The following is a 144,179-nucleotide window of genomic DNA, read 5'->3' as shown; positions in this document are numbered from 1 at the left end:
AGGTCACTAGTTATTACTGCAGCACAAGCTAGGGGTTTCTATGATGATGTTTCTTTCATGGTTTGATTTTCACAATTTCACAATTAAAATATTCATGTTGCTAAGTGTATGAAGGGGAATTTTTAATTAATACTCTTAAGTAAGTGAACTAACAAAAGAGAAATAAAAGGAGTAAGTACAGTCTTCTGGTCACCAGAGGAAAGCAAAACATGATAGAGCAGGGCAATATGAAAAAAGGGACAGACTTCCTTAGCTGGTAGGGTTCCTCTGGAAAAGCAGCAGATCAAATCCGAATTTAAAAGATCCCTGTTAGAGCTGATTGAAGGATGCCAACTGGCTGGTGTAGTAACAGACAATTTGAGCATTAGGAATATGGCAGACTGCTGATACGCCTTTCTCAAAGGGGAAGCTTCCAAAGCTCATGATACTCATGATTCATGGTATTTGTAGAGTGCTTTACAAAAATAGCCCCCCATCCTGTGGCGCATATCAAGGTCATAGAAGTTAGTGGAGGAGATGCGGGATACATCACAGAAGTTAGATCTGAGGAAAGGGTCCAGAGACAAATTTTTATGAAAGGGCTCTGACATACATCCAGTTCCACAAGCAAAGCTTTCTAGGTAAGGACAATCAGTGCCAGAAGAAATGAATGAAATCAAAAGAAAAGGTTTAACTGATGCATGAATAATGCATGGAGAAGTTTTAAGCTGGGCTGAGACTAACTCTCCTTACAAAAGGGAACCAGACTGCAGGCACAAGAAAGTGCCTGTCAGGAACAGAAAAGAGCATTTGAAAGCTCATTCACAAGCTTTTGCAAAGGAATTATTCAATTAACTGTCTTCCTTTCTTTTGCCCTGCTCCTATGGCTGGATGAATAACTTGTGAATACACCTCAACAGATGTGCATTCCTTGATCTTTTTAAATAAAAGATGTGTGACAATAAGCTCATTCCCCTCCTTTCTACCCCCTCCACTCATTCCGATTCCATTGTAGAAAACATCACTTGCTTTTTACCAGTGCTCCTGATTCCAAAAATTAAAACTGTTTACTCAGAACAGAGACAAGACAATGCATATTTTCTCTTGCAGCCTAAGTTTTGAAGGGTTTTGAAGACAGCCAGAGGGAAGATCGGGCATATAAACTCGATGATCTTTGGCTTATTTCAGAAGCCAGTGACTCAATCTATCATAGAGCAAATCTCCAGATTATTTACTGGAACACTTGTCTCCTAACAAGAACATCAGCATGCTTCTAATTGCTCTAGGTTCAGTTAAAAGGAAATTCCAGATTGGCTCAAGCAAGAAGACAGCTGGCATCTGCTCTGCATTTAGCACGCTGCTCCTTTTAGGCACTAACACAGACCTGCACATTTTCCCCGCTCAACTTCAAGCTCCCCAAAAGCTGGGCTGGCCTCTCCCCCTTTCACCACATGTTGCACCAGTCTGGGAAAGTCAGGGCATGGGACAGCACCACACTGCTGGGCTTCAACACTGAGGGGTGGAAGCTGAACTTGAGGGAGTCCTGCTAGAAGCTACCACCAACTCCTGCAGCCCAGCACCACTGCTACCACCCATCCCGTGGGCCCTCACAGCCCCATCCCCAACACACTACCCACAGGGCAGAGACCAGTGAAGCACAGAGCTACGCATTAGACACATTCTTTTAAGCAACTAAGGACAACTGAAAGATCTACATCATCTCTAGAACAGGGAAAACCTCCTTTTATTGACAGTTGTTTAAACTCTACCCCCTTTCTGCAAATAAGCCAGGTAAAGGTTTAGATTTTTTCTTGTAGATTCCTGTAGGCTTTCTTACTGGAAAAAAAAAAAGACAAACATGAATATTGCCTGCAAATCCCTGACACACTGACAGGAGCTCTTGGGACTGAGAGCAACTCATATTGTGCTGCCCAAACAAACTGAGTCATCTTCTCTCTAGAGACAGGTACCTAATTCAGCCTACATGATTTGACCTTGGAATTCACAAAAATAATTGGAAAAGGAAAGACCTTAGGGAGTCCATAAGCCTAACGGAACATTTCTGAGAGATGTCAAGAGAAATTTCCTTTTTTCCTCGGGAGAGGAAAGAGATCATACATCACACTTCGTTTGTGGGAGTCTTGTGTTTGCACATGGTTGGCATTATGAAGCATCACACTAACTTCTCACCTTACTTATGAAGGTGCATTTGCAGGTATACAGCATATGCTTTACCAGCTAACAGCACTGTGTCCTAAATATGCTGATCCTGCCTACAGCACTAAACTCTGTGACACAGTCGATACAGTACTGTTCAACACTGAAAGGGGAGCAAACAGCTAGAGGGTTGACAGGGCTAAGCACATGTTGTAGAACAACAAAAATAAGATTCAAAGCATTCATTTGCAAGCCAAAAATGCTTCCTTCAGCACAAAGGATTTACCCCTTAATTCAATTTAAAAAAGGGTTAATTCTTTGCATGACCTCTGGAGGCTTGTTTCTAAACATCTCTACTTACAGCTGAGATGCAAAGCCCCTGACTAGGTGAATCCCCATTCATTCTCACTCATCACAACCCCCAATACATCACCCATCCTTTTCTTTCCCTACTTCTCCCACCTTCAGTCAAAATGCCAACAGGATTCAGCTGAAAAGGGGCTATAACATCTTTAGGACATTAAGCCTCTTTCATACTTTACAGAAATTATTTTCCCTTCATCTGTAGATAAGTTTGACTACCTAGCCCCAGAACTTCACATGTTATTGGACTCAGTTTCAAACATAACTAAAACAAAGAAAACTATACAGAGAGCTTGTTTCCCATAATGGGATGAAAGCACAATGTTATATATGATATAGTATAAGTATAGCATTTCATTTTAACTCTGCACAGGCCAGATTTTTGCCTTTTCAGGAAGACATACACAGAATTAAACCTCAGAGCTATCATGAATCTCTACTAACTTGCTAACAGTTCCCAGTTAGTTTAAGTGAAAGCACATCTCATATGGCTTGGATTGGTTATTTGGTAAACAAACTTTCAATGCACAGAGATAACTTTTGCTTAAGTTGTTCATAGTATTCCAGATATTTTATATAAAAATGTTATTAAGCAATTCCTCAGCTAATGTGCTTCATAAAAGGTTCCCAATTTTGAGGTTGTCACGTATGTTTTAATACAGGCATCCAACAAGATATTTGTACCTGTATATTTGGCTTACACAACAGCACATTTCCCTCTGTTCCTCTTTTGGAGGTTATACCTCATTCTCAGTAGCATGGCCATAATATACAGCATGTTTCACTTAGATTAAGCAGACTCAGAAGACTTGAACTCATGTATAAAGACAGAATTACCCTTTCCCTACCAGTCCAGAGAAGTCAGGTCATAACATACAAGGAACAAAAATAATTGGGAGAAGAATTATTACATCCTTTAGAAGGACAAAATCCCAATATAAATAAATCTACCATTACCAGACTCTGACTTCTGTAGCCTCTAATCCCACAACGTGTCCTGTTATCTCTAGTGGTGTCAAACATGCCCTCAATCACTTGGCTTACCTACCTCCGTACAGAGTGCTAAAACACATAGCAGTAAACCAAGCCTTATCCAGACAGGTAGCTACTGCACTAGGCAAAGCCAGAGTAGCACTCACTTTCATCCACATAACACACCTATTAATACTGAACCCACAGGGCTGATAGGGTGCGGGAGAACAACACCAGTATTTACAACCTTCTCCCAGGCATCTGCATTGGATTATCACTCTGGGGTGGTCAGGTGTGATCTATCAAGTAGATGGTCCCCAGTAAAACCTCATTAAGCAGCTGCAGGAACAATATCAGGCATGTTCATCATCTGCTGAGCACTATTTTTGAGTGTTCCCAGAGCTTCTTTTTTAGCTGAATTACACTGGTCTCTGCATGCCTATAGAGAGTATATTCCAACTTTGCTCAGCCTCACAAAGCCAAATATTAAAGTTTATGCTAAACAGAGCTTGGGATTTACATTAAGACAAAAACTCAAGACAAGTTACGTATGAGGGTTATTGATGACGAGAACAGCAGAAGGCCTTTTGGAAGAACTGAGGTTATCCTATTACAGGGCAGGTATTATTTAGTCCTCCGTAACTGACATTATATAGATTGGGGTTTCTTATCTGACCTTGGGTTTCTGCAATGATAGCAATTATGCCGTCTCTCTTGATGGTTTGTTCATTGTCTGATTTTGCTTTGTAGCGGAAAGTTTTCCCTAATATCAAATTAGACTTTCCTTCTCCACCTGAAGCCTTTGGCTTCTTATCTAGATTAATCAGCCATGACTGTAACATGCTCAATGTACAAATTATATCTCCCCCAATCATTTTTTTCTTGACCAGACATGCCCAGCTCTGACTCGTTCTTCACATGTTTTTATTTTCCACACCATTTACTAATGCTTTGCTATCTCTAAATTTTCTATTTGCCTGTCTTTCAAAAAATGTGCTACCCCTAATCAAATGAGGAACTCTGTGTGAGGGCAATGAGTTATTGTAAAAGTGACAGTGTGGCATAATATCACTCCTGCTTTTCACACAATGCTGACCATTATTCACATGTTTCTGATCCATCACCATCCTCACTCTTCAAGCATCTTTTCACTGCACATCTTAGGGAAGATCAAAACTCAGAATGTACCAGATGTGCACTGTAGGTAGAACTGTCAGAGCAACTGGTTGTCAGGTTTCAATTCTAGAGAGCACAGAATTACTCTCTTATAAATGGACTGGAAGGAGGACAGAAAAAATGATAGTTCAGCAAGAACCAGGAAGGTGTGGGAGCTCTGTCAGTGTGAGGTTATTTAGGAAAGAAATAGGAAAGAAAACTGAAGAAAGAAGGGAAGAGCCAGACAAAAAGGGCATAGTTTAAATAAACCTGATAAAAATCCAAATTTAATTTGGGAGATAGGAAACAATTTGTATGGGCTTATGAGGTTGACTTGATTAATTATGTCTTCCCCAGAACTTCCATCCAAATATGGCAACATGCCCATGCACCCATGTTATATTTATATATGTAAATGTGTATGATAATTCCTCTGGAGTTCACAGTACAGGTGCTTCCAAAATAAAACTCAAAAATAGCATGACAGACCTTCATGCTTATTTTCTCTCAATTTCTTTATTTTAGGTTCTCATAATACTGGTATTAAGTTCCAGTACTGAAAACTTAGCCAGATTCTGAGAGGTCTAACCAACAAAATTAAGGTTGTGCAGAACAAATTGAGAAGTCTATTATATCCACAGAGCCTTCATTGTCTTCAGATTATGTTCTCAGTCACACGGAGCAAAATTTACAACTGCAGCTAAGTAAATAAGTATTTCAATGATGTGCAGTGGAGCAGAATTTAGTCCTACCAGAACATTAGGACAACAAAGCAAATTTTTTTTTTCTGTTAGAGAAGTTAGCAGACAGAGACTTTAATGCAAAGATATGTTCTCAGCTCAAGGGAAGAAAAGTGACCATTTTAGGCTCCCATTTTTCAAAATAAGAACGTGCTTTAACAATTTACTTAAGCTTACAATTTTTAGCTCATATCTCAAATTACTTAACAAAATTGCTATGATTAAGTCTTTCTCCCCAACTATGTTAAACTCCACCTTGATCTACATTCCTTCTGAATTCTGCCCTCATTTTGTTCTCCAGCTTTATATTTCAGCAAGTTGCTGCTGATATTCAGACGTGGATTTTTTTTCTAAATATTTTCCACTTCAATTCTGTTTAGACAGACAGGTGTGCATGGCTACTGCTGTTTCAGGTAATCAGTGTCTTATTTTTGACCAGGTCTTGGGATAGCTCAAAATCTTGTGCACTTTGAACACTCAAAACCCTTTATGTTTGTTTAATGTTTATGTTTAATGTTTAACTTTGCTGCAGGAAATTCTTGCATCTTCTCTCAAAAGGTCATAACAGTTATACTTACGTGGATGTGCTTTTAAGCAACTATAGTTCATATTCTGCTCTAATATAGAATCAAATGTGCCAAATTTGCAGAGCATACTGCTTATCTTATGTCAAAACCCACCATATAATACATCTGGAAGCAAAGTCTTTCCCCTGATGAATGGCAGAAACTTTTAGCTCCCAGGCCCCCCTGTCTTCCCAAGCATCATTTCTTCCCTTGGAGGCAAAACACCACCCATCTGGGGATCGCCAGTAGCTGCCTTCCATAAAAGACAGTCATGTAGATATCTTTAGATGAGTAAAGTCACAGGAACAGACTGTCTGTGTGGCTGTGCGATGCTCCACCACCTTGTACAGCATGGAGTTATTTGGGTCAGCAAGAAAAGAATTAGTAAAAGCAGCTCTTTTTCAAGAGTTCTATGTTTATTGGAAACATTCTTCTATGAAATTCATGACAGCCTCCACACACAAGGGATAGATTTAAACCTATGTTTTTATTTCAATTTCTTGTTATGAATCATTTGTCATGACCAGCTAATGTGCTGAAGGGAACTATTGTCTCATATAGTGCTTTACTGTGGCTAAAGGCTTCAGTTTATCTGTCTAACATATCCCTGCTGGGCTTCTCTGCCAGCTTTTGGACATAACATCAGTGTTTTACTGATATCTACTAGAATTACTCAGCAAACGGACAGATTTTTAAGACTCCACTCAGCATCCCATTTCACCTTGTCAGTAATCATTCAAACTTCACAGCTTGTGCAGTTGTTACAGAGACAATTATTTTTGTTTGATTTTCTTTTCTTTAAGGACTGCCCTTCCCCAGGTACCTTTGTCTACACAGCACGTCACCGAGGCATTAATTCCCAGTTTTGGCTCCACTGTCTCTCTGCAGATAGCGTGAGGGGTGCTGTGGACTGCTTTCAGAAATGACTGAGCCCGTAAAAGATCTGGAACTCACAGGATTTTGCGAGAAAGTTTCCATCCTTCACCCAGACAGAATCAGGCCTTTGACTGCTACAAGTCCAGATCGGATTACTCCAAAAATTATCAGTGGCTTTTTGGAAGGAGGATGGATTTCCACGATTTTTTTTAAAATGGAAACAGGTTGCCAGCATGCTATTGGCCTGTACCTATGGTTTTCATGCTCTTGAGACAAGAATTTGGGAGGTATAAAAGAGGAAAGTAATTTTTGTCCCCCATTGGAAGTCTTTTGGGGGAAACAGCTGAGACTGGGCTTGGAAGATTAGGGGCTGATTGTGCCTGTGCTATTCTCAGTGAAAATCTTTTCAGCTGCCTTCAGAAGGCTAAGGATTGGGCCATAAATCAAAATAATATTGAAGCATGGGACTGTAAGTGATGTGGACACTACTGATTGATAAACTGTTCAGTGGGGCTTTGGTGGAAACTTACTACCAATATTTAACTCTATCACTGTCCTTTGCATCCTCCTGCCATTCTGTTGTCATGCGCAAAGGACATATTCTCTGTAGACTACTGAAACAGTCACGGTAATTTAGATGAAAATACGGTGTTAGGTCTACAAGCAGTTGGTAGGGAGGGTGAGTCATTTACTACGCATTTCCCTCCCCACCATGAATATAAAATAAATGCTTTATATTGAAGTACTTGGCATCTACAGTCTAGCTATTTACTCAAGTCTGCTCTGCCTTGCAGTTGCAACTGTTACGCATTGTTCGCTTGATGGTTTCCTCATTACATTTGCCTTTCTCTAAAAACTGTTTGTTTTCAGACTTGCAGTTGTGGGTGCTCCTTTCCTCCTTCAAGTATTACGGGACTTTCAGGAGATCTTTAGGGAACAGGCCCCCAATATAATGAATAAGCAGAATTCCTTTTCTCACTCCTTAAGCACCCTTGAAATTCCCGCTCTGCACTCGTACAAGGTCAGGACTAAAAGGTTAAAATAGATACACTCTCAGGCCATAATCTTGCAGGTATTTATGTACACAAGTTAAATTAAGCATGTGCAGAAGCATTTGCAGGATGCGGATTTAAATGGAGATTTTATTTAAAAAAGACCTTTAAGTATGCTGCGAAATGCCATTTTGAAGGAACATTTTAATACGCTGGCATGTCTGGGTTTCCTAGATATTCAGCAATTGAAAAAGCCAAACTTTTTAGCTCTGGTATAGCTTTGGATTAGCAGGCAGGTCCTGAACATACAATGTATTTTATACACTGTGAACGGTTTCCTCTTTATTAATCCAGCATGTAAGGCTTTCATTTCCTACTGAGGCCCATCTTTTTATTTCCTGCAGATTTTAAAATCTGTTGTGTTGGCACTTTACTTCTTGGAGACCACTGGTGTCATTTTCTCCAAATTGTTAGCGTAAACAGTCTGTAACTTGAGTAAGGCAAATGTGGGTTTATTAATCTTCCTAGTGCCAGCTAAGCAAGCCTGGCAAGGCACATTTCAATTCTGATATCAGGAAAGTAGTAAATAATCTTTTTTTTTTTTTAATGCTGAAAATCCCATAGCATTGTAAGTTTACTTGGCTTTTGCAAGTTAAAAGATGGATGGGGGAATGAAGGAAATTTTTTTTATATTCATACACAGGAGCAAGGATGAGCAAATTAGAGGAGGAAAAGAACAGCATGGAATATTTTAAATAGTGGTCAGAAAGGAGACTGGCATATTCAGACATCTGGCATCATCAGCATGGGTTGAAAGGTGGTCCATTACATCATATAAAGCAACACATGACTTAACGAGTTTCACAAGAATGAGTTAGCAAGCTAAAAACTGACTAACATTAGAGATCATTAAAGATACCTGCCACTCTCCTTAGGGAGAAGTCTGCCCAATTTCTACCTCCCAAGCCTCTATGTCAGCTTCAGCATGTGGTTGTGTAGCAAGATGTCCTTGGTAGTGTGACCATAAAGTGGTCCAGGTCAGCTTCCTGTGGGAAGTCAAACCTGACTTTCATGACTGAGGATACAATTCAAGTCTCAAAGCATGCTTTGTATTAGCAGAAGGGGCAGTGGCAGGTTTCCCACTCCTCAAGCTGAATGTCAGGAGCTGTTATTTCCACAGCAATTTCCCCCCTTTCCCTGCAGCCCACAGATAGAGCTCACTGGGTTTCTGGATGAGGATAGATAGCACAGGGATGTAGGAGGGCAAGAGGCAAGATGATGCCAAGGGAAGAATCCGAACTGTCCTGGCAGCAGTGTCTTCAAATGAGAAAATAAAAAGAGCCTTGGACAGTCAGTAATGCCTTATTTGCAGGAACATTACTGGAGGTTCAGGAACACTCATTACTTCCCTACAAGGCATTCAAAACATCCCGGGGGATTATCAGTACTCTGAAGCTGATTTTATGCTTTCTTCTAGGAGGGTCAACATCTCTCCTTGCGTTCATAACTAGGGAGCAGAGAGAAGATCCCATCAGAGGCCTGTTCCAGCAAAACCCACGTGTAATCTGAATCCCCATTGGATTATTAAAGCAAGCCCTGTGTTTATAGGCTTTATGCTCATACTTAAATGCTTCGCTGGGAGGGGGCCACAACTCCCTACTGCCTGAGCATAAGTTGCCAGAGAAAGGATGGCTTAACAGAGCACCAGCCTGAGACTCAGAAAAACATCATTTATCAGTTCATCTACAGGCTTCAGTATGATCCCAACTAAATCAGTTAGGATACAAGCCTTTGAGAAGCCCAAGCGCTCTTAGTTCCTCTTGATGTGAACAGGGCAAAAAAGTTGCTCGGGATCCTACTATCCCCAAAATTTCAATATCTACGGCTACTGAAAGGGTTTAGAGACACACCGAGTCCTGAATTTTTGTGATATGTTCTCCTTGACAGGAGGTGATAAAATTTCTCAGGAAAATACATTGACTAATCTGTCCCAGAGGCTTTACACATAGTAATAATTTACTACATGCTTTCAGGCTTCTTAGACACACACATGCGCTCTTCCATCCCAAGGAAGAGTACTGCTGCACTCTGTCACAGCTCTAGGGTTGCAATACAAGGTCAATGGCACATTTCAGAAATGCTCTGAAATGCTTGTTCTGCTTTGTTTTTGTGAGAGGATCCTCACTGTGCTGTGGCAGCAGTTCTCTTCTTCACAGAACAAAATCCAACGCCTCCTTCCTTTCGGACTTGGACAACCAGCTTAAACATGCTGCTCTGTGTTTCACACTAACAGCAGAGCATGCCATAGCTGCAGCTTTTCCCTGGGCAGCAAAAAAGCAGACAGAAGAGTGGGAAGGACACAGCTAAATCCCAGCAAAATCATTCCTGGCTTCAAGCAGATAGGTAAGCACATGTTTTCAAATCTTTAAAGTAAAATTCACTGTAGCTGCAAAAATGTTTGCTGTTAAAAGAAGGGATTGCCTTCTCCTTTTGCTTGAAATCAATAATTAACGCTGCATTTTCACATTTATGAAATGAACACAAATAATCATATATACACAAATAACAATGAGCTGTCAATCAGAACCCATCACTACCTGTTCTAGAGCTGGACAAGGTCAAAATATGGGACAGGAGCCAGGAAGAAAAATAATACAGCAGGAAGCTTTAATGCTTACTGTAACCACAGCCTGAAGCGTCAGCATTTCAGATATCAATAATTTACAGGAATAGATAATGACAAGAGCTTGGTTCAGCTTCTCATATGCCCTACACAGGAAATAAATCCACTTAAGTAACTGGAGATACACTGCAGTGAGTTCTGAAATGCCAAATTCTGTAAATTTTGGTCTAGAACTATTTCTGATGCTACTAATGGATTGGAGGTTTGTGCTCAAGGCTGTTGATGTAAGGGAGAGAGTTGCCATTTATTTCAAGAGCCTTTTCCATGAGGCCCTTCAGGGCATTTCTCAAGAGGCTTAAAGTACTATTCCAAATCATCAGCTGGGTTTTCAAACAGGAAATATTTCAACTTATCCATTCCCCCAAATTCAGACACTTTTGTTATGTCAGGCAGAAAATGTTAAACCCAAGGGAGATATTGTCCCACTGAAATAAATGGGCATTTCATCATTGGGTCTAATGAGACTGATTTCCTATGGCAGCGACATCCAAAAACAGAAACAAAAGGGGGAGGGTCTGCAGGTGATTTAAGGAAAGTCTACACCCACTCTTCTTAAGTGAAGAAATAAAACTTACCTTCAAACTGAGCAATTTAAACATTGAGACAGAATTACAGCAGCAGAAAGCTAAGGTAATTGCCTTTTTCTACAATGGCAATGTATTTTTAAATATTTTCAGTTCTTTTTCTTTTAAATAAAATACAATGAAATAATAAAACAAGAACAAAATGGTATCAAATTATAACAAAACCAGCTACTTTAATCCACAGGTTCTTCATACTTTATTGAAATGTGATATAGATGGGCTCAGTTTCCCTATAACCTCTGCTTCAGATCAGTACACTATTTAAGACTGAGAAGCAAGAGCACGCTACAGATTGCATTAGTCCTGGCATGTGAACCATTTTTACTAATCTGCTAATTTCTATGTTCTCATTACATTGGATCTAATTTAAGTCTAACTCCCAGGTCTCTATTCTATTGGTTTCTGTGGCACTTCGTTCAGACTTCCAGTAGTGCCAACCAAATGCCAAGAGTATATCTCAAATCAGTTATGAGATTATTTTCTAGATCATGAGAATCTAAATCAAATCAGCCTCTATTTTTTATATATTTCCCTTTAGTTTTTGTGAGTTCTGAATGTTAGTTTTCAAAATCTCTCTGCAATTGCGACAGCTAAAAAGTCTTTTGGAATTGAAACTGACATTTGCATGTACTGGTATGACTACTGATGCTTTATGAAACATAATCAACATCATGAGACCCATAACAACCCATTCTAAGTTAATAACACAAGGCCTGTTGTGAGATAATTCCTAGCAAGACAAAGCAACTGTCAGTTTGGGGGTTTTGAGCTAGATCTTAAGATTTTTTTGTCCCAAATTAGCATTTCTTCTGATTTATATTTAAGACTCAGTTTATTAACAAACATATATTTACCAGTAAAAGATCAGAAAAAACTTTAAGGAGGCAGGACAGACTTCTTGATATTGCATAAATTTCTCCAAATTTTATTTCTGGACATTTTTCTTTGAAAATATTGCCACTGTGGAACTGCTGCAAGTGTATACATGATGGAAGTAGAGGAAGGGACAAGGCAGCCACTGGAAAGCCTGAATAAGGCCTTTCTGAACCACAGCCCCTGTGACATGAAGGAGACTGATCCCTTCATGTGCATGTGAGATGCTGTGGAACTAAACAGGGCTGGATGAGGAAGCTGAAGCCATGGACCCATCCACACATATTTCTTCAGAGCTGACCACATATACACCACTTCCTGAAGGCTGTTGTTATCTGATCAGATTTCTAGGACTTTAGACAACTGCTTTATGAACTAGCAACACACCTGACCCATCCATCTCTTAGTAGGTGGTGAATGCATTTGAAAATCTGGGAAAAAGGGGGCAGGTTACGGAGCTTGACAGAGGCAAGATGGACATGCAAGGGGCTGGTGAACAGTCTCTCAGCTCCCTGCTTGTTCCCATCTCCACTAGTAGTCTGCCACCACAGTTGAAAGCAATGAGATCTAAACACCTGCAAAGTTCAACTCTCTTTTAGGTGTTCAAATAGGACGTGAAAAACTTTGAAAATCTGGCTTTAATGGAGAGTGCAAGTCCTTCGAAAATCTAGAGTAAAAGAAATAGAGAATGATCTATGTCTCCAAGCCTCTTCATGTAAGAAGTCAAGAAAAATTGGGAGGAACTGAAGTTTCACCCCGCCATTTATTCCCAAAGGCATCTTCTAATAAATCATCAGCTTCATTCGGGCACACTGAATGTATCTTTCACTTAATTTCCTTTTCAAGTTGTTATAGGTAGTACAACAATCAGGTCATTGTTTTAACTCCACAGGGATGTTGTCAAAGCAGTATATAACAATATATAAAGTTAGAAAAAGCTATGTTGCCAAATTTATATTATTATGTGAGTTAGCTCCCAGTGCCATAAATTTCAGATGGCAACTTTAGCATTTCAAGCAGTTCATCTAGAAAATATTTATTTCTACCTTATTTCTCCTCTGAATTCACATAATAGAAATAATTGGAAATCCATAAAAGACCTGTAACACAAGAAATACACCACCGCATAAGATATTGGAGGCTCGTGACAAGGCAAAAAAATATAGTCCTCAATATATCTCAGGTTTGGTATAGCATCTGTTGACCAATGCCATTTCCTTTGCTTGAATATTGTGCAAATGAGTTCTGGGGCAGATTTACTAGGGAAGAGAGGATAATGAGAAAGGGGTTTTAGCCCCAACCATTAGACTTAGTGGCACAGTGCCCTCTGTTTTTTTCATATGACTCAGGGAAAGTGCCACAGCTACTACACCAGTTACACTGGCACGTAGTGCAACATGTCTCTGGCACGTAATGTGCATCATAGACGTAGTTTTCATATGCACATTATTCAGTGGCAGCTTTGTTTGTGGTAGGTGCAGATGTTTCATATATATATATTCAGTACTTCTTGCAGATCAGTATAAAGTGACCCTCAGTAATTTGTTATTAGGAAGCTACAGCTTCACAGAATTGACATTATGATACCCATAATATTTTCATAATCTGCAAAGGCTAATAAGAGTTATGTAGTAGGCACTCCTGCCTTTTCATGAAGTGCTTGATAGAATTGGACCTTCTCTAGGGGTAGGATATGATTAATATAACCTTATCGCCAGAACTAAGAATACTTTGATTATTTGCCCAGATAATTAAAGCTGTTTACTTGTGCCATGAAAGGCCAATTTAAACAAATTGTGAACCTTAGCATAGGGAGCATTCAAGATTTCTGCAGCTTGTTATGGGCAAAGGATGCATTTTAATGCTAACATAATTATTTCATCATTAAGAACATACTGAGGTAGGTACAGATGCCTTCTAAAAACAGGATTATGATCTAAGTATGCTGCAGAAACACAGAAAGCTGTCAGCTATTTCATGAGTTTGCCTCAGGGCTAGAAATAAATTATTCTTTAAAAAAATGTGCAACATAGACTATATCCTTTAAACAGCTAAGGGAATTACATTAACAAAAATAAATATCCATATGTACATAGCTTAGCTGAATGACCAAGTCACTATCATCAGGGGCATCCAAACACATTTTAAGTTGTATGATTTCTTTCCATGCAGGTTCTGATATCACAGTTTTGTTTTTAATACTAAGTTCACCAGCATTCTCTTAGCCTCATGGGAGAATGAATTATTAGAGACAGGGATGCCAGTCAAGAGGCACCGGCTGCGAAATCTTTGCACAGGGCTGACAGGGAAGGAAGAGAATGGGTTATAGGCACATGCCTACATGGGGAAGTTACTCCTTTATCAGGTACAGTGGAAATTCAGATTGTATTATTTCTATTCCTTTAAGTCTCTCTGTGGCACCCATAGGCAGGAGTAAGAGAGAATTTTTTGGTTGCAGGATTAACCAGACACGCTGGTGGGGACTGAGTAGGAGTGGTCTGAGAAGCCACTGCTTCTGAGAAGAGTGTTACAACTCACACAGATGAATTGTATTAACAGACTGAGTGGGTGCTTTTAATCCTCTTGAGTGCAATCGTCAAGGTCAGGCAAAGTAATCAGTAAGCAAATTCTCTTGTCTTCAGTTGGGTCATTGGTCAAGGTTTTCTGTATGTGTGCAGAACTAGAGATTGTCTTAAAAGGAAAAACAAACAAACAAAACTGCTGTGAGACTTTGGAGGGGTCTGAAATGTCTCTCTGCATATTCAAACCTCTGCAAACTTCTTGTGCCCTTTCAGGAGTCCTAGTTTTCACTGGTAGTGAAGATAAACAGATTTTATATGGAAAGGCTTTTTTCTCTAGTTTAAGTTTGGTTATGAAACAAGCCGATACAGATAAATATCATAGTAATTTTGCTTTAAAGACAAGAAAAAGAGTTGAGAAAATCTAGACTAGCAGTCCATTCACAGTTCACCGTTCGTTTTCCCCCTCTAATTGTTGAAATAACCTTCAAAATGTGCTGTCACTACTGCCCAGTTGCAAGGCAAGGTCCTCTGTAAAATAATACAGTCTCATAGAGGGTAATTATGTAGATAAAGAAAAAGGAAGACGGCAACAGTGCTCGATTAATGAGACACAAAATAGTGGAAAGGTGGCAAAAATACATTTGAAGGGGAATGTGTGAATTCATTTAAGGTCCAATGGATTTGGTTTATACATCCACGCTATTATAACAGGATCTTCTACTGATCCATTCTGATAATACCAAATTCCACCTAAGTATCACATAGATTTATCATTTTTCACACACAAAAAAACTTTTCCAGGTAATAGTTTTTAAAAGTTCCTGAATTCAGGAGATGGAATTTGGTCTTGGAGAATGTTATGAATGAACTTTATAAGGTAGTATTTTGCCCCTCTTACCATGCCTGCCTCTATTTTATTCAGCTTGATACAGGTTTGATGAAGCATAATGGGCTACATATTCTGTGTTCTTGACTGCAGGAAACAAAATAGCAGGAAAAGAAACAAAACAAAAACCTAAGGCATTAAAAAAATCAGGAAATCGCTACTAAATGAGTCAGCAAGGTCTAGATCTTTGCTCTTTCCACAGTCATATGCAAAGGTGACTCTGTCACAAGAAATCCTTTTAAAGAATTATATTTTTAGGTAAAGCATGAAAATCAAAAATAGGCTTTTAACACCATTTGGTCTCTTCTCTAACATTCTCTAATGTTTTATTAGGAAACACTGACATACCAGGATGCAAGCCTCTTTGATTTTAAAATAAATAGGAAATGAGAAAAACAACAAAAAGCATCCCTAAACTTTAACTGTAAAAACAACCTCTCCTTTTGTTCAGTTTAGTTAACATAAAATTAAAAATCAGAGTGAACTTCTGATACATGAAATGTATTAATTAGAGCAAGCTAAGGAGGTATCTGTCCTCAGAAGACCATATGGCTTAGAAGTAAGTAATTCCACATCACTGGTTTGCTGGCAATAATGGAGTGAGGCAGAAGAATGAATTAATTTTAAATCACATCCAACAGGGAATAGATTGTTCAATGTTCTTTGTGCCACACAATGACTGTAATTTTAAACTGTTAATACCTTACTATGAGACACATAAATGGGTTATTTCTTTCCTTTCATAGGGCCAAATTCTGTTCTTTTAATGTTCTCATGTAGGTCTTATTAAGATCAGTGGAAGTCGAGGCAACTGTGGGAAGTGTGGAATTTCTTCAAAGTGTATTTGCACATAGTAAGACAAAGTTGGGCTGCCCAGCTCAGCTGCTCCTCCCCATGTGCCACAAATCGCATGCAGGGTAATGCAAGTAGATCCATCCATAGATCCTCTTCTGGGTCAGGATTTCATCTCCTCTTTCTTTTCTGCACCCCTGGTTAGCTCAGTGGATCTCTGTCTCACAGTTTGCCTGTGCTGGGGCCAACATGCCTGATGAGCAACTTCCCTGAGATATGTAAAATGTGGGAATGTGTCCTTGAAGGATAGGACACATCTGACAAGGTTCAAAATACAGTTATTAATTTAAATAGTTCAAAGTATTGCACATCATTACCAACAGCAGATAGTCGTTGTTGCTGTTGCATGTTATGCATGGTGCAGTCAACCTGGAGGCCTTGATCTATGACATCAATAGAAGATTAAAATACCACTGTGCTAGGAGTTATGTTATTCACTAGCAGCACCTACCACGTTAGCTGATTTATATATGGGAGCAAGGATATGGGCACTTAATTAAATACAATCTAATTACAATGACTGTAACTCTGACAGACCAAAACTTAAGTGATAGCACTTCATGACTTCAGTACTTGCTTCCTAGTTTCAAGCCTCCCTGAAAATAAAGGCATTGTATCACTGCACAAATGGCAGCTGGATCAAGGGTATGAACCCATGCCCAAAGGGCTGAACCTGCCCTGACTTGATGGCTGTGCATAATCCCATCTCTTTGCAAGGCACAGTTCACCTTTGGGGCTAAGGCACATATGTGCAAATGTACTTACATAACCTAAATCTCACTGGTGTCAGTCATGGATAGGCTTATCAATGGCTAGATGCTGTTTAATCTACAAAAGGATCCTCCAAACTACCTAAAGAGCACCTATAACCATAACAAACACATCCTGTTTAAGTTGCCAGCTCACCCTGAAGACACCTGAAGTCCAAAGGTGCTGAAATTCTCATTGGTGAAGTTTCCACAAATCTCCTGGTAATCTACTGAGCAGCGGTAGCCTACAAACCAGGTACTGCCTTGCCTAGCTGGCCTGATCAGCTGGGCTCCAGACAAAATGAGAGGGGGAATGAAGCAGCCCTCAAATTTAAGAGAACGGCTCTACAATTAGAAAATTTGGATATAGGAGAGCTGGGTTAAATTCAGTCCTCTTCCTAAAGGGATCTGAGTCCAATTCCAGGCAACTGTTAGCCATATCCAACCACAGTGTTATTCATCTTCCCTGAAGGGACAATTCCCTTTTGTGTGACATATTTAAAATACCTAGACCACAAGGAATGATATTTTAATTCTTGCAGCTACACTGTTTCACTCAGTATTAAACTATATAAAGTATTTATAGGTGCAGGGAATGGGACTCAGGGGTTTCCCTGAACCAAATTACTAAACTACAGAGCCATATCCAAGCTCCTTAGTAAGATGAATATTTAATTATTCCATGCCAAGCAGAGGATGTCCAAGGAAAAGAACTGAGAGCATATCACCTGCTGACAGAAGATAGAGTATTTTCTTTTGTACCACTGCAGGAAAAGCTTTCAAAGGGAGATACTCTATTTAAAGTCCACTAATGAATCAGTTGCACTTCCATGCAGGTGTGGCCTTGAAATCTGTACTCTATTCTATAAAATATAAATGCAAGATCAGGATTATTAACTGTATTAATGTACAGAGGCGAACAGAAAAAAAAGACACTATGATCTAAAGGGGGGTCCGTAGGAAACTGGAAAGACTTATACCAATGCTTTTCCACAACATTCATTTTCACGTTCAGGTGTATTCTCCTCTACACACATTCATCAGCAATCACATACCATGCAAATGTGCTTCCTTTTTCCCATATGGAATCAGAAAACATGCACCTGCACTTTTCCCTTTCCTGCATTGTTTTCCATTATGTGCGTATGTAGAAGATTAGTGTTGACTAGAAGAGCTCTGTGATGCTGTTAGTTCAGAGATACTGTCCTACTCAATTCTTGCCTGTACCTAGCATGGCAAAATGATGGAAAGAGGCAAAAGAACACAGTGAAAGAAATGGAAGTTTGATGGGGGGAGAAAAGAACAGAAAAATTTTAAGGAAGAGGCTAAAAACTTCTTCAGTGATGTTTGCATATATATAGGCAGTTTAGAAAACATTGTCCTTTTTGGAATATATCCAGTGAAGTCTAATTGGCCCCTGAAATTCCCTTAACAACAGCCCAGAACAAGTATTTCCTCCAACTCTTCGGCCAGGTCATAAGAAAAGAGATAGGCTCAGTTTCCTGGGCTTCCACTGGGACTGAAATATCTGCTCACATCCCTCAAGCCCAGGAACCTAACCCGCATCCCAGGGCTGCTTGGAAATGAACAGCATGTGCCCACTCGCAAGCAGGGAGCTTCACCAAGGATTTTGAACAAGCAGTTAGCTCTTCAGAAAACAACCAACAGCAGACTGGATGGAGGGGAAACTGGTGTAGAGGTGGCACCAAAATATACCAAAATATGTGCGCAAAACAAGAACAGCTTGGTCTTAAACTGCTCTCTTTCTTCACAGTTAGATGACTACAGAGCCCTCTCTCCTTACAGGGCCTCTCCTCCTTTTTCCAGCATTATTTAGGCATGTGAAGGCACTCCACAAAGAAGTGAGCAAGAGAGGAAAACCAGTCTCAAAGGGGCCCGTATGGGCAGAGGTAATGGCCCTAATTCTCGTTTGCCCTGAGGTTCGTTTATGCTCCACTGCATGTGCACATGGACCTTCGAGTGTACCTGAAAAAATTAAACCTGCACATAACTCCCTGCCACTGCTGGGATGTTGTCACTGGGTCATAGTGTGACCTGAAACAGCCTGTCTGTCTTTCAGCTGGCTCTTGCACCCTGTTTCTTTTGCTTCTGCTGGGTGTAAGCAGTGTCCCATGGAAGAAAATTTTAACAGGATCAAATACAGTTTTTCATAAAAATGAGTCCAAATATGATAAGAAAACAAAAGAGAAACGAAAGAAAATAGCATGCATCGAACAGCTTGCTAAGCAGTGCCCTTGGGGGGGAACAAAATTTCTCAAATTTGGGCTGTCAGAGAAGTACCCTATCTATCTTCTCTCTAAGTGCTTACTTCTCCATAAGTGCCTCCTTCACAGAAAAGCTGCCAACCCTAGCAGTCAGATGTGCAGCTCTGCATCACAGAGTCTGTTCCTGCCCCTGCCTGCTCTGCAAATGCTCTCTCCTCCAACAGATACCGCAACAACATAGCAGCCTGCACCGACAAACTTCTTTTTGTTCCCAGATACACCTATTGAGCTATCTTTGTTTCACCCTACTGTAGTTTTACTTAAGAAAGCACAGAAAGGTCCAAGTCCTCTGAACCTAGCCAGTGGTAGAGAAATGGGACGGTAAGTAAAAGTGATGGCAGCTGGGCAATCTTGATTATGTTCCAGCCTTAGCCCCAACTTGCTCTGGGACCTTGCAAAGTCATTTTTAGCTCTTTGTGCCATTTCTACCCGCTCACTCAGCCTTTGCTTTGGCTACTGAGAAGGTCCTCTTCCTGAATGAGTCTGTATCTTAGGCTTCTAGGTAAGACCTCATTATAAATAAACAAATGGGAGTAACAAACGGCATTTCTTGAAAAAAGGCTTCACAACACAGGAGCAGACCAGATAAAACTAGGGTGTCCCTGTGCACTTTTACTAGGGGAGCAAAGTGTCCACATAAGGCAGACATCGTCCTACCATGGGGTGGATAAGGGTGGCCACGACATGTGAGAAAGAATGAGTGACCTGTGCAGCTGTGAGCCTGCCCTGCAGTGCTATCCAGCCCCAGAGATGGTGGGGAGGCTGTTTAATAGCACTGTCCTTCGATATGCTTAGAGAGGTAAACACTTCTGAAATAAAGTGCTGCTGTCATGCAATCCTCTTCTAGCTGATTAAAGTTGAGGAACAGGCCCTTATTGTTGCTCTAGGTAACACTGCTCTTCCAAGTTATTACTGATCTTTACATGGCACCAGGAGTGCTGACACAAATTCAAAAGAAATTTTTAAAAAGGCAGCCACAAAGATACAGCAGAAGAAAAGATAAGGGCTGGGAGCTAAGCCAGAAGCAGTCAAGCCTCCAGCTTCGTTGCTTACTGTAGAAGATATGGATTGTAATTGGAAAAGTTTTAAGCTGTATCTCACAGCAATTTGTGCAACTGAGAAGCCTGATAAACACAAATTAGCCTTGCTTCTTACAATTTCAGAGTCATTATTGATAGTTTTAATGCATTATACAAATAGAATAAGAAGAAAAATGATGGCAACAGCATTTGCTATAATTTATTTTTTTATCAGCCCACAGAAACTTTTATTTGGGGGGAAACACAATGCTAAAATGTTTTCTCATATTTCAGGTTTACATTTTCTCTGAGACTAGATTTTAATTTTCCATTGATAAACATCTGAAAGGTTCTTATTTCATAATTAAGTTAAATATTTTATTCACAGTCCTTTTGCAATTATGTCTTTATGCATGTATGCACCTAATTTGAGAATGAAGGTCATAAAATGTTAGTGACTTATGGAGACAGAATCACGATTAACCATTATGCAATAGATCCACATATCTATTCTTAGTATTCCTGTAAGTTTATTCATTTTATGGCAAATTTAAGAAGCATCTGTATTGCATTATGTATTTTTAAATAAATGCTCTTTGAACAGCTGAGACTATGAAGCTAGCCTAAATCCATAATATATCTGTTTGGTCTCAAAAATTCAATACACTGCAGTAAGCAGGAAAGATTAAGTGACTTGAGTTCAGTAGTTTAAATATTTTCCAAGTCCTCACTGTGAGAAGCTCTGCAATTGTTCACATGACTTTCTCCCACAGAATTATGATTTTAGAAAGAAAGCAAATACTTTTTTAATACTTAGTCAAGAAACAAAAACATACACTGAAAGAATATCACTGAAGTTGTAAAGTCCAGTACTCAGGCAATAAGAGATGACGCATTTGACACCCATTAGCATCAGTTTATCAGAATCGCCCTAAAAGAGAGAGAATAAGGTAAAAAATACCCACTGGTTGCCCTGTCTGAAATAACTCGGACCAACTTTTTCAAAGAAATTACCCTATATAGCAGTTAATGTCTTAAAAGGACAGTTTCCTTGGATTTCAATAGTATTTGAGAGTTATCAGTAATTCTGCAAATGAGACCTCAAGGTACCAAATCAGGCACCCAGAAAATGAAGAAAACACAGTAAAGAGACCACCTATGTAAAACCTACTTTATGTAATTTTACTTAACCATGTGATACCCTTTTCTTTCTGCAATGCCTTTATTAACTGCACCTCTTCCAAATCCTACACATCTCCCAAATTCTGCAGCTGATTTCCTACAGAAAAAGAAGCCTCATTCATAAAAAAGTTACACACAACCAGGAAATTAAAGCGTGGATCTAAAACTATGATGCTTTTCTACATGAAAACTTTTTTCTTGTAAACTGATGATTTATAAAAAGCAAGTCATTTTGTGGAATGTACTGGTTTGAGTCTTTTTTTTGTGCTAAACTACAAAACATTACATTATGATAGTTTCAGAATAAAACAGTTTGACTTCTAATTTTGAAATCAATTATTTTAGATGTATTTTATTTTATATTGTAAAAATGTTTAGAGATCTAGTCAAAACTAGATTCAACTTTTTCAATATTATGAGTGAGAAACTTGTCACATGACTTGGCTTTTTAAATTTTTTTTTTAGTTGTTTAGTTTCTATTGCCTTTTCAGAACATTCCCTACAACCCCAATCATGGAATTTCCTACAAATAGGAAAACCTAGCTCTTTCACATGTCTCAAGACATTTTAACACATACATTCAGAGTCTAATTTTAAACTTGAGCGGTCTGCGCTCTTTTTTCCTGCTTTTTTGCTCATCATTTTCTATTTTCTCCCTGGATCCTAAGAGCTCACTGAATTTATTTTCCAGCTCCTTTCACCTTCTCCATCCAGCTGTGTTGCTCCTCATTCCCAGTCTTTGTTCCTGTCCCCCCATGACATCTTTTTTCCACTCTCTGCCAGCCTCCTCTCCCAATTTCTTTCTTCAAGAGTTCCTTGAAAAACTCCCTTTTCCTTCGCAGCCTCAGTTTCTTCCTGCCTTGCTTGCAGGTTAGGCAGCTTTTTCTTCTGAGGTCCAGCATGGTGAGCACTGAAGCAAGCTTGTTACTCGTAGTGCAGTTGCCCAAATGAAGTAGATACGCTGCCGCATACAGCTGTAACTGCTGGCAAATGCTGTGCAGCATCACACTGGACTGTGCTCAGTGTAGCCGGAAAGTTTGGGGAATTTATGTGTTAAAAATGACCATATTTAAATTGCCACTTTTCAACAGCTTATTCCTTGTTCAAACATGGCAAAACGTACCTCTCTATCATAACAGCCTCTCCCTACCAAATTTCATGACCTTGCTTCAGGTAATGAGGAAAAGAAAATAGGAGTTACTGGCTCTTAAAGAAAAAGACTGTCAAGTATCTTTTTGTTTTCCAACTTGGGTAAAACAGCCTAACTTTCTCAGGCCTCATTCTTCAAAATGGCTGGAATATTTTGAAGATATTCCCCCACCCCCACAAAAGCAGAGAGAGGCAAGCATCTTATCAGCATGAAAATTAGTACTTAAAAGCTTGACAAAGTTATAAGCAATTGAGGGGAATTTCAAGGGCAATATCCACCAATTTTAATAATAGGCAGTGCTATCTGCTCCACTGATAATAAATACAAAGTCTCCCTCTGGTCAAATTCCTCCTGCTCAACATTAACCCTACAGGCTAGTAAAAATGCTTAACAATGTGCTTCGGGATTAAATTAGAGGTTTCTAGGTTCTAAAGTTACCTTGCCCTTTTTTGCTCAAATCACACAAGCATATTCTCAAGTTTCCATTGGCAATATGAACCCTGCTTGAACCTGCGCTGACCTGTACAGAGGCAACTAAAATGCCGAGGTATTTATGTTACAACTTATAAGGAAAATCTAGGTAAGCCACCCGTGAAGATGAAGGAACAGGCTATACCAACATTGGCAATGAACAGCACATAGTACTAACTAACTTGTGTTACATGACAGTCTGGACAGAGTACCTGAAGGATACTTTAAAAGATGCAAACATTGTGTCTCTCCTCATCAATTAAAAAAAAACATAAGGGGAAAAGTTGTGGCTTACCTATATTTTGCATGAAGTTTGCTGAGAATATTCTCTCTCAGCAGAATAACAGTGATGGATAATGACTGAACTCTTATTTTGTTTGTAGCAGCATTTGGCTTTATTTGCATCAATCACGAGGGTTCATTCAGTCTTTTTTATTAGGTTGGGATGTAATGAATACAGAATGGCTGGCAGAGAACTCGGTCTGCTCTGGAGGAACAAACTGTGTGGGCTGAGTCTCATCAAAGCCATTGTGCTGATCATGGTTATGCAGATAATGGTTAATATCTGTTCAGGAAAGAAAACTTTTTTATTTTAAGGAGGAGTGAATGTCTCCTGATTCTGCTTAATACCCCACTCACTCGTTGAAAAAAAAAATTCCTATTTTAAATTTGGCTTAAACAGAAATCTCACTGAGATATAATGGGGTTCATCTGAAGTATGAGGCTCTCAATCTCCACTCCTCAAACTGAGCTAATCAAGCTCTTAATCCAATGTTTCCCTGTGGCCTAGTGCAGTCACCCATGGCTGTTCTCTCGAGTCCAGTGAGGGGTGCAGTTTGGGGCGTCAGTGAGTTTTGACCAAGTGCTCCATCCTCTCCACTCCATTTATGAGCTGCACACGAAGAAAGAGTCTGCACATGAAGCAGCTGCAGCCCAGGCCTCAGTCCCAGCCCTGGCTCTGGCCTCAGCTACTAATAGTTGTATGATCTGACACTGACTGCTCATAAATTCCTACCAACAATTATTAGCTAGCACATGAAATGGAAGGGGAAAAGCATCATGAAACAAGAGTAAAGGTGCTAAATGATAAAATACAACAGTAAATTAACATATGAATACATCTAGAATTTGCCACAGATACAGCAGACAACTGGAAGACTGTTCACGCAAGAATTTGTTCTCTTCTTGAAGCAGGCGAAACTATGGAAAGGGATAGTGAACCGAAGGTCTATATATACTTCAGTACAGTGGGGCCAGCCAAATTATATTGGCATCATCCAGGGCATGTGTTTTACTCACCAGCCTATACTTTAGTTAAGAAGAACAAGCCATGACACAGATACGAAAAAACCGCACTCCTAGAAAGAATGACTTGTTTGACAGATAATCGGCTTCATATGAGAAATCAAAAAGGGAAACAATTTTTGAAGCATCTATAACAGACTTTGGTCCAGCAAGTCTGACATGCTATTTGGAGGGTTTGCAGGATCTCTAATATAAGATCAGATTGTAGTAGGCCTCAGAGATACGGAACGGAGAAAAAGTGCTTCTGTAAAACATACTTAAAGATAAGAGAATAAGCAACTGAAATTTGCCAGACTGCAGAATGTACTCAGATCAGATTACAAGTTCTGGTTTGAAAATAAAAAAAAAACAAACCCAACAACATGCAGAAGCAAAACAAAAGTGAACCTGCAAGAAGCAACAATGTCTTCCAGATTGGAACAAAGAATGTGAATGGGACAGAGAAAAACTCAGAGCTGAGAACCATCCTGCATTTGGCAGAGCTGCTCTCTCTGCAAAAAACCCAAAGCCTGGCTGACCGAAGGAGAAACATAGTACACACACATAAAGAAATTAATTATTTGTAGGAACTGCTGAAGACAAAGCCACTGACTGGGATACTACCTGGAAGCCTCAACACTCAGAGATATGACAAGTGAATGCGATATCTGAAGTTCAAGTGAAAGGTTTGAAGAGAAAACATAGGCATACAGAAAGAAGCAATGATGATACATTGAAGAAATTATTCCTAGAGTGGGTGGATGTGAATTAGATATAAAGGTAAGCCACAATCTTGAAAATAGAAAGGCTGGAATCATTTCAGAAATTCTGGGGTTGAATACTTATGATATACTAAATCCCAATTAAAGTTTATTTTATAGAAGAACAGAATGCCAAGAAGGTGGCAAACATGGAGATTTTTAAAAAAGTAAAAGAATAGCCATGGTTTCAACAAGTAGCCAAATAAAGAAAAAAAAATTTGCTTTTGAAAAGCTTGGAAACAAAGAAAAACGTACAGAAATGTATGACAAAAAAAAGGGAGAAAAAAAATCACTTTGAAATTATTCATCTAAATAAAGCCAAATAGATGCTAGTTGGTATTAGATTGGTTTAGCTCTATTAATGTTGGAACAGTTAAGTACTGCTTCTGAATTATTATTCCCATTACACAGAAATAGCACTGACTCCGCATGTATTTCCCTGTCTATTCAACCAAGGATCACATTAGCTTTTTTGGCCAAAGAATTTTTCTGGGACTTTTTCTTGAATACTCATCCTCTGTGACAATTAAACCCTTTCCAAAGTTTCCACTTTTCAAACCCCAGACCTTTTGGCTGGCCTTTTACCTCCTCTATACATAAGTGCGAGGACTGCATTTGTCTGTATGAGGGCAAGTCTTTTTGGAAACAGCCTGGCTTACCAAGCAATAAAACTTACTCTGTTGGTCTGGCACCTCCTAATCATTACTTATCACTTCAAATATCTGTACCACCTTAAAATGTCAGTAGTGACATGCATCTTAATTGCTAGATTGCAGATGCGAAAGACCATTTTGCCTCCAGACACCACATACCTGCTGGACCCCACAAATCACAAAATTGTTACATTTCTTTATAAAACGAGAAGAGGGGCACTAAGACGCCAGAAAAAAAAGCACTTCTAAACTTTAAACAGCCACTCAGATCCATTAATGGAGAAATGCAAGGGAATTTATGCTCAGTCTCAGACTGGCACATATTTAGTACAGACAGAGCCTTTGGAAAAATCCAAGTATTCCCTGAGAACATATCACAAGCCATTTTTAAATGCTTATAACTTGGTTGATTTGAGCAGATTTTCACAGTTGGCATAAGAAAGAGTTACAGGTAACGGTCATTAGAGAATTCATAACGGGGAACACTGGTCAATTTTCAGCTGTGTCCAATGCAATGAATAAGTACTAGCGAGGAAATAGGAACTGACCACAGTTTTGAGGTGGACCTGCCTAGACTCATGTCCAATGAACTCTCCCTTTCTCCGAGGAAAAAAGTTGTCGAGTCAGAGATGACAGGTTTTACTGTATTATTAACTAAGATGCTTAACTCTTCTGTAGAGAGGGAATTCAAAGTGACTAGGCCTGCTGGAATATAAATAATAACAACTAAGTAAAAAGGTTCATAAACAACTCTTTTCCTTCCCACTGTGTCCTTGCAGGCAAGTCATTTCTTCCAAACTTGGTTTCAATGAACTCAGCAACTCTCTAAATTGCAGCAAAATCTGCTTATTGACTTCTGTGCCAAGGAGGTTTTTCTGGGGGACCTGCCTGTCTGCTGTCTGAATGACCAGCAGGCTCCCAGTTCCATACATAGATTATCTTTTCTGCCACACACAGCGGGCCCAGATCTTCTGGCCCCAGAAACAGGCTCAGTTACACACCACATGGGAGCAATACCCCCTCCATCCTGGGAATTACACTTGATTCAGACCTTTTAAAGAAACATAACACTATTGTAACCAAAAATATATAAATAAATTGATGATAGTATTGTGCATTATTGTCGTAACTTGGGCCATGAGAAGAAGGTGGTAGGAGCTCAATGAAAGCTACCAAAAGGTCATAGCTCTTCATGCCGAACACAGCAGATTTCTCAAACTCCTTCCCAAAAGATGTTACGGATGCCAATAATTTTATGTGGGCACAAGGGGAGACTGGACAAGCATTTGGAAAAAAACTCCACTGAAGTTTACTAAACAGACACAGCAAGCTCAGGAAACCTTCAGAGCTGCAAAGAGCTGGATGCTGGAAGAGGACCCAGGGTAAATAACATATGCTTGCCCAGTTCTTCTCCCTAGGAGTCTATTTATGGCCAATGCTGGGCACAGAACACTGGACTAGGTAGCACCTTCGTCAGAGCCAGTACAGCTGTTCTTGGGGTTTTGCATAGCTGAGAAAATCTCACAAAATGCTCATATTTCAAATGAAAGACATGGACACAGTGTGCGCTTCACATGCATCTCCATAGGTTTTTATTGATACAGTACAGATATATCACTGAAAGCAGATTCTTATGAAGAAATCTAGTCAGATTGATCAATCGATTGATCTATCTACCATTTTTAACTCATCCCTCTGGGTTCTGAGTATTTTTCAGCCAAAAAGCTATTCCTTCCTCCACTTATCACAACTAGCATCAAGCTCAGAGCACACAATGCAGTTTTTTATTCTGCAGGTGAGCTTATTTGTTTAGTTTAGTTTTGTTTCCAGTCATGGCACATTTGCTCCTTTTATACCTCAGAATCCTTAGCTTGGCTTATTTTTCCTCTAGTTAAGGGATGTTTCACATAAAAGCAGACTACAAACATATCATTTTTAGATGAGCCACCTGGATATTATCATTGCTGTTATCATTTCCCACTTTTGTATCATTGCATTTCTTTCTTTACCAGATGTTTACAAAGTCTCTGTGGATCACCTTTCATATAGCTTGCTGAGAGCTTGAGTACCAAGCTCCAGCTTAATTATTTCAGGGCACGCCACTTCTTTTCTGACTAGCACATTAGAAGATAGTCGACCCATAAGGCACGGGTCCTCAGTCTATATGATTCATAAATATTCTAATGATGGACCAGATGCAGAAGTTTCACTTTGCAACAAAGCATAAACAAAGACATCTACTATGTATTATTATTATTATTATTATTATTATTAATTATTTTAATCTGGCTATCACCCACTAATCTGTAAAGTATGTATCTTGGAGTTACATGCCAAGATCCTGGCAAGCTTGAGGAGGCACCAGCCTGCATGACAAGACAAAGAACTAGATGGTGGCTGGACCAGCAGCCAAACCATCAATATTGGGAACTACATGGAACCAGAAGGCAAGGTAAAGGAGTGGCCAGCACTCCCATACCAGGAGATTAACTCAGCACAGCAGGATCTGGGACAGGGAGCAAACACTAAATCGGGGCAAAATAGCAGTCTGAAGGCAAGATAAGCAACAACTGGGCAACACCTAGCTGAATCAGGTTTACCCACTCTTAGTTATTAGGGAAGAAGATAGTGAAGACTTGCTCCTGCCAACCCCAAAGAGCTAATAATCTAGATAAGAACCTAAACTATTGACCTAAGACTTTTCCTGAGGTCCCATGTGTAGAAATTTCTAAATCCCAAAGGGACTTATCGCAAAGATAGTCCAAAAGCAGTACTGCTGTAGTTACTGTTTGTTGCAGTTTTTTGAATAGAATTCTGTCCACATACACTTTGTAATACAGTATAACTAAATTATGCAAATGGTAAATAACCTGATTTGGACAAAATTCTGTCTTTTATTGCACTGAAGTAAGTCATTATGATCAGCTGTTTGGAGCATGTAAGTAAGGGAAATATTTAGCTTTTTCTAACGACCTAGCTGTGACAGGAGCCCAAGTCAGCCAAGGCTTTGCAATGGAACTGACTAGACCTTTTCTTATAATGAGCTCCCCAAAGAGGACCGAAAGACTTTGAAACTCAGAAAGCCACGTTTTATTAGAACATGAACCAAAAAAAGCTTTTTAAACAGAAAAAGCTCAAAATGACCGACTCAAGCAGAACAGAAATAAAAAGGGTTACCAAACATCTCACCTCCTGTTATAGGCTTGGTTTCAGTCAACTTGGTGACTTTCTTAATTTGTAGCAAACTTGACTAATCCCCTCTGGTCCCCAAGAAGTCCTTTCCACCAGCCTCCAAAGTCTGACTGTCTGCTCCTCCTGTCTAGTCCCTCATCCTGAGCTGCAGGCTCCCAGCTCTGTGCTGTAACTCTTCCACCCACCACTCTCTGCTTTTTTGCAAAGTTTTTCCACGCACATATGCCCAGCTGCTGGATAGACAGGAACCATCTGCTTTTCCCCCCAAGGGGCTGCACCTGACCTAGCCTTCATAAAGGGACATCCTACAACTGCAAACAAAGGAATAAAAATATTAATTCCTATCCCCTATGCAAGTCTTCAACAATTTTATAATAACCTGCTTATGTATTTTAGTAGAAAGGGAAATGCTAACCCTGATATGGGCAATGCCACCCTAAAATGAGTACTTCTGCAACATAACACTTAGACAAAAGCACTATTACTGTCCATATATATTTGACAGTAAGCAAGAATTTGTCAGCCATGGCATTTGGAGGGACCTGATCATCTAGGTCATAGAGATTGTAAAGATCTGTGGAAGAGGGGGCATAGAACAGCAGCCATTCCTTTGTGAAGCTGGTGCAACACAAAGTAGGAAATATTCTTCAATTGTTGAAAGACCACTAAACAAAAAAGTGTCAACTGCTACCATTGTGGGATAGAAACAGAAAGGGATATCTGAATGAAATGTCTTAAAAAGAGCACAAGACACTGATACAGTGGGAGAGGAAACCAGTGTGAAGGTTTTGATACGGATACAATGTGGCTACATGTATGAGCCAGAAAAATGAGGTTGATGGTGAATATATGCTAATTGTGGAAGTCTCTCTGTTTCAGTGAGATGTATAAAGGATGAGCGCTCTACAAAAAGGAAGCACGGAAGGGCATCAGCATGAAAGGTAAAGAAGAAAGGAAAAGGATTTGGGTATTCTTACGAAATCAGACCCAAACATGTCTTACAAGAAGGAGTTACTGGCCCATGCTGAAAATATGTAGCATGAGCCAGTCTGTCAGACTTTGCAGCCCTGCTGTTAATAGGAATGCTGCGTGCCTTCTCACTCCATGGTGGCCTCTATGACCAGGGTAGCTCTGGCCTGCAGGAAGCAGGGAGTTGAGCTATGTCCCAGTGCACTTCCATCTGTTGCATGTACTGGAGCTTCTCTACAGCTTGGGGGAAACTAGAGGGAAAAAGCAACATTACACAACAGCCAGCATTATCCACAGTCAAGAGTGGGAAACAAGTGGGTTCAAATGGCAGGGATCCAAGGGAACAGCTACAGGCCATTTATATGCCTGCCTTGTATGAATTTTTATAATGGAAAACTCTAACCTGACACAGGCAGCACCCCCTAAAAATGGGTACTTTTGCAATATAATGTAAGTGACTGACTGGACAGCATCCCTACATGAGTTTGGAGCAGGCTGGTAAGATGCAAACACTTAAAGATAGGATTCTTCACAGCCAGTAAAAATTTGGGAATAATATTGAATTACTCATCCCTTCCACTTCTCTCACTGAAAACATTTCATTTCAATGGAATAGTAATGCCCACTAATGACTGAAACCTTTTTTTTGTTAAAATCGTCTAATATTTGGCTTTATTTGCATCAGTTGTGGGAGTTCATTCAGTCTTTCTTTTTTACTAGTTTGGGATACAAGAGATAGAAAAAACTCTGTCAGCTTTGGAGGAACAAACTGTGTGGGCTGAATCTCATCAGATTCACTGACGTTATGCTGATCATGCTTAATATCTGTTCCGGGATGTAAAAACTTTTTACCAGAAGTGAAATTCTACTGACTCTGCCAGGTACCCATGAATGGAAGCTAATCTAAGGGCAACTCAGGGAATACTCTTCAGTTGTTAAAAATTCCTATTTTAAACAGATTCTAAAGTTGGCTCTAAGTAAAGACACTTTTTCCAGATTAATAACTCTCTCCTTTCTCAGAATCCTGAACAGATTTACATAGAGCCCCAAAGTCAGTTCATAAAACGTGTTTAAACTGATCAAAGAGAATTTTAGGATAGAAAAAATGTTCACTCTTTTTGAACCTGTTCAGAAATGTACTCAATATTTGTACTATACAAGGCAGCCAAGCCTACAGATGTGTTTATTACTTATTTTTTAAATGCAGCCCTCCCTTATTCTCAAATTTTTCAGTTTCCTGCCAGATTGGTGAAAGAGATGCCTCTTGCTAAACCTTTCCTTTAAAGAAAATAAATCAAGAGGCTAGAAGAGCATCATCTAATGATGTATTTGCAGCTCTGACTTTCCAAAAAATGTAAATTTGAAATGAGTCTGAGACTTGTGATGCTTTAGGATACGCAGGTCCCTTAAGAAGCGAGATGCTCTTTAAGTCTGCTGGCTCCTTTTAAGGTGCTTGCAGAGCTCCTCTGCTGTTCCACTGCCTGGACTTCTCCCTTGGAGATATCAAGCTGCCACTCTCTTTCCTTTTCTGTTTTTGCCTCTCTTCCCTGCTCCTCTGCCACCACACTTCTATGCCTGCCAAGAATCTTTCTTGTTTTCAGACATCGGTTCAGCTGTTGCATCTGCAAATGGCCTGGCTGCCCCGGCAAGGACCCGGGCATTGGGGACCAAGGGTTGCTGGCTGGCCATCAGCCACACCAGGCAGGCTACAAGGCTTTCTAAGTCCTGCTGAGCCTCTCCTTTTCCCTGGATATCAATGGCAAAATTCCTCCTGGCTGTTGTGAGAGGAAGACAGGACACTAGGTGAGGGACTAGGGAACAACAGATCTTATTTCCGAGATCCCGAATGCTACTTGACAGGCACAGCACACCCTCGGTGAGCACTGTCTTCTGTGGGATATTGACTGTGTTCACAAACTTTTTGGGTCAGACATATACTGCAGCTAAAAGTTCTCTCTCTGTTCAGCTAACCCATTTAACAGAGTCAGAATCCCAAATGATTAGTTTTCTGAGGAAAATCTTCCACTGAAATATTCTGTGTCGCATTCCTCCTATCCTTTAATCTATAGGAAGTGCCTTGAAAACTTATTTGGAGGTAATTTGAATTTAAAAGAGGAAATAAATCCACCCCAATCATTCCAACAGCAGCTGACTTCACTAATCAAGAAAGATTTTTACATAGTCTGGGATCTTTCATCAAAGACATGATCAAACCTTCACTGGAGTCACTCAGGACTTCGCAGGATATTATATAGCATCTTTCATTCAAGCCCTGTCCCAAATTCATTATTAAACTAAATAAGACTGTCAGAAAATGAGGATGAGATTGAGCCCAGGTCTTGTGTGAGTATGAAGGACCGTGGCCTTGTGCAGAGCCTCAGACAATTCCAGCACCCATTTTCAACCCTAACGTCCTCCATGAGAGCCACCACGGAGCACAAAGCCAGCTGCCATCAATCACCATCAGCCATACTCACCAGCTACATGGCAGGAACACTCTTGAGAGTACTGTGAGGTGGCATGTTTATTGTCACCACCTGATTTTCATACCCACAGTATTCAGTTTATGAATGAAACGACTGTATTTTGATCTCAATTGACATTTTCTGTTTGTTTTCCATTTGGGGAAAATACATTTTTTCCTTTACTATACCTTCACTGTCTTAATTCAAGGAATAAAATCTCAGAGACATCTCACTGCGTGGAAGGATTTTAGCTTGATTTCCCACCGAAATCAGGTTTGTTTGATCCCTGATTCTGTACATGTAGGTACAAGCTGGTATCCTGCATTTTGAATCCATTGCTGAATTTCTATCAAATTTCCCAAAGATTCTGCAAGTTTCATGAAAACAAGCAGCAAGCCAAAGGACAGGTAGTTCCCCAATGAGAAAAAGACTAATAAGGTTATCCATTCTCAGGCAATCAAAGACTCAAGGAGTGGAAAGAGAAAAAGAGATGAGGAGAGAAAGATATTGAAAACCAGGCTTTTTGTTTCCTCCACACAAGGAACTACTTGCTCTGTTGTTTCTATTCCTGAAGCCAGGAGCCACATCACTCCTACTCCACCAGCCATTATAATTCCACATATTTTATAGTGAACACAGTGTATTTTGGTTTCCAAAATGTTGTTGTGTTTTTCTGGATAGTTGGAGAAAAATCTCTGGAGAAAACGAGAGCTCATAGAGGCTATGACTCCTTATGAACTGAAATATTGGGATTTTGCTGAAGTTGCCTGGTGATATCTTGTAGGTCAGCAGCTACTACTGAGTTAATTACTGCCAATTACTGCTCCACATTATTGTGTTCCTCTTCAGTGGCTCTGTAAATAGTGTGACAGGTGATGACTGTTTGGTTAGATACTCAGTTCTTACTGACTAAAGGGCTTCTAGGAAACACTGAGTTGTTCAGAGTCCTAGCTGTAAGACAAGTACCAATCATGTTTGACAAAAAAGAAAAACCTTGATTAATAGTACTAATGTGGATCTTTTCCACTTATGATTTAGGGTAATCCTTTGTGTCCTTGAAGTAGGAAGGCCAATGTCATGCCAGCTGTATTGGCATGCACGAAAATTCAGCCTTTAGCACAGAATAATGATGAAACTTGGTTCTATAGGAGAAAATCTGATTGAATTCCAAGGATGAAAATATCCCCCCCAAAAATAGAAATAATGTTAGTAATTAGCTAAAAAAGAGTGAGATTCAGTGTAGTACCATTCAAAGAGTTTTAAGCTGTTTATAATTAAGAAAAAGTTTAAAAGAACAGAATATGAACTCTCCTGTTATGAATGGAGGTAGTTTGCTAGGGGTGTTTTGGCAGCAAAGCAATTCCCAAAATAGAGTACTGGATTCACTCCCAGCTAAAAGGAGCAAAACTTGCAGATGTTGCTTATGCAGACAAGAACCAGAACATATATATGTGACCAGATGCGACAATTCTAAGAATTGTATCTGGCACAGAACATGTGGCTGTTTTATCATCACACCAAGGAACAATACTGAGTATTTAAGTTCCACATCTTTCAGAAGGCCCTGATTCAGCAAACGATTTAAACACATGCTTAACTTAAATATGTAAGTAGTCCCAGTGGGATTACTCATACACTGATGCACATGTTTAAGCAACTTGCTGAATCAAATCATAAAACCTCTAATAATCTGATCTGACTATGAGTCAACTAACTAACAAGATTCACCCTTTTTTCTTGGAGACACAAGCTCCTCTTTTATCTTTCTATGCTTTATTTGCTGCACTCTATTACCTTCAGATTTATTTCTTCTCTTGGGTTTTAGTTTGCCTGCTTCCTATTGTTATTGTTCATCAAATATTTCATATACAAGTGTTTTCCAAAACAAGGCAATCAATCCAGAGCAACATATTTGCAGTAATATACAATTAACTGAGTATTTTTCTGTCATGCAATGGCTGTAGGATTTAAAAAATTATTTTCTGCATGTGTTTATACTGATAAGCTAGAAAAGTAAATAAAATTTCATTTAGAAATCTAAAGAGACCAATAGAGATAGTTATTTTGCCTCACATTATGCATGACTTCATTTTGAATTTTGAATTATATTCATAACATAATAAAGAGTCATTAGGAAATTATCCAGTTCAATACTTTCTTCTTTCTTAAGTTTTGGACTGTTCCATGTGCCTTGTATTAGTGAATTTTCTGTCTGAGGGCTACCAGCAGTGGTACAATGCAAAGGCTTGAGGTCATTGATTGATTACAGGAAATCAACAGATGACAATGTTTCCTTAAATCAGAAGAAAGTACAACAAGCAATTTACCTCTTCTAACAACAGAGGCAAGAGACATGTTGGTCAAATATTAGAATAATCCTTTCCCTTTTTCTGTTTTCCCCATTCTTACTTCACTTCTCTCTTTGTCTGCACTGTTCAACACTAAGACCGCTCACTCCCATCAATACAAAAGAAGCAATACAAAGGTATTGCTCATTTCTATTGCTGCACAGGGGAGTTGACTGGGAGAAGCATTCAGAAAGGACATCGTCCCCCCCGTCCCTGCTGCTGGCCCTGCGTTCCTCACTCCTCCAGCCTCTCTCCTGATGGCACAGGTCTCCCCTTCTCCCCTGTGCCAGCTCTGACACTCCTCACACTTCTCCACAAGCCAGTTTAACCAGTTAAGCCCTCCTACAGCAGAAAACTAGCGAGGTTAAACTGATCCACAAAACCGTACACCTGGGATATTGCAGAAGATTTGCCAAATGATTTGTACAGGAGCCACTGACACGGTCCTCTTCTGCTGGAGAACATTTCCGCATGTAGCCAAAGGACCAAATAGTGCCATGTCTCCTAGTGAAAAGCACCAGAGCCCCCATTTCCATATGTGCTGCAAACAATGTGGCAGACAATTAGGAACTGGAGGGGAAAACATCACAACAGATTTGCAGTGGTTTACATCCAAAAAGCATTCTTGAAACTGTTGATAGTGAGTTATTTACCTAGCTCTAATGCTTTACCTTCAGGACGTTATAAGAACATTATGAGGATTAGCTTATGTTTGTGAAGTGCTTTATGAATGAAAGTACTAAGTGTCCAGGACAGAGGCTACTGACCCCAATTGCTTTCTGACATTCTGCATTAAATATGCAAGGGAAGCAATGAATTTAAACAGGTTACTAAAACCCATTTGATCAGAAAAGAAATCTCTCATGAAAATGCTTGAAGGCAAAGCTCTTCACAGGAAAAGGGACAGTCCACTCTCTCATTCTGGCATAGAAGGACATGGTAGTCCCTGCTATCCAAATAATGTTGCTTTAAATCTGGTCGGTGTGTGAGAAAACTCATCCACCAGAGACAGCAGTGCTGTGAAATCCTTCCTCTGAGAACTAAAAAGCAGCAGATTGCAGTTACGAATTTCATGATGCATTCTGAAAGACAGCTCTTTCAAAGCTGAGCAGAGAAGTCATTAGGCCATATGCCCTGGGAATAGGTCATACAATTAATCTCCATTTAGGAGACCAGAATAATTGGCCTCTGAAGTGCAAGGTGCTCATTCAGATAAAACCTAGATGTTGTAAACTTTGAGATTTACCTATTGCTAGTTATTAACCTTCATCAAATTTAATTAAGTCCTGTGGGTAAAGCACAAGCTCTGAGAGATTTTACACCCACGTCATATTTTCTAAAGAGAGACTAAATACAATTTCCTTTACCCATTTTGCTTTACTGAGTGGGAATTCTGTCAACCAGTGTTTCCCTGTACATGGTAGAGAACAACTGAGACTACTGTGTCTGGAGTAACCTACATTTCTGTGATGCACATGGTACATTAAGCATTGATGGTTACTTCAGAAACCATAGTTTTTGCTGCCCTATAAGTCTGCTTACATTAATTCTTTTACGTAATTCCTCCATCAGCACTTAATGTGAAGGCACTATCTGACTAAGTGTGAGAAGCTTCCTGCTTTAGAGAGGGGAGACATACTCCTGAGTATTTTGCTCAGTGTCTCAGCAAGCAGAACACATACATATGTTGAAAGTTTATCTGGATATCTGCTATCAAGGTATTGATAGATGCTGAAGTTACTGCTACGTTAAAGCCAGACATGACTAAACATCAGTAATACGTTTTGCGCTCAATTCAATTATTTCATTGGAAAGATGTCTAAAAAATGACCTGACACTTTAAGATTCACAATTAATTCAGACTTAGCTTAGGTAATTGATGTGAGACTTACTGGGAAGTTCTGTTTCAAGAAAAGCCTGCAAGGACCATAACTTGTTTGTCTATGTGAAAAAGAGAAACAATTTTAAAGTAAGTTTATCAATTTGAGGAGTACTGTATCATGCAACAAAAACTGTGGAGGCTGTAAAATGACTAGGTGTGTGATTTTTTTATTGGTGCAGTTCCTGCCCAGATTTCTCCAGTCCCTGGAGGTTTTCCTGTGCTTCAGCAATTCATTTACAAGTCCCGTGTTTGCAAATGGCATGAATGCAGTATCAAAATCTACAACAGTGATTTGCAAACTGTAGTCATTTTGTCCATAGGGAGTTGAGCAGCTTCATGATCGTGCTGGCCAGAATACCTTAAAGCATGGAACTGGAACTGTCAGCGCTGAGACTGCTGCATTAAAAAGAACCATCTTCAAACTCAGCACTCAGAAGCATCACCAGTAATGCAAGAAGGGAAAAAGGGAACTACTGCTGCTGGAGAAATAGACACCATGTAGGACCGGCCACCCTTACCAATAGACCAGGAAAAAGACCAACCACTACTGTAGTCCAAGGCTACTTGTAATGAGATCTGCTATCATTTTATGAGATTCTTGGAGTTTCTGCAAGAGATCAGTTTCAGAGGACTGTGGGAGGTCATGAAGGAGCTGTGGGAGGGTAATGGAGTCTCTGTCCTCTTCTCAGTTCACCTCCTGGTGAAGGTGAGGCCTCTTCACCTCCTGCAAGGGCATTGCAAATGGAAGGGGGGTGGGCAGGCAGGGAAGGGGGTTTTGAGCTTTTTGCCTGATAAAGTCCCTTCACAAACCCCAACAGGAGCATAGATCAGTGCAAGCCAGAGGCAGCTCTTTCAGCAGGAACACTAACCTCTTCTTGCACAAGCAAGACAGTCTTTCTGTCATCTAAGGCTGCAGAAGGCAGAGCTGCATGCAGGATGAATGGCTGAAAGCTTTGAAACCTCTCATTGAGATGGGAAGAACACACATTTTTGCCGAAAATGTCAGCCTCCCAGAGTCTGCTTCCCCTGAGGTTCAGTACATCCTTGCTTACTAAAGCAGGGAACTTTGTTCAGAGTGGGACGTTAGAAATGTTTCCAGGAGCACTGTCATCACTATCATTTTCACCCACAGGTTCAGCAATGACTCAGTGCATCTGAGGGTGCCACTTTTGGAAACCAAGCTGAGCATGCTGCTTGTGACAAAGGCGGGGCTGAGACTGGGGTCAGATACCATCACAGGCTGGATGGGAGATGTGTGGGAGGGAGAAGAGAAGGTGAAGTGGGTGGCTGCATGACTGGGTGACATGACTTGGAGCATGCACAGCACCCTTGGGCAGTGCTGTCTGGTCCTGCCAAGACATGATAGATATAGAAACACAGATGTTCTGCCATCTACAGGAAGTTGGTCCGTACCATCACAGGTTTCTCCAAGGTGGAGGTCACACAAACCAAGCACATCAGCCAAGATCTGTTTGCTCCACAGTCCCACACAATGGAGGGGGGCAAAGGACTGCTTGGTGATGCTTAATGCACATTCTCTGGGCTGAAAACCAGGTGGGAGAATTTGTAGGGGATGCCCTTCTTTCTCTTCCACAGCAAAAAAGGTAAGGGCCAGCAGGGTATCTGAAGCAGAGGGCTGTGGGTACAGCACCCACGGGTGCACAGAAAGTTGGACAGGTTGTGGTTACTGAGCATATGCAGAGGCCAGTTCTTACTGCATATGAGACCATGTGATGGCTCTGTGGTAAAATGGCCAAAAAGCAGTGAATTGTGGAAGGATATGCGGTCCCTTAACTTCATGTACGAGTCTGAACTTTCCACTGCTGAGAGGCGATGAGTGACTGCAGATGACCACAGCTTGTGGGGTCACAGGTGACATGGGCTGCAATGCTCGACCTACCACAGTGGGAAGCTGCGGACACTGAAAGAGCTTTTGACCCCCAGGCAAAAGTGGTGCAGAGCAGGGAGATGACTGCTGCCTTACTTTCTTTTGGCTGATGCCACCTGGACAAGGAGAGGAAGTGGCAAAAGAACTTGACTTTTTGAACTATAATCTTGGTTTCTCTCCCTGTGTTCCAGGTACCTTTCTTCCACCAAGGCATATTTGCCAGGAGTCAGACCTGATAAATAGGCATAGCTTTAGCCCCATCAGTCATACACCAGTTCTAGGTGTTGGGGTTTTTTGATTTCTTTAACTGAGGGACTGGGAAAAAGGGGTGGGTGGACATGTAATGACTATCAGCAGAACCACATTACAAGCAAGGCCAACCAAATTTGGCCTTGAATCAATGGTAGGAAATTGTCTAGGTAAATCATTCAAATTATGTGAATGCATAGTGTGCCTGCATTTGTATGTTCATGTATCTTTTATTTTCAAAGATCAAAATGTAAAATCTCTGCAACAACTTCAAACTTTATTGAGGAACTTAAAAAAGGCTACATCTTTTTCTTGAATGTAGTGTTGTTTCCATTGCCGAGCTAGCATTTTCTCAAAGAGAGGAAAATTGTTGTCCTTTAAGTGTACTTGACCTAGGTCTCCTTTTATACCATCTTTATCTGGGAAAGATGTCTGCTATTTCTAACCATTGTTAATGACCATGCATATAAATATCTATCAATAACTCCAGTTCCATTTTTAAACCAGAACTCTTTTTTTCCCCCCTGATTATACCTCAGATGTTAGTGCTGTGATAAAGACAGTGAAAAACAGCACGAGCTGCTCCAGTGGAGCAGCAGAAGAAAAGAAATAATGCCTTGTCAAGATTTGCTAATAGCAGATTGTATGGCATGGTATGTTGCAAGGGTTTAAAAATAACAGTCTGACATTAGTGTATCAATGGCGTAAAATCAAAGGACCGCTGTCATGGGTAGTAAGTCAGAAGCCTAGTATACACCACTGTTTTAAGTGGTAGTAACGTCTGTATAGCAACAGTATAACCAAGCAAAGGCTACTAGCAAAATTGTTGCTCTGCTACACTGGTGACTGAAGGAAAATTTTAATTGCAAGGCTGGGTGTGCATTGCCAGTGAATCTGTCATACTTGCCATGTATTTGTTCTGGCAAATAACCGCACATATAAATAACTTTCACAAGCCATGTGGACATGGTTAAGGGTGCACATGTATTTGACAAGAGTCCATTAGACTGAGCAAAGATGTATGTCTGTGTCTAATTATTATGACTTGGCTTGGGGGCAAAGTGACTTGATCATGGAATTTGGCTGGGATATTAATTAGTCTATATTTGTCACTGTTTATGACTTGCATGCTAATGCCAATGTCCTGAGACTGCAAAGAGATTTAAAAAGCTTATAAAAGCAAGAGCCTGATCTGTCCAATGTAGAGATATCTGAATGAGAAGTCTATGCAGTGTTATATTATACTTTCAGAATTGTCTTACCTATATATGCAATCACTCAGATTTTTGAAAGCAAGGTAGAGAAATCCATCACCCATCTTCAGAAGTCTTAACCTAAACTTTAAAAGTCTTATTTCCTCAAATTTCCACTAAAATGAACAATTTTCTCTCATTAAGAGACTACATGATCAGACTGCAGAATTTTGTGAACAGCATGAATTTCCTGCTGAAGTTTTGCCATTACTTATATATAGAAATGGCAGAGTAATTGTCAAAGTAGATCATTTCTAAGTCTTCTAAGAGGATTAAAATATCTGATTCTGAGACACAGTCATTAGATGGATGACTTCTTAGTGTACAGCAAAGATCAGACCTGCTCTGATGTTTATCCTGAAACTTCTACATTTGCTACAGTTTACTTTGAAGGTGCATTGCCCATATGTTGACTCCGTGTATTTCAGCTGTACTGAGTGTGGTTGTCCATATTTAAAGTGACTCTTACTTTATTCAGTAGTGTAGTATTCAGTATATGAAGCTCTAAATAAGGAATGGGATTTTTCAGCTGTAATCCCAACTGGTTTAAGTTTAGTGGGACATATGAAAGCCTTGCTTCAAGTTCTTCCAAAGATTAAAATGCTTGGAACATGAACCTGAAAAAAAGATGCCAAAATATGGAGTATAATCTAAATTAAAATCATGGCAAAACTTACGACTATAAGAAACAAATGAGAGGTCACTCCCCTTCAATTCAGTGGGCACAAATTATAACCTTCGTAGAAGTGACAACTGGAAGTAAGTATTCAGGCTCTGCTTAGACCACTTAGAATAACATGTTCACCACGGATTCTTTTACAGATGTGGCAACATAATTTGTCAAAATGAACAGAATATGCTAATTGTGTTAACACTGAAAACTATTTACAATGGACAGCTGGAATTGGAAAGTACTTTATGGTTCTACAACAACACCGGTACCTTTTGACTTGTTATAGATTCTGTATTTCTTGTTTATTATTGCAGACCTTTTCATCTTAGAGCACCAAGAATTTTTTAAGAGTGCAGGGGTGTTCAGCAAAAGATCCCTAATCCGACACTATAATTTTCCTGTAATTTTCTTAAAAGCATTCAGTGTAACAAGAAATAAGTATAGTTGGAGTACTGAGGTGAACTTACCAAGTTGTAATACCACTGCATTCATATTCATTCATTTTTTCAGGTCCTCAAATTATTAAGTTACTTGAACTAACTGCAGCAACTTAGTTTATAAGCACAGAAGCAGCCAAAGCTTACCAACTACATGAAAGAAAGGGTATGTCCTCTTAGAGACTCATATTTTAAGATCTCTGGTGGCTGTTCTGTGCTTCTATGCTGCTTCCATGTTTTCAGACTTTGAACAGCAGAAACTACTTTTTCCATTCCTTTCTTAAGGGACATAGATGGAAATATATATATATATATTTTTTGCTTGAGTCTTTTTTAGCTGGGCAAAAAGCAAACTACATGTTGTAAAGCCTCACATACCCTGCAGACATATCTTGAGGTAAGTCCTTAGGATCCAGCCCTTGCAGATGTTGTTGGGTTCTGTAAGATATGCACATGCCCTGTTAGCATCCATCTCTCTCGCTGCTCTATCCCTTTTCAGGACTTTTCAAGAAGAGATTCACTGAATGTTGAATGAGGAAAGGGAGAGTTCCTCCACCTCTGTCACCAACTTGCCGCACTACTACGTCTGCCTGCATTCAAACTTGGCAATGTATATTGGAATAACAAGGAAACGGATCCGCAACTGGTATAAAACAGCCACTGACACCACTTTACTGATAGCCATGGTGAGAGTCTGTCCCAGTGTGTCTGGTGATGTATGCTGCAGAGTGAATGTACGTGTATGTCTCTGCAGTTTATATATGAAAACCTATTGGTAAAGCATGCTCTCTATAGGTAGATTACTCTCACTTTTTTCAGCTTTTTATGGTTAATGGCATGCACTAACCAGTTTGCTCACATGAATAAAGAGCATTGAGAGAAACTGAGCTATTGAAAGCTCAGTAAGGTTTTATCTGAACATCACTGTACTAAACAGCAAGATGCATATCACAGAATCACAGAATCGCTGAGGTTGGAAGGGACCTCTGGAGATCATCTAGTCCAACCCCCCTGCTCAAGCAGGGTCACCTAGAGCATACTGCACAGGATTGCATCCAGGCGCGTTTTGAATATCTCCAGAGAAGGAGACTCCACCACCTCTCTGGGCAACCTGTTCCAGTGCTCTGTCACCCTCACAGTGAAAAAGTATTTCCTCATGTTCAGATGGAATTGTCTGTGTTTCAGTTTGTGCCCGTTGCCTCGCGTCCTGTCGCTCTGCACCACTGAAAAGAGTCTGGTCCCATCCTCTCGACACCCTCCCTTCAGATACTTGTACACGTTGCTAAGATCTCCTCTCAGCCTTCTCTTCTCCAAGCTAAACAGGCCCAGCTCTCTCAGCCTTTCCTCATAAGAGAGAGGCTCCAGTCCCCTAATCATCTTTGTGGCCCTTCGCTGGACTTGCTCCAGTAGTGCCACATCCCTCTTGTACTGGGGAGCCCAGCACTGGACGCAGTACTCTAGATGTGGCCTCACCAGGGCTGAGTAGAGGGGAAGAATCACCTCCCTCGACCTGCTGGCCACACTCTTCCTCATGCAGCCCAGGACACCATTGGCCTTCTTGGCCACAAGGGCACATTGCTGCCTCATGCTTAACTTGGTGTCCACCAGCACTCCCAGGTCCTTCTCTGCAGAGCTGCTTTCCAGCAGGTCAACCCCCAACCTGTACTGGTGCATGGGGTTATTCCTCCCTAGGTGCAGGACCCTGAACTTGCCTTTGTTGAACTTCATGAGGTTCCTCTCCGCCCAGTTCTCCAGCCTGTTGAGGTCTCTCTGAATGGCAGCACAGCCCTCTGGTGTATCAGCCACTCCTCCCAGTTTTGTATCGTCGGCAAACTTGCTGAGGGTGCACTCTGTCCCTTCATCCAGGTCACTGATGAAGAAGTTGAACAAGACTGGACCCAGTCCTGACCCCTGGGGGACACTGCTAGCTACAGGCCTCCAACTAGACTCCGCACCGCTGATCACAACTCTCTGAGCTCTGCCATTCAGCCAGTTCTCAATCCACCTCACTGTCCACTCATCCAGCCCACACTTCCTGAGCTTGTCTATGAGGATGTTATGGGAGGCAGTGTCAAAAGCCTTGCTGAAGTCTAGGTGGACAACATCCACTGCTCTCCCCTCATCTCCCCAGCCAGTCATTCCATCACAGAAGGCTATCAGATTGGTTAGGCATGATTTCCCCTTGGTGAAGCCATGCTGACTACTCCTGATCACCTTTTCTTCCACATGCTTGGAGATGGCCTCCAGGATGAGCTGCTCCATCACCTTTCCAGGGATGCAGCTGAGGCTGAGTGGCCTGTAGTTCCCTGGGTCCTCCTTCTTGCCCTTTTTGAAGACTGGGGTGACATTGGCTTTCTTCCAGTCCTCAGGCACCTCTCCTGTTCTCCAGGACCTTTCAAAGATGATGGAGAGTGGCTTAGCAATGACATCCGCCAGCTCCCTCAGCACTCGTGGGTGCATCCCATCAGGGCCCATGGATTTGTGGGTGTCAAGTTTGCTTAAATGATCTCTAACCCACTCCTCCTCCACCAAGGGAAAGTCTTCCTTTCTCCAGACTTTCTCTCTTGCCTCCAGGGTCTGGGGTTCCTGAGGGCTGGCCTCAGCAGTGACGACTGAAGCAAAGAAGGCATTCAGGAACTCTGCCTTCTCTGCATCCTTTGTCACCAGGGCACCCACCCCATTCAGCAGCAGGCCCACATTTTCCCTAGTCTTCCTCTTGCTACTGATGTATTTGAAGAAGCCCTTCTTGTTGTCCTTGACATCTCTCGCCAGATTTAATTCCAAATGGGCCTTAGCCTTCCTCGTCACATCCCTGCATACTCTGACAGCGTTTCTATATTCCTCCCAAGCGGCCTGTCCCCCTTTCCACTTTCTGTATACTTCCTCCTTCTGGTTGAGTTTTGCCAGGAGCTCCTTGCTCATCCATGCAGCTCTCCTGCCCCCTTTGCTTGACTTCTTACTCATAGGGATGCACCACTCTTGAGCCTGGAGGAGGTGATGTTTGAATATTAACCAGCTCTCTTGAACGCCCCTTCCTTCTAGGGCCCTAACCCATGGGATTCCTCCAAGCAGGTCCCTGAAGAGGCCAAAGTTTGCTCTCCTCAAGTCCAGGGTTGCGATCCTACTTAGTGCCCTGCTGCCTCCTCGCAGGATCCTCAACTCCACCATCTCATGGTCACTGCAGCCAAGGCTGCCCCCGACCTTCACATCTTCCACCAGTCCTTCTTTGTTTGTTAGTACGAGGTCCAGGAGCACACCTCTCCTTGGTGGCTCCTCCACCACCTGTGTCAAGAAGTTGTCACCAATGCTCTGCAGGAACCTCCAGGACTGTTTGTGCCTCGCTGTGTTGTCTTTCCAGCAGATATCAGGGTGGTTGAAGTCCCCCATGAGAACCAGGGCCTGGGATCGTGAGGCTACTTCCAGCTGTCTGTAGAAGGCCTCATCGACTTCCTCTTCCTGATCAGGTGGCCTATAGTAAACACCCACCACAGTGTCACCCATGCTAGCCTGCCCTTTAATCCTTACCCATAAGCTCTCGACTCGCTCTTCATCCACCCCTAGGCACAGCTCAATACATTCCAGTTGCTCTCTCACATAAAGAGCAACCCCACCACCTCGCTTTCCTGGTCTGTCTTTCCTAAAAAGCACGTAGCCATCCATGACAGCACTCCAGTTATGTGAGCTATCCCACCATGTCTCTGTAATGGCAACGAGATCATGGCCCTGCGACCGCACACAGATCTCTAGTTCTTCCTGTTTGTTCCCCATGCCGCGTGCATTGGCGTACAGGCATTTCAGAGAGGTGATCGAGCATGCAGGTTTCCCAGGAGGGATACAAGAGGATCCTCCATAGCCACATCCCCTGCGCACTTCCCTGGCTGCATTCACCTGCTGGAGGCATCCTGACTTGAGCAGTCTTTTGCCAGCTACCCTGGCACTATAACTCTCCCCTTCCCCCATCTTTCCTAGTTTAAAGCCCTCCTTACCAGGTTGGCCAACCTGTCGGCAAAGACACACGTGCCCTGCCTCGTGAGGTGGATCCCATCTCTCGCCATCAGTTGTCGATCTTCAAACAGGGTCCCATGGTTGTAGAAACCAAAACCCTGTTGCCAACACCAGCGGCGCAGCCAGTCATTAAGTTGGAAAGTCCGTCTCCTCCTCCTCTCATCCATCCCCCTCACTGGCAGGATTGAGGAGAAGATGACCTGGGCTCCCAGACCCTTGACCACCATCCCCAGAGCTCTGAAATCCTGCTTGATGGTCTCCAATTTGCCCTTGGCGTCATTGGCGCCCACATGGAAGAGCAGCAGTGGGTAATAGTCCGAAGCATGGATGGCAGTCTTTCCATGACATCTCTCACACGAGCCCCCGGCAGGCCACAAACCTCTCTAGACATGAGGTCTGGTCGGTAGATAGGTGCCTCCGTCCCCTGCAGCAGGGAGTCCCCCACAACAATCACCCGCCGCTTCTTCCGGGCGTTCCGGCAGGGCACAGGGTCTGTTGTCCCAGGTACTTCCCTTGCAGCTATGCCCATCTCCTCCTCATCCTGGAGGGCACTAAACCTGTTCTTCAGCTGCAAGTCTTCAGGAGGAGTAGGAGCCTTTCTCCTCCCACAAGCAGTGACCAGTTTCCAGCCTTCTTCTACGATGTTATGATGTACTGTTTCACACGGCACAGAGCCCTCCGGCAACTCCACTGCTGTGGGGGGTTGGGACTCCCGAAGCTGCACAGTCTCCAAGAATACCCTGTCTATCTCTTGCTCCGCTTCTTGGATGCTGCGCAGCCTTCTGACCTCCTCCTGTAACTCCCTTACCTGGCGACACAGCTCGTCAACAGCAGCACACCTCCTGCAGGAGAGCTGGCTGCCAGCCCAGGCCTCCCGGAGAGGCCCCAAGCACTCCCTGCAGCCTGAGACCTGGAGAGCCGCATCTGCTGTCAGAGGGTCGGTCTGGGTCACAGCCTCTGACACAGCAACTCCAACAGCCCCTGGGGAACATGCTGTGCGACATGTCACAACTATGGTTGTGGAACCGCTTGAGGAAACGTACACCACAGGGAACAGAAACGAAGGTCCCTTCGTGCAAACTGCTGCCTCTGTTCGCTGCGCTCTCATATGATGCTCTCTTTTCTATAATATATTCATGCTTATTCCCATAGATAATCCTAGCACTCTTCTAAATTTGTAATCTAATCTCCAAAATAAAATAGGTCCCAGCATTTCCCAGATTATTGAGGTTGCACATTTTTCCTTGATATAATAGTAAGAAGATAGGTTGCTTCTGGTTAATTAATAAAACCAAATATAGTTCAATATAAAAAAAACAAAAAAAGGATTTAAAAAATTACAGTAACAATACACATTGTATAACACCACCTTCAAATGTTCTCCTTTGCACTGAAATTTATATTTTGAACCCAAATCTGGGGCCATGTTTACTGCTTTCTTGGAAAAGTAGATTAACTTTGACAAAAATAAGTGGAACTCCATAATGGTTAATCATGTTTTCATACCACATATGGTTACGAAGGGAGTAGTAATGATGAAGTATCCCCATAATACGATCAGCTAGTCCATTCCATACTCTTCAAATACCATTCTTGTAATAGTGGGACACTGACAGAGTTTAACTTTCCCAAAGCCATCCTATCCATGCACAGAACAGGAGTGGTGATTAATTTTTCAAAAGGCTTTGTCAAAGCCTTCACTGTTGAAAAATTATGTAGTAGGAACGATTATGTAAAACAGGATCGTTGCTATCGTCTTATAACATTTTGTCTCCTGAAGTATTGAATTTCACCAACGGATTTGTCTAAATACTACAGAGCAGCTGTCTCTGTTGTTTTCCCCATCTTCTTCCCCTCCCTTCTCCCTTTATTTAAGCCTTGCTTAACACACTCATTCACATATCTTCAGGATTGTGCTTCAAGGTATATTTTTGCCAGTCTTAGGATAGCATTTATATTCGGCGATATCCCGTCTTGGGTAAAATGCTGTAGCAATCTCTAATAATAAGCACTGTCCTGGGCACCTTATGGTATTCTGTTTATCCTTTAATACCACACATATGACCATACTTTATTCCTTTCTGTGGTAAGCCTCATGACAGGTGTCTGTTGCCTATCATCTCCATTTAGTGTGCATAAAAACAGCAATGTCCCTTTGATCTTTTGAGTTTTATTTTTCTTTAATCAATGGCTGACATAGCATTCTGGCAAGACTGCATGAGGGTAGGTGTTCAGGAGAAATAAAAGTATAGAGTGTGCCTTCTGCATTAAGTTGTATCAAAACTGTGTCTCTCTCCAAAAGGAAGATAAGTTTACAGAAAAGGAATAACAGATACAGCCTCTTTCTGGTAAAGTGGGAACACCTAACTTTTTTTCTAAGCACAGGAAGGTAATATGGATACCTACAGAAACTAGATATTCTGCTCCAGGTAATCACTTAGAAATATTAAAACTGTCTTTCATAAGTATGTGGGGATTACTAAAATGGTAGGCAACAGTGCAAGGCTAGAAGTAGAACTAAAAGAAAATTATTTTAAAATATTCCCACTATCTATGCAGATGTCAAGCCCTGGTCAGATTATAAAAGGGATTAAATAACTTCAAAGGAAAATTAATACATAAAGTTGATTCTTAATCTCAGACCCTGGTCTGTCTGAGCACAAATATTATAGTTTCCTTTAGATCTCTAAAATGTTAATTTCTTTTTGCCCGTTACGATCACAAATAGCCTTTCCGGATGAAAGAGAAATGCCCATCAAGTAATTTGTCAGTTTTTACCTAGATGAAACCTCTGTGCTTCTTTACAAGACAGAAAATACAAAGAAGGTAGACACTGACATATGATAAACTGTCATCATCTTACTGGAGATATTCAGTAATTCCCTTATGGCTATTTATAGTGATGTTGGAATTTAGGAAGATTTACCAACTTGGTGATATTGCCTGCCCTGTGGAAAAAATAAACCTTCTTACACATCTCAAATGTTTTTTTCAAGAAGTGAATAAAAAATGCAGTAAAAACTGAATATTCAGAAATTTTCTAGCATCTTTTTATTCCTGCAATTATTTATTCTTTATGTTTTAATCTCAGTCATTTTATGTTGCAGTAGGTTTGTGTTTTCTGAACACAATCTCAAATTTAACTGCAGATAGCCAATTCTTTCCCAGGTTTAGTTTATTTTGTATCATCTACAGAACTTAACTGCCCCATGAAATCTGTGAGTTTTAGGTATTTTTTAATTAAGTTTATTTTAGGAGCCCCAAACTAAGAACACAGCATAACACTAAGGAAATCTCAACAATAATTAATGCAAATAAAAGCTAAATAATTTTAGTGGTGTTTTTGCTTATGAAAACATAACAGGACGAGAATGCCCAGCTTTCTTAGTCTTGAAGGAAAAGTCTCATTCTGAACTAATATAATTATAATTAAGCTAAAAACAAACTGGTTCTTTCCAAAATTCTTAATTAGATCATAATAAACTGAGAATTATTTTTCTTATACCATATTTTTCCCAACCTCTAGAACTTACTCAGTATACCACTACAGGGTTTCAAGTGTTAGTTTCAAATGTGAGTTTCCTGTTAGTTTTTGTTGTTTTTTTTTAGTAGCAACCATATATATATATATATATATATATATTTTTAGTTACAAGCATGGCAGTGATGGTTGTTGTGTTCAGCAGTTGGGATGGAACACAAGGACTCCCAGCCAGATCTCTGGGATTAAGGTTTAACAAAACAGAGGGTTTCACAGCCATTTAGTGGTAACAAAGGAATGGGAGGACTCAGGAATTGATGGTTCCTTTCTGGACTCTGGAGAGGATTGGTCTATGCTGATCAGAGTCTACTGTATCTCTGTTTTGCTCCCTCTGTCTCTTTCTCACCTCTGCTTCCTTGTTCCCAGCCCTTTCCTTCCTTCAGATTGCTTATCCACATCCTCATTGCATACAGCCAGCCTCCTCAATCTCATCTCAGACTTTCTCCAGGCTTCTAGGCTCTGATCCTCCAGCTTCTCCTTTTCCTCACTCCTCATCCAAGACATCTCTCTCATGTGCTGTGGCCTCTAGCCACGTGTCATCTTCTGTTACTTAGCCTCACTGGCACCTCATTGCAATATCCCTTTTGGGCCCCATATAAGCAGTTCTAGCCTCTCCAGACTTTACCTTGGTGCCCAGTTCCAAACTAGCTGTCTTACCTCTATTTTTTTCCCATAGGAACATAAAGGGGTGGGATCCCATGACCCAGGCCTGTTTCATTTTTACTGTGGGAAACTACTTCCTAAAATTGCCCCGGACAAAATTAAATATTGTTGCTTTCCTGTAGGAAGTCTGTTCCAGAACTTCCTTTAATTTCCAGTCCAAACTTAATCAGATTCAGTTTGTAACCCTTTTTCTTTGTGCCAATATTGTCCACACTACCTCTTCAATTCTCTGATCTATTTATAGAGAACAAGCATGTCCTCACAAGCTTTGATTTTTGCTAAACTAAAACTATGCTCTTCTAATCTCCCTCCTCTACATAAGGTTTTTCAATACCCTACTCATTTTAATAAACCTCCTCCGCACCTGTTCAGGTCTGGATTCATCTTCAATGAATATAAGCATCTAGAATAGAACAAAATATTGCGGAAGGAGTCTTACACATTAGTACTAATACTTTCCTTTCTGTACTGGAAAGGCTACATCTTAAGCTTTCACACATCTTTTTTGGAGGCTGTCAGACTGATGTCTCATATATTCCTACAGTTGACTAATATTCCCAGTTTCTTTATCTTCATTGATTGTTTAGACTTGACAAGTTCCAAATTTATTGATGAAATTTGTGTTATTTATCCCTAATTCCACTTCCATACTGCACTGAATCCTATTTGTGCTTCTCTAGTTGTCAGTGATATTCTGAATATACCCTGAATGATGTTCTGATTGTCAGTGCCTCACAAGCGCTTGTTATCAGCACATACAGCACACTGCTATTCTTTGTGTCAAGGTCATTAATAAAAATATTAAAGGAGTTTTGTCTCAAGACTGATCTTTGAGGAGTAATCACCCTACAGCCAGATAGATGCTCTTTCAGCACAAACTGGAGCTCCCGCTCTAGTTTTTTTTTCCTTACTCATCTTATAATTCTTATATAAAAACTGCATCTTCTCCAGTTCAGCTAGTAATTTCCTATGTGACATCAGGCTGAAGACAAGACAGACTAAAAAAAAATGCAGTAACTCTAATCTATAAAATCAATTCTCTACCAAAGAAAGGTGTGAGGATATTATGGTATGAACTATCTTCAGCAGAACCAGGTTATATCTTATTCCATTTTCACTTGTTCTATGCCTTTTGTTATTCTTTCCATAAAAATTTCTGCTAAGCTATAACATAGTAGTGAGGCCAAATACATGGACCTCTTGTTATATCACTCATCCCCTCCTACGACACGCTTGTCTCAAAGACAGTTTCTGTATTTGTTATTATTGTGTCAAAAGGTCCACATCTACAACATAATAGATCTGTGCAAACCTCCTTCCTATGAACTTTAAAATCTCATGTGTCAATTCTTTTTGCTTTCTCTAACAGTAACCAACCTGATGGCTCAAGTGCACTATGCTCTTTTTGCACTACTTCCAATCCAAATGAGGTTATTTCCAGTTCTGAATTCTCATTTGCTTTACACATCCTGTCTTTGACCCTACATTAGATATCCTACCCTCTTTATAGGGACTGGTATGTATTAACTATCTCTGCAGATGTTCAAAATTGAGCACCACTGATTTGGCTGCAGTAACAAATACTCAGCACATCTGCAAACCAGGTATCACAGTCTGAACTCAGGGTGTGAGAAAGGGAGTGACCCCAATTGGCAATCATTTTCCTCACTTCATGTAGGAAGTCTGTGGCACAGGAAGAGAGACAACCCCATTCCCAAGGTCCGAGAATTCAACTGTTTAATTTTCCCTTAATCCACAATTCTCAGTTCAAGGCTATGTGCCCAGATAGCCCTATTCTCCTGCTAGCCATTTCTGTCACTATTCCCTCAGATGAACTGGCTCCAGGGCTTCAATCCAGTGAGCTACACCCAGTCGACCATTAATGCTCTGTGCGAAGGAAGAGTCAAGCTTGCATGTTTTCAGTGCAAGCAGCAATCAGGCTAGCAGCAATGCATGTGGAAAGGACATGGCTCATGGAACTTGCTATGATTAAATCAGCTCTCTAGTTCATACTTAACAGACACTAGTTGAAATGCAGAACAAGACCAACATTCTGAAAAGCGAATTTAAGGCAACATGATACATCTTCCAACTGGAGCTGGGATTCCAGGAACACACCAATGCTACCATTTTAATTTGGGGTCTGAACTCAGCTGCAGCCTCAACCTCTTGACCACCCATGCTGCTTACATGCTGACTTGCACTCTAGTGCGTATCTCTCCAAGAAAGGGAGCTTAGGTGCAGGGCTGGGGTATGCCTCAAGTCTGAAAGCTGTACTGATGAGCACTAGCCAAGCTCAAAATGACTTATCATCCAGTCTTCAAAGAGTGTCCCAGCAGGCCCGGCCTCTTCACACCATCCTATTCTTACCATTTCACTACAAAAATAAGATCCATGAAACTGCATTACATGTTAATGCTAGGGGACTCTGTCAAAAACAGGAGTAGAAGTGTCTAAGAGAGTTAGAAAGCTTAGCAAAGGATGGAGCAGACATGACTGGACAAACACACAAGTAAGCTACAGCAGACAGCTTGCAAGCCAATTGCTCAAGCAACTGAAAAAAATCATGCTCACCCTCCTGCACAGCTAGCAAAGGGGATATCATATACCCTTCGGTTCCTTTAAAATCATGGCTGCCACAAATAGTGTCAAAATAGTGGGAGAATCTTGGCCAGAGTGAACAAGTACAGCAGACTGACTAAAAATGCTTTGCTCTAAGTCAAGTAGGAAACCTGTTGGCAAAACCAGGAAGAAAACTCATTTTTTCAAAATTTCAGACTAATGCCTCAACCATATTCGTTCACTCTAAAAGAAAAATAAAAGTTTTCCAGTTGAAGATGGGTGAACTATTCATAGCAAATAATGTAGCCACCAAACACAGACTTTTAGTCACTTGCTGTGTTATCAATGAATAGCCTGATTTTTATGAATATGCTCAATAGTTGTAATTGTTTAACAAATGATTTATCTGAACAAATTTCATCCCCTGAGTTGTCTCTGATCTACTTGCTGTCTTTGATTATTCACTAGATGTGGTACATGATTACTTTGCTCCCTCATAGAATAAGTGAAATATTATCAATAACTGTGAACACTTTCAGCATGAATATTCATTTGTGAAAGCACATTATATGTCTTGTCATTAAAGGCATCCATTATCCCTCTGTGAAACTAGTTTGAGTCTTTTTTTTAAAATAAGTGTAATTTATTGGAGCATCTATTCATTAGAAAGTTTATTTCAAAAAGACAACTAAGTAATTATCTTTAAATGTTAATTCATCCCCTGTTGCACATATTTATTCCTTTTAAATACACACTTAAGAAGCTGTTATGAACACAGAAATAGGCTTTGTAACTCTTTCATAGCCACATGAACCTTTTGATACGGGTTATCTTCAGAGAGTCAGCAGGTCCACACTGAAACCCAAAGTTGTGGTAACAATTTGTACTCACCTATGCTATGTCTCCCTGAAAGTATTTACACTGTAAAATAGTGGGGCCCAAAAGATAAAGAGAAAAAACAGAGAAATGGAGAAATTGTAGACATTCACAGGAGAAGCCATATTCCCCACAAAATAGAAAAACACCATAAAGAAAACAAGGTGAAGTACTGTGGAACAGTTAAAAGATTTGACAACAAGGAAAAGTTTGTTAAAATAAATATCTAAAGAGAGAAGGACACCAAAGTTGGAAACTCTGCTTGTAAGTATATTCAGGGAAACTTCAGATCCATGTACAAAGTTTTCATCAATTTGTTTGTTTATGCTGGAAAATATCACATATTGTTTTGGAATTATTAGTCCCATTACCCAGAAATAGCACTCTGAGAGCTACTTCAGTACTATTTCAATTGCTTTTCACTCTAAAATCAATATCTGCTAAATATGGCATACCAGTAACAAATAATGGACCACAAAATGATTTGTTAAGATTTTTTAGAATGTTCTGCTAAAGAATATGGTTTTAAACTCTTCAGTGTCTGGGGTATCTACAGTCAATTGGCCTTTCAAAAGCTGTGCTAAAATTAAAAAAAAATTTTTTTTCAAAAAGCCAGAGAAACAAATTCAGATTGCTGCTTGATGCCACTGAGTTTCAGGCAGCAGTCTTTAAAAGGCAATTGCACGAAATATTTGCATAAAGTTCAATAGGGAGTTGAGAGTCTCTCATACAGTCACTGTTGCTAATGAGAATATTGTATTTTTTTATGAACATGAGAAAATGAAGCAGATTATGTGATAAAAGGTAATATAAGTTAAAGCCTTTTCAGCCATAACACAGTATATACAAAAATAATAGCAAAACATGGGTGTAAAAGGCAAGTGTATCTTAGGAAGACGCTCCCTGCTCACTTACTGCAGTAATTACTAAGTAAAGGTCAACTGGAAGAATAGAAGACCTTCTCAGATACTTCTGCAAAGGAAGGAATTAAAAGAGCTAAGCCTAAGTCAAAAATTGCAAAACAGAACTGCCCAAAAAGGACCCAATGGATCTGGCACCATCAGGGAATGAACCGAGTAAAACTGTCCAGAAACTAAAACTGGGAGGTAATATGAAGGACTACAAAACAGGAAAGACTGATTCAGAGTGTTGTACTATAGGTACTGTATATCATCTGTTGCGAAGATGGAGATATTTGACAAGCTGGCATTTAGAGCTTGTGCTTGGCATCCATTGGTTAACCTAGTAGAAATTCTCCTACTCAGTCAGAGATCCTAATGGCAGACCGAAAGAACAAACATGTTCATCTCTCTCGCTCTTTCTCTTTGTCAAGCTCTTTCCTCTAACATTTTTTAGCTTATCTCTTCTAAGATTAGAGAGATATCTTATTCAGGGGACTGAACAGAAATGTTCATCATCGACCACTGGAGAACTTTATATGAGAAACAACAACAACAAAAAAGAGGTGGTACAAGAAGAGCTGGAGCAACTAAGGTCCAGTGTAGTTAGAATAGCTACTAATGCAGGGAGTGAACTGGGAAAGGTCCAAACAAGAATTTGATCCTTTCATGAAGATGCGTAGAGTCACATCAAAGAACAATAACATATGTTTTAATGTGCAAACAGAGTGAAAAATAAAGCATACACATAGCGTGGAAGCAAACAGATCAAAACAGTAAGCTGCTTTTGGACAGAGTTGCTATATTTGATAAAAACAAAAACATTTTCTGAAAAGCTGTAAACAAGAACAGAATGGACCAAAAAGAATGGAAGTCTATGTATTCTGCAAATAGAAAAGGGTACAGCAACATCTATTAAAATAGCAGCATCACTGGATCTAACTATTCCTAGTGGAACAGTTAGATTGAGCAACTGGTATAGCACCTTCAATACAAACGGAACATATGTTAATCATAAATTGGACAGTAGACACCAGATCCAGTTGCACATCAAACTTTCAATTAAAAATCTGAAGAGAAAACCTAGGCATGTGGAACACAGGTGGTTAATCTAACATTTTACATGACAAGCTTACTTTTAGAGCTAATATTTGCAAGTTAGTTGTTAAGAAAAGTAAAACCTTGAAAGACCATGTAAATTGGCTCTGCTCATCCTTCTCATGCTCCACTTTACGCAATTGAGCTTGATTTTAGCACCAACATTTTTAAAATTATGCTGCATATGAAGGCTGGGTACCAAAGGTAAACCAAGGTATTTGTATGTCTCATTCTAGATTATTCCTGTCTGGTCTTCTGTCCTAAAACAGATGTTTGAAATTTCCAAAATATAACTGAAGCTATGCTGCCTATGCCTGGCTTTTTATCTATATATTATTCATACAACACAGATTGAAGATAAATTGCCTCAATAAATTGTGTTATTTCATGCAACAGTGAGTATAACGTCATTGTTCTCATTGTGTTGGCACCACTGGAAAGATACTTGATCGTTGTAATGTCACAGAGGATTTTTTTTTTTATTTAGCACCATGCAATTTGTTATTTTTGGTTTATGTTTTGATTTTTGTTTCCCTGTCACCAGAGATCCCATTTAAAAGTCATAAACATATGACTTTCTTTATGATTAATAAATACTACTTTGTAAAAATCCTTAATAGAATTAGAATTCATCAGAATTTTCAGCAGTTCATTCTATCCTGGTATAGGAATAGATACAAATTTCTCTCTCTCCAAATTAGCAGTGAAAAAATGTTTATTATAATGTGATACTGGTGAATGGAAGATTTTCTTACATTCTCATCTGAAATACTGTATCACCAGTAACTGGAATCAACATTGAAACAGAAAACTGTTGACTTTTACTGGCTTTAAAAATTAAATTTGCAGAGAAAAATTTGAAAAATGTGAAGTAGTTGCTGAAGGTACAGGAGCCAGCAGGGAAACCCAATCCCCCGTATTTGCCTCTCAGTGTTAAGATCTCACATGAAACCTGATCTATTTGTTAACTGATTGATTTATTTTGACCAAATGGACAATACAATAGATGAAATGCATAGGGAAAATTAGGATTTTTCTGCATTTTGGCTAAATATCCTCATAAATATAGTATCACCAGCTAGGTTATTGGGTGTCTCTTCACTGATAACATTACTCTGTGTGGGTAGAGGTGAAAGAATGGGATTCAAAAAGGAATAATATTTCAAGATTCAAAAGTATTGAGACAACTTCTACTACTTTGTCCAAGTGCCAGGATACAACCCCAAATGGATGGCGACACCCTTTCTCTAAAATAGTTTCTTATCTTTCTCATGAGTTTCCAAATGTATGACAAGAGAGAATGAGGAAAAAAAAAAAAAGAGACAAATATAGACACCTGATAATTTTAGAAAGTGCCTTCTGGCATGTCCAGAAACAGAACCCAAGTTCTGACTCATAAGTCTGCATCCTGGCCACTGAACCACACCACATTTCCTAGAGACTTATTTTTATTGAGTAAATGCATATTTCATAAATATTATGGTTGAAATGTATTGTAAATTGACATCAAAATTTCATTATAAGTACTGTTAAGAGTTTACTATGTTTATATACATTTTAAAAGAATGACCCATGATGGAGCCCCCAGAATGTAAGATGTTACATCATTTCATCACTCTGCTTAATATTTTATAAATCATTAATGTTAAACTATCTGAGCTGGGCTATGAAAACCTTTCAAGTGTAAGTAATTGGAATTCTGCAAGGATTTTTATTTTATTAGGAAACACAGAAATGCCAAATGATAAAGGTGTTTTCATCAACACAGACAATATCATGCTATTGTGAATGAAATTAGTTTGAGGTTAATATTTTGTCAACCTAGAGGAAAGCAGTATGTGCCCTGTTCTTCATTATACGTTCTCCAATTTCGTTGCATTTACAAAGACATTTTGTAAATAGTTTGAAAGAGATTTTTAATTAAATAAGCCTCAATATACAAACATTTTATTATGTTACCTAAAAATATTTGGGTTTGGTGTCCTAAATGTGTGCCCTGTGTAGGCAGCACTCAGTTCGCTGAGTTCTAGAAGCTCATTTTGCACTTTTTGCATACAATTATGCCCCTGTTCCTTCTATTCATAAAATTCAGTGGAGGGAATACACGTATGGGAAGCACAAGAAACGCAGGTCTAGAGCCCTGCATGTGTACACGTTTGTAGAAACAATATGCACACATAAAAACTTTTTTATGTTATGGATTTTTGTGGAAAAAAACAGCACACTACTATTTTAGTAGATTTTTACAGTCCTTTTTTTTTTTAACATACTGGAAAGTAGAGGGTTTGGGTTTTGTGAAACACTGGTTTCCTTTCTGTGAGGAAAGGCAACCAGGCAGTCTGGATGATCTGCTCAGCAGAGAAGGAGCTAGTCATCAGAACATCCTAGTTATGCAGGAGGACATTAAATGAGCAGCTAAAGGAAACACAAAAGGGCAACTCCCATTTAGTACAAAATCAAAATGCTGAGAACAAACTTTATCAAAATACCGAGAGAACTGAAGACACCCTCTAAATGCTGGTATAGGTAAGAGGCAAAAGATATTGGAACTGCTTGCTTATGAGCACACATTCCACTTACTCACTGAAAGTTGGTAGAAAAGTGCATGTAAAGCGAATGTTTAAACACTTGACATATTGGAAGGAATGAAACAGCAAAAGGGATGGAAAAGGGGTGTTTTAAATCATCACTCCCAAGACATTGACTGCCTGGGAGCAAAAGGTCTTAAATCTTCATGGACCACTATTCTAACAGAAAAATCATCATATGGAAAAGTGGATATGTTCTTCCTTCCATGAAAGCCTAGCACACAGTGAACTCCCAAAGAACTCCTTAAAACATGCAAGGAGAGAAATGAATTCTTGTGGAGGACTTCAGTCTGACTGACTGTTGTTTCAGCAAAAACTACTCTTCTCCCCTTGGAACTTCTAAAACTATAGATGAATGTTTCCTAATCCATACGTGTTGTGTTTGACCTGGGAGCACTGTGAGTCTGAGAAAGTGCTTGATTATCAGGCTAGTGGTGCCTAATTCAATGGAAATGATAGTAAATGAATTACATTTCTTATGTGAAACAGAATCAAATATATAACTGTGTAACCAGCATGCGCTAGACTTGATGCTTAATAGGGCCAATTTAGAAATGCTGAAAATAATTATGAATCAAATCAGCTGAAAGAAAAAATATAAACAGAAGCATCTGAAAGATGATTGGAACTATTTAACATCATGCTCCAAATCCACAATCTAAAAAAGTGGAAAAAACATCCACAGTGCTTAAAAAGCAACCTAGGAAGAAGAAAAAAGCAGGTACAAAGTTTTAGTCACCATAATTATGTATGCATGTCTATTTTAAAAACGGAACATAGGAAATATATCCGTAAGTGCTAGAAGGGTTGTGACTGTGGTTCATTATTTTAAAGTGTGCATAAACAGAATAAACTCTCAACATAATGCTCATAAGATTTTGATGAGAATACTGCTCATTCTTCTGTTTAATATCTCTAAGTAAATGCTTATTCTAGAAAAAGAAAGCCTTTAAGTGAAACAGTGTAGTTCAGTGACCAGAATGAAATTAATAATGTTAGAAACTAGGAGCTACAGAAAACGTACAAAAGAAGAAAAAAGGAACACAATGAAAATCCTCTAGCCAGCAGAGTTAAAAACAATGCAAATGAGACTTAAGTAAACTGGGAACAAAAGACATCCTGAAAACAGTATCAGTCCATTGCTTTTTAGATAGACATTCTCTTCTGTTCTATCTGGGCTCTTAAATAACTCTAAATTACACTGTGAAAATGATAGTTTCAACATAAAGAGGAAATGATAGAACTCTCCCACTTAATGCAGAAAAGGCAGCAGCAATGTATGAAGTATGTTTTTCCTGTAGTAAGATGATGTAGTCAAGCCCTGTGATAATGAGAGTGATGCAATAGTTTCTACACCAATAATGCTTTGGTCTCTGCTACTTAACAGCTTCCTTAAGTGAGATGTTTCTAAATGAGCAGGTCCAGGTAACCTGGGCTGAATTTTGTTGACTTGAGCTAGATATTGGGAGCTGGTTCTCAACAGAATCTCAACAGAATTTGGCTTTTCTGCAGACTTCCTTGCGGGCTCTGTGGAGTGGACGTCTATACAATCTTGCATTCCTATCTTATCTATATCTTTCCAGACAGACTGCTGGAGAGCCAGAAACCTAGAAGTTCAAAGAAAACTGACCTGCAGACTGGTAAGTGTCTGGCTCCTTAAAAACGAACTCTCATGTGAATCTGGGAAAATGAGCCAGGAAGGCTCTATGCAGCCAGGAGCACCAAGGGCTGCAGAGTCAGGTCTGATGCGGGTCAGAGTCATGTGAATTGCCCTGGATCTAGGCCTTTCCATTTCCAAGAGAATTTCTTGTCCTGTGAAGGTTTGATTCTAAATTCAAAAGGGATGCATTGCAAACCCTATGCAAAAATTTATCTACATATCTCCTGAGATCAGCTGGAAGAAGAGGTAGGCTGGCAGCCTGTTATTCTAATGGAGATGATTTAAATTTTGGCTTCTGTAAAAAGGAGAAGGAAGAAAAGCCTGCATGGGACACAAGAGTTTGAGGTAAGGTTGAACAAAATGGCACATCAACAACAGTGTGATATTGTAGACAGGCAAATACAATGGCAATGGTATTGTTAGTCCCACCGGCACTGCTACCTAAAGATGCTCACGCACTCATCCTGTGTCTCTGCACCCAGACACTGATTTGTTTGGGGTGGGGCTCAGTGGTGAACTGTTGAATTGTCAGGATGACATTGTTTGTGAAGGATTAGCAGGGCAGTTATACCATGGAAGTAGGAAGGGGGAGTGTGAGGAATGTCTGTAGGTTCTTTAGCCAGAGGCACAGCATGGAATTCCAGGGAAGAGCCTTGGGAGCGGGTCTCAGAGCCCTCACATTCTCCATGTTCCCCTTGTACCTACCAACATGCTTTTCAGACCTACTCTCATTCACACAACACCAAGGTCTAGAGCTCTTCATTCCATCTTGCTACACACTGTATACATACATAGAGAGTAGAAGGACTTCTCTGCCAAGAATATTTGGTAGATATAAGAAAAATAATTTTTAAACACCCATCACATATATATCAATTATTTTTGATGTCCTGACTGGTCCACAAAGAGCACAGGTCTTTTTAAAGTTATTTGCATGTAGGTTTTCTGTTCCTTCTCCTGATTAGAGCTAGTTATATTTTTCCTTGGTCCTATCTCAGAGTTTTCAATTCCTCAGTCGGTGCAATGTCTATCTACATCTCTGTAGGCAATCTTTCACACGATTTGGGAATGCTCAGTATTTTTTCAAGAAACACCTGTCCTTTTCAAAGGACTTTCCCTGACCACAGAGGTGATTGTCACACTGCAGTTAAGTCTCATGCCAGTGGTGAGTTTCCAGCTTGGTACCTCACAACATGCCTGAACTAAAACCTGGAGCACTGTGTTCCAAAAATGGCACCAACCCAGCTTTACATTGTGGTATACTTAATTCACTTAAAGCCTAGGGTATTTCAGCAATGTTGGACTGGAATGTTTTACACACAGTTCACATCTAAAGGCCTTTTATCTTAAGTAGTCATAGGCCTGTGTTTCCAAAAGTAACTAGTGATTTTGCTTGTTTCATATTTAGGGGGTGCTTAACCAAAAATGAAGCAAAGAATATGTTTTCTCGGAAAGTGCTGAGGATCCACCTTCAGAAATTAACTCTTATAGGGAGCGGGGGGGGGGAGGGAGGGATGAAAATTTTGGGACACTGCCTCATTATTTTCCTTAAAGTAAAATGTTTCTTCCATTTTTCAGAACAAAATGGTTTTCATGAGGGTATCAAATCCCTCTTCTTCTGTCTCTCTTGGAATATGCCAATTGAATAGTTACTTCAAATACATATATTTTACAACTATTACTTTAAATTGTGATTTGCATACTGCCAAGTATTCAAATGTATCTGCAATTACAGTGGTTGGGAGTGAAAAACACCAGGAGACCATCTATCAAGCAAATTTATCTCTGTATCTGTACCAGCATCAATCCACTCCCTGTACTCCTTTTACAGTATCAGAGATAATACGGTATTTACAGTGTTATGTATATGCCAGATGCCTGTTAATTAAGGGACAGAAGATCTAAATGTGTCTTTGCCTGGTTTCCTCATTCAACTGTCTTGTGAAATATTCAAAAGTAATTCCCATTAACTGCTGTGCTATTTAATGGTGAGGACAGAAATGGTCATTAGTGCCTCCCTGCTGCTGAATGCAGCTCTCCACTTGTTCATCATAATTCTTGGGGAAGGTTTTCTTAAATATATGAAGAGAATGCTAAAAGGAACTTTATGGATCATTGTTGCAGGCCTGTCACCTTGTCATGAATGCCAGCATAAACTGACATTTATTTTTCAGTTTAGGAAGTAAATTTTAACAGCTGAAGCAAAATCCATACAGGAACATCAAGAACACATTTTCTAACAGAAACTACAGGAAAAGGAGAAAAGAACAGTCAAGAGCCCAATTAATTTTGTTTTCTCTTAGGAACCTAAGCCTAGATTTTTAATGACCTAAACCAGCAAAAGTTTCTGGATGATTTCATTTTTACCTTTTCTACTTCCTTCCTTGCATCAAGATCACATACAGAACTGTCTGTAATACAATAGGTGTGGTTCCCCCTAAATTAAACACAGATCAAAAGACTTACTGCTCACTCATGCCCTGTGCTATCCTATGCCATTTTGAAAAGCTTGGGGCCAAAAGAACTAACATGCTCATTAAAGTAGCTGCCACCACCTTAGTCCCCCTAGGGCAGTATTTGCTGAGCAAATCATTTTAGGACTTACTGACCTTGGTTGGTGGGACACCCCAGGTCATATTTTTTATTGATAAGCTATTCTTGAACCATTTCTCCAATCTGTAGGACAAAAATCAGCTTTTCTTTAACATCAGATGAGTACTGTACATGTTCTTGTGCCAGCTAGTTATTCCACAACCAGTATTACTGTGGAAGTTGGAAGAAAATGTCACTTCCCACTATTTTTATAGTTCCCATATATTTCTCTCACAGTATCTCAAGGTTATAGTAGAACCTGGGGTCTTGCTCCCCATCAACATTGTGATAAAAAAGCAGTAAGTTGCATTTATTCTTTTTCTATAGTATTTTTTACTTTCCCCACAGCACATTGGCTGTGTAGGAATGTGGTCATATATTAACATCTTCTGCTGGGAAGGAACTTACACGGTCCTTTTCTGGGAGCTAGGCCCCACCTACGGTGTATTATGTGAATACACACAAGGCAACAGTTTTCAAATATAGTTATTATTGGGCTCAGAACCATCCACAGTTTGACACACGGAAATGAACAGTATGATAAAACAGCAGTACAAGCCATTTCCATGAATCACTGCATTTTTGGCAAATTCATGTGCTTAATCACTAGTTAGAGCTGTCTCTTTTAAGCAAAATGTTTTGTAAAGGTACCAAATAGTCTTTCCTTTCATGCAAAATTCCCTGTTAGTTTTTTAAATAGACTCACTTCTTTAAAAGAGTGTATGAAATAATGCTTTAAATATATATAGTCACCTAAAACCTACCCACAAATTGCTGTTAACATGCATATCAAAGATTTTCTCCAGAACTGTACAATGCCAGAAGCACTCTTCTTTTTCATAAAAATCTTAATGAAGCTTAAAACAGCAATTTCTAACATTTTCAGAAACATACCACTTTGTCTTTTTTTCTAATAAATCTGTTCACTGATTTCTTTAATTACATGCAAAAAGGTATATAAGCATATAAACATATCAAGTGAATAAAGTGATATTATCTAAGCAAATGAAATTCTAGTGCTTGAAAGGTTCTGTTAAAATATAAATGAGACCCAGTTCTGACTCAGAAGGGCCAAGAACTTTGACTGCAGTGAGAGCAGGAAGAGTAGTGGGATTCATGGCTTATATGCAAGCTGTCTTCTCCACCAGGAAGCTTCCTCACATTCCAAAAAGCAGCCAATCCATTAGGAATTTTTTGTTTTTCTTTCTAATTTTGGGAATTTTTCACACTTTTTCATCATTTAAGTTTATGAAGTACTAGTCACGTATGGATTACAGCCTAGCAAAAAAACTCAGAAAAGTTTTATTTTACATACATACTCTTGTGACCAGTGGGTCACAATATGTGACTTGTGGTATGCAATATTAAAGGAAATATATAGTCTTTGCAAGTGTAGGGTGTTAGTTATTTCCTTTCTTCAAGGCATGATAATGCTGTAAATCAAAGCCCTATGAAGTTTTATTAAATATTTATCATAAAGATTTACCAGCCTTATTAATTTCACCTCTGCCACAAGTGGAGCTTTCACAAAATGGAATGTGATTTTTATTCTCCACTTCTCAGCTTTTGACTACAATGTGTTAAACCAATACAATGATTTATTTTTCCAGATGTGTTTTTCTTTCTTTGAGCATTATTCTTTCCTGCTTTTGTTTAATTTTACACTTGACTGAGGTACTAAAGCGCAAACTAAAGGAGCTGAGATTGTTTGGGGAAAATATATATGTTGGTTACAAAATGCTCGAACCTTCATTTTAAAGAACAGTTGTATCTGTAACAACTATCTGTAGTCTGAATACAATCTGTTTAAAAGAACAATTCACAACAGTAGCACAGCAATGGTGTAAGAAGTACTTCTCTCAGCTTGGAAGAAGCAATGGACTCTGGAGATCTGTGCTCCATATCTAACTTTACCCCAGGCTGACTCCTGTAATACAAGGGTGACCAGACAAGGGCAGAGTGATGTAATAAGGAGTGAAAACACTGTTCTGGTTAAAGGTGACTTTCTTTGGTTTACTACTCTGCTTTCTTAAGTGTTGTCACTTTATACAATCACACTTTGTTGTGGCTGTCTGTTTTTCCTCTTCTTAACTTTTGAATGCACTGACCAGTAGCAATCAAATCTTACAGAAATGTAGACAATTTGGACACAACGATGTTTGTGCAAGATCTGTATAAATAAGCTGCTGTCTAGGAAAGAAGGAGCCCCATGAGTGCCCTTACTGAGAGAAGGATACAGTGGGACCTCACCCTCCATTCAGCAGTGAGAATCCTAATGAGAAAAAAGTTCTTAAAAATGCCTCAAATTGCAACTAAGATAAATACAATGCAAGACTGATGAGTCAGAACTGAAGGTGGAGTTTGTGTTTCCTTTATTGTGTTTCCTTTATTATGTAGATAGAAAGTCTGTTATTTTAGTTCAATATCCTAGGTATGAATTTCTCTATACAGTAGGAGACCTGCTTTCTCTCTTGGTCCGTCCCCTGTCCTCATACATAGGTTTTTTTCAAAGCAGCAGTGCAAGTTTCCTAGGCACTTCTGGCATCGCCTAAATGAAATCAGCACAACGTTATGAACTAAAGCCCCTCTTGAGGTTATTCACCTGGAATATAGTCCCAACCACTGCAAGTTGTGTTCGCCCATTATTGATTTGTAGCTTGCTACCCCAACTTCATTAATTATGCAGTGACTCCAAAGCCTACACCAAAGACCACCAGACCATATCAAACCAACCCACTTGAGCTGCCCTACTGCTGAAAGAAAAAAAAAAATTGCAGTGGGTAAGAGAATGGGAAGAGGAAGAAGAAACAGTTGACTGCTGTTGTACAAAGACATTAGAGGGTATGTAGGATATAGCTCAGATATTGCTTGAAGGATCAACACTTTTTTAACACAGGAAGGCATATTAAGTTTCCCTTGTACTATTAAAATTTCTATCTTTGCCAATTCATTTACCCATACATTCAGAAAACAAACTCAGTGGGGATAACTCTCCTGCCTTAAGCCTTGAAATTCCTTACTTTCTACTACCTATGGCTTTGCTTTCAGTCCTGAAGTAACTGTTTCTGACAGCTCGCTAATTTGCCTCCTATATTGCAGCTGGGATTAAGAAATGTCCCATTTGCTTTCAGCTTGTGCAGCTCTCATGTGGTGTTTATTTGTGCACTCTCTTTGAGCTTTTCATGCCTTTCTGGCTAAACCCTCCATTCCTTTAATGTTTTGGATTTTCTGTCATGTCCAGACTGCATACCATTCACAAGCTAAAGGCCTGTATTACATTACTTCTTTTGCTTAGTAAATTCTATTTGCTTTAATCATAGCTTAATTCCATGTCTCCTCTTTTCAAGATCTGTTCTCTTATCCTAGATAGAGGTACTCAAAATTGCAAGACCAGCTTTTTATACTCTATCAGCCAAAAAGTATTCTATGTTTTTCTCTCCCTTTTGTAAGTTCTGCTAAAACATATATATATATATTTTAAATATATATATATATATATAAAATTTTCTTCAGATGGAAGACAATACTTCTCAAATTTTTGTAATACAGTTTTAGTCAGCCTCCTCTGTCTGGGATACTTGAAAACCTGAAAATGTGAAAAAACATTGGCTGTTTCAGAATCTTCTATTATCAGAAATAGAGCTACCTCCACCTTTCTTCTTCCTTACAGCCACTGCTTACAGATACGGAGTGAAGCGCTGTTCTCCAGAGTTTCACTACCGGTGGGCATTTTTTAAACTCTTTAAACCCTCTGGCATCATGTACTGTCCAGCAACCACTCAGAGCCAAGTATTTTAACAAAGACACATTTCTTTCTGCATCCAAGTTCTAACAGATCAGCACAGTATAATATGGGTTTTTGCACAAAATAATAACCAGTTTCACCCAATTCATACTGGAAACTTTTAAGGCTCCCTACAATCTCTGTAATATTAGAGCTGCTGTATTTTCACTACTGTATTCCAAAACTGTTCAGAATAGGCCTCTATAATATTTAAGGATGAGACTGATTTGTTTTTAAAGGAAGATTGTAAAAGTGTTTTACCTCAAATACTACTCCTTCCATTGCTGCTATCAGTAAACTTCCTATGGGAAATGGAAAGGAATGGAAACTCCTCAAAAAACACCACCCCTGTGCGCTAAGAGAACCTTCAAATCAATTTTCACTATCGCTTTCACATGCTTCTTTTTTTGTCCCTGGAATAATTTTCATGTAAATATTAGGAAATGCCATGGAAAGCTCTTCCAAGTAAGAAATCGTCACCCTATGCAATCAAAATGCAAGGTATTATGCATTCTCAGGAACTTCTTTTCATGTTTTCCCAGCACTGAATTTCCCAAGGAAAGGAGACAGCTAACATTTCCTGTTTGTTGCCCCACACAAAGCAAAAGAAAAAAATACCTCTATCATCTCCTCAACAGGAACTGAACACAGGCTAGAATGGCAATGAAACTTTCAAAGTTTAATCAAATTTGGTAGATTAAATGCTGATATAGTTTATCTCTGCCTGCAGTGATTTTGAAGCTGTGTTGAGCCTCCAGCTGCTTCTCGGAATATGGGTATCAAAATTCCCCAGGGCCGACCAAGCTGCAGTAGCCCTGGAACAATCTAATGCAAGTGGAGTAGGAGCCTTTTCTTGCTATCTGAAAGTCTACATAAGTGCACTGGACCACTGTGGGGGAACAAACCGTTCATTCACTTACAAGCAACTCTCATCTTTATATCCCTCTTTGCCAATAGGAGGAGGTAACTGCCCCTCATGAATCTTCAATGTGTAGCAAAGCCTCCATGTCAGAGGTTGCTACACCCAGTGATCTGAGGGGTGGAAAAGCTCATAGGAGCAGGCTTTACTTCACCAAACAGATAATCACTCAGATCATGCATTTAAACCATTTAAACTAACCCAGCTGATCTTGCCTGAAGCAAACTAGGGAGCACTCCCCACTGCTGCTAGTGGCTGGACACCACCAGCTTCCAATGGACAATGGCCTGTCCCCCAACCCTCAGTTGGGAGAGGTCCTGCTCATGGCCACAGTCAAACAAGTTTGGGATATGGTTTGAAGCCTGTATGGGTATGAATCAGACTCCTAGATGATCCAGAATAGTCCCTCTGCACTTTTGATTCATCTACCTAATGCATGTTCACACTGAGGAATCACAGGTGAAAAATACTGAGTGCCAGCAAAAGCCTCCTGAAGAAGGTGGAATTGGTAGATGAAGGTACTTGTAGAATGGGGCTCAGGATAGAAAGACTCTTGAAATATTGCTGGATTTCCACATCAGGTGGAAAATGAAAACAATTTTCACTGTTGGTTGAAGAAAAATAAGGGAGGAATATTCAGACTGTTCACATAACGAATCTGATCCTTGCTTGATGTTATAATCAAGTAAGATTCACAAATATATACACTAATTCAATCCATTTGGCAAATTGCCTGTCTACTCAATATTTAATAAGCAATTTCAAATAAAAAGTACCATGTCTTATTATTAAAAATCAAAGCAACTTGGGTATGTGGTTCCCATTTCCATGCTAAAGGGGTATATCCTGTCGGTTCCTGTTAGCACATACCAGAAATAGTAACACACCTTCTACATGTCAGTTTAAAAATAAAAAGGCATATTTTTTCTGACAAACTTTACATGAAACTTGGTTTTAACATTTTAGGTCAATTTCAGAAATCCAGTTCTTCACATATTATTTTCTGAAAGGAGAAATTTATTGTAACTTAGATTATCCAGTCTGCCAGATCATGCATGAATTTGAATTTAGGAGTAGGAGTAAACTTGATTATGGGTCAGGTTTATAAGATGGCATAAAGGTAAACTGGACTTTATGGGATCAGAGCTATAAGATCATATAAGGGTAAAACTGACAGCAGGATTTGACCCTAATTAATTCACGGATTGCTATCTCCCTTCAAATACAGTCAGAGGTAAGATATGATGTGCATCGCAACACTGTATAAGCATATAACTGTTAAGTAATGAGTATGCTTCATTCAGATATTTTTGTTCTCCGCTTCACACTTTCACTTTGCTTGTCTCAGTAAATAATATTTTGGTTGATACTGCGGTGCAAGTATTTTGAAAGCAGGATGTGGAATCCAGTGCACAAAGAATCTGTGATTAAAGCTAGGAAAAATTTGTTCTGCTGTAAAAGAGCTGATAATCTTTCTATTGTTTGTAATATTCTGTTTATTAATCAGCTTTAGATCATAAAATACTAAAGAGCTACAATGATGCAAAATATTATGATGCATAACAGGGTAATAAGAATTTAAATCTATCTTAAAGTGTACTTCTGAATGTAGAAGCATGAAAATGATATTACATTTCATTTTCATTTTGTGAAATTGCACATTGGTCCAAAGTTGTCAAGGACAATGAAAGTTGTGTCCAAATCTATGATTAGGAAGTAAAAGGAAAATGACAGGAAAAAAAAAACGAGTTGACAGAAAAACATCAGAAGAACTGATAATGGAAGGGCTGAAGACACATGAAATAAGGAGTGGCATCATTAAGGAGAAAGCAGTATTTTGAGTACATGGGTTGAGAAATTACTGGAGACAGTTAGCCATGATCTGATCTAAGTTCTCCTGATGTAAAGCCACACTTGCATCACTACAAGCGAGTTCCAAGTCTGAGTCACTGTAAGTCAGTAACTCCTTTGTTATAAAATAAACAGTGGGCAAAGCATATACCTAACTAAGGAAAGAGCAAAATGCAGTCAACTACAGACCTGAACCTAGTCTGGCCATAGGAGGTTACTGGTGCAGCTCAGGGTGTAGAAGTTAGACAAAACAGAAGGTGGAAAGACATGTAAAATTGTAACATCTATTTTGTAACAAATCCTACAGAGACATACAGAAAATAGAGACCCTGCTACTCAGAAGGGGAGTAAGAAATAATAGAAAAAAAATGAAAACAACTAGAAAGAGGGAACAAAGAGATGGAATACAGTAATTTGGCAAAAATTCCACTGCTGGCACTTGCATAAGTGCCAAGCTCACTTTCTCCAATACAGGTAAAATAGATATGCATACTTAAATTTTATTCCTTTTTTCCATAACATCATCATTATTCTATATCATTCTCATTGGGACTCTGTCTTCTGTCCTTACTATGTTTCTTTTTTGCTCTACACATCCATCCTTTTCTCCTTTCAGCTCTCACACCTCTTGGGCTATTTTCTTTTTCTCCAGTTTGTAATCACCCTTTCACTTCCTCTTTTTTCTTAGCTTTAAAGTAGCTTCTTGCTGGATGCCTAGCTTGTATCTTCTCTTTTCTTTTGTCCAGCTCCCTTCCTCCCTCTACTCCCAGCACAAAAACACATAAAGAAACATGTATGCTTGCTTCTTTCCTAGCACTTCACCATGAAGAAAGCATTCCTTCTCTTGTTATCCTTATGTTTAGGCCCTGAGGACACTTATAAACTGTAATGGCCCTGACCAGACTCACCTGGGACCTCCACCAACCTCTGCCCGTAGGCTCAGGAGCTCTACTTAAGCTCAGACCTGGGCCTTCAGTCCCTACCTGAGCTATGTTAGAGGAATATGTAGCTGCTGCTGTCTATGGACCCTGTTGATCCAGACCCCAGTTGATAGTCTAACTTCCAAGCTTGACCTCGGACTTGCCTCATCATTATGGACCTGCCTGGCAATCACTGGATTTGATCCTGCTCCTGACCTGTGGATTGACTTCTCAGGCTAGCCTTAGACCAGCCTCATCACCACAGGCTTGTCTAATCTGTTAATTGAACCTGGCTGTGATCTCCAGACCTGCCCTATTTGTCTCTTCCTGGCTAGAGTGGCCCCTGCCTTGCTGACCATGATATTCATCCCGGCTCCCTGTCCCTCAGGGAGTAGTTGGCCCTTGCTGTGACACTGTATCTGTTGAGTTCTAGAACATCTTTCCTCTCCAAATTCTGGCTTTATCTTAGATGCTATGGAGCCATTTTCATAGAAAGTATTTTTTTTCTTCTGAACAATTAATAACCTTGGGATGCAAAAATTAAACAGTTCAACAGAATTGAAAAAGAAGAATTCAAAAAAAATTTAAGAAAATTCTACCCATTTTTTTTTAACATGCATATGGACACACAGTATCAAAATATGGAAAGCAAGACAGAAAAGAGAAAACTGTTCCTTTTAGTGGGACAGTAGCTGGCTATTTCTTGTTACTCTACTTTATTGGCTTGATCCTGCCAGTAGTGTCCTCTAGCATTTGTTATGTTCTACTGTACATGTCTTTCAAAGTCAAGCAATCCAATTCTTATTGTCCACAACATATTTGCTATAAGTACCTGAGATGAGTTGTAATCTCTAAACCACTGTATATGATGGAAAAGACAGACTTGACAAATGAAGAGGGAGCTTAGACTTTTTTTCTGACAAATGAAGAACACAGACTCACAGCCAAATAAGAAATCCATTCTAGTCTCCTTTTAAAATGAATGAGCCTGTCAGTAATCTTCTTGGTCAGATAAGAATTACCAATAAGTCTGAACAGATAGCCTACCAAAGTTTAATAAATAACTAATAGTATGGGGGAAGAGCTAGTGTCATTCTGATGTACTGGAAAGAGCTCGTAGAGGTCAGCGTTTTGTGTGGCACCAAGCACCAAAACAAGAAGTGTACTCACTTTTTAAAATGCAATTGTAAATTCAAAAACCATTCGAGTGGAATGTCATTTTGAGAACTTGTTGATTGTTTTCTGAAAGAGATACGTTCTGTAGTGGGAAACAGGTCACTTTTGCATAACTTCTGGCAAATTTGTGACATAGATGTTAAAATGTAGAATATGAGCAAAACTGAAGTAATATGGTTCTCAGAGGTCTATCACTCCTGGCCCCCGTGACATCCCTGGAAGGATGCAGGGAATATGCTGATGCTGTTACTGAATAGTACTAAGCAATTAATTGGAAAAATCTCAGTTTATCACTGTCACCTAGAGATACATATTTACCAATTTATCCCAGAAAGGACAGATCAAAACTAAAAATGGCTACAGGATAAAGTGTAGTTCGATATCACATCCCTCAGCAAAAGCCCTTAAAAGCCAAGGTATCACAACACTAGGAGGGAACACTTACATACACATACACAGAGCTGTGACTCTGGACTAGTGATCACAATTGGTATTTCCTGTGAGAAAAATTAAAAACTTTACTATTCATAGGGAACTTAAGGTAACAGCTACTTCATTGCTCAAGGAGAAGGGATTGCCCTCCCTAATTCCATTGTTTGTCTGCCTGGTTTCCAGCTCAGCTGCTTTGCCTCAGCCTGGAACAAAAGATTTGCTCACAAGTGCCCATTATTAGCATGACTTATGTGAATTCAAGTCAGTATGTAAGATTGTTTCCAGGTATATCACAGTACTAGTAATTTCAGAGGAAAAATATGATAATGCCTATCATACTTCTATTAATATTTAGATATTTAAAATTCCTATCAGTTGTATCAAACTGCAATCAAACAGCAAACACAACTCATCCAGCTTCATACAGTATTGAGTGTTTAGCATTTTAAAGACATGTTGGCTAGTATAATATAAATATTTTAAAAGAAGCCTCTGTTCATAATTTGTAAAATAAATAAATATTAACAATACTATCTATATATAGGATCATAAGATAATTCATGTTGGTCATATAGTCCAATGTATTTAATCTTAGTGTTTGATATTTTCTCAATTAGGAAAGCTGTTCTAATGTTTATTTCCTAGTTAAGCATTGGAATTCCAACATAACACACTTGCGATTTACCTTCTTTCACAAATGCAGTAAGCGATACAGCTTAAAAGCTAATGTTTGTAACACTATTAAAACCCTGGAATACATGTTCCTATTCTTTTTGTGCAATAGAAAATGCAGGTGCTGGGATAGCAGTGTAATAGGCAACTGGGAGACGATTTCTTGAAAGGCATAGTGTGAAATAATAGGCCTATCTGTGATCTCCAGGGAATTCCCAAACATCTTGAAGTGCTATTTATTGCTTTGACATCCATACAAAATTTGAGTCTAGACCAAATGGATATTACGACATGCTCTGAGAAGTTCCCGAGATTATCCATAATCTGTAAAGTTGTGAGTGAACTCTCATAACATCTGGGCATGACTCATGGACTTTACCATTTTCAGCTGAACCAGACAAAGATCTTGATAAGAGGGAGAGTCAGTGGATCTCATTTGGATGGGAACACTAAATGTATTTCAATTAGTGTGAGATAACATTATTAGACAAAATCAACTCATCAGCCTGAATATTAACTTTCTAAACTATCCTAACAAAAACAACATCTGTTTTCATCACCAGCAGGACAGAAAGGCTGACATAATGTGCTCTCTCAGATATCAGTAACGTGCCCTATTCAATTGACACTTTGTGATATAGAGAGAATATCTTGATTATGTTCTTACCCAGGTGAAGAACAAAGGTTCACCTCCTGTTGATCACAGCATGCCTTTGGGGGAGTAGCACTACGCAGAAGCAGAGATCTGCAGACATCTCTGCTTGGTGGAGAGGAAAGGAGGTTGCTCTTCAGCTGTATCTTTTGTGCAGCTATGGAAGAAATTTTAAAGAGATAGTACTAGCTGAGAAGGGAAAGCTAGGTGGTTCATAGATCTCAGCAGGCTAAGGAAATTTAATGAGTTACCCGAACTGAAGTGTTTATCTTTCTACCTCAAAGATTACCTTGCTGCACTGTCAGCATGATTTGTGCATTTCATAAGGGATCAAACACAAAGTATGGATTCCTCTGGATAGCCTGAATCAAACGAAAGCTTCCCAACATTAACTGCACCAACATTGACACACTGAAGCAATATCAAAACCAGTGATTTTCTTTGTCAGTTTAGATGTTTTGTCTTGTTCTCTCAATAACCTTTCTGACAACCTTTCATTTTTGAGTAATTTAGACAACTATCTATAATATATGTATACTGTCTTCTGTAAAAGGGATTTCTACAAGAGCTCTTTACATAATAAAAATTTCCAGTTTTAACCCTTGCCATGTTTTCCATCCATTTAAATGTACGTTTGGACCTTAAAACTGTTTCCCAGCATGCAAATGACTTGAGTGCCAAGTTATGCTTGTAAATCAGAAGTCAAATATGCGTATCCTGTGACAGGACAACTGAAACGCTCATTTTAAAAAGATATGCTGATATTAAAGCATGTTGTGTTTAGGTATTCCTGAATACCAGCAGTGTGTATTCTTTTCCATAATCCAGCTATAAAGCCATCCATCAAACTTTTTTTCTGGAGAAGCGGAATTAAAAATAACAGGTCTGTGCAACTTCAGTGAAGTCAATAGGGTGACAGAGTCATAACTGACAGAAAAAATTAGCCTGATACTGTTGGGCATAGAGTGACTTGGGGAACTGGTAACAGTCAGAACCCTGCACTGCATACTGGATGGACCTATATTTTACAGTAAATTGGCACTTCTGCAACAGTGCAAAATGATTCGGAAAGAATTCATAAATATTAGAAGCCAATGAGAGCTCATGTAAATACATGTTAACTGATATGCAGTTTCTTGAAATTGAACTGAAATTAAAGAAAATATTTAATAACATAATGTATAAAACATTACCCCTGCTTTAATGCATAAAATATTTCCCCAACTTATTTATTGCAGAAATCAAGGCTCCAAGCAGCACAGAGTTTACTTCCAGTCTCTTCGCTCCCCTTTGTGTGGTTATGCATCATTTTGTATATATTTGATTTAAAAAAAAAACAGAGACCTGATCCAATCCTGTAAAATCTTTGGCTCACAGCAAATTGAAGAATTTGGTTCACAGCATCTGCAGAAGAACCTGATAAGCTGAAGCTGCACCGCAACAGGAGAGGATCTTCTTCCCCTGGCTTCCATGGAAAGTTCGGAGAAAGGCTAAAAGAGGTTATGATCTCTTTGTTTCTGCTTCGTATAAGAGATTTGGAAAGCCCATTATTCTCCCAGTTCCACTGCTCTAAATGTGTAGGAAGTACCTCTTTCTTGGAGGAGGAAAAAGGTTCAAATGCAAGATAATGAAACTGTTGCTTTGTTCTGAATTTTTTTTTCATCTATTTAATGAATGATTGATTTAGCAAAGATCCAGGTTCCAACTGACACTTGGGATCAGAATATTTGATTCACTCCTGTATTTTATCCAAAAGTGAATGGGAAGCCAGAGCACAAAGACAACTGGTGCGTTTCTGAGAGCCTTTCTGGGAGTGCTCCAAAAGGGTCTGCAAGACCAGAATGACTGTCTAACCAGAGAATGAAACTGGATGCTCCGCGTCCTGTGGCGTTTCATGTTGCCGGTACAGTATTAGGCAGTTTGGCTATCGCCATTTGCTCAGCTAGGCTCCCTGCAGGCTGCTTGTGGAGTCCCCAGGTGGACAGCCGCTGTCCTCCCTGCTGTTACTAGGGCCAATATTTAGAAGCAACCCAGATATACCCTGTTCTCCATAGCTCACATTCCAGATGGTTTCATCAACTGCCAGATATCAACAAACGATATTAGCTTGAGTAAGTGTCTTTGAGATTTTCTTTCTTAGCATCAATTTACTTATTGGAGCATATCCTTCTATTATCTACTACATGCACCTCTGCTTATCTCAGTGTAACAGTGTTGCTGAAGCACAGCTTGTATATCAGTTGCAACTTGTGGATCCAACAGCTTGGTCTGCAGTTGCTCTCATCATTTATGGGACAGTGCCAATTTAAAATCTTAAGTCATAAACAGACATATTTACTTACAATTGTTAACAGCACTGCCGATAGAAATAAAATATTTTTAAAAGCTCATTTGTTTTTCTGCACTTACATTCTCCAATTCCTTTTTCTAGTTCTCTCAATTTAGACAATAAAAATGTAAAAAAGGCTTCCAAACATTTTATATTTCTTTGTTTAAAAACAACTTCGGCTGGATTTGTATTTAGTTGTAGAGGTATTTCTGGTGGTGCTAAGTCTGATAAAAGCTTGCTTCTATAACATCTAAATGTTTGTTGGATTTTGTCAGCCGTTTAAGATAAGTCTGACTCCTCATCAAAAAAATGTTGCAAGTAGCTTCCATTTGGATCAAGAATGAACAAACATCATCTGCTGGCACTGCTCTCTGTGAGTCACACTTCTGTATTAAAGATAAGACTGGATGCAGTTTACTACTTTAAATGAAAATACGTACAGTCCTCAATCTCCCAGCTTGCTGCTGATGCTTTTGTCAATGCTACTGAGCAAAGTTTACATGCCACCGATATGCAGCATACAGCCAACAAAACGCCGACTGCCTTACCAAATGCCCAAGTTGTGTTCCACCGACCTGGGCTCCTTTACCCCAGCGATGCAGTGTGAGCACTGCGCCTAGCAGGGAGCGCTCGGACCCCGCGCGGAGCTGCCTTGCGGGGACACCCGGCTCCCACGGAGCCCCGGCTGCCGCTTGCCATTTGCACGTCCACCGCCCGGCTGCCCTCTCCCGCGGCGCACTGAGCCGCCGCGGGGGAGCCGCCGCGGAGGCTCCCCCTCGCCCGGTCGGCAGCACCTCGCCCGGCCCGGCCCGGCCCGGCCCGCGGCAGTCGTCCCCGGGCGCGGCCCCCCGCTCCTCCAGCGCGCAGCGGCGTGCGGCGGCGGGGGGCGCCCGCGGGCGGCGGCGGCGGGAGCGCGGGCGCGGGGGTGGCCGAGGAGCGGCGGCGGCGTGAACGCGGCTGCAGAGCCCCAGCGAGCCGCGCGAGCGGGAGCGCCGCGCCCGCCCGCCCGCAGCCGCCGCCGGAGCCGGGACAGGAGCAGCGCGGCCGCCCGCAGCCGGAGAGGCTCGCGGCCGCGGCAGCCCCGCGGGAGGCAGCGAGGGGCCCCTCGCCCAAAGCGCGACCCCCCTCTCCCGCCGCCGCCGCCTCCGCCCGCCCCCAGCGAAGAGAAACAAAACAAAACCCCGGCACCGCCGCGCTCTCCCTCCTCCTCTTGGCATTTGGTCGTGTTTTTTTTTTTTTCTTGGGGACTCTCTTTTTCTCCTGCCAGACTGACTTGCACCTTCTCGATAATTTCTCTTCCCCTCGTTTTTTTATACTCTTCTCCCTGTTTCCAAACCCTGTGTCTGTGTGTTTTAATACTATCACAACCTCTGCTAAAAATAGATCTTTTTATATACCCTTCCTCCTCTTTGATCCCATCCAACACCCCTTGTTAAGGTGAGTTGTGTCTTTTCATCACTTTTTTCCTTGTGTGTTTTTTTTTCCTTTTCTTTTCTTTTCCCCCTTCAGGGCAGGTTTTAGGGAGGGGGGGATATGGAGGAGAGGATTGCATGGGAAGCCAGGCATGTTTACGAAGCCTTTATTTTCCCTTGTGCAGCCTCAGCATCATTCCGGACTGCTCCCTTTCATCCCAAGGATGTAGCTGGCTGATGAAAGCGGGGAACTACCCTTCCTTAGCACTGCATGCTTGGGAGCCACAGCAACGGCAGGAAAAAAAACGCTTTTTTTTTTTTTCTCTCCCCCCCACCCCCCATTACCTCCTCCTTTCTGTTTGTTTGGGGATTTTTTGTTTTGTTTTGTGCCTTTTTTATGCTTGGTTTCCGTTTTAAGCAATTCGCAGGGGACTTGAAAAGAATTGCATGTGATATAAGGGGGGAGTGAGTGTGCGTGTGTCTGTGCGTGTATGTGTGAAATGCATTTGTATTTTTTGTTTATGGGATGATGAGCGATAAAGCTTCCAAAGAGCCACTGTACACAGAGCAAGGAGCACAGCAGAGCCTGCTGACGGAGAAATTGGGCAGGGTTGCAGGAAAACTACAAAGCTCTTGACAGAGTTCGGTCCCTGTGCTCCCGGACGTCTTTCCTTAGATGATTGCTGGCACCTTGGTGGTGATGGCTCCGATTCCTCGCCTGGCTTCTCAGCAGAGGAGCGCCGAGAGGGAAAACTTTAGGGCTACCTAGAATTGATAGCAGTTTTCTCCTTCCAGCAGCCCAAGCCTGTTATTGAATAGGGGATGAATAGGGAAAGTAGCACAGTGATCCAGAGTAAATGGATCATTTGGTGTCACATATTAGTTCTCAGGTACAAAAACAGATAGGAAGCATTATTACTTTGGTCAGCCAGCAGAAGCATTGCAGCCAGGTTCACTTTCCAATTCCAAAGTTGTTTTAGACTGTTTTTCTTCCTTCAGCTGTTTGGCTAACTGTTCGTATTGACAACAGAAATGTGTTTCTACAGTAAAACAGTCTATTTTAAATCTGCTGGGGAATGATTTATTATTCAGAGGCAATCAAGTAACCTACCTGTTTCATGGATTTTTCCCTAGTCCTTTAGTGTGCTTTCAACTATGTATTTTACCTATGTGTGTGAACTGGGGTAATATAGATTTTAGCTGCATTTTAACAAGAAGTTAAGACTTAACTTGCAGGGTGCCATTTGCAAAGTGTCACTTAATATAAAGCAAAATAACAGCCCCTAGCTCTTTTTTATGGATTTTTCACATATCCAGTGTTCATTAAAAAAAAAAGTGATTTTGTTAAAGAATTTAAAAGGAAAACTGGCACAATGATATACAATTTCAAATATTCAGAGCTCAAAAATACTCATCTGACCTATGAAAGTTGAATTTGTTTAGGAAATCTAATGGATCCAAAGTACATGAATGAGCACTTTATACATATAGTTTTTTAACAGGTTGGATCATTTTTGCATCTAAAAGTTTACAAATGAACTAAAAGGGTTGCTCTCACTGGTACTTGGAGGCATTCATACTGTATGAATAAAGGAACATTTATGTTGCCTTTCTAGTTAACGCAATTCAAAAATACCCTGTCTTTCCACATGCTGCGTAGATGATGTTCAACAAAAATGAGCAGTCATGGAAGTAGTCTTATGCTATCAAGAATCATTTCGTCATTTCTTTTTCTTGTTAGCCTAAATTAAAATATTTTACACAAGTTTGCCTTGGGATTTTTTTCTGCTGTGGCTGTCTGGTGTTGTGAAAGCAGGAAGTATGCTTTGAATGAGTTGTGTCCTTCTTAATATTGATAGCAGTGAGGGAAGAAACACTTGATGTACTTTGTACGTGATCACTGAAGGTATTCAGGAGTGAGAAAAAGAAGCTGACACCAGCATAGTTTAAATAAATAAATAAGGTTGATACATGTTAGCTTGTCAGTTGCTGTTCTGCTGAACCCTGGCTACTGGCTAAGCACATTTTCTTGGTAAAGCAGTATGATGTGATACGATACAATTTTTCTGATTTGATAGACTTTGCTGTTAAAATCTAGCTGTGGCACAGGAGACCTCTTGTTCTGCTGATTAAAAAACATGCCTCCCGGTTATAAACCAGGAAGGGCTGAAATACCCACAACTTGTACTGACTAGAAGTTACTTGTGCTCAGCACCTGTCAGGATTTATTACTTAAATATATCAGTATTTAGGATATCTCCAAAGGATACAATTGCTGACAGATCTGTAATGGATCACTTTAGATTGTACAGGGGGTGCAAATAGCATGCTTATAAGCAAATGTTTTGTTTTACTGCAGGAATGTGTCAGTAGACATGCAACTTCAGTATTGTTGATCTCATGGACTTTTAAAGAGAATTCTGGTGGTATTCTTTGTCCTTTGTGAAACAGCGGTGTGTTCACTTAACAAATCTATATCCTAAGTTGCTTGCGCTAGTTGATTAGCTGTTGACATTGGTGAAGGGGAAAAATGCATAGCGCATTTGTACCAAAAAAAGACAAATTAATGCTTTTCTTTATTGTAACAACTGAAAGACGAGTAGTTTGGGCAGGATATGAAAATGATGAAGCACAGTTAATGTGGAGTTTGGTGGTTGTTCCCTTTGACATGAACAGCAGCATGCCAACACTCAGGTTGTTCTATCAGGTAGTAGCATATGATGAAACTTTTTATGTTTTGAGGTTTGGATAAAACCTCTATTTATTCACCTTGAAAGCTGTTCCTGCTGTTGAAACAAGTCCTATAAAGTTGTGAACCACTTAAAGTAAGGGAAATAGAGTTCAGAAGTCACTCTGGCTTTATGGGGCTTATTGTTATAAAAGGTGGGATTTCTCTCTACTATCAGACAACTGAAATGATTTTCTTGTATTCTTGTACTTCATTATTCTGCAACATCAGTCTAAAAGGAGTCCAAGAAGTTTTTATTTTGTAGATGGGATATTTCCACAACTGAAGAGCAAGTATATTTCGTCTTGTCTTAAACTACAGCTAGCCATTAGTTTCAGCAGTCTTTTCTTGTGGGGGAAAACTGCTACTTTATTTAATTTATCAAGGAAAACGATACTGATGTCAAATTTTCTTTAATTTTTAACACGGGAAACAAAAGCTCCTAGGATTTCTTGGGGGTGGGGGTCAGTGGTATTACTTACATCCATGTAGACTGCAATCACAATATATGTTAAAAAGTAGTAGCGTAATCTTTCTGAAAGCAAATAAATGAATTTTTCTTTGTAAATCCCACCTTCTTCACCAGTTTTGAATGGCAGCATGTGTGTGTTTCAATCTGAGTGTACATTTGAAATTTTGAAATGTTTTGATGAATCAGGTTACTTTATGCAAAGCTCAGTTTTTATTTGCATTTTGTCTGCTAGATACACAGTTTCATAAAAAAAACTAGATTTTTCTGCTGTACTTGCTTACACAAAGAAGAAAATTAGTATTTTACTCCCGGGAACCATGTGTAACTCTGAAGTATCAAACTCTTAACAGAGCTAGAAGTACTTACATTCCCAGTCCTATTAGTGAATCTGGATGAATGACAGTGGTGACAAGTGCCCAGGCATGTCAGTGAAAGGAACAGACTGGCTCTTAGGGCAAGCAGAATATCTATCTGTCTGGTGCTGGAGTGGCTGTGCGCCTCAGGGCTAAAATGGCAAGTGGCTTTCTCACCCCTAACAGTAGTGAAATTCCTCTATCTTGCAGTTTGCGTTCACAGTCATCTGCTTGGTTTTGCTTTGTATTACAGTAGATTCAGAAGACTTAATTACAGTTTGGTAGTGCTAACACAGTGCTCTGATGACAACTGTTTATAGGAAGTCAAATGGAAAATAATTGTGGAGAGGAGTCTCCAGCTATAGAGCTTTGTAGTCTGTCTTAATTTCCTCAAGTTTTCCTTATACTTGTATACAGCTATTGTACCCTACTTGCATGTGTAGGCTGGAGGTTGCTTTTTGTGGAGAAAGTGTTTGTGGGGAAGTGAGAAAGGATATTAGTGTTAACCTTTCAGAATAACAGAATGTAACAGCTCCTCCTCCTCCCCAGACCCCAACAAAATGCAAGAATAACTACAGCATTGTAGATAAAATGTTCAGAATTTGCTTGACATGAATATGAGATTTCATACTTCATGACAGGAGACACATTTTTAAACATAATTCAAAGAGAAGGCTCTTTTCAATATGAAACTCTGTATTAGTAAGTCCCTATCGTCTGTCTTGTCCTGTGTGATCTGCTTATAGCAGCCCAGTTAATTCCTGGGTAAAGTAAGGTGGGGTCAGTTTCTCTCATTTGATCTTCTACTGTAACTCCATACTTGTAACGGGGTAACTATTCCAACAATGCAGTGATATCAGTAATAAAATTTAAGCTTTGTTTATAGGACAAAAATGTATAATGTACTATTGATTTCTATTAACAGACAATGCTTTTAACAGGGTGTATGAATCCAGTCATTCTGACTATGGATCTGTTTACCTTGCAACATCCATGATCTTCTCACCTGTACATCAGAGGTATTTAAATACTGTGGATAGTTAATAGACTATAAGAATGTTTTACCTTCTTCAAACAAAAGATAAAATTCTTAATTTGTTCTTTCATTTGTTTGGGGGATGAATGCGGCTCAGGACTAAACCTTATTGAATTAATTTTTGTCTTTTAGTTTGCTTAAAAATAATTAAAGAAAGATTTATTATTATTTTTAGACAGTGTTTCCTGTATGCTTCTCAAAATGTTTAATTTCTTGATGAAGGTTTAGAATAGGCCATTGAGGTATGATGACAACTCAGCCCTCTTAATGACTGGTTGTTAGCGTACTTTCATTAATATAAATGACATACATAGTAACAAGGTCTTTTTCAAGCTCACTGGCACTTTGCATACAACAGTATCTTTTATAAGGAGTCATTTGGAGCTCCCATATTTTTCTGATCTGGACTGAAAGTATAAAAATTTTAAGCAAATTAAAGTAGTTGGATTATTTCAGCTCTGGTATAATTAAACAGCCATGAATATATGGTTTCCTCATCAGTCATTGCCAGGAATTCTTTTCATCTGGGTCAGTTCAATATAAAGTATATCTACAAGCTAGCCACTGCAGTTTGGGGCAATACCTTCAGTTCATGATGGCTGCTTCAGTAATCCATATAGAGATACACCAGTACTCAGTGACAATGTAGTGAATGGGAGTGAGCATTAACTAGGAAATAAATAGGGCCCTGAAGTGGGCTTAGAAAATCTCCCGGGGGAGGGAAAAAAAGTCTGTCTGCCTAGAGAAGTCAGTACAGGACCATGATGTACTTCTAAGCTTGTGTGAACTTAAGGGCTATTACTATACATGACAAGATCTCAACTGTCTACTGTCAATGAAGAATCCTAATGAAAATTTATATAATTCAGCAGGGGCTATATTAGGAGCAGAAAGGGAGAACTTTACAACTGAAATACTTATATTTAGATAAGAACGTGAATGGCCCATTCTCCTGTTGTAATAACACTGGACAAGTGTGTTCCATTTTATTTGTGTACCTTTTGAAAAGCTCTATACATTTTAGGTTATAGTAATGAATTGGGAGAGATTTAGACTGGAAAAAGAAGGAAATTCAGAGTAAAGGCTTATCTTGCACTTACCCATTAAAGAGGTGTGATCTAATATAAGCTCGGCAGTTCTTGTCACAGCTCTGACAAACATCTCCTTAAGCTGTACTGAATGTAGGGTTTGTGCGATGCTTTTCCTACCTGTAAAATGGAAAAGTATAATTAATTAAGGCTAAATTCAGCAATTCCTGTGAAATAGTTCCTCTGACTTAAGTGGGATTGCTTGCCTAAGTGAGAGACTCAGAAACAGGCTTGTAAAACAGTGACAACATGGAAAGTGTGAAGTATCATCGTTATTATTATCTCAGAGAAGCTTATCTTGTATGAGATGGCTCATGTTCCAGGCAGTCTGCATCACTAGACTAAAATTCCTTGGCACTATCACTTGATTTCTGCAACGCCTCGCTGCTCAATTCTGTGGCAGTATGAAATAAACTGAAAGTCCTTTGTAAAATCTGAAGCCTAAATAAGGAACATGTTCAATATAGGAGCATTTAAAATATATTAATTGCATATGATAGTGTAAATTTAAGGTTTTATCTATATATTTCTGGATATCCATCTTTGTGCAAGAAATTATTTTGTCTTTATTTGTATGTTTACCTAATATAAAAATACAGAATCTCAAAACAGATAAATACTTCATAGGTAGTACTTTACATGTCAGAGATGTTACAGACATCAACTAATTATCCATCACAGCTACCCCACTTTGGATTTTTTAGTACATAGATAAAATACTAAGCAGCAGTAAAAGGAAGATGTGAGACCAGGACATAAGGATTTGTTTTCACTCTTTTTTAAGTTATCTTTCAAGGGTAATGTGGAGTAGAGACTAGGAAAGAAATGTAGATTTGACTGGTCTTATGCCACTGGGTTAGTTTTAAGACTTCTTACTCTTTTTGAGTGGGGACCACTACTTGTATTATCCTTTTGAGGAGGAGTGATTGGCAGAATTCCCCTGCCTGGCAATGTGAGAGAACCTGGGGAGAATTTTGTGATTCTTTCAAGTCTGAAGGTAAAATCTGCAGTGCCATATGGATAATATCAGATCATCCACTCCTCTGAGATCTTTCCAGGGCATATTGCAAAGGCAAGCTTAGGCTAGATCTTCAAGGCCAAAATCTTAAAAGCAACTTCTAAATTTGCACCCTCACTCAGATTTTGGTTGTGTATGGCACCTGTGTGTGCAGCCTAGAAATACAGATTATGGGAGGCAGAATCCTGGGTAGTAAAGCAGCTGGAATCAAGAAAAGGGTTTGGTAAAAGGGGAACAAAGTACATGTACAAGTAAGTATGCTAAAAGGTAAATGTGGCGGCGTATTTAAGAAAGAGGCTGGAAGAGGGAAAGGCTTTGCACAGAGCTGGAATTAATAAGATGTATTGAAATGTGAGAGGTAGAAAATACAAGACAAGTATCAGAGATGGAGGCTGGACTAAAAGAGAGACAGCTTAACTAATGGTGGAAGGCAAAAAAGACAGAAGGTGACAGGGAGCTGTACACTATTGATTTGAAGCGTAGTTTCAGTTTAAGTTGATCTGAATTCCTCCTGCTGCTGAAAAGGGAGTCCTGCACCTTCCTTCTGCCTTCCCCTGAATAATGTGCTGTACCTGGTAGTATGACTTTCCCCCCCCCAATCCAGATCAGATCCTTGATTCAGATGACTAGCTGCTCATATTAGCACTACAGCTGGCTCAAGGTGAGGGGAACAGGAAGGGACATGAGAAAGGGCAGCATAAAATTGACTTAGGCTGATCACGAAACTCTGCTTTTGATCTAAAAATCTTGATAAGGCCCTGTGTTAGAAATGATTTAGAAGAGAGGCTGGTTAGGAAGACTTGGAGTGGTAACACCAAGAAAGGAAAAAGTCACCTGGAACAGTATTTGTAGTGAGCAGTTTAGACAACTACATGCGAAGAAAGAATATTTCTCAAAATATTTAGGAGGCAAAAGCAAGCATTTGAAAGTTACAAAAAGCCAGTATTTATGTTGCCTGTGTATTGAATTCAGCATCCGTAAGCATGCATGATGACACAGTCTTTAATTACAAGATGAAGTCCTTTCCTCAGGACTGCTTTCACAGAAGGGTTGCAGAGGGTCTAGGAATACAACATCCCTCGCAGGCGACTGCGTGGTCCCTCGTGACCTCTGTTGAGCAGAGAGTGCCTGCTACTTTTGGCTTACTTCACCTTATTGGATCATGAATAACAAAGTCTTGCACTCAGCAATCCCACTGGTGGCTTGCTGCTTCTCTCTTACAACCTTCATCTGCATCTCCTTCACAGGCCCCAGTGTATTTCATACTGACTTGTACCATTTTTTTTTAATCCAATATTTATGACTTCCAAACAAAACATCTTTCTGCCTCTTTTTGCCTGGTACCTGCAGCTGCAATGTGCTATACATGTACAGCATGTGTTAAGTTTACATTTAAACAGTAACGTACGCTTCAAGCTTTTCTTGGTACATGAAGAAATAGAATAATAAAAAGAAATTCAGAATAAAATGCCTACAGAGAGAAGGAGGCAAAGATTTAAATATTTTTTGTAATAAATGAAATATAAAGCTCTTAGATCTTATTAGCTATATTTTTTTAATTTTTTTTTAATATTAAGTGGAGAAATTAGATTACACACACACATACATGCACATACACAGTGAATGCCATTCTCTGAAGGAAAGGGTTGAAAAAGAACAGTTTGGAAGAAATAAGATGCTGGAGATGATGTCATGCTTGCCTAGATTAGAATGAAGGATGTATTTTAAAAAATTTTAGCTAACATGTTTAAATAAAATATTTTAAAATTCTAACAAATCACATGTGCTACTTGATGAACTTAGATTTTACTTTGATCGATGGCTTCTGGTGTCTTTTTATACCATGTTTTTTTAAAATGCTTCTTTTTCTACCTTACCTTAAGCACAAGAGAATTGCATACTCATAAGAAGATTTGACTGATTCTCCTGGGTTATCCAGTGCAGTCCCTTGCTCTTGCAGCCAAGATATAGTATAATTCCTTTCATGTACTGATCAAACTCCTTACAACTATTTAGGGACTTTTTAGTTCCCATACTACCATTTGGAGGCTGTTAAAGAATTCAGGTTTCACTTCTCCTTAAATATGTTCATGGCCTGTTTATATTACTTTGTTCTTCATCTAGTCTTGTCCTTTAGTGTCAATGGTCTTTTCTGCATAGTGTTTACTACCCCAAAGTATAGAACAATCCTGCTCACTGTCTTCCTGTGGTAGGCTAAAAAAGTGAAGTCCTTGCATGACAGAGAGCTTAGCAATGTTGAGGTCTCCTAAATGATTCTGAAAGATAGACTGTGCTGTAAAGTTATATGCAGTGGGGTTATGATCATGCTCCTAGTTCATGGGATGTCTCTAATCTTAAACCGTTCTCCAGTACTGACCTACAAAGAGTGATATGCAAAGCGCCTTACCCACATTTGTCCTTGGGAGTAGGTTTTGTCTTCAGGTACCTAGCATTTTACAGGGTTTTTGCAGACTCATTTTCATTTGGCTTAGTTCTATTTTCTTACTATAAATTGTCCTACTAAGACAGAAGCAACCTTTGTTTATGTTTTGAACAAATTCTGTTTCTCTGTTGGATTAAATTTTAATTGGAGCGTGTTGATACTTTAACATTTAAACAGGTTCAAGAATCTGAGCATTAATTTTACAATTGAGAGGCAACCACCAAGCTCCAAGCAAAATTATTTTCAAATCAGATTATCCAATGGTTGGATCTCATGTGAACTTACAATTTTTGCTTCATTTGGGAAGCCTGGAAATTGGTATTTTATATTAAGATTTTGGTTCTGAGCTCACTTTCTAATTTTAACATAACAAGAAAAAGGAACATGTATGTCTTATTTTGTTCTTTGAAGTATAGTGTAAATAGAAGACAGCAAATACAAGTGACTGGCATTTTTACATTTCAAGAACTTAATTGAAATAGCTTTACTTTGAAAAGTGAAGGGCATTAGTTCATCATAGTCTTAGCTTGCTTTTTTTTTGTCCTTTTAAAGAACCAAGAAGCTAAGTCATGATACTGAAGTTTTTAAATTGATTGAAACTTTAAACTGATTGTCCCATGCATGAAATATTTTAATCAACATTCCACAAGAAAGGGTGAATGCATTATAATTAGATTAATATGGCTATCGGTGTCTTTATCAAGTTCAGGTACACACAAACTATTTTATACATTACTGTGTTATATATTTAGATGACTATTTAACTAAAGTATTTGTTGCATTTGTCATTATAAAGAAACGAAACTATACTACTTGTCATTAATCTTCTGTGGCCTGGATGCCTCTATGGATAAAAACAGTTCTATTATTTATTAGTCAATAAGTGGTATTTAAAACTCTCTAAAATTGCACAGTGAGCGAAGCAGCTGGAACCCTAACTTGTATTAGCTATCCAACACCAGACACTTCCTTCTGCTTTCTTCTGGGCCTGGCAACATATTAAAACTACATTTGCCTCACCTGCACTATGACTTTATGCATGTTGTTTGCAAGGTATTAGTCTATTAGTAATGAGCTATCTTTATTCTAGGTGTAGACCTTCTTGTCATGGAAAGGTTGCATTTCACAGCATTAAGACTGATGTATACCTACACTGGTAAATAACTTCACTCATGGGATTTGTCCCATTTAACCTAATGGGGCTGCACAGTTTCTCATATGAGTGTTTGTAGGAGTATGCTCTGAGTCATATTTGTCCTGCAGATCTGGGCATGGAAGGGATTCAAGATTTGTGTAGGGGAATAAATTGCCATTGTGCAATTGTGCATTGCATGCACAAAGGTTGTGGCTGGGAAGAAAGTAGCCTGGAGTTCTTTGCAGTAATTCTGTTCAGAACATCAGAGTGTTTTCACTGGCAGAAAAGAAAGCTGCAGTGCACACATAGTAGAGTTGTTGTTTATGTTTCTGATATTAAAAAAAAATAAAATTTTGAATTAAAAAATTAACTATTGAACTGGTCAAAAGAGGTATAATAATACTTCATGGCTGTGTATGCCCTATTTTCCTAGGATGCTTTTTGATTTTCAAAATTTTTTTTCACATGCTCCATCTGTGGCAAGAATCAGTGCCCATGAAAAAAACACCTGGGAAGGGTGTTCTAAAAAATAACCTCCAAGAGCTTTGCATTTCCTGGGAGAGCACAGGGACAGTTTGGAGTTTGTCCTGAGGCTCTATCAAAAGAGTTTTCAAGCTGTGGTCAGCATCTCTCTCAGGATTCAGGGACTACTTCTGCAGGGCCCACAAAACTAATCAAGAAAGCCAGCCTTCTTAAGGATAAATTAAGCATAAATTAACTGAAGAAGAATTCTCACCTCCTTTAGAAAATGTTAGGTGCTCCATAAATCAGGAGGGAAAAAGGGAAGGAAGGAAGGAAGGAAGAAATAAATGTGCTGGGAACATGTCTGGGGGAATGGAGATGAAATTAAGAAAAGCAGAATTAGAGATTTCCATCTTTGGGGTGGCGGGGAGAGGAAGAGGAGGAAAGGCAGCCCAAGGTTTACTCAATTCTAAATTGAGGAACCAAGTCATGATAAAATTGGATGAGCACTGGGAAATACCAGCTGTGGCCTATAATGGCACACCAAGCTCCTAGATGGTAAAGACTGATCAAAGCAGTTGAGTATTGAAAAAGAGCTGGCAATTTCAGATTATTCTAAGCCTAATTGTTGCAATGCTATTACCAATAGTATTTATACCACACCCTATTCAACAGAGATAATCCTGTTGAATAGAGTTTTGAATTTACTCAACAGCAGTTACCTGTATTTCAGAATGTGATAAACTAAGCTTGTCAGATGAGGGGAAGCCCTGCTTGGTGTACTTTTTTAATAGTAACTGTAGTTACAGATTGATTATGTGCATGGGAAGATGTAGAGAAGGAAGGAACATTGCAAGTTTGTCTGAGTAGCCGAAGCTACAGAAGATAATAGGCAGTGGCTCTACAAGAAGATCAAGAGATCAAAGAGTAAAGGTCCAGCATTAGAAGAAAGTGACACGGTGAACTTTCATTCTCGCAGCAGGACACTGAGGGAGAAATTTTAAGAGGGCTCCTGGAGCTCCTTTCTCCATTATCTTCTCCTGGATTATGGACTTTGAATGTAGGAGAGAGCAGTCTGACCTTTGTCCACTAGATAGCCACAGCTAGGGAGACTGACCAACGCTGAGAGTTTGGCCCAAATTTAATGTTTCTCGCCACAGACTAGAGTTTTTATACATGTATACATATATAATGATCCTGTCAAAACAGATAAGTGTTTATAATCATCACCTCAATGCCACATGATCCACATAGGTGAGTAGCTCTGTAATATTAAACCATTTTAAATAGAAACTATGAAAAATGTTTAGTTAAAGATGTCATGAATTCTCATTCTTTCATCAGGCTACAGTGACTTCAGCTATTTTTAAAACAGGAATCTCCTCAGTCACATAATCACTGGCTCCACACCGAGCCTAACATACCTTCAGAATCATACAGCATTTACCTTCCAATAGTGTTTCTAACGAGTGCTTTGGCAATGTGATGGACTTATCTTCAAATTGCCTGACTTCAGTCTGCTCACAGTAACCTTGTTCAGACCCACCTACACGTTTCAGGGGTTAACCTTCCTTCAGTTAGCCTGCTTAACATTTTGATCCATTGTGTTAGACATAACATGTACACTGGCTTGCAAATTTTCTTTGCAACACAGTCATAGTGGAGGTGCCTCCTTGGCAGTGGCACTTCCTCCTGATGGAAGCTGCTGAAGGTCAACCTGGAAATCCTGAGCACAGTCAGTCTGCTGGCTTGCTAGCATAAATTCTTTCACATAGTGTGAAGACAGCAGAGTTTCCACAGCTGACAGCTTTCTTCCTAATGACTATGGAGGAAGCAATGGGATCAGCTGGCTGAAAATTTAGGCCTCTTAAAAAATCCCACTCTTAACATGTTTTAATCCCTCACTTCTGTCAATAATCAAGAGGATTATATGCCAAGGACCTCTCTAAAAATCCTGCTCACCTTCTGTTATTAGATGTGGATAGTTTATATTAGTGTACAGAACTGCTCTTCTTTTTAGACTCGTTTTCTGAAAGTCTTATGTGATTATGTTCCATGTCACTCTGCTTCTTTCCTTCCTCCTCTGTTGTCTCCAATATCTTTTCCATCCAATTGCCAGTATGAACCACGTTTGTCATAGGGCTCAAAAGACAATCTAGTCCCTAGAAGTTTTATCCAAATATGTGTCTGGACAGATGAGAAGGACTCTTAGCTACTCCCCAAGGGACAGAAACGCTGATTGCCCTGATGGGCAGCAGAGAGGCCTCTGAAGTACTCCAACCATAGGAAAATCTTCAGTCAGTGGTTGGACTTTTTTAGACAATTAAGACACTTGATATCAACACAAATTTGTAGGAAGCTAGGCTTCTTCAGTGTCCTCTCTGTAATACTTCTGTGCATAATCTTGCCATGTGGTAACTATCCACAACTTCCATGGCTACGTTTGGTATTTAGGGATACTTGGCACTTTGCATACCTCTCTTCTGCTGTTATATTTGCTAGTATTGTGTTAATTTTCATTGTTGTTACAGCTTCTGCTGTGTTTTAGATAGTCCTGTATTTCACTAAATAGTTTATTTAAAATGCTTCCTTTATGAGAGTTTTATTGTGAGATTTAAAATGGGGTAGGTCTGAATGAAAGACAATGTTCTTCTTTGTAGCTCTGTTTTGAGGGCGTCTTCTGACACATGAAACTTTCATTATACTTTAATTATTGATAGGAAGCATTTTCTTACCAGCATAGCACTTACACACAGTGAAATCACTTTTCAGAAGAAATTACTGCAAGCAATTTTTGGATGAGCTTCAGTTTTGCAAATTGCTTGGTTTTTTTCCCCTTTGTTTTTCTTAGTACCCCATAAATTAAAGCACAAATGATAAGCAAGATCGTTATGCTGTCATGAATCACTCAAGTTCTAATGGCCTAATGCACTAAGCCTTAATTAGTAATATTGTATTTTTGAAAAGACAATATTGTGAATGAAATCTGAACATGCACTGTTTTATATCTGGTCTTCCCAGAAGATTTTAAATGGATTCCTCTTCTTGGTATGTTTTTAAATAATTGATACGGCCACTTCAAGCCCTTCGTAGACAAACGAATTATTGGCTGCTAGTGACAAAATTTGGTTTGGGCAAAATAATTTCACAGAGACATGGCACTGCATACATCTGCCGCTCTAATTAGAAAGTTTGCCTAGGGTGCTTGTATCAGAAAGAGTGGGAAAAAATAGTGCTGCACAATCTGTTGTAACAGAATGATTCTTGCAAAATGTTATTTATACAAGATTTCCATTTAACCCTTCTGTTTCTGCTGAGGCACTCAGGTGCCATTTCAGTGAGTTTCATATAGACAGTACTGTATTGGTCTTAACTGACTGGGCCATCTACTCGGGAATGCCACTGCTGTATCCTACACTTAGGGCCTGTCAGTGCATTGCTCTGTGGTGCAAAAAAGCATTGCTGCTCTGTTCTACAGCAGACTGCTAACAGGCCCTTAAGCCACTCCAACAACGCAGAATAAGCAAGCAATTGCGGCTCCCTGGTGCTGTGTCCCTTTATTCTAGCTAGGCCTTCAATTTATGCTCTTTTACAGCAGCAGTAAATCAGGAGTAATAGCATAAAGGTAGTTTTGGTAGTCCAGTGATAGTCACACATTCTGTTGTGGAAACCTGTTAAGCTGGGGCCAAAAGCAATTGTAGTAGGACTAAAATTAAGAGCATTTCATCTAAAATGGGAGTGCATAGCCTTTGAAAAACAGGCCTTTTTCTACTGTAGTTGTAAGTCATCCACTTTAACAGAAATTTGGCTGCAGTTAAAATAAATAGCTGTGGTTATAAGTAGAATTAGAAATGTCCCAGTAAGAGTGGGTTTGGCTTGCTTGCTGATTTTAAATTGCCAGTTCACTGAGTATTTCCCAAGGAAGGATCAGTTTCAACAAATATCTGTTTTTAAACACGCAACAACAGTTTGTTGTCATGGAACTCTAATTCATTATAGCTTTCTGGAGAAATAGTGTAGACTTGGAAGGGAGGAGAGAATAGACAGCTAGGTCTTGTTGTCCTTAAACCTGATTTATGTTAATAAATAATTCTAGTACAGGGCTCTTTAAAGCCCCTGAAAATAAAACAAAGTGGAATTTGATTTAAAGAAAAGGAAAGGAATTATCGTTAAGATGTTTATGCCTTAGAGAAAGGTAAGTGGGTCAGTGCTCAGCCACATGAAATTCCCTGTTACTGCCCAATCAGAACATTTCAGAGAGTACATAAATGTTGTAAAGGGAAATACAGGTGCTGTGGAAGATGCAGCTTTATTTTACATGTCAAATTATATGCTCATACTATGGTATTACACTACAGCGAAGGGGTGAAGCAGCTCTTCAGAAACTGAGATACACTTCAGATACACTAATGAAATATTTATAAAAACAAAATCAGATACAGAAATTGGAGAAATGCAGTAAACTGATGTGAAGGAGTACTTCTGCATATCTGTTTTTCAAAGGCCATGCACTTCCACTGTAGATAAAATGCTCTTAATTTTAGTCCTGCTACAGCTGCTTTTGGCCCCAGCTTAAGAGGTTCCTTACCATTACCTTTACAAAGAGTCAGAAGGGGTGAACCAGTATGATCCTGAGGGACACCTTGTGTTTACAAAGCATCCTGCCTAACGTACAGTTGGATTTGAATTTCTTTCTTTTGCAGCTTTAGGCCTTAGTTAGTACAAGTACTTAAGTAGTTTGTTGTTAATTCTGTGGTCAATGAGGCTATTTAAATACATACCTTCTCTGAAGGACACAAATGGTGATACTGGAATGGCAGCTAGAACATGTATATATTAATAAACTTGTGAATAAATAGCATAACATCTTTCTCTTATTTGCATGAAATGTCAGAAATTTTCTAAATAATGAAAAAATGTGTTTTTGTGCCAGGATGTTTCGGGAAGTAGAAGAGGAGGGAAGAGAAGAAACTGTAAATTGTTGTCATTTATTTGTTCTTCCAGCAGCAAACATAAAAAATTAAAAAAATCTGATTGTAATCATGAGAGACTTTAGATCACCTGGTGTTGAAGTTAATTTTCCCTGTAAGGCATAGTTAAAGTGTTCTGAGTATTGAGGATTTTTTAAGTTTAATTTCCACTAAACTGAAATTTATGGTTCCAGAGAGGATCTCATAAGGGAATACTATATAAAATTCCCTTCTTATCCTTCTAAATGATTCTGCTTCTCAGAAATTTCTATGGGTCATTAGCTTTTATGCAGTATGATCTGTTCATTTGTGGACTAATTTTTGACATGTATGTTATTCACATTGTTACTGGTGTTCAAGTTTTACCAATGATTTCACTGTCCAAAAGGACATTAGAAAGAATGAAGAACATGACTTTGTACTAGTACTCTACAAGCTTATTCGCATTGGTCATACACCAAGACTTTTTTCTAAATCACTCTTGATACACAAGTGAAATTGAATTAATTATAAAATGATATTCCATCTTCAATAACATGTATTTGTTACACTTTGCAATTCCATTCTGATTTGTCCTGCTTGCCTGATCAGCACAGAAGAACATACGTACAGGCTATTTCTTTTCTATCCTTCTCAAGTTCCCAGACAATGGCACAAGACCAAAAGGACAACAGGAGCCAGTTCTCCTTATGTTCAAGGGGAATTTGTCCAGAAGGGCTGATTGGTTCCTTCCCCCGTTTCAAAAATGATCACTCTTCAAAAAACAATTGACAAAAAAGAATTTTCCTGAGAGCAAAAAAGTGCAAGTGTGGCTAAAACCTAAAAATGTGTTAGCTTGGAATTATTTCCTTAGCACCTTACAGGATCCTGGAGCTCAGGAGCCTTATGTTTTTCTATGAACTCAACTTCCTGACCAAGCAGTATTGCCTCCCATAAATCTCATCCCTTTTTTAGTGGATCAATCCAATGGCCAGCATGCATCATGGGAGATGTAGTCAAGCCAGGAGAAACAAATGACAGTATATGCATTTCAAACCACATGCAAGAGATGCTGTTACTTGCAAGTGCAAATGTTTCAGTTTCGACTAATGTCTGAAAAGCTTTTCTGGCAGACTTTCTCATGGGAAGCAAATATTTCTGGGGGAGTGGGGCAAAAAGGGCAGGTGGACATGAGCAGGGAGTATTACCACAGAAGTATTTTTCTGTCAAAATAAATTTCTAATACAAAATGTTCAGCCAGCATCGTTGTCTAGTCCTTGTGCCACAGCACCACATAAGCAAAATGATAAGCAGCCAAAACTCAACCTAGAGATATTTTTGGCCACTTGTTAGTAGACACTGAAGGTGCCTTGGGTGCACAAAACACATCGTGGCTGGGCTGCAGGGAAGGTGTCTGTTACCTCTTCCCTTGAGTGAAGGATCTTCTCTGTACCTGCAGCAGAGAGCTGAGTGAAGTAGAGTAATTCAGAACAATAAGGAAAAAAGATCACTAAATATCTTGAGTCTGATAGATCTATATGCCTGTAGATAGCAGAGGTTCATAGAACTCAGATCCTTCATTAATCTGTTATATATGTATACATACAGATGGATATATGAAAATTAGCATGTAAGATCTTGGAAGTGATGCAGTGTTCTTACAGGAAAAGAACACAGCACTCATTAAACAAACCAGTTAGAATTTATTTTTTATGTCACATGAACTGAAGGATGGCTGAAGGAAAACAAAAAGTTGTTGACTGGTAACTCTGGAAGGATCCTACAGTAGCTGGTTCATAGGCACCCCTTCTCATCCAGCAGCAATTTGGAAAAGAGGGAAAGCGTGTAGTTTCCTGACAGTTTGAAGGTGCTTGGCCTCCCAGAGATTCCCTCTAATACTTCAGGCATATTTTCTGCTGCCAGGATGGCAGGTTGTGCAAACAATTTTATATGAATTGGGGACTAAGTGAGGAAGAGTGCCTCATACAGATGCTTACGGAGAATTCCTTTTCCTGAGCTCGCTCTTGTGAGCTTTATTATAAGGAGGAATAATCTAGGCCAGTATTTGGTAATTGCTCAGTTATAACTGAGATTTATTCAATCTGCTATTTGCCTAGATGCTTACAGATTTCATAAAACTCAGGCTTCAGAAATGCACATATGTGTACAGGCAGTGATGCATTTTCTTTCTGTACAAGGATATTGTATGGAAATATACTTGTATATTCTATGTAGAAATTCAGAGGTTTCAATTTCCTTGTTCAAAGCCCAAAGTAGTTAAATCTTCTGTGGTTTTGATTTTCATTGCAGAACCTCTCACAGACAGATTTACTAGGATTTTGTTATGACTCATGGTAGTCTGCTAGTGTCATCTGTTTCCGCCTAATCTCATCTGTAAACTTTAAAGTAATATTGGTTTTCCTTTTTACTGAAATTTAAACCATTGGGATAACGTATGTAGCATTACTATGATATTGTCATTCAGCATAATTTAGTTTAGCTGGCATACTTGCTTCAGAGTCCACCCTAATAGCTAACACACAAAAGCTTTGAGGTTTCTGACTGTGTGGGTAAGTTCAGTGTTGAAATCTTCTGATTTGTTTCACCATTTTGAATGTTTTAACATATTCCAGCACAAGGTCTGCTTGCTGCACAGAAATATTTTAAATGGCTCAGAGCAAGTTCAAAAGAGGATCTCTCCGACATGCATTCTTCAAAGCAGAACTACATTTCTCTGCCACAAAAATGTACCTTACCTTTCCCCCTTCCTACTGTGAACTGTGACAAAGCTGTCATTTTTTCAGTAGGAACTGTTTATAAAAAGGACCTATATTCTGCTGCTTAGCATACTAGAAACCTTTTAGTTTTCAGATTCAGTGTATAAATATTGATTTTGTACCTCACTGGCTTTGTTAGTTGACTTAAAGGTGACAGCATTTTTATTGAGTAAATGGTTTTAAGGAAATAAAATACTATACTTTGCTAAAAGTTGTATGCTTGTTTCATAAAGTGATCATTGAATCCCAAGCTGCTAACGACAGTCTGTTTGGGATATTCTGGCATTAGATGTGACATGCTTTGTTACTTAAGAGTGCCAGCCTTAAGAATGACCACAGATGACTGCTTACGATCAAGTTACTCATAATTTGAACACATTCAAATTACAGTCATCAAAGCACTTGATTCTACGTTAGATATGTATAGCTATTCTTGATGTATCTCATATAGCAGTTTACTCAAACAATTCTTTTAATTTAATTGTAATTAAACACAGGTATTATGTGCTCATTAAGAAGCACTGGATTTTGTAGGGCCCGCTCAACTTCAGATTTCTGTCTTCAGAATGTCAGGAAGTAAGAATAGAGGATAAGTTAGAAGTTAAAGGGTCCCATGCTTTGATCCAATGAAGGTGGCTTTCATTACAAGGCCTTAAAGCTAATTATCCATAGAAATTCTGCACTTTGAACCTCAAGCTCAAACTGTGGGATTTGATTCCTAGAATTCAAATTTGCGACTTGGTGATCGACTCTTGTTCCTATTCTTTTGAATCTGACTTTAGAACTTAAGTTAGTTGCAAAACACTTCTGTAAGAAGAATGAGAACAGCCTCAGGCTTGCAAAGATTAGAGACACAGGATGCTTGACAATGCGAAGAATAAGTCTCACTGGTGTGTGTTTCAGCACTTCTCCAAAAGCTCAGTTTTGCAGGTGTTGTTCAGCCTACATCAATGCCTCCTGAAACCAGTGAACCAAACCCTCAGCTTCATAAATCAGGGAAACTGCTACCGTCCCAAACATATACTGGATTAGGACTGAAAAAAATCAAGTCAAAGCTGGAGGGGGTTTGAATTTGCAGGTCTGCATAATTTAAGTATGCAGTTCTACCCAATGCTATTTGGTACCAGAAGTTTCTGATCCACAGACTTCCTTGGCTCACAAGATAGGGAGCTCATTTTTTTAATTTTGAGAGTGTATTTTTTTATCCTTTTTCTTTTAAACATTGTGTAGCTCAGTCCTCCTTAAGCAACAATTCTTAATAAGGTGTGGGAAACCATCTCTTATTTACCAGCAGTTCTTCTCTCAAGGAGGTTGGGATGAGAGATAATGAGATAAAGAGGTTGACGATCACCCTGTGTATACTTCCATTTTGACTGGCACCAATTCCTACAGGTCCTAATTCTCATGAAGGATGTTAGTACATTTTAATGATGAATGATGGCTGTCAGTTCATGCTGCAGCTGCATGAAACCTTGGGCTATAGAAGTAGCAACATTTCTAAAGCTGCAACGGATTAGATGGCATCTTGGACTGACAGAACAGCTGGTATAGTCCCTTCATAAACATTTAAATGAATTACATTCATAAACACAGAAATAAAGCTGATGAGTACCACAGGCCCTGTAATATAACCAGGTAGCAACATTTCAGCTACTCTGAGTAGGTATTCTCTACCTCAGACATGATGACTTGTAGTGGTAGTGTACCCAAACAAATCAAGAAAATGGATCATCTTCATTGCATTGAGTTTTCCTAGAAGGCATTGGAAAGAAACTGAGGGACAGCAAACACAATAATTCACATAACCTGCTAATATTTTGTGCTTTTGTCAGAAATATCACAAGTTTGACAAAGGCAGAAAAGAGCAACGGAAGAGGGGGAAGTAAAAGGGAAACAAATATTCATGTGTTTGCATTGGTCCTCCTCCTCCCACTTTCAGGAGAGTCTTGCAAAGTGCTCCAAGCCAAGCAAGTTTGTCCATCCTATCAGCATTGGAAGCTTTTCCACAGAGTTCTCCAGTCACTTCAACAGCACTGCTTACATCGAGAATGCAGATTCATGGTTTGTTATATGAAGGCTTTTTTTATGTTAGTGCATCCCAGGTTTTCAGACTTGCAAGAAGGGATGCAAGAGACCCTGCTCAGAGTCACTGCTTTTTTTCTTTTGTTCCTTCCATACTTATTTTTGAATCCGTGCAACAGAGCATCTGCTGCTCCAATCTCCTTCCTTCCTCTGCCAGCCTTTCATGCCCTTCTATTTCACATTCACCCACAATGCCTGCATGACTCTACTTCAGGCTTTGTTTGGGGCAGCAGTCCAAAACTATTTGTCCAAGCATGTCTTCACAGGTGCAGTAAGGCAGTGAGGCTGCCTCAGTCCAGAACTAGGATCGAATGTCCTCACTGTGCTATCTGTTTAGTCAAAATTTGGGTATTACATTTTTCCCTTTGGATTGTACCTGGACATAAAGAAAGCTAGACTTTTCACAGCTCCTTTATGGTCTAACGTACTGCAATTTCTTTGGTGACTGAAAGGATGACACTTTACTACAGGGTGACAGCAATTTGCTACCCATCTCAATGAAGGCAAGGGTACTGCCTCTCTATAACTGTCTTCCTAATCCTTTAAGCCTCTCCCAACCCAAATTCCTGCCAAATTCCTAGGAATGCAAGAAATCTAGGGTTGCAACTTACACCATTTGCCAATCCAATCTGTGTTTAAATAATGTAATCGTAGTTGTATAAATATTGAAGCTAGGAGTCTACATTTCTGTTTGCATTATTTCTGGCAATTAATCCTTCAAGAAGCCAAGGGGTTCATATGTGAGAAGTGCTGCTAGCTTGGGTAACCTTATTGTGACGCTTTTTTATTACAAATACTTGTGTTGCTATAGAGAAAAAACAACTGCAGCTGAAGACAACATCCACTATTTATTTATCTTTAACTTTTTAATTGTCTTTTATTTATGGCACAGTTGTTAGCAAGGAAACTGCCTCTTCATATATTATTTGAGATAACTTTCTATTTTTGAAGGTAGGGGCTGTGTAAAAATGTTTTGAATAATAACCTTTGGGGTACAGCAGCACTACACAAATCTTACTGTCATAAGAGCTAGTAGCAAGAAAAACAACTGAGAGAGCACATTAGTACCCCAAAACACATACTGTTAGTTCTACAACAAAATACTTACTGAGCTGACAAAAACTGGGCAAGGTTTGCCTTGCTGCAGTATAAGTGAGTGTAGTTTCTTATTTGCATTTTAGAATAGCATTTACCATTAAATGTCTAACCCAAAATATATAAATAAAGTGGACTTACTGACAAAGATTAGTTCAAATCTTAGCACTTATGCACCCCTGACTTTCCTTTTCCTGGAGTCTTTGCTTTATGCTGTTCAGCATCCATTTTCTGCTGCGTATGGTGTTCAGCATATGAGGGAATTTGGGAGAGAAAACACTTAGAAAAAGAGAATGCTTTAATCACTTTCTAAGAAAAAAACTATCATTCTAAATGTAAAAATGTAAAAAAAAAAAAACAAACATAAAAAACCCAGACAAACCAAACTTAAAACCTCAACCGGCAGTAACTTGAGACCTAGAATGCTGATCCTTAAGGCTACCCTTTCATACCCTAGCTTGTGCTCTGTGTTCATCCCAGGTAAAAGCAGAGTTCCTAGCACTGTTTTCACAAAGGACGTGCAATGAGGTCCAGAAGCCAGTTTGCTAGGAGACTTAAGTCATCAATATTCTTGATTAATTTTGGACCTTCTAATACAAAATAAGCTGCTTATTTTCATTAATGGGAAGCCTGCATAAATCCCGGTAGGAATCTGTGTTGAATGTGATCCATGTGAGAAATGCAGATCTTTGTACATTTTGACTGACCTAAAAAGATGTATATGAGAACCAAATTCTAAAAAGTATTTAGGCACCAAACTCCCACAGCATCAGCAAGATATACAACTTAAAATAGGAAGTCTCTCTGGCCAACTCTTGATGCTAAATATCACATATTTCTCTTCTTTAACCTCTTGGGCAGCTGACTTAAGCACATCTATTAGTCAATGGAGGAAGTTGGGAACATACTGAGGGCCCTTCAGTTATTAAACAGGTTGAGTTACCCTCAATTTTAGGAGGATGATAGCTCCCAAACAGATGATGTTTTGTTTTGTACTGCAAAGATGAAAGTAACATGGAAACATAAATAATAATTGTTACACGGATCACAGTGGTTTTCAGCTATGGTCCTACAGACCCCAAAGCATCTGCAGACCCCCAGGGGGTCTATGAATGGTAGTTAAGAATAGCAACCCTTTGACAGATTTTTTTGTTGTTGTTATACAGGGATCCGTGCATTTAGCAGAAAATTACCGGGGTATATAAAAAGAAAATTGTTGAAAACCACCCATGTAAGACAGAGAGCTGCTGCATCAGAGCCAAACAATATTGGCAGTTAAAGAAACGTGATAAAATATGATGCAGACAAGGAGAGTCCTTCAATATCTCAGAATGATAAGGCATTTTGTAGGCGCCTCTAGAGACCATAATGATCTTACACCACTTCCTTCTGGAAGCTCTATTTGCTATATGATTACGTTTTCACGGGGCTAACTGAAGCTGCATTTCCTCTAAAACCAATTTTCCTAAAATAGGTTTATGCTTCTGAATCAATGCTTCCATTCCCCTGTCTCTGAGAGAAAAGCGGTACATTTTAAGTGAGATGCTACAGTCCTCCATATGACTGTCTTCAGCAGTTGATCACCAGTAAGTAAAGAGTGAAACCTCTGCAGAAGGTCTTCTTTGAGCTCATTTTCTGTGCTCTGAAGGCAATGAATACGTTGCCACTGGCTTTAATGCAAATGGACTTTGAGTAGAAAGCCACGTGAGGAGACAGAAGCGGCTCGACCCAGAAGGCCACAACCAATAAAACCAACAGGAACATTTAAACTAACGTTGCAGGAGGATTCGTTTCAAGGCTCTACCGGTGAGACAGGATCACCGATTTACCTGTATTTACTGCCCAGCAGCAGTCTGACAATATCTCACTTGAAGCTGTATTCATTCGATTTATACCTAATTATCCTGCCTGATGTTCTACTAACCAGCTAATAGAAACACTCTACATTAGAAACTTTGTAGACAGCTTTGCAGGGAACGCTATGCAAGCAATTGATTTTCAGATTCACTGGATGAACCCAAAGAATAAGAAAATTCTAGTTTCTCATAAAAGGACTTTTTTTTTCAGAAAATGAAAACCTATAAAAGAATATAAAACACCCACCCCAATGTTTAATTTAACCTGACTTGAAAATGTTGCTTATGTGGCATTTTGGTTTTTAATCTTTCTCATAAAAATACAGCTAGGTTTACAAACCAAAACAACTCAGAAACAAATATCAGGGCTGTTAATTAAAAAAAAATTTTTTTAATTTAAAACAAAAATTTTAAAATAGAATTTTTCCCACACAGACCGTAAAAGACAAGCCTAGGTACTGAATCCAGGCCGAATTTTGTGAAAAGGCTCGGTGGTAGCAAAGCCATTTCTTGGGGAGAATGAAGGAAACCTGAGGCCCTCTAGTTACCTCAGCCTCGGACAAATGCCGGGATCCCGGAGCTCGCTGCGGCGACCCACCGCACTTACCTTTCGTGCGGCTAACCACGCTGCGCGGCATGGCCGCAAGGCGGGCGGGTGCCCGCCGCCATGTCACCGCTGAGGGCGCGCGCGGAGGCGGCCTGCGCCCTCGCCGCGTGGGGGCGGCCGGAGCGCGAAGGCGCTGCTGGACTCTTCGACGTAGGCGTCCCCGTGGTGTTCACCTGTGAGGAGAGAGCCCTTATTGTTATCTTCATTATCATTATTACTACCGTAGTGAATAAGACTGTGGGTAGGCAACAGGGGAGAGGCTGGCGCGGGGGGAGCGGAATGATAATGGCAGGACTTGCCCTGAGGGGACAACGCTACGGCCCTAAGGCTTTTTCGCTTTCGTGGCAGGAACAAATAAACAAGCAAAACTGCCCGGCCGGAGGCGAAGGGAGGTGGCGCCATAGCAGTGTCGCCTGCTGTGGCCTTTCCCCAAGGCTACGACTGGCGGGGGGGGGGGGGGGGGGGGATGCTTTTTGGAAAGCTCTGTGTGTTTTTGTTTCTTTTTTAGAAGCTCGAAAATATTTTTGACCCGATTGCAGTCGTCTGAAGAGTTGAGATATATAGTGACTGTAAAAGGTGAAATATCTGATATGGTAGCCTGAGTCAGATTTTGTGTATGCTTTGCAAATAGCTGTTCAGTCGTACAGAAATTAATGAAGACCTTCAAGTCCATATCTTGCCCTATTAGCATGTGGATATGCTGTTCAAATTATGCAAAAAGGCCAGAAGGCCTCGGCTTTGAAATACTTCTGGGGTATGGTAATCTGATAATCACCAAGCACCATGGAGTAATCTTATCTTTTTTTTTTATAAAACCTTATTAATTGTGTGAGCAAAAGTATGCAGAAGAAGACAAGATTGGTCATCTGGAACAGCTGCTTTTCAGGGTATTAATCTTTTTCCTTAAATGTTGATTAGCTGCAACCCTTTCTCATTGAAATCACTTCTGGGAGTAAGCCTGCACTTTATGTGAGCAGTCTGGATAAGCATAGGTAAGGCATGTGATGCAAAACTCAGTGTTTTTTTTCAACTAGGGAGGAACAGGAGATATTTGTTGTTTTGGTGTTTTTTTTCTTCCCTTCCTTTTGCCACGCCCCTAGTCAGTAGGCTTGAATTTGGAGCAGGTCGTTAACAGATAGTTTGTCTTTTGTGTGTGTGTGCTGCAGGGGTTTAAGTACATACGCTCAGTTTTTTGAAAGAGCTCGAGACCTAGAGCCTCCTAATGTGACACCGACTAAGATCAGGGCTCCCTTTGGTGGGCTTTTATGAAAAGTTAGGCACCAAAGTAAGCAGCCAAACTGGGATCTCACCTCTTAGGAAAGCATGACCCATAGATTGATTTTGCAGAAATAACACCCAAGAAAACTATTGGAAGGCAGATTTTTTCCTATAAGATGCAACTTTAGCAATCCATTGCATTTTTGTGGAAGGTGTTCCTTTAAGCTATTAACAAACTGTTTGTAGCCAGTTCCCCTTTTCAGCTCTCACAGAGCTCTCTTTGAACGTCAATATGTAATGCTAGAACAAAAAGAGGAGAAAAAAAAAAAAGTCGGAGTTCATGTGATTTACCTCTTCTCTAGCTTAATGTCTACAGATGCTGGGAAAATTTGACTTCTTTGTAGTCACCTGTTGTTCCCCAAGAAAGTTTCAGAAATCTCCTTACTTGTGAGATGATTCTCCACTTCTCTCTCCCAATCCTACAAACCTTTCTGATAGCAGAGCTTCTACAGTAAAGTGTTGACAGGAAGAAGGAAGAAAAAAAACAACAAAATACCCCAGTTGATCTCTCTGCTTTGCGATGACCACTACATAGGCAAGAAGCACAGATGGCAGAGCTTTTGACAGCGCCCTTTAAGTTTTAATTGCATGGCTTTCACTCTTTGCTGTTCCCTCATGTTTTGTGTGTAACTGACTAGTCTGTTAAGTATATAGCTCATGTCTTTCCCTAGGTTATAGAGATTAAGTGTTGTATGAACTTGAGCAGCTTACCATTGAAATGGTGTTTATCTCTGGCATAAGTCTAGCTAGAGTTCCACAGTCAGGTTCAAGACTAAATCAAGGGTTCTGGTCTTCAGCAATTATGGTAGCAATTGTAAGCTGATGATGTGAAAAGCATTCCAAAATTTTGAATGATGAAAACCCCAGAGATTATCTGTTTTTGTGCAAATCCTACTCTTCCAGTCTATCTCCACAAAAATCTTGTTTACACATAAAGCAGAAATAAACTGGTTTGGGATCTGGTGTGTCTAATCTGAAACCTGCATGTCTTTGAATACAGATATTAGCAAAGTCAATGGATGTCTTAAATGGCATTAAATGGCAAGCTTTTTCTTTCTCCTTACAGATTGGTTCCATTTAAAGTGAAGACACATTTTTAGACTAAACAGCTAATACATGTATTTCAATCAAGTAAGGCACTTCAGTAAGCAGTTCCAGGATCCATTGAATCCAGATCATTGAAAATGCTAATTAATATTAAGCATTTTGAGCACTGAGTTTTCACATGTGTAGTGTAGTTCTTTATGAATTCCTCGCATTATCTGCTTTGTGATTAAAACTCTTTAATATTGAATTATGATGGTGGCAGTGCTGCTGCTTCTTTGTTGGATGGAGGGTGCATCAGGAATATCTAATAAATAACTAGAGATGTTTTCATGGTTCAGACCCTGAATTTTGGCAGATGTGATCACTGGCTTCTGTCACAGGTTATTTTTTGTGTGAGCATTGTGTCTTAGTTTTCTAGCAATCAAATATTAACCATCGCTAATTTCACAGCAACATTATGAGCACACTTTCAAAATAAGTATTGAGGGGAGTGGCTTGGATTGCATGATTACAAGGGGTGCATCAGAATCTAAGTAAATATTGATAGCAAGCTTAATCAACCAACCAAACAGAATTGAATGTGGAAAGGAATGGAGAAGGGCATCATTTTCAATTGTGACTTCTACATTTACACTGTAGCATTTATCTGTGAGCACATTAGCATAATCTTTTAAAATAGTAAATTTTCATCAGAAAATCATTATTAAGTCATCAGTATTCAGTCAAATTCATGTTGGATCTAATTTGGTGCTTTCACACTTGATTTTCATTTTTAACTCATGAGAGCCATGAAATTTACTCTGCCAGGTAAAATCAGCAGATAGGAATAAAAATACCACCTAGATTTGCATACTTATTTAACTTATTACCTGTAAATGTTTCTTAATATTACTTCATAGCATTCTGAAAAAAAAGTTATTGTAAGTTCCAGAATAGTAAAGACTTTTGCACCCTGAGAAACTGTGCATATGCAACTAAAAAATTTTGAAACTTTGGGGTTAAAACTTTTGACTTAAAGTCTTAAAAGGCCAATATGGACCATAAAGCAGGGCATAACTGAGCAAATACCTGCTTAAATATGTTTTGAGGGACCTGTAGAAGATGCAGATATTCTTTGATGCTTTTTTTGTTTGTTTTTTGCTTTTAATCAGAACATTAATCCTTTACATGCTCAGCCCCATGTAATTGAGACAGCTTGCAGTTTGTGATGCACTGAAGCTGTACGTCTAGTTCTGTACTGTCAGTGTAGCTGACAAGGATGTGTCCTGTTGACTGTTCCTAGCAGAACAAAGATGGTGATGGGAATGATGATATTTTGGCCTAAAAAAGTTTCAGAAATGATTCATTGCTTTGAATAACTTTATTTTTTTTATCATATTCTTCTCATTTTCAACATCCGGATAAGTCTTTTGAATGAATGAAAATTTTAATTGTTACTTTCCATCCCAAACTAACCCTTCTGCATCATGGACTTTCTCTCCCATCCTCCATATTACTGTTACCATTCTTATCTTGGCAATAGTGACTTTCTTCTTGTACACCTAACTATGTATTATTCTGCCCTGAATTATGTCCAGCCTCTATCCAAAGGAGAAATAGAATATTTGTGCTTCATATTTCTGCATTATTCCAAGTGTTGAGGCAGTATAAGTTATAGAGTGTATCAGAACACCATATCGACTATGAATAATTCATGTCTGCGATCTTTCATTCAGTGTATATTTGGCTCACTAGCACAACTGAGTGATAATGATGCTGAGACTGTAGATTTCACTGTCAGTTTAAGAAAGGCTGTTAGATATGGCTCTTAGGGCTCTTACTCTTGTTCAAGTTTGCTTTAATTTCTGGTCAGGTACCTCATCTGAAGTTTTACAACGTGCCACCTTATTGTATTACTCTTGTGCTACCAGACAGGATTTCAGTGACTCCAATGAAGTTTTACAGCATAGAGCAGATTGACATAGCAAGAGATCAGGTCCAAATATGTATGATATTTGAGAGAAAGCATAAAGATCAAAGAGTGTTTATTCTAAGAGTTTTTTGGATTTTGGAGCTTTTAATGTATTATTGGGCATACTGACAGCATCAGTTACCTACGGTGAATTTGTTGGTTTAAAAATCAGCTTTTGCTACAGTGCAGAATTATGATCTGAGTACTGTGAAGTGATATTTTGGGTTGAATGATTCATCCTGGAAAACAATACATTAGGTGGACCAGAGGCTAGAACGGTGTAATGATAAATGAGCTGATTCACTAAGCTTTTTCATGAGGCTAGCTAATAGTGTGGGTCAGCACTGACTCCCCTGGCAAATGCAGTGTTCCCCTCTGCAAGTGTTTTCAGATGGGGTTGCTACTTTCGTGTATTTTTGATTTGGTTTTCTCCATCCTTTTTTCACCTTCTGAGAAATAGTGAAAATGATATATGGAAGCCAAGGGTTGTAAGAGGTGGTAAGTGTTCTGTTTGTCAGGAAATACTCAGGTTGACTGTTAAATAGGTGTCTGAAGCTCTCACCTAAGCTTTTCCCAGACTCGTATTGTTTTGTCCACTGAGGTCAAACTATTGCTAATATCCTGTACTTTAAATAAAATAGAAAGCATGTCCTTTTCTTGAAGAAAATTTTCACCAGACTTATTGTTGGTTAGAGTTGTTGACCGATTTAAGAGTTTTAATTCCATTCTTTCTCTGAAACCTTAGCAATCAGCTGAAATAAATAATGAATGTTAACCATAGGCTTTTTCCTCTTGTGCTGTGTTCCTAATCTCTTTGCTTGCTGACTCTTTTCGGAGCACTTCTTCATCTGCCATTCTGGGGGAATCTTAACTCCTCAGTGACACTTTTGAGACTTGGAAGCCTTACAGTGCAGTATAGTTAATAACTACACCTTCATATCTCATGTATTTAATAATTTTACTATAACCACTAGAAGCTTAATTTTCTAGGTGCAGAATATGACATGAAATCCATCTTCATTTTGATTTGTCCAGAAATTAACATTGCCAGCTGGTTTGATTAGGAGTATGCTGTAGTCCTTGATTTCCCCCCTCCCCCCTACAAAATGCTTACAGAACAGATACACATATGAGATTCATGCATGAATCTGTCTTTGGAGGTATGAACAGTATCTTGTGAGAGGGAGGGGAACAACTTTGAATTCTTTACTTGCTTTTCTCTTAAGTATTGAGTGTATTTAACTAAAGGATAATTTAATTTTCTAAGTATTTACTATTGCTAGTACATGGAGTTACAAGTCAGGTACAATTTGTGCTATGACCAGAACGTTAGGCTGGTTATGTTTTCCCTGGCAGTCTGGACTAAGGCTGGCCCTTGAATCAGTGCATTTGGATAAAGGGAACAAGTAGTGAGTTTTGGTTTTGTGGCACTCACTGTCTCGGAAAGGAGTAGAGAGAAAGGGGCATCCCTATAGGAAAGTTATCGAGCTGTTCCAGAAAAGATAGTGCATCCTACTGCATGTGTTGCTAATAGCTCTGTTCTCCCACAGTTTCCCCTCGAGCAAGGGCCCTGCTGCTGGCTTGTCTTGCTTTGGCCTGCTCTCCTTCCTGTCCCTCCAGCTGCCTCCCTGTGGCAGCAGTAGCACTGCAGGGCACTAACCCCAAAGTGACTCCAAAGACAGTAAGCCAAGCAGTTTATTATTTTATGTTCTGTTTCATGTCCACTTGCTGGCTACCTGGAGACCAGACTGGAGGATGCATGATTTAGAGATATTGTGCAGAGCATGATACTCATTTCTGTCCCCATAATGGCTTTTTATTTTTCTTTTTTTAAGCAGTACTACTGATATTTTCCATGAAAAAGTTTCTGAATAAACACTTTTTTCCCAACTTTGGTTTGGCTCAGAAATAGAATTTTCAGCCATGTATGAACACCAGCAAAAATCAATTGTTTTTATTCCTCTTTTGCTTTTCTTTTTTTGGTATAGCTTGTCTCCCTCCCCCAAAACAAATCCCAAATCTCAAAATCAGGAAAATGTTTTCAGTTTTCTTTTTCTCACCATCATTTGCATGGTTACATGTAACGTAAGAGTCTACATGAGAGAATATATGGATTTGTCACTGAATAACTAATTTTCAATATGAAAAAGTTCTGTGGGAGAAATGGAGATTACCAGGACAGAAGTTGCATGTGTGGTGATTTCCTGGTTGGTTGACTGGTTCAGAAAACCACAAGCTGACAATACAGTAATGAAACATGAAGTTGTTAAAAGTTTTTGAAATATGGCCCCTGCTGTTTGAAGGGAACCTCATTGTTGCTGGTAGAAAATGGGACATCTTCACAGCACCACAATGATAATTTCACTTCTTACTGTGACAAATAGAAAACGAAGAAGTTTAGAGACGTCAAATAAACAGGAAATAGCATTGCGCCAGGGATAGTGAAGTATAATTTTAAAGAAAAATATTGCAAGCGCATTATCTTTTAAGTAGTATTCATGAAGTTTATAATTAATTAGGATATGTTCTTTCTGTTGCAGCTGAATTTTAGCTTTACAGCATTTTACTGTGCTCTTTTTTCTTTGACCTAAATATGTCTCATTTTTTGTCTTCATTAAAAGCACAGAACAAAACCACTATTGTGTCTTAGGCTTTGCTCAAGCAGATCAAGGAAGTTTGCATTGCTAAGCAAAACCACATACATTTTAACCATCCCCCAAATGTTTGAACTGCATACAATTAAATGAGATGAATGTCCACGTGATGGAAATGTTAACTGGTTTCCATAAACCTGTTCGTAAAACAGACAGTCCGATGGAGGAACAAAAGAGGAAAAAAAAATCTGAAAATGTAATCAGGTTTAATAACACTTAAGCTTAGAGATGAGAAAAGCATTTCACTTGTAGATGTAAATGAAATGTCATTACAATTCAGCATCCTCAGGACAGTTCTTCATTTATGTTGGTTAACATTAGCATTTCTTAAGGATGATTTATTATATATTTGAAAGGGGTTTTTTTTTCTTTTTTTAAACTGGGAAATTATTCAGAAGAGAATATAGTATTGCAGATTTCAGACAATCAGCACTTTCTAGTCCTGTGATTAAGATTTCCATTCTGACCAGAAGCAAGTGGAATACACTTTAAAATGCTGCGAAAAATAACAGAACACCCTATGTGCTGTTATAACGCATTCAAGACATTTTTTCATGATATTATTAGTTTCTGTTTTGTTATTTGAAAGCTTGTTCTATTTACACTCTTTACAAGACAAATTATTGTTTAATGATTAAAAAAAAAGCTGGGTTTTTGTCCCTGAAAACAAAGGTCCTTGATCTATTGACAGAGCAGGTTCAGCATCACCAGCTGCATTACAAGCTTTCGCGCAAGCATGCCTGCTGGTGAGCCTAACTGAAAGGAGTCAACCTTTCAGCCTGCTGGGAATGTCAGTGTCTACTTATGAAGCTTACTCTCTGATGAGCCTGTTAGTCTGGAGGCCAAGTAATGCCAAATCAGGAGGAGACATCTGCCTACTAGGAAAAGAGGAGGCCACCATTTTTTTTTTTTAATGGTGAATGAGATGGGATTCTAGGAGAAAGGCTGTTGTGAAGATTTGGGTATCTTTCATCAACCGTGTGAACCAAACAGGAAGACTAAGCATCAAATAATAGTCATTGTGAAGGCTTCAAAATGGAGTGGATCCTGCAAACTGCGGTGGCCACTGTAATGTTTTATTGGCTGTTGGGTGCCTATAGATCCTCCAGCTGCATGGATTTGGACTTGCATGTTTTTCTGCAAGATGCAACATGTAGATCCCTGTGTATGTACAAAAAATTATCAGTAATGTGTTTTAAACATATAATAATAAGCCCCATTTTTTGTTTATCTTCAAAACTCCTTTGTGCACCTTTTCCTGAAATGATTTTATACACTGAATCTACAATTCACCATTGAATATTTCTCCACCTACTACTTACAGAATTTTTCTGAGAATATCCCTAGTTACCAAACAGCTTGCTTCTGGGTTTTATTTGCATGCTACCCTTCTACAGATAAATTTATGAACAAATGAAATATCTCTGAAACTTCGCATGCAATGAACATCTGAATGGGGAATTGCACGTAAGAAGAACTGCACATGCAGGATCTTGCTGCAAAGAGAAGTCATATGACAACATAGAAGTCCCGCTTATGGTGTCTTCTCCCATCTGTACTGATTTCTGTGGATTGAGATATGGAGTTACAGAGTTGCTTTTGTTTCCAGGAGAAGTATATTCCAGACAGACATAAGGAAGTTGAACTCTGGACTGAACTCTTTGGTATCCTGGGTATATGCTCAAAGCTATGGTGTAGCCAGATCAGAGTGAATTCCGTGAGGCAGACTATTTCTGAAGGTAGGCGAAAACAATGGAAGGGCTGCTCACTCTATTTCAGGATTATTTTATCACATCTTTATTCCACTGTGAGGAATGTGTTTATTCTCATACTGTTTTAAACTGGTGACCCAGATATGAGGAGGTACATATCTTGTTGGATGGCTTAGTCATTGCAATCTCCTCTTCATCACTTTTTTTTAATTTTCTTGGACATTTCTCACCTCTCCCCCTGACACCTTCTGGTCTTAGACATTCTAGAGGCATGTTGCTTTTTGCAGGGCTGGGTTTCAGTTGTGTTGGGTTGATGATCAACTGTAAATGCTAGCAGTGCTGTTGCAAATGTGACTGTGTTATATTTATTATGTATTTTAATATGCTTTTTATATTTTGTTGTCTTTTTTTGAACTCTGAATGGTTTTGTCACCTGTCACATTTTTATTTACCTATTTATTTATTTATTATTCTGCACACAGAAATAGGTATTTGGGTTTCAGTTCTAAGATCCCTGGAGGTTTTCTAGAGTTAGCTAAATCAAGCTACAGCTGACATGATCTTGTGTTGGTGATGGTCCTTGCTCTGAGCAGGAGGTTGGACTGGGTGGCCTCCAGAGGTTTCTTCCCACCATATTTTTTATGATTCATTAGTCATTTTCTGTGTGTATGAAAGCTATCTGTATAACTTTGCATTAAATGTTTGAGGGAATTGGCCAAGTGCTAGGATGCTTTCTGTGGCTTCTTGATAAGCTGGTGTTGGTGGGGGAAGTCATTTTCTGTTGCTCAGGTTGAGAATCCCAAGAGACACAGACTCCTCCTTTTGACAGGAAACTCCATGTTCACATGGCCTGTACTCGTATTTAAAATAGGAGTCCTTCTGTAGTTGGTGCCTGGTCGTTCCCTCTGGGAGGAATGCTAACACACTCGCTGTGATGGAGGGGGACCTGTGCAGAGTGCTGGGTGGTGCAGTGCTTTGAGGTGGGGTGAGAGATGGTGCCTCTAGCCACTGAGGCTGGACAAGGCATGGAGCAAGAAGCGGTCTCTGGAGTATAGTGAAACTGGAACGGGCTTAAGAGGTCTTAGCAGTCGGAATGAATTGTGCAGGAGTAAAGGAGTAGGTGTGGGCTTCAGCAAGACCCTTTCTCGCTGGGGAAGAGGTAGAACTGACTCAAGAAGTGGAGGCAGAGCTCCGGAGAGCAGAGCCTATTGCTTGTGCTGTGGGGGAAAGTTTTGGGGTGGGAGCTGGAGTAAAGGGGGGCAAGGATGATGGCTGTGACATGCTCTGTTTGCTGTCAGTTGCTCTACAGTTTTTCATGATGTGGCAGAGGTTTAGGGCTATGTGCATTATTATGCATTAGTTAAAGCAGAAGAAAGTTTCAAGTAACAGCAGGCTTCTGTATAGCAGGACTTGCACATCTCATTGTCAGTAGCACAAATACTAGTTATCTGAAATGGTTTAAAGGTATGTTTTCTGTACTTTTCTGTTCTGTGAGAAGTTATGAGAACTTCTTTTAACAAAAAAATGATGGTAATAGCCATCCGCACTAATAACTTGCCTTTATTTAACACTGATCCCACTGCATGCTCCCAGAGAGACTTCTTCAGGAAAAAAAACAACCTCGCAAGCTACGTAAAAGAATCACTTCACTTCTTGCTGAACTACAGTTTTCTTGAGGATTAAGTATAGCAAATACTAAATTGCTTGCAGCAGCATTATTGCATGGTTTTAATTTCTGATCAAAAACTTGTTGGTATCAGTGAAGGGGTTTCCATTGATGTCAGTGTGCTTTGGGTGGAGCTCTAGCTGAAGGAAGTGATATGTGCATGGAAATTCAGCACAGCTAGGGAAGCCTGTGTTGTTTTTGGAAATAGTATGCTGAAATATCACTCTGCTAAATATGTGAGAAAATAAACCAAAATACAATTCAGATTGTACCTTCAGCCTAATTTGAGTGATTCTCTGCAAATCATCACATTTTGTGCACAGATCTGTGAGGGAAGAGTCTGTTCAGATAGATAGGTAAACAGGAGAGAGGAAGGAAAAAAAAAACAGATATAACTAGAGACCAAGTGATAGTAGTGGATAGTACGTGTGAAACTTAATGCAGCAGGGTTTCTCTTGTTTTATGCCAGTTGTAATGCTGACAAATCAGTGGAGTTATCTGAAACTAGTAGGTGTGACCTGGACCCTTGCTGTTTGTTTATAAAGCAGTTTTCAAAACTGTAAACATGCTACATGTACTGCTTTATTTATTGGGTCAAGGTGTGATATCACATTGAAACTGCCTCTGACAGACCCTGTACCCAAGCAAACTCATACAGCAAGAGATAAATAGATTAGAGGTATGTAATGGAAAAATGACAATTAGTTGGGGGGATTACAAAGGCTGTTTTATGAGCTGAAGATAGAAAATGAATAAAACTTAAATGTATATTTTGGCTAAGTGACAGTCAGATGGAAGAAATCTACAAATATTTGGGGGATTTGGGGCATTCCTGGCAAATGCAGTTCTGTTGAAATCAAAATACTTCACAAAAGCAGGTCAACTGCAGTAGACTTTTGTTGCAAAAGAAAAATTTGACTGTTGAGCAGATCACATTTTAATGTTTTGGAATACATCTCTTTAATTCCTGGTTTTGAAAAGATTATTTTCAATTAATTTCTTTTCTATTTTGATTTCTTTAGAAATAAATGCAAGCAATAAACAAATAAACAAAAAAAGCCATGGAATTTTCCTTCCAAGATTATTTGAAGTGTTTCAGTTTTACTCTAATTTGGAACAAAGCCAGAGTATAAAATCCTTGAAATTGGTATCATCCATTCAATTCTCAAGGGGCCTGAGTAGGACTGTGTTCAGAATTGCACTTCAGCTAGGATCTCTTGAGATGCGGAAGCACCACTAATTGCCACTAGCTGTATTACAGCTTGTTTGCTTTGCAGTCCAGATTGGGAGGAATTGAATGTGTAAGTGGTTTCAGCATCCCGCTATGCCTGATGTCTACCCTTAGTGGTACTGCTTCTCCTGTTACAGTGCAGCAGCTTTGTGGTTTTGTGTCCTCCCTCCAGACATGCTGCACCTAAGCTCTTTCAGGTTCAAAACAATTGTGGGGGAATATTTTGTATTGGCATTTTCTGTCGATTTATATAGGAGATTTAGTAGCGCTTTTCATTCCCTGTGTTTCTTTTTCTGTATTATCCTTTATGAGGAGGTTGGAATAAGTAGTACTTCTTAAATGTACTTGGTATGGCTTGCAAGAAGTGACTCAGTTCTGCTATTGGCTATTCACTAATTATTTTATGCCTTTACAAGATTCTTTGTGTACTTGTACATGAAGGTTTCTGTGATATGGTCTGGTGTTTAAATTGTCATTTTGTGCTAAAGAAGTTACATTTTGTGTGTATTGCTACAAGAATAGTATCTTGGAAAAATGGTTGTTGTCACTGTGTACTGAACACAGTCTTTATGATGATCTTTTGCATTACAATAAGGTGTGTGGTTTTTGTTTTTTGTTTTAACAGATCACTTTCATTATTAAAGGCCAGAATCTATAAAACTTATGTCAGCTTCAGCAGGAGTCTTGTATATGTGATATTTAAAGAAACAGAAAATTAGGATATCGTCTGGGAATCAAGAAATTGAATGAGCTGTGCACTGAACACCAGAATTGGAGAAAAAAGACTTGTAATTTTCATCCCTGTTCAAGTTTCGCAAAGTTAACTTTGGGTTCTTGCAGGACAAGAAATTTCACATGTTCCATTCAGTGACTTTGTCCACTTTGCTGCAGTGCTGTCATTACTGTGAAATCCACATTTAGGGACCCTTTTTCTTTCAAGCATGCACATCACTCCCACTGCAGATAATTGGTTGCGTATGTCAGCATGGGAAGAAGACACTTCTTAAGTGCTTGTAAAGAACATGCTGTTTTGCAGAACTTCAGTAAACAGCTACTTTAGCAGTGATTTTTAAAACTAATTTATGAATTTGATTTTTTTTTTAGATGTAGTGGCCTTTACACTAGTAAATACAAATTGCCGTACAGTGTAAAGATATTGTATGACATTTTCAATTGTTACTCAAGAGCATTATGTGCATTCAAGAGCAATGGCCAATTTACTTTGGAGCTAGGTCCTCTAACTTTCTTTTCAGTAAATTCCTCACTAGAAATGGAAAGTCAGTTTGCTTTTGCTAAACCTTTTAGCTCTTTGGTTTCATTCTCTGTAAAACCAACCTTGCTAGGTACAATAGGTAATGCCACCCCAGTCTGCATGACACTTGGAGGAGGGTGCTCAGAAGGTCTTTGGATTTCTTGTACTGTATAAAATGGAGATTGAGGTTTTACAATAGAAATGGCTTTTGAAGGTATTATCTAGCAAAAAATTTGTTCAGCTGTACCACTTTTACTGTGATACACTGGGTTTCAAAGGAAAGGTTTCTATCATAAAATATAAAGGAAATGTTGTATTCTATTAGTGAGATTAAATGTTATGACATGACAAAGCACTTTTAAAAAGAGGTAACCCCTCAAGTGAATTACTTGGGGGTGGGGAAGCAAAGAAAGATTTAACATTTCTATACCTATGCAGGAAAGGGTACTTAAGGGCTGTTATAGCTGTAACAGATAGTTAGCATACATAAAATGACAATTTGCAGAAGTTACAGAATGCATTATTTTGGTCGAAGACACAATTAGAACTGAAAACATAAATAGCACAAAAATAGAGCTGTTTTCAAAATGAGACTTAGAAATATTTTCTAAACTTAAAAAGTAAGATTCAGCTACATATGAAACAAAAAGCATTATGTACAGAAAATTCTAATAGCTTTGTATAACATCATCTGAGTGGATTGCTTAATTTTATGAAACTTGATCTCTTTGTGCATGATGAAGCGATTTTCTAATGATAGATGAGGAGGAACTGGAAATCTGTGCCAATCTAATGAGAAAACAGGTTATGAACTCAGCTTCATTTAGGACTGAGACCAATTTCATACTAAGATGAGGGCCATTAAAGTTTATTAGATTTGCCTAACAATATCAGCCAGAATTAGTTCAAAAATTACATGGATTATTTATGAAATATGTATAATCTGGAGCTAGTTTGCTTTCAAATCTCTCTTGCAAAAAGTAGTCCTTTATGATGATTTCGTAAAGTTGTCATTAAATGGCTAGACCAAATGTATTTCAAAGCATTTAGGAGATATTTCATACAGCAGCAGGAAGCAATGTGTGTTCTTGTTGTGATGCTTTTGCATTTATGAAAGAAAAAAGGGTTTTATACATGTAAATATAGAATTTTCAAAATATATGTAGAAAAGCTCTAATGAGATCATAGGAGCTCCTGTGCAAGGCTCAGCTGGTGGAAATGCCTGTGTGAGATGCAGACTAGCCCTTGCAAAGCAGATCAGCTGGACAATCGCAGTTCCCTTAGCACAGTCATGCAGAAGCCTCTTCAAAGAGATGGAGACAAATGATTGAGCTTCAGCCTCCTTCTGAGCAGTAGAGTGTTTAATAGATGCTTAATCATCCACAACTTAGTCATGAAGGGTGCTGTCCGTGGGGGGACTGTTCCTTGCAAAGGTGAGGTGGGAAAGGCCTGTTGCTAGCTCACTTCATCCTGGCTGACCACGGAGCTGGGGACTGCCTGGGGTGTTCTCTCTGGGGGTAACATCAAGGGCTGCTGGGTAACACACACAAATCACTTGTCAATTTTGTTATTCCACACTGCAGCATAGCTTTCTGCAAGCTTACAGCCAAATCATAGAGGTGGGGATGAATTGGGAGGTCTAATGAGTCTCTTTGATTGCAATTTATCACAGTCATTGGTATTCTGGTACTAACTGGTCCTGATCTGAAAACCTTCCACAGGGTGGGCCCAGGTCACTCGGAGTAAGAGTACTTCTTGAATGATTATGGCCTTGTCTCAGATGTAGTTTGGTAAATCCATCAAAGGTGAGCCTCACATAGGCAGAGGGCAGAATTTTTTCTGCAGACAGATTGCAAGTGATCAGAGTGGCTGGCCTTCAGAGCAAAGTGCAACACTTACCTCAAGTGTACTCTTGCCATAGACAACCACAGGCACACAAACACGTCTCACTGACTGGAAGATGCTATGTGTAGGTAGAGATAAATATTCGACTTAGATGTTCTCAATCATTTCAAAAAGCAATTAGTTCATGGCATTTCAACTATGTAGGGGCATAGAGAAAGACATGTTCTCGTAGTGATTGGGGCTTTTTGTTGTTGAACCTATAACTTTTGCTGATCTCTTCCATGAGTCACTTAATTGCTGTCTCACACAAGCCTTTCTGGAGTAGGTGGAAGACCCTGGCTAAGCAGAGGGAGCATGCTGTGAGGTTATCATAACAGAGATACTGACTGCTTTGTTAAAAAACATAGCTTGCCCCTGAGTATATGAAAGATTTCTGCAATATCTTGCCTCTTTTCAGTACCTCTAGGCAAGCCAGAGTCATCATGCCTAGTAAGCAGCATTCTTCTTCCAAGTCTTACTATTCTTTCACTGTTCTTTTTGTGATAGGTAAGCCCTAAAAAAAATGGTCAGAATTTGTTATTGATTCTCTCTCTCTTTTGTTTTCTTTTTTTCCGAAAATATTCAGAAAGATTTTATCCACATTTTAATATGCTTATCAATCATATGGACAGAAATCCACGTTTCTGTCCGGGTCATTTTTGGCTCAGTGAGCCATTTTGGAGGAATGTAGGAGAGTATGAAAATAGATTTACTGGAATCTATACTTTTCAAAATGCAAATGACGCTAGTATCTACACACTATACCCAGAGAATGCAGCCCATGATATTGTCTTTGTTACTGTTTTTCCTAAACTACAGACAATTCTTCATGCCTTCATGCATTGCAAAAATAGAGCCATGGGATGGGGGTAGGGGGAGGGAGGGGGAGAGTTTGCTTGTGCTACTTTAAAAATTTAAGTATCATGGTAATAATACACCTTGCTGATTTGTGATTAAGTTTGAATACAGTTTTTTTAGGTTATGTTCAGTGGTGTCCAAGAATCAATGCTAATCAGTTAATGGGCTGGCAGGGCTACATTTTTCAGAATTAAAAAAAAAAATCATTGTTACGTTGGGGAGTCAGCATTCTTTATGGAAAGAATAAATGTGATTAATAAAGACAATATCCATTTCATTAACGTCAAGGAATTTGCCATCCCTTGGATAGAATGCAATTTGGTTCTTATTTCCCTTTGTTTCCTTGTGGTTACAGAGCAAAAAATTCCTGAGAAACACTGAGTTATCATTTTATCAGAAGCACATAATGCGGTAGTGGGTCAGATTATTTCTGGTTACAGTTGGATGAGATGTGTTATGAGATACAGATTCTTTAGCTGTTAAACTACTGGTTCAGAAAAAATATTAATTTTTTAAGGGGATTAATTCTTTTGTAGATGAGAGCGTTGGTAATATAACTTGTTGATCCTAAAACAAACAGACACATAGCACAAGGGAGGAGTTCAGACAGTTGGTTTTTTTAACAATAGACTCTTTCAAAGGAGATAAAGTACTGTATAACCAAGTTACAATTTTATTTGAAAAGAACATAAAATTTATATTTAAGTCATTCAAAAACTGTGAAGGAAAAACACTCTCTGAACCAAAAATCCTCATAAAAATGAATGATCCTTGGACTTCTTATAGCTTGATAGAGAGACAACTGTTCTTCACAAGATAAGGAAAATTCTTGTAATTTTATGTATGGAAGTGTCAGTTTTGGAAACTACTTATTTCAGATTGTATCATTCATACTCTATGGTATAGTACTGTTGACTTTTTCCATAGGCTGGATGAACAGAAATACAAGATGACCAGATGATATGAAAATGCAGTAATCCTAAATTACTCTTTATTCCATTTATTTTTTTTTTGTTTGCTTATTTTAATTAGGATCAATTAGGTTTGTCTTCCTAAAACATCTCTTATAGCTCTTGGAAGATTTGTGGGGTTGATAGAGGAACTATCTGGTAAAATCTGTTGTACTAAATGTAGATGGTCCCTTCCAGACTTTCATGACTCCTTTAGTCTTTAAAATCTATTTATCAGAAATGGTATAAAAGTCATGATAAGATATTGTTCCTTAGGCAACTGTTCCATTTTTCATACCTTGCTATCATAAAAACAACAGGGTAAAAAACCCTAAAACGAAAGAAATTACCATGCAGCAAGATATCTCCTGACCTATCACCTCAATAAATGAAGGGTATGACTTTCCTTACAAACCAAAGGGCAGCATCAGTCCTTCCTTAATTTTTATCGCTCTTTCTGCACATGTTTCTGTTGCTGTGGCAGTAAATCTTTGGCCTTGTGATCTGTCACACTTGCGGTTATCTCCTCTAGCTTCTGGGATTTCAAAGCTTGTTGTTGTCTTCGTTCATGATTCAGAGGACAGTAAAGCTTGCAGCAGGGAACAGAGCTCTTTTATAACCAGCCATCTGTGATGAGTCCTCAAGAAGGCTAATGCACACAATCCACTGTCAGCACGGGCAGATGAATAGGAGTAATGGTGAACAGGGATTACACGATCAAATTTTTCAGTCCTGTGTGGTAGTTCTTTTGTTACTGAAGAGTCCTTAGAGAAAGACGTTTCGCTGGCTGACATACGCTGTCCTTCATTTCCAGGCAGCCTCGCAACCGTTTCTGAGCTGGAGAGTTCTCATAGAACATGGTCCCTTTGCTCTGCTGTTCCTTTTTAAACAGCCACCCTAGATCTGTAGTACTAAAAAAAAAGAAAACAAACCCCCACCCCTACCTGTTTACAAGAAACACTTCTAAATGGGATAATTTCCCCACCCCCCAGCTATAGTAGTTATGAGAGTTCTGATTTTCATTACCCAACTCTAGCAGCTTTGTAACGTAAATAGCATTTGCCCTTTTCACTTAAAAAGCCTTTTGGAAATCTGAAATTGTGTTCTTCCATTATAGACTAATTCCTGAATCCTTCCATTTTTTTTAAAAAGATGTCACTCATGTTGAAGTAACCAAGAAATTTTTGTTTTTGTTTGGTTTTTTCTTTTTCTTTTTTTCTTCAGATTGTCTGGTTCTTGGGTTCTTGTGGATCAGTTGCACATGTCTGTTTTGTGGGTTCTGATGGATAAAACAAAATGATCACGTTTCAAAAGTGTTTCTTCTTAGTTGTATATTTAGATTTTGTTCTTCAGCACTTTCTAATCAAGGTGGTTGGTCAACACATGAATTTTGGAACTGAAAATGCTAGATCCATGCAAAGATAACCAGGATGTTGCTTGTTACATTTAGAACAGGCATCCTGTGATTGCTTTGAATTTACAAGAACCAGTTATTTTGTATTAAAAATAGTCATGGTGTGGTGCTCACTTGCATTATAAAAAGCATTTTGATGACTCCGGTTGTACTCGGAGGTAAAACTACAAAACAAACATAGCTCCAGAGGCTGATCTGGGCTTCCCTGTAGGATGTCCTCATTGGGTTGGACCATTATAGCAGTTCTGCTCTTAGAGTGGAAATCCTGATCCTGTCTAAAAGTTTTGTTACTGCTGATCAAACTGGGATGAGGCAGTAAGAACTGCTTTTGGTTAAGCCTGGCAGTGTTGCCACTGAAGTTCATATTAAACACTTTTCTCCCCAGGAGAATAATTGTACTGTAGAGTTTTGTAGCAAGTATCCAAATGATAAAGTAGTCCAAACTTCCTCTCAATGAATTTCCACCGGTATTTTGGTTTCACAGAGACCTACACAACACAAAGAAAATTAGAACATAACTAATAATAATAAAGCTACATGGTGCTTGCTTGCCCACTGCAAACTGCTGACAGTTGCTGTCCACAGAGCTTTATTTTAACTGCAAACCTTTGAACATTAGAGATACTAAGCCTTTTCATAACAGAGCCTCTCTAAAGTTTGAGATCTTTGTGTGCACTGCTGAATACTGCAGTAGACTGTTTCATTAGTAGTGCTGTCTTATATAAATTTTAAAACTACATGTTGCTAGATATAAACTATTCATTGGTTTATAAACAGTCCTATAGGAATGTGACAATACTTATGATGTCCCTGAACATAGGATTTTTTTATATGATTTTTCTTTTCAGTTGATAGATACATCAGCTCAAAAGTAACCAGACTGTTCCCAGTTGAATATGAATTTGAGAAGGCTGATGCGCATTGCTTAGTCTAGAAGTCTAAAATAAATAACTCTAAAGCTATTTGCTCCAGAGTTGCCAGACTTCACAGGATCTACATAAATAACTGATGTGCAAAACCAGAATCCACTGTCTAAGTTAAGCCATATGTCAATTTCAAGATCTCCAGCACAGGAGCATTAGACATATGGACTGTTCCCTAATATTTCAATGGAGCACATGTTTGATAGGAGGCTGCTGCTCATGCCTCAGGGGGTGAGGCAATGGACTGACTTATGTTCACCTTCATAGACTTTTACCCAGGCATCATCTGTCTGGATTGTTCCCCATCTTGGTGGCAGGCATGTGATTATTGGAAAACAGGCTCAAATCTTGAAAAATATTATACTACATCTAGGGGGCCATTAAAATAAGTAGAGTAGAAGTGATTGTTTGGATACCAGTCTGAATAAAAAATTGAACCAAAAATGTTGTATAAAAATCACAGTAATAAAGGAGAAATTGTATTAGTAAGCTGGTTTCTCAGAGAATACAGCTTCATAAACAGATTAAGTCCTTCTGAAGAATGTAGGGCTTGTGCATGAGAAAAAAGATACTGGGAAAACTCATGGAATCTGAGAAGGGGAAGGACAGAAAAGAAAACCCCTTTTCCTCCCCTCCCCCATTTGTTTTGCCCAGAGAGGCACTGTGAATCATATGCTTCTTGACATTTTCAGGAATGATCTTACTATCCAAATGGCTTACAGAGAGCTTCACTACTAAAGGAAAATGATCAATAGGATGAGATATTAAAAAGGGAAATTTTCCCCTACTTACTCTGGGCAGCACTGTCAACTCTCTATTGAATTTATGATCTACAGAAAATTAAACACTGACAGCATCAGCAGTGAAGATAAGCGTATATTGCTTAGGGTTAATGACTTGCTAGATTTTCTAAATCAAGCTATGTATACATTAGTACCTCAGATTTTTTTCAAGTGACTGTTGGCAAGTAACCATGGATAACGAGAGCAAATGAAAATTGCTTTTATAAGCAGCAGTCATGCTGTTAAATTTTAGGCTCTGGATTTCCAAATGCCTGCCTCCTGTCTTGACAGAGTTCGTTTACATGTGTGTCGTATTTTGTTTGAATAACATAATTGTTATATCACCAACTCTTGCACACGTTTACAGAGTTCTAGAAAAAGAAATGCTGAAGCAATTTGCTGTCCAGCAAATTTGGAACTGTTTGCCTATGTAGATTTCAAATTCATAATTAAGCATCTAAATTAATGTTGCTATTTACAAAGATGCTGAGCCCCTTGGAGTTCCTTTATTTGCTTGAGATATACTGATCTTCAAATTAGGCACCAACTCATGTTTTCTGCAGCTCTAATCAGATGTTTTTCTTAACTTTGCTACTTCTCTAGAGCTGCAGGCCCCTTCAGACTTCAGGCATAAACAAATTGATTTAGTCTGGGACTTTTTAGTTTGCCTCTGTTTTAAATCATGTAGTAGGGGCAAGCTAGTGGCAGGTCAGCATCCTTTTCCTTCCAATGATATCAAAAGCTAGTTGCCTTTCAGGAGTTACCTTGCTGACATAGGTTGTACTGGAGGGAGGCTCCTTGATCATCAGGGCATGAGGTCCTTCATGAAAGCTATCCCACAAAACTGGTGATGATCAGTGGGAATTTGTTCATGAGGGAAGCTCTATTGTAATACATACACACAAAGGACAACATTGCTACTGTCTACATTTAGGTTCTCTCAGTGGGAAAAGGAGAGAGGCTCCAAACAAAATGTTCTGAATCTTCTGGAGGAGCCTGTGTATTTCCACTGGTTGTAGGGGGAACCTCATATATCAATTTAGCTATCCAAGCTAAATGGACTACTTGCTGTTGTAATATGCTTGTCTATATGCTATTAATTTTTCACTAAAATTGCAGGAAGGAGTTGCACATCAAGCGTTCTTTTTTTTTTTTTTTTTTTTTAAGGAGGAAACAGACAAAAAGCAGTTTTGCCAAAACTGCGAGGTGGATCTGTAGAGCAAAGAAACATTTCCTTTGGGATGCATAATGATCATACACACATCTCCTTTCTTTTTCTTCCTTTGAGGCTCTCTGTTGAGGCTCTTGTCAGACGCAACCTTCCCTGGTTTGTGTGAGCAGAAAAGATAAAAGCCTGTTTCAGTTTGGTATACTTGGGGGTTTTTTTTTTGGTAACTATATTGCTTGAAGTTTCTGGGGGTGATACAACAGAAGGGGGAATAAAATCCAGGTCGAGGATGTAATGGTACAGAGCATTGGCACTGAATTATAAGGAGAAAAAACATAAACACACTGTACAAGTATATTTTCCTTAGAAAAAATCAGAATTTCTGTAAGAATCTCTTTTCCCTCTTGCTGCAATGTATCAAAAAGCATCTGGTAACTCTATCAGTATTTTACAAGCAAAATTACAAGCATCCAAATGAAGTGACAGACTAAATACAGTCACTAGAGAGTGGAAAATGAGAAAAAATAAATAAACCCTCCCTTCATCTGTTTCTCCACCCCCCTGCCCTGCCCTCAAATACTTATCAGTCAAAGTTGTAGCCAACAAAATAACTTGGACGTAAGACTAAACAGAAGAAACATTCTTCACTGCTGCCCTGCTATTACTGTAGCACATGTGCAGCCACCCTTTTAGTAGCAGCTGTTCCCACCCAAGAGCTAACGTGGTCCAAACCATATTGTTTTTTCAGCCAGATGAGAAGGCAAAGAAATTCACTTTGCCAAAAAGGAGAGTATTAGTCTAATCTTCTCATATTACCTGATAGTGAACCTTAAAAAAACCAAACAAAAACAAAATCCTCCCATAAATATAAAGATAGCATAATTTCAAGTATGCAGTTTGTTAAGATTACTGACTAGTACACTCTGCCACAAACAGGAAAAAAGGGAAATAAGTTTATGAAAATATATGAAATTTCATAAGTCAATGTGACTCTCGCACAGGTCTTTAAGTAAAGAACAGATGATGAACTGAAATGTATGACGTATTAAGTTAATGGTGATGTAGCAAATTCAAAACAAATGAAAAGGTAATAGTTATCACAGTCACAGATTGTAATAAAAGCTAAGGCCTTAGCAGTTTTCACAGAAGACATGAGCATTTATAGAAATAAGACTACTAAAGTTATACCAATACTAAAAGAAATATTGATAGGAATGCAGGTTCTCCTGTTTCAGTCTTTGACTGTATTCCCATTGGGTTTTGGATAGATTAGTACGTATTGAGGGGTCTCTTGCCTTCCTGTTCCAGTGCTGTCTGCTGGTTGAGACAGATGTAGGCAAGATGAATGCTACGCTTTAAATATTCAGACAATTCCTTTCTTAATACAACAAAACTGCATGTTTGTTGGGTCAAAGAATTAGCCATCTTTCACATTTAAATTAGAATCCATCTATCAAGTCAAAAACTGTACTCCTGCGATGTCTAAAAGCAGGGGTGATTCAATGCTTAGTTTACAGAAAAAATTCCAGAATGTACAGGGGAGAAGACGGAACCAGGTCGTTCCTTCGCTTGTGGAAGAGATGCTGTGTGGTCTGCCCTGGCCCAGTGGGGTCAGGGCTCCTCTTCGGAATAGTGGCTGTGGTAGCTCTCCATTTGCATGCTTCAAGCAAAGGCTTTCTGTGTAGAAGACATACGTTGTTGAAGAGAGAACTAATTTTAGTATTTCTGATGACTGCATGCTATAGTGCAGGCTAATCACTTGAAAACTGTTGATGTTAAGTGTTGGATGACCAGCTTATGAAACACAGTATTGATGGGGAAAATTGACATCCTGCACTTCAGTCCATAGCAAAGAGGACAAAGAAGATACTCCAGAATTCAGGACCAGATTTTCAGATGGGAGATCGCTGGGTTTGCACAGTTTAGTTCAAGGGAAGATGAACCTCTTAAAAATTTGTTAGGAGAGAAAATCCGAGTCACAGACAGTCAGATTATAAGAATATTTAAGTACCTAAACAAGCTGTTAGGCATATAATAGGAATCCAAAAGCCCTGAGGTTTACAGCTCTCGCAGAATTCAGTCCAAGTTAGGTATCTGTGCACTGATAAAAATTCTAGCAAGTACCTATGTGCTTCTTTTGGCAGAAATGAATACCACTTAAAATCATGTCAGAAACTACTAAGGAACATTCTAATCTTTTACCCTATTGTATTTTTATTAGTGACCTTAGCAAAAAAAGAAAAAAAAGTGAGTCTAAATTTACAAAGATTTATCGACAAGGAGAAAGATCACAATATAGGAGAAAAATGGGATCACCTTGAGGGGGTGAAGTAATATCAGTGAAGTGGAATTTAACAGCAAATTGCAAGATTATGCATTTAGTTAGGGATTCCAAAAAAATTCTGAATTCATCTGGAAGACATATTAGGCTGAGTGATAGAAAAAAAGCTATTTTCTGTGGAGAAACTTAGAGCTTGGCTTGCTTAGTCTGGCAAAACAAAGGCTGAGAGCAGGCTTTATTATTATTCTCTGTTAAAACATCAGGAGGGTAAACATTCAAGATGAGGGAACTAAAGCCCTTCATTGGTATAAGGAAAAGTGTGTATGAACAGGCAACAAATCATTCAGGCTAGAAATTTAAAGATTACCAGCCATTGGAGAAACGGGTTTCTGGAACAACCCTCCAATAGGAGCAGTAAAACAACTAGTTTTAACATGAAGGTTGTTATGTTTGTATGGTGTTATTAGGAGGAACTGATGTCCCAGGAGGTCTCTTGAGTTTTTAATTTTTTAGGTCTTTTTTAGTTCTTTGTGTGCTATGCCTTAGGTTTTAAAGTGTATTAATAAAATCAATTCTTAGCAAAATTCTCCTTAAACAGTATCCCATTCTAATTTTCAAAAAATATACAGGCTTTTTTGTTTCTTTGGGGGTGGGGGGAGAGGCGGTCTTGAAGACAACATGAGGATAATCATAATATATGACAAATTTTAACCAACCTGCTATATTTTGAAGAAACCTCTACATGCCTAAAAATAAACTTTACTATGTTAGTTTATAACATTTGTAATTATTAAATGAAGAATGAGTATTCCTGAATTTGGCAAATCTCTGTATAAATACTCATTACTACAGTCTCTTCTTATAGAATTGATTTAGGACTACTGACCTCAAGGTTTATGCTTGCCAGTTACATGACCATTGTCTACCAAGTTCCCAGGAAAATGATGAATGTAACTCAGGCTTCCATAGTGTTCAACTGATGTGTGCCATCCGTGGTCTGTGTGCATCTCACTGACTGACCGGTCAGTTTTCAATTGTTTCTACTCAAGAAACAATTTGGCATTGGATGTGCCTGAGGTAACAACAGAGGACACACATGGGAGCCATGTTGTGTAGGCACAACACAAATAAGCTAGTCCCTTCATTAACTAAAATGTGTAATGAGATGGAGCAGACCTTTTTATCCTTTAATTGCTGTGTCAGGGTTCTTGCTTGATGTTTGGATCCGCCTTGGGCCTTTGCCTTGTAGTTCTTTCTTTGTTTTTTCTCCTCCTGCTTTCTGGATGTCTTGTTACTTATTCTCTTTCTTTATAGTTGGAAGTAAATAAATACTTGTTCAGGAGTCATCTTAACCCAATGACATTCCATGCTATATACTCCAGCTTTTGACTACCTTCTGTATTGCTTTGAGCCTGCTTTCAAGAACTGCAGGTAGATCACAAAGATTTTATTTAGTCCAAGAAGATTATTGCAATTGTACTTACAGCTGTGTCGCAAGGGGAGTGAGATTTGTTGCAAATGTGTTATCTTTTAGATCCTGGGATCCCCAGGTCAACAGTGTTTCAGAAGGAAGAATCAAATTCTGAAACTGTTTTTCATTAAAAAAAAAAAAAAAAAAACACTCTAATAACTAGGGTTAATCTCATTCTCTTGGAAATTACAACCCTTACTGATATTAGTGAATTGTGACAAAGAGGAAGTGGTTATTTTACAAAGAAAAGGAAGGTTGATAATACCAAATGGAATTCACATACTGGATATGAAAGGAAAAATGCTGTCGTGGTGATAGAACCACAATCCAAAATCAGCTATATGGGTAACAAGAAAAATATGGAGGAATAATAATAGTTCACAGTACTAAAATTACTGCTGCTGCTAGTTTGCAAAGCGACACATCTAAAAAATGGACAGGTCAGTGTTCTATGTACAAGTATAAGTATTTGCAATTCTCATCTTTTCTTGACCCACTCATCGTACAAGTCCCTTATTAAAAAAGGAGCAAAGTTGCTTTGCATCAGTAACATCAGAGTTAGCATCTATTAAAAGTATTTAGAGCATTCAGATTTCAGTGCTATTGTTCCAAGATTTCTGCAAATTCTAAGTCATCACTACACTGGTTTCAGGGGGTATGATTTAAATTGTATTTAATGTTTTCTTCAAAACCATAGAGCAAATTGGCCTATCTGCACTCCAGCTAGTTCTTCATTCACCTGTGCCCCTCCCTCCCCTCCTGTCTGGAGTACATAAGCCTTTTGGAATAAATGGACAAAGCCTTGCCATAAACTGTATTTTTCACTATGAGATTAAGAAAGAAAATTATTCAGTTCTCCTAAGAAAAGTGTAGTATAGGATGAATAAAATGAAAAGCAACTAGAAAGTTTCCAGAGACCGCTTAAGTCTCAGATGTATATTCTAGTGGATTGATGCTGATTTAGGAAACATTTCTACTTAATTTATTATGTTTAGAAGAGATCTGCAGCATTCCAGAAGGACAGCAATCTGATGCTGAATTAGACACATCCGGTGAGATAACATTCTAGCATATCACAAACAATAATGACTAATACTACTTTTGGTGACATACAGTGGAACAGATTCTCTTACTTGCTGAATCATTGGGTTATCTTGTAAAAGAAAAACTGAGAATAATAACATAAATTAAATTCTATATCCTGAAGTTCAGAAGCATGTTTTCTAATAGCATAAGGGCTGAATAGTTTGTTTTATGCAGTGAAGAGCAGAAGATAAGGGGAGATGAGGAAACACAACAGGGTCAAGAGAAGCTATCTTGGAGGTCTCCTTCATGGCTACTGAATAGAAAACTATAATAGAGGTTTTCTTTCTAGTCATCTTTCAACCAGAAAATTTCAAAGACAAAAGTGTCACTTCAGGTCAGCCAGAAATTGGTTTGCTTCTATATTTTAACCCGCCATTGGCATAGTGGGAGGAGGAAAATTATTTCATTTTAATTCAAAGCATTCTGTTTAATTAAACTGAATCAAATTGAATTTTTAAATACACTTGGCCCCCCTGCCAAACAACATATTTTGGGCACTATTTTCTGATTTTTTTTGTTTGTTTGTTTCAGCTGGTTCTTACTATGATGCTATTTTCCTTTCTCTAAAGATGCTGTATTCTGTTTGTTCTTGCTCCTGACAACACTGATACTTAAGTCCTGTAAACCAACCTAGTATTGCTATGCTTTGTGATTTTTTTTTACTCTGAAACCCATTGTAACTTCAGCTTTCTTAAGAAGGAAAAAAAAAAAAGAAATCTGGCCATCCCTGTTACAGGAAAAATCTTGGAAACCTGATTCCGCATGTATTGTAAAAAATGACCATCAAGAATATCTATTAGCTATTTTAGATGTTATTTTAGGAAGTCTAAAAGTTCTTTTACAGCTTAATACTATCTCCTTTTCTCTGTCTATTTGTTACTTTGGGAGGGTTATGTAGTGTAAAGGGGATACACATGAATCACAGTAATCACTGCTGTATCTAGAAAGACAAAGGTCTAAGGCATTCTTACCTTATTTTGTGGGTAAATTGTGCTATATAGTTATAACAGTAGTCTGGAGTAGCATGGAGTCCAGAAAAAAGTAACAGAGGTCTTTTCAGAAGGTGAATTCATAGTGGTATATTCATTTTTTTTGGTCACTCCTTTCCATAGTGACTCACTCTGTTGAAAGAGAACAGAACTTCTAATGAATGTGTGGAAGGTCATTTCTCACTTGCCTTCCCTCTCTTTGGAAGAAGCAGAAATTAGGGTAGGATATTTACACTGTTTAAACAGGGTCATCCTGTAGAGTGGAAACTTAACTGGATGACCCGCACAGTCCTTTGGAGGAGCCTCTCTATCTTTGTTAATGATAGATGTCACCTGGAGAGAACAGCTACCTTAAGTTTGAGTGCCTTAAATACTATCCTCCTTCCCTGCTCCCTCCTCTTCCGCTTTCCTTGTGGTGCCTTGCCCACTTTGAAAGTGGCCCTGATCCAGGTGATGAATTACAGACCTATGTAAGAGACTCTGTATTTTTACTATAGCCACCTCATTTGTTCATGTCTTACCAGTTGATCTTCCTGTTCATCTTCCTTGGCACTGATTTGAATATTCAGGACTTTGGACTTGCTTCAAACTGCCAATTTTAATTCCAGAATAGCAAGCAATCCCACACTGTGCTGTTTCTTTTTTAAAGCACAGCCACTATATTTATATTCAGCAACTACTGTAGTACACCTCTTGCAAGTGATCTTCTGTCCTTAAGTGAGGAAGGTTACCCAGACAGCACACACCCACACAGCTTGAAAGCTGCTGCACAACTGCTCAGAAACGACTGACTTCCCAAGCTAGTCAGCATCTTTCTCTTCTGCTCCTGCATTCCACCTCATTTATTTTAAACTGCCAGTACCCTTCCAGAAATGCTACATTAGGGGATTTGCTACTTAGATGGGAAACTCATTATATTAAATACCTTTGACAGGTTGTACAACTGATTTTTAAGCAGAACTCTCCATCAATCTCACTAGGGAGTCTGCTTTAAAACCAATGGCATGGTTTGGCTCTTTGCTGTTATTTGAACAAACCTTACTGCTAATCTCTATAATATAGAAACACAGGAATGATTCTACACTGAAGAAAGCAGCACAGTTCCTATTTTAAACCTGACTTTGAAATGCCTTCTTCCCCGTCTCAAAATAAAATTTTCAACAACTCCATATTTCCTGTTGCATGCTTAACACATTTGAGTGTAAATGGGGCAAGATAGCATTGAAATGCAAAAGCTTGGAAAAAGAAGATAATGTTTTCTTTCTCAGGGCACCAATGGTATTCATTCTAAGAAACAACTCTGCCCCGCCATTAATTTAAGGAGGGGGTACTGCAGCCTCATGTCAGCAAGTCTTGCATAGGTCAGATAATCTGTGATTTAGCTCTGTCTTTAGACAACTATAAATACACATCTTAACAAAAATAGTGCGTTCAGGAGGTGGTCTTCATTGTTTGTTCTCTTTCGCCATCCTGACTGACTATCTGCATATACACCAGACACCCCAGAGGCACAGAAAACAAAAGCTTTGCTAATAAGTATTTGTTCTCAGACCAAACAAGTAGTATTGATTGCTTTACTGAACATGCATACTTTCAAAGGGAGAAAATATAAAGGGATCACCTACTTTTATACAGATTATTACGTGAAGTACTTCCAGTGTGCTGCATAAGATCCAATGTGGTTCCTGAGAGAATGGGATAACATGGTAGTGCATCAGTGAAGTAGGAAGCAATCTGTTTGCAGAGTTACCTCAGCACTTGCTTCATATCAGGCTATCTTTTATAGATCCGCAGATCCTGTAGAGAAAGGCATCATTAGTAGCTATAATTGCTTTCTGCGCTGAAGCAGAGCATTTGTACAAATACTGTATAGAACATATAAACATACTGGAGCTGCATCTGATGAGGAATAGTGACAACCAGTGATATCCTTTTTCACAGAGAGATTTAGATTTTGTGTTTAGGTTATGGAAAAATCTGTAATGTTTTATAATACATCAGCTCATGTATTAAACAGTACATATTAAAGTAGCTTTTGGGCAAGACAGAAAGGTTCAACAAAACCTGTGCTGCTCATGTTCCTTACTGGGAAGTCCTGCTCCATCCGCGTTTTTTGGGTTTTTTTTTAATTGTATGTGACTTTCCCTCCTTGCATTAGACTCCAAATTCTGTTTAAAATAATGTTTATTAAAATGAGTAGGTATTGAAATTTTATGTAAATAGTTTCTAATGATATTTTTCCTCAGTATTCAACCAACTCCCTACAATCATTTTAAATAATTTTTTATCCAAATTATTCAAGTTCCTCAGCCAGGTCAGCAAACACATTTTAAACTAGTCAGTTTGCTCAGGTGGGTTGTGGTTTAAACAATGAGCAGCAATATCCAGATTATCTGTTGGGTAAACTTTTTCATTCTGTTTTACACAGTTTTGCAGACTCTAGTATTTGCTTACAGGTATGATTTAAGATATCCGCCCAAATATAGAGATCATTATAATAAGCAAGTACTTCCTTGGGAGGGTCAGAGAGAATTTTTCTCTTTTCTGTCAGTCAGCAAAATGTTATGCATATGATACAGAGTAAAACAGTGCAATGACAACCAAGTCTTAATTATGGCATAACATAATTCCCTTTATTCTTTAGTGAGCATATCACCAGGTTACATTTAAAATGTGCTGGCCTGTTAGAGTAGTTATTGCATACTGTTGAAACATAAGAATTTTTTTTGTGATATCAGAAGTACTGCTTTCTCTTGTTTTAAATAAAGAGCATAGCTTTCTTCATTTTATAAGCACCTGATGCTGAGCTCATTCACACCAACATAGCACAGGAATAATTTACTAGTTACCTGCATTACATTAGCATAAAAACTGAGGGGTGATGGAAGATCTTGCCTGTTGTGCATATTTTTCCCTGTGTCATAATTAAAAAAAATGCTGTTTATTGCTGAGTAAACTATGCAGGTGCCTGCTGTGTTTTATTTTCAGACTTTCTGGGTTGCCTTCGACAATAAGGATGAGTGGTGTCTCTTGTTTACTTCATTTGGTATTTCTTCCTGTATATTACAGGCAGGTTAGGCCTATAATCTAGGGGTTTTTTTAATAGTTTTAAATATTATTTACATAGTCATAAATAATTATTTACTCACAGGTGCAAAAAATTGATTTCTGTTGAGCAGCTTTACCTGTAAGAAGGCACTTGGTCTCTACAAAGACCTAAGAATGTATCTGTGCTATAGATTTTAGTGTTGTGTAGAGATATCAGAGTGAGTTTTAAATAGCTCGCTTGGATAGGCAGAGCTCTGATCAGAGTCTTAACTCCATTTTCAGCATGTGTGGAGTTTGTGTGGCTTGGTAACACTTTTTCTGGTACTCAGGTAAGCTCATTTAAAGCAAACTTGGGTATCCGCACCAGATCTTGTGATACTAATCAATGTCACAACTTCTATCACCATTTCCAAAGGGGGAACCTTAGGCAGCTGACCACCATCTGAGGCACCTCTCCAAATGCAGTGATTTGGAGAGAGAGAGAGCATCTCCTTTCCTGGAATTCACTTCTCCCATACGGTGGCTGAGTAGGCTGGATCTAGCCCAAGTACTGATGTTTTTAGTTTAATGGAAAACAATAGTAGAAAATGCAGTTTCAGAATAGAAGAGTTACATGTTTTTAATGGGTCTGGGTGACCATAACTTTGTCTTGAGCAGTGCTTCTTTAACAGCCCATGAAACTGTATGCAGAAAAATGCATTTTAAAGTGTGTTGTGAAAATTAAGAAACAGAAACATTTATATTCTGGTCTTGTGAGTCAATTGTATTTTGGCAGGAGGTCTCAGAATGTGGTGGGTTCAATGGCAGTATAGTCAGTGTGTTTTTATTTATTTATTTATTTATTTATTTTTTAGCTGAAGAAAATTTAGCACTGTTCCTGCTGGCTCTGTGGTTGAGAGTCAGATAGAAGAGTTGGTTTTCACTTACCTTTTCATCACAAAAGCATTGCAAGGACAGATTTCTCAAAATGTGCCAGACTGGACACTTATTAGAGGGTAAAGAAAGAAAGATTCAGCAGTAAAATAGACTGGGTGGGACCAGAGAACACAGTGGTGAGCATATTTATAGAAACCACAGATTATCATCCTTGGTACTTCTCAGAATTCAGCTGTATCAGTGGATGTCGCCATGCACTTCTGCACCCAGGCTGGCAGTACAGTTTCAGGTCAGGAAAAAAATGGCAAATTCTTTAAACACTGTGGATAACCTGCTGTTCTTTCTGCAGAAGCCTTCCCAAAATAAGAGATTTCCCAAATCTCTAAAGCATTTAAGATAGCAATTTTTATCAGTTAGTCATCAGTCAGTGCCAATATCTGATGATGTGACAGGTCCCTGATATTTCTGACATTTTGTTGTTCTACCATACATGTTCTGTGATCTTCACCAGTCATCCCTTTCAGTTTTATACTAGTGGTTTTAGATTTTTTTATGCTGACTTTATAACTAGTTTTACATTTTATCTTGTCATTACAAACCTCTAAGCCAAATGTCAAATTTCAGTCCAGCAGACTTACCATCCCCTTGATACAAGAAGTTTCAGGTTGTTTCTTCAGTATGGGTAGGCATGAATCAACGTCCTAGCTCCAAATATTTCTAAGCTCTCAAATGATTCAAATCCAGGTATTTCATTTTGGGCTTATTCTTCCATTTTCACTTTATGGTTCTCTGTAAGTAAGCTGCAAGGAATTTTTCAGCCATCTGTGGGGTTTAGAAAAGGAAAAGCAGGCTCCTAGTCCTATGGGAACAGAACCATGGAGATGGGTACCACCATTTTTATTTCATATAGTGCTCCTCTGCACAGTACTGAGACTCCTCTTCCCTTTCAGTTCTCACCTCAGACTTTTAAGGGAAATGTCCTATCAGTCATTTGGCAGCAGAAATAGAAAGAAGACTCTACTATGTCAGGACAGGGGACTCACTAAATGGGAACAATAGAGAGCTCAGCTAAACTCCTTGGCTAAAACAGAATTTGTCTTAGCTTGAGGCAGTAGTGCTCTTCTTCATCCTGGCAGAAATGAAATGGTGTGACCTCCTCCTCCCCTCCTCACTGTTCCAATAGGACGCTTAATGAAACCCTACAAGGAAAGCCATGCCCTTGTTTCTGTTAATGCCATGAAATCACTACCTTTAGAAGTAATAAAAGATTATATGTGGGATTTCTGGGAGAGGCTATGAAACCGTAGTGAGAAACGTTGAGCCTCCAAACTTTTCTGTGGTAGAGCAGTAGGATTTCAGTTGTTTCAAGATCTTAATTGTATGCAGTTTGACTCAAATTTTCAAATAAATTAAATAAAAATTCAGATGAAAAGCGTCATGGGGAAGGTTCTGTTAAGGCTTCTTTTTGCTTGGCAGCAGCTTTCCTAGATGTGAGTTTCCAATCAGTTGTTGTTGAAGGGAGAAATGGAGAGATCAGCTGTTGGACCAAGGACCCTGACAATTGCCTTTCAGGCAACAAAAGAACTGAGATAGATTTTTCTAATCTAGGCACTAATAGAAGCCCTTGTCATACTGTTCTTTTTCTTTTTTTCTCTTTTCCTTTTTTTGGGTAGGCACTTTTTCTGGGACTGCATTATAGAGGGTTATGTAATGTACTGTAAATGTGCCAGACGCCAATAATGAGGCCAGCACTACTCCCATCAAAACCAGTGGCTAATCTGTCTACTTCAGTAGAAGATGGATTGAGGTTTAAAACTGTTTGAGAGGAGATGATTGTTCCTTTTTATGATTTTTCTTTTCTTATTACTCCCTCCTTCCCCTTTTCAGTGCCATTACCATATGGATTTAATCCTGTTCCACGTCCATTAGTCACTAATGCTGCATTAATGTGGGCTGGCTATATAAGATCCTCCCTAGTGTATGGTCCTAGCTCCCATGGCATGTATAACAAAAGCAACCTGGTTCCCCGTGGCTTATCTCATTCACTCCTAATGTATTTACCCACCCTGCCCACTTCTTCTAATCAGTTTTATCACTGGCTATATTAATGCTGCCCCTGAATAATGATGGGAGTCGGAGATATGAAATATTGAAAAATTGACTCTGAAAAGACCAGAAGCTGGAAACAGATGGAAAAACCTCACTGAGGGTGGTGTGATCTTCATCAGAACTGTAATCTAGCACTATTCAATGGTTTTAAATGGTCTAATTACCAAAAAGAACAAGATGGTCCTAATAACTATATGTTTAAATGGTCTTAAGAATCCCTTTCTTCCCCCAAGTACTGTAATTCATTGCATCTGTTTTGATTACTTTTGCAACATGCTATTTTCATTTGGCAGTTTTACTAAACTTTGTGAATATAACAAATACTTTGAGCTTGAATACCTTTTTTTAATTTGATGAAAATAGAGTATTTGTTTTTCATTTTATATTTGTCTATGGAATACAATATAATATTTCCTCAGTATTCATATTGAAATTGTCAGATGTGTATGTGCACTGTCTGAATCACTGTAGAATGTTGAATAAATTTTGTGACATCTGTGAGCAGCCTAGAATGACAAAGAAGGATGGCTATAGTTTTGTGTAGAATAAATGTAATGGCATGAAGAATAGCCAAGGAATCATGTGAAATAATCTTTTAAAAATGCAGACTTTTCCCTGCTCATGTTACATACACTGTTACCCTCCAAAACAAGCTTGCACATTTTAACAAGTGAGTATATGTTAATTTGTAAAATACAGAGCTCATAGTCTTTATTCAGGAAGGAGCTATTCCTTTCAAAACTTCTATATTCACAGAGGAAGGACAGAAATCTAAGAATACATCATTTATGTAAATACGCCCTTAGGAGCACCATGCACAGAGATGCAGATGTGTAGAGGGTTGGTATGCTTGCTTCGGAGGAGTCTGCTCTGCTGAAGACAGCAAGGTCAGAGAGCAAAGGTGGGGGTGGCAGGCCGCAGCCCACCCCGTGTCCCACAGGTCTCAGGCAGGTTCTTGGCCACCCCATAGGGCCGGTGGGTTTGCCTGGCTGCTTGCATGTCGACTCCACCAGGATCCGCTTGCTGGAAAGCAGCGCAGCGCTCCCTGCCAAAGTCCAGCTCCCACAGACTTACCCAGACAAAAGAGCAGCTGGTCCCCTCCTTTGGCACTTCTCTAATTGCAGAGTTTACTGTTACACATTAACAGAGATTAATGCAGATGGGATGAGACTCACATATATACGTAGAGCACATGTCTGGCAAGAAAATAAACAGGGAAATTTGCAAGTTGCATTTCACAGAGAGCTTTAATCAAGGACATTTTTATATGTTGCGGTCCAAATCTTATGAGGAAAATGTGTTGTATACAGTTTGGGTTTATGCTTCTAGTAGTGTTATTCTTACAGTGAAACCCGGGGGAAAACTGAAATGGAACCACTTCTAGTAGTTGTTTTGTATAAAGGTCTGTTTACTAACAAACTGAATAAATGTAATGTATAATATAGCAGTTACTACATTAAAGTTGCTCAGTCTATGAACCACATTCTGTTTTATTTTATATCTAGACAGCAGCCTTCTGCTACCTAAATATTTAGTGGAATTTGTAACCCATTTCTTTTCCATGTTGTAAAATTTACCACCTTCCTACAGTAAGAGATAATGCTTATTCACATATGCATTTGTTTAACCTTCCTTAATTTGTATGTAGTGCATCTGTTAATGCATCAGGGAGATGGTTCTCTGTTGTTAATTTTCCTAAAATAAATGTTGAAATACTGTCACAAAAACTGATATGGGTAAATTCCATTTTGTTTGTGAAAGTGAAGTGATCGTTGCATCTAGGAAAGTCTCCAACTCGTTCTTCTATGGAAACAAACTCTTACCAAGGGCTAGTGAGTTTCACTAGGCATTTTAATGCCAAATAAAGTTAATTTCTTTTGGTTTGTTGATTTTGGGTGGGTATTCCGAACTGTTATATGCTCTAACTGCAAATAAAAGGCAGTCAAAGCTGTGACACTGAAGAGTCTTGCAGTCTGAATGCATAGTCTTATAAACAGAGATAGGAGCTAAATTTTATTTTATTTTTTTAAATACGCAGTGATTGACTAAAGGCCAGTAGTAATAATTTCTAAACCCAAATTCCATTGTATTCTAAAAGTTGCATTCATCACACTCTTGCAGGTGAAATCCCATACCACTGAAGTCAAGGGAAGAAAAAACTGATTGCCTTGAATGGGGCAAAGTTACTCTCTGGGAGTATTTTGATCTTTAACACTATTATTGTCTGGTGCAGGATCTGGATCAAGTTATCACCTATAATGTTTATATAATGCTATGAAAATGTGAAGGTTTCTAAAAGCACTAGGTCTTGTTAATATTTTATAATGTGGCCTTGAGTTCTTTTGTATGAATAGAAAGTTAATATTTTCTGGCACATGTTGATCAGACAGCATTTAGGTCATATTTGTAGAAGGCTATGGAAAAAGAGTCTCTACCCAGGTTAAGCCTCATGGAACAGCTTGTTTATTAAGGTTACACTGGGCTTTATTTATTTATTTATTTTACTTTATCAAAACTGACTCCTGCTGTCACAAGGTTGGTTGCTTTGCAGTGGTATCTGTGTTATATTCAGGATTCTTCACAGTCATCAAAAGGTCTTTCTCTAGCAACTGTAGCATAGAAAAAACTTTTGAGAGTTGAATTGAAAGCAGGCTTGGGAACCTGTATTTGAGATACTTACATTTCTTCACTCTGCTCATGAATTACAGTTCTTGTTTTATCTTTTGCCTGTAAGACTTTTCAGCCACATAACAGAGCTCCAATATTGTGGATAGAAAACTGAAGATAGATGAATACAGAAATAAGATAATTTTGCATATGCCAGAAGGCAACAGGAGATTTGGCTTGGAGATGTTCTCAATCATATCAGAAGAGCAAAGCAAATGTGAAGGATCAGCAGCATAAAGAAGTAATGAATAGCAAATTACACATAGTTATCATAAAGCAATGTTTAAGTTCTGCTACTGGCTGAATTAGGATCATGTGGCTTAGTAAATGAGAATGCAGAATAATATCATTCATTTATTTACCATTTTCTAGCACACGCACTGCTTTACAACCTCAGCCCTTGCTTAGAAGTTTGCTCGAATTCAGCTACCTTACAGATGGGCAGTAGGTAACGGTTTCACAGCATACTGCAAAACAGTGGGAAGAAGGGGGAATTTTGCCAAGGATTTTGACATAAACCTCTAAAGAAAAATGCTGCAGTGCAAGCAAGAAATTTGGTTTTAAATACATATGAATGCATGTACACATGGACAGACTATATGTAATCTATTTTATCTGTAGTAAATTGGTAGGATGAAAAGCTACAATTTCCCTGATTCTAGGCGTTTCAGACCTGAAGCATATAACCCTTGTATATTCCTCTTTGGCAAAGCACAGGCTTTAGAGAAAACTGCTGATAGGGCAAAGAGATTTTTAAAGGTTATGAATATGTAGCCTGGAAGGGTTAAGTTTATAGATGAAACTATAATAGCTTGATATGGAAGACTAACCTGCAGACAAAGTTAGTGCTTGCAGCCTAGCATTTCAAATATTATATCGTGTTGCCAGTCATTTTTTCAATATGTGGGACTATATTCAAGTGTCAAGTTTAATTGCAGCAAGTGTATATTATCGGTATGTGACTAGATAATGAAGTTTTCATTCATGTTTGTGAGTAGTTAATAAAGTTAAATTGCTAAGTTTGATTTACAGTACATTCTAATGTAGTTGTTTTAAAAGTTGCACACATTTAAAATATTCTACTTGTGTAATTAGAAATAATGATGATACCTTTTGTTCACTTTTTTTTTCTTTTTTCCTTTTCCTTTTTCTCCTGCTTTTTCAGAGAACAAGGTAATCAAAGAAAGCAAAGATGAAGAAATATCCCCTGACTTTTTCATTTTTCAGTCATTCTACTGAAAAATAATCTTCCAAGGATGTTTTCCAGGCTTTTTAAAATAAGTCTTTCTTATTGAACGAGAAATTTCAAATTATTTTTTTCCCCAAGCCCTAGCCACTGGTCTCCCAATAGCTCCCTGTGAAACTGGCTTCAAATTCACAGTGAAATTAATGGACTTCAGGAATGCCTCTAACTCCTTGCTGGTAGTAGATGCTCAAAGACTGCAACATTTAGGTGAGAAGTGCTGCTCATGTGTTGTTTTTTTTTTTCCCCATCTGATTTGGATGGGATGATAGTACATTCGTAACAAAATTTAGAGGTTGCCTTTACACTCAGCTCAGGATTTGACACAGAAATGACCATAGAGCAGGTCTGCTGAACTTTTGTACTGGCTTGTGATGGTGGCAGTGGGTGGTCATATCATTTTGAGTAAGCAAAGGCTGAATATTTAATTTGTTTTTTCTGTTTTGCTTGATTCTCAGTTGAAATCAACAACGATTCAGTGTCTTCAGTGTAACAATGATTATTGGGGGTTATTTCAGTATGTGCTTTGGGTTATAAATCAGTATTCAGAGTTAAATACTCAAGCTTTATATGGATGTGCTGCAAAACTGAGGGGTTGAATACAATCCTGACTTTATTAGATCAATGGCAAAGCCTGCCACAGCTTCATGAGGGCAAGGAACTGCAATCACATTTTGCATAATAATGATTTTAAGGGATTGCCACAAACAGTTCTAGAAGGCATTTTTAGGGTCATTTTCCTCTTCAAAATATACCATAGACACTTAAAAGACCTCACGGGAAGACATCACAAAAATTTGTGGAAAATTTATCACACTTTTCCAAGATTTTCAGAACAAATCAAGCCATAGGCATAAGTTTTCTTTGCCCTGACATAAAGCATAATAATTGGGTATATTGTATTAATGCTGGAGAATTATAGATGGAAGAACTTATTTTGGTCATCATAAGCATGAGCAACTGAACTTTTGTGAGGTGACTAAGGAGTTCTATTTCTCTCTTAGGGATAAGGGCAACATTGCAAAATTCTGGTACCGAGAGCGTGGAAGATGTACTGTTGTGATGCATGACCACCGCATGATCAGTATGCTTACATACCTATGCCAACATGTCTGCAGATACTGCTTTCTGGGATAGATAGTGAGGTGCATACAGCACTATTCATAGAAAGCAAGACTCCAGATATTTTGTATGGATGGAAGGACATATTCATAATTTCAAATGATACATTTCCCTGTTTTCAAGTACGAGTTCACATAACATTAGAAATGAGCTATGAACAGCACTAACAGGGTCATTTAAGCTCTTATTTATATTTCGTCTTTAAATATTGCTGCTTTCAAAAGAGCCTGCTGTAATTATTTCTTTCACAGACTATTCAGATATTGATGAATTTAGAATCTAGTTTTGCTGTAGCTATGTTACCGTAAGGCGCACAGGTCAGATGAAATTCAAGGTCTTCCGTATGTAATGATGGAAATCCATTTATAAAATAACAATGCATCTGTTCACTGTATTTGTAAATGTTCATTCAGTAAAAGGTGACCAGCCGGTGATTTATAACCATTTGAACTTTTTCCTCTTTGCTGTCTTTCAATGAATAAGAAAGATTGGATAGGTTTTTTTATGTTTCAGAGATGTGTTTTTCCCCTACTCATTTAAAAATGAGAAACGTCAGAAACACCTGTTCTGATTCTTGTTTTTGGAATACTTGCTGGAAGTCTTAAAGATGTGTATTGCAAGTTCTCACACTTTAAGCTGAAGGACAAAAGTGTTAACAAAAAATCTTTTCTTCAAAATGTCAATCATTGGAATTGCAGTTTTTTAAGGAAACAAAGAATTTGACTGTCTGACCAAAATTTTCTTTTAGTTACCCAACCTCTATTTCCTGGTTTTCATATTGTCATTTTTTCATGATTTGCCTTGTCATTGTAGTTTACTAAGTTAGCCCAACTTTGAATTTCAAGTGAAAAAAAGTAGGAAAATGGAAAATCCTTGAAAAATTGATTCTCCTATATTATAGTTCTTCCTTCAGTTCTTTCCAAGATAAAGGAACAGGAGAAGATACCAACCCAGTTTTGTGTTCTTTGCAGGTCCCCTTTAAGGGGAGTCCTGTATTTAATAGAAGACATTCAGAATGACTATGAATCCAATTTAAAAGATTTTGGAGAATACTTCTCTGCCTCCCTTGCACATCCCGACTTGGTCACAATTTGATTTCTTAAAATGTAATGGATTTGGATTTGTCATTTGCTTTTTGCCTCATAGGCAGTGGTCAAATGCATACAGGTAATGTTCTGTACTGAGCTGGTGTCAAATACAACACAACAGAAAGTCATGAGATGACTTGTTCAGAATAAATTGCTACTGCTAATAATTCATGTGGGATGAAATCTGCACTTGTTTAGTGAGTCTTTTTGCTGATGAAGTGAACAAGAGCTATTATTTGTGTGGAATATCTGCAGGATCAAACCCCTTCTGGTGGTTATCCACTTAAACTCCCATGCTAGCATCTCCCAGAAGCTGCACTTTAGAGCAGGTCTATATAAATATGCTATTTAATGAATAAATGGATTGAAGTTAATGCTGTGTGTATTACACTGCTTACTATTACCTTAACTATTTGGGGCTTTAAAGTTGGAAAGGGAACAGTTAAAATCAGTTTTGTGTTAAAAGCAAGACAGTGTGTTTGTTATAAATGATAATTCAGATGTTTTACTTACAGATATGAGGCATATAATGGATAGTTTATTTGACCTGGTTTTGATAAAATGGGGAAAAGATAAAGCTGAAAGGAATAGCTTCATAGTATTTACTGCCTCAGGATTGATTTAGATTTATGCAGAAGAAGATGCAAGATTAGCTTATTTTTCTTAGTATTAGAATTGGTTTTGTGTCTACTCACAGCTACAGTTTTATCTCTGTAAATAAAACCAGCTGGAACAGTACAATCTTCTGCTCTTTCCCTGATTATCCTATAACCCTAGTTGAATTGGGTACTCACCAGTTTTGCCTACCTCCTCTGACCTTGCACTAGTCTATTCAGGCTTTTGTGTGTCATGCTCATGGATAATACTTTTTCCTGTATTGTTCTAGGTCATGTTTCCACAGCTCATTCCTTGTGTTTTGTTGCTAATAGTTTGATTCATCTATAGTTGTCGCACCAGTTTACTAAGAATGGTTAATGTCTTTTTATCTTCATTTTATCAGTGGAGAAAATGAAGCTTAAAGAAGCTATATGATGTGCCCATCTTTTATGTCAGATGCAGCAAAAGATTTCACATCCTTTAATTTGTGTGCACTTCCTACCCAGTTGTGCTGCTTAGATACTACATGGTATCCTTAGAAAAAAGATGAAAGCCTAGCTGGTAGAGAGAGGAAGATTGAGAAAACCATCTGAACCAGAACCCTCATCTGTGTGTGTGTGGATGTAGTACGCTATAGGCTTCACCTGTTAGGAAAAGAAATGCAGTCTCCATTAACTTTTAATAGTTTGCAAATGGTTAGATGGAAACTTGGAATCGGTGGGGGGACAGGGATGGATTAGTTTGGGATGGATATGGTGCTTAGTGTGCATATAATTTTCTATTAAGACTATGGACTGATGACACTAGTTGTGGCTACTTGTAATGCAGCTGGGCACTGAGGGTTTTTCTCATGACAGTTTGATAGCACACCTTGACTAGAGTGACCAACCTTCTGTTGTGCCGTACTGCATGATGGTTTAAGATATGAGCAAGAGTCCTGAAGGAACCATCTTAAGATTGGTACTTGTGACTGATACGGAACTGGAGGTGTTTTTCCACTTGAGAAAAGTAATTAATTACTGGTCAAGTATGAATATGCTTAATTACTTATGTTCATATTATGTCAGAAGGAAGACTGTCCAAGTCTGAAAAGGCTTATGGATACTCTGTATATGTTTAGAGGAAGAGTTAATCTGCCCTTGATTAAATCAGCTATCTCTTGTTCTTATACAATAGTTCAGTGTCTATCAGCATTTCCAAAATAAATCCTTGCAGAAGCTGAACTAATCTGTAGCTGAACTGTGCAAAAGGCTTTGGAACTTTGGGGAGTTTTATGTTTTCATGCTTGTAATACTAGAATGACTTTCTTTTGTATGCTAAATTTATTTATACCACTAATCTAAAATACAGTTTTGCCCTTTTGAGGCTTTTGAGAGAACTACTCACTAAAAGTGATGAGGTAACTAGAAATGTGATTTATGATCCACATTCACTCTGTTGGCTAATACTTTTTTTTCAGACCTATTCAGCTTATGCAAGTTCCATGTAATATGTCAGTTTATTCCCTGGCAGACAGACTTAAAGTAATAACATAATTTTAAGAGACTGAGGTATCTTACATTTTTATGAGAAGGTTTTTTTTGTTGTTTGTTTAAATTTTGTATAAAATAATATTCATTCAAGCTATATTTAATATGGCCTTCATTCTGTATGCTTTACTTGGTCAAAATTTCTCATAAATATTAAATATTTTTGTCTGATCAAGATTTGCAAGTGTAAGTCTTATGGGTCTTAACAAATAAGAATATACTTCAGTTGAGAACAGCCAGAACTTCAAGAAATTGTTCATCGAGGTTTTGCAGAATGTTGAAGAAGTGTGAAAATGTCTCTGTTCCAGTCAAAGCCTAATTATTATGCTGCAAAATTTTGAGAAACTAATAAGGAAATATTGAGCTTTTGTGAGCCTACTGCCAGTAGGCAATTTATTACTCAATAAATTCTGCACCCAATATCAGATAGCTAAGGGAAGACTCCAGACTTGCAGTAATGGTGTGCTCTCTCTCTATTAGCACAACATGTACATTAAAAAGATCAATCAGAATATTTATTAGCACAATATTTATATTAAAATATTCTGATAGACTCTTGATTGTTGGAAAAGTATATGTTTTAAATCAGGCTTCAAATAATCTCTATGGCTTTGGCTGTAGGCAAGTTTTCCTCCTAGTTATATCTTTGGGCCAAGAATTTTCTTGTTTGTTTTTTCTGCACATAGTCAGCCTATTGTTAATGTGTATCGAATTTCTTCCTCAACAACGCAATAAAAATCTGAAGTCTGTCCTTTATGTAATTCTTTTGCTGTTAGACATGAACTGCTTTGCACAGTACCTCCCTATGGCTACTTTAAAATTCTTCTCCGCCAGTTGCTTTAGCTGTGGGGAAACTATTGCACAGTATTTCAACAAATGTATTAGCAAGGCACAGTTGGAGTCCAGGGCTGCTCTATAGAGAAAAGTGTGACTCCTTTGTGGAGAAGAATGCACAATGTTGTTAAGATCAAGGCATTGTATCCAGAGAATTACCATTCAAGCATTACAGATATATATGTGGTTCAGTTCTTTTGTTAGACATTGTTAATTTTTGCATGAGTCAGCTTACTGAGTTGTAAGCTGCATACTGCTACAACATACTGCAGCAGGTAGCCGAGAAAGAGACAAACTGGAGTCTAAAATTGTGTTCAACTGTTAATAGGTAGTTTATATTTATATGTTAGCCTACAGCTATGATTGCTTCTGTGCTAGAAATGTTTGAACAGCACTTGCCACTAATATTGTGGCTGTTCTTCATGTCTTGTAAAGGTCAATGTATATGCCTGTGCTTCTTTTGAAGGTTGCCCTGAGACTGCACACAACAGCAAATTCTTTGTCAATCCAGATGAATGGTTCCAGATATTCCCTGAGGAATATTCCTTCCAGAGTGTGCAGGACCTGGAATCTGGACAAGTTTGAGCATTTCAATGTCTAAAGCATTTCTTTAGATATGCTGCAGTCTGTGTCTAGCTGGATTTTGGAGAACAGCTAACCTCCTTGCTGCCTCAGAGACTATTCTTGCAGACTAGGGTCACTGCCATGGAAATGTGGTGACTTCTGGTGCCTATGGAAAGATATTGTCAAAGAGGTCCTCTTATGCCAATACATGAAAGTTTTGAGAGATGTACTCCCTGGTTGCCAGACCTAAGGGGCAATGCATGTTATTTACTGACCCGTTATTGATAATAATTTTAGATGCATAACATAAGAGGATTCTAACATTTTAAGTTTTCCCCTATTTGTGAATAGCTATTCTTAGGAGACCTTCTCATTCTAAATGAATTCTAAGGAATAAGTCAGGGTAGAACAGAAAAGCAATACTGACAATGAAGTTCATCATGAATAGATAAAAAGACTTAAATATTTGGTTTTGCTGTGTTCCCAGATCTGTAGGAAGTCTGGGAGCTGATTTTATAAGGCTTATCAAGATACCTGATCAAACATCATCTTGAAAGTTTAGAGAGATAGTAGCCTGTATATAAGACCTCTGTTGGATTCTGTATACTCTACCAGGCACTTGCTTTTAGGACACCATTTATTTGCTAGGCAGCTTTGAGAGATGTGAGGGTTCAAGTACACCTTGGAAAGAAAGTGTTATTCATGTGTGGATAATACCAGTCTTTCATACCCTGTGTTAGACTACCAGGACAGGATTTTCGTGCTGCCCCACAGTGTGTTTTCAAGTGAGGATACTAATTCACAACAGCCCTGTGAGTAAGTGCAGTGAGCTTACCAGGTAACCAGTGTCTCCTGTCAGTCAAGAATTCCTTTGCCTAGATATGTAGAGCCCCCTACCAAGATGAGGTTACCTCTTATGTTATCAGAGGATAAGGTAAGTTCCTTATACTGATAGAGGATTCTGAGACCTCTTTGTTTGGAAGCCATATACTTTTTTTTATTCTCAAACCTAACTGGACAAAGAAAAGTGGTGTCACCCATGTGAGGCTCTAAGTCATGTATCTGTAAAGTCATGTACAGATGACTTTAGACATGTATCTAAGTCATGTATCTGCTTTTTCTTCTGCCCTCGACTATATTACTTTCTAGGGTACCTCTCCTGAATATATTGTGAGCATTATTTATGTTCACAGGGGAATATAAATTGCAAGCATACAGCTGACTTTGATGACCCAGTTTGTTTTTCTGTGCAAGTAAGCCTCTGATTCAGGATTATCTGATTGCAAATACGATGCTTCCTCTAATCAGAATAATGAAGACTTTGAAGCTTCATTTAAGTATGAAATGTTAGTGAAAAACCTGGACCTGCAAGGCTCCATTGGCCTTTAGTTCTTAGAAATGTATAGTGATTTCTCATCATTTACGTTTTAAAGTACTCTGAGAAGGCTCACCTCTCAGGGAGGTTAAACTACATCAAAAGACTTGGAATTAATGTATCATTTGAGTAAGGTAATGCTACACAAAACCTTTTGGTTTTAAGTCAAACTGGTAAAGGGGGCTATATTTTTTCAAGACAAAACTCAAAGCTAGCAATTTGTAAATAGTTTCATAGATTTCAGACTGGTGGTCGGGTTGGCAAAATGCTGGGGAGAGCATGCCATGCCTTTCATATTGAACATAGATCATGGGCTTGTAAAAATGTTGTAGTGAAGGTGGATGGACTGCTAGCTGAAAGTGTTAACCCTTCCTGTGCCATTTTTGGGCTGCACATGGATCATTCATGCTCCCCGTTAGCTTTGTTTGTTGCATCTACCTTCTCGTCACTAAATGAGGATGAGATTTTGATTCCTTCAGTACAGCTCCTGATCAAATGTCATGGCTGCATTCAGCCCTTGAAAATGTATTATGTACCTAAGGAAGAAGACTACTTTTGAGCTAAAACATATTGGTAATGAACAAGTGAGCTTGGTTCTCTCTTCAGATCAGTTTTGTGCTGGTCTGCGTCTATAGGTTGCCCAGAGAAGTTGTGGAGTCTCCTTCTCTGGAGATATTCAAAACCTGCC

The 144,179-nt window shown here is 38.9% G+C and overlaps 1 long non-coding RNA gene across 1 annotated transcript; it reads left to right on the top strand.

Moving 5' to 3' along the window:
* The first annotated feature begins 75,602 nt into the window (after positions 1–75,602).
* LOC136991395 (uncharacterized) lies at positions 75,603–136,330 on the top strand. Its single transcript, XR_010883594.1, has 3 exons — positions 75,603–75,766; positions 80,236–80,313; positions 136,305–136,330. It is a non-coding gene; the product is annotated as an uncharacterized lncRNA (long non-coding RNA).
* The last annotated feature ends 7,849 nt before the right edge of the window (positions 136,331–144,179 follow it).

The sequence above is a fragment of the Apteryx mantelli genome, chromosome 2 (assembly GCF_036417845.1).
Source record: "Apteryx mantelli isolate bAptMan1 chromosome 2, bAptMan1.hap1, whole genome shotgun sequence".
Classification (NCBI taxonomy): Eukaryota; Metazoa; Chordata; class Aves; order Apterygiformes; family Apterygidae; genus Apteryx; species Apteryx mantelli.
Note: the sequence above shows the minus strand (reverse complement) of the source record. Positions and strands in the feature narration are given on the sequence as shown.